This window comes from Rana temporaria, chromosome 3 (assembly GCF_905171775.1).
Source record: "Rana temporaria chromosome 3, aRanTem1.1, whole genome shotgun sequence".
Lineage (NCBI taxonomy): Eukaryota > Metazoa > Chordata > Amphibia > Anura > Ranidae > Rana > Rana temporaria.
Window position 1 is genome coordinate 458,352,799 of NC_053491.1, and position 144,179 is coordinate 458,496,977.

At 46.7% G+C, this 144,179-nt stretch overlaps 2 protein-coding genes across 5 annotated transcripts; one reads left to right on the forward strand and one right to left on the reverse strand.

Annotated features, from left to right (window-relative positions):
• Window positions 1-5,806: 5,806 nt before the first annotated feature.
• On the reverse strand, window positions 5,807-88,774 carry TAF6 (TATA-box binding protein associated factor 6). Of its 3 annotated transcripts, none has more exons than XM_040346725.1 (15): window positions 88,654-88,772; window positions 44,621-44,794; window positions 41,683-41,769; window positions 40,919-41,072; window positions 38,421-38,477; window positions 37,163-37,267; window positions 36,941-37,083; window positions 33,291-33,368; window positions 30,052-30,153; window positions 19,902-20,084; window positions 18,711-18,785; window positions 17,395-17,520; window positions 8,683-8,856; window positions 8,274-8,477; window positions 5,807-6,184 (listed from the first exon to the last, which is right to left on the reverse strand). In XM_040346725.1, the coding sequence occupies exons 2-15, from the start codon at window positions 44,768-44,770 to the stop codon at window positions 5,960-5,962; spliced, it is 1,863 nt and encodes a 620-aa protein (XP_040202659.1). In that variant the 5' UTR covers window positions 44,771-44,794; window positions 88,654-88,772; the 3' UTR covers window positions 5,807-5,959. The 3 variants fall into 3 exon arrangements, with proteins under 3 accessions (XP_040202659.1, XP_040202661.1, XP_040202662.1); XM_040346727.1 differs by lacking the exon at window positions 88,654-88,772 and adding an exon at window positions 87,986-88,624; XM_040346728.1 differs by lacking the exon at window positions 8,274-8,477 and having other exon boundaries at window positions 88,654-88,774.
• A 234-nt stretch (window positions 88,775-89,008) lies between these two features.
• MBLAC1 (metallo-beta-lactamase domain containing 1) lies at window positions 89,009-93,220 on the forward strand. 2 transcript variants are annotated; one of them, XM_040346729.1, is made up of 2 exons: window positions 89,009-89,185; window positions 92,553-93,220. In XM_040346729.1, the coding sequence occupies exons 1-2, from the start codon at window positions 89,105-89,107 to the stop codon at window positions 93,201-93,203; spliced, it is 732 nt and encodes a 243-aa protein (XP_040202663.1). In that variant the 5' UTR covers window positions 89,009-89,104; the 3' UTR covers window positions 93,204-93,220. The 2 variants fall into 2 exon arrangements, with proteins under 2 accessions (XP_040202663.1, XP_040202664.1); XM_040346730.1 differs by having other exon boundaries at window positions 89,173-89,260.
• Window positions 93,221-144,179: the final 50,959 nt, after the last annotated feature.

The following is a 144,179-nucleotide window of genomic DNA, read 5'->3' on the forward strand; positions in this document are numbered from 1 at the left end:
TCAAAATTATTATAGCGCAAAAAATAAAAACCGCAGGGGTGATCAAATACCACAAAAAGAAAGCTCTATTTGTGGGGGAAAAAAAGGACACCAATTTTGTTTGGGAGCCACGTCGCACGTCCGCGCAATTGTCAGTTAAAGCGACGCAGTGCCGAATCGCGAAAAGGGGCCAGGTACTTCACCTGCATATTGGTCCGGGTCTTAAGTGGTTAAGTAAAAGCGCTCAGTCGGCTTTGGTACCTCCCCACACACTGTAGGTGGCTCCACTTCTCTTGCTTGTAGGGAGATCATCCATTGGGGGGGGGGGGGTGTCGGCATCCTCACTTCACCCTGGGCATCCACATCTCCCTCGTTTCCATCCTGTACTCAGTGGGAGCCATTCAGATTAGATCTACAGGAGCCGTTGAGGGTCAAGCTGCCACTTGTAAACACAGAAGCCGGACTTCTTGAAATAAAGAGGTGTAACTATAGGGCAACTGTTTTTCTTTCACTCTTGTGGCACAGAAGTCCCCCCCCATTGGACCTCTTGGTGAATACCCGGAATCGTGACCATTCAACAGGTGGTAAGGTTTTAAAATAAAGGTCCTACAAAAGCTCCAGAAGCATGTAGAGGCAACAACCATTCTTTTGAAATAGGACCATTGGTTATATGATAATATTGGTGAGGTGATATGATAACTGTAGTTTTATACTGTTTATGTATCAATACATTTTGTATTATTTGTAGAATTGATTCTTTGATTTTTTTTTTTTTTTTGCACCTTAGGGCCCCTTTCACAGGGACGGCTGTTCTGGCGTGATTAACGGCATGTTTTGTTATTTTGAAATTCAGAGAATTCTGGCACAGCGTTCACTTGCAGTTGTACATTGCGATTAGCTGCGTTTGCGCACAGCTGCGTTTGCGCACGGCTGCGTTGAAACATTCTTGCCATTTCTGTTCCATTGCTTTCTGTTGTTTTTCTTTCCTTGTTGCCGCTGCTATCTGCAGGTGACATAGTACACTGCAGATAGCTGCATTAAATTGTTCGGACGCAGTCAAATCAATTTTTTCTATCGAATCACATGTAATGAAACCGTTGATAAACGCAGTGTGTGAATGGGGATATAGGAAAGCATTGTCTGAGTTTAGCTGCGGTAGATAACTTGATCTATTCGCAGCTAAAAGCTGAATTCTATCCACCCGTGTGAAAGGGGCCTAAAGCTCTGCTCACTGCCCCCTTGGGGCCTATACACTTTTCTGTTAGACTGTTATTTTGTGTTTCTTCCAGTTGCGAATAATCACACCAACTGTTGTCACCCTCTCACCAAGCTGCTTAGCGATGGTCTTGTAGCCCATTCCAGCCTTGTGTAGGTCTACAATCTTGTCCCCGACATCCTTGGACTACTCTTTGGTCTTGGCCATGGTGGAGAGATTGGAGTCTGATTGATTGTTCTGCGGACAGGTGTCTTTTATAGAGGTAACAAGCTGAGATTAGGAGCACTCCCTTGGGAGTGCTCCTAATCTCAGCTTGTTACCTGTATAGAAGCCACCTGGGAGTCAGAAATCTTGCCGATTGATAGGGGATCAAATACTTATTTCACTCATTAACCACTTAAGCCCCGGACCAATATGCTGCTAAATGCCCAAACGCGTTTTTACAATTCGGCACTGCGTCGCTTTAACAGATAATTGCGCGGTCGTGCGACATGGCTCCCAAACAAAATTGACGTCCTTTTTTTCCCACAAACAGAGCTTTCTTTTGGTGGTATTTTATCACCTCTGCGGTTTTTATTTTTTGCGCTATAAACAAAAATAGAGCGACAATTTTGAAAAAATTCAATATTTTTTACTTTTTGCTATAATAAATATCCCCCAAAAAGATATATAATTTTTTTTTTCCCTCAGTTTAGGCCGATACGTATTCTTCTACCTATTTTTGGTCAAAAAAAAAATCGCAATAAGCGTTTATCGATTGGTTTGCGCAAAATTTATAGCGTTTACAAAATAGGGGATTTTTTCCGTGACTGTGACATTATGGCGGACACTTCTGACAAATTTTTGGGACCATTGTCATTTTCACAGCAAAAAATGCATTTAAATTGCATTGTTTATTGTGAAAATGACAGTTGCAGTTTAGGAGTTAAACACAGGGGGCGCTGTAGGAGTTAGTGTTCACCTAGTGTGTGTTTACAACTGTAGGGGGGTGTGGCTGTAGGACTGACGTCATCGATCGAGTCTCCCTATAAAAGGGATGACTCGATCGATGCTGCCGCCACAGTGAAGCACAGGGAAGCCGTGTTTACATACGGCTCTCCCTGTTCTTCAGCTCCGGGGAGCGATCGCGACGGAGCGGCTATAAACGAATAGCCGCGTCGTTGTCCCGGATCGCTCCCCGCGGGAATCTGACCCGATCGGACCCCGACCCGCGGAAAGGCGGGGACGTACATGTACGCCCATCTGCCTGTACGTGCCATTCTGTGGACGTACATATACATGCGGCGGTCGGCAAGTGGTTAAAATGCAAATCAATTTATATTTTTTGAAATGTGTTTTTCTCTCACTGTTAAAATAAACCGACCAATAAAATCATAGACTGATCATTTCTTTGTCGGTGGGCAAACGTCCAACATCAGTGGAGGATCAAATACTTTTTCCCTCACTGTATAACTAACACCTATACCAACTACCCTGTAGAAGAAAGATGCTAATACTTAATTTTTCTCAGGGAATTTTAGTCCGGTCACGTGATTGTCTCCCAGCGGTCGGCTTTCGGGGAAATGAAAAAGAGCCAATAACAAATGCCCCATAGTAAGTCAATTGGTGGCATCACCACCCAGGCATTCCATCTGTTGTCCATGTTCAATCATCTCCATACAGGCAATGGATAATGGATTTTTAATGCAGGAAAGACATTGTGTGCAAACAAAACCCTTTGGGCTAGATTCAGGAAGAATTTACTTTGGCGTATCTATTGATATGCCACGTAAATTGAAAGCTGCGCCGGCGTATCTTTCTGTATTCAGAAAGCAAGATACACCGAAATTAGGCTAAGAGCCGACTGGCGTAAGTCTCTTACGCCGTCTTATCTTAGTTGCATATTTACGCTGGCTGCTAGGTGGCGCTTCCATCGATTTACGCGAGGAATATGCTATTTAGGTAGATACGCCGATTCAGAAACGTACGTGCGCCCGGCGGATTTTTTTTTCCCGACGTTTGCGTAAGGCTTTTTCCGGCGTAACGTTACTCCCGCTATATGAGGCATAGCCAATGTTAAGTATGGACGTCGGGACAGCGTCGAATTTTGCGTCGTTTGTGCAAGTCGTTCGCGAATAGGGCTTTGCGTAAATTACGTTCACGTCGAAAGCATTGACTATTTGCGACGTGATTAGGAGCATGCGCACTGGGATACGTTCACGGACGGCGCATTCGCCGTTCGTTAGAGACGTCATTTACGTGGGGTCATGTTTTATTTGCATAAAACACGCCCACCTCTTCAGAATTTGAATTTGGCGAGCTTACGTCGACAGATCTACGCTACGCCGCCGTAACTTAGGGCGCAGGTTCTTTGTGAATCCAGCCCCAGCCTCACTAAGTTACGGCGGAGTAGCGTATCTGAGATCTGAGATACGCTACGCCCGCACAAACTTACGGCGGGCTATATGAATCTAGCCCTTTGTTTTAAATGTGAACTGATAAATTCGGTTTGTTGCAGGCTGGCTGGTAAGTGAGCTAGGAATTTTTGTTGGTTCTCCATGCTGCAAAGGCCAGTTATAGGTTGGGGTGGTTACCATTTGTTTACATGTTCTCTCATCTCCCCTGAAGCTGAAGAGATCACTTGACCGGACCGGAGGTGCTGAGAATAGGCAAGTATAAAAGCATCTTTTACAGCAGAGGTCTCAAACTGGCGGCTCTCAAGCTGTTGCAAAAGTCCTATAAAAGGCATTGCATGGCTGTCAGTTACAAACATGACATAGGCAGAAGCATGATGGGACTTGTAGCCTTGCAACAGCTGGAGGGCAGCCAGTTTGAGACCCCTGCTTTACAGGATAGTTGGTATAGGAGCCCCCCGCCCCCGTTTTACTTACCCGAGCCCCGAATTTCCGAGGGCGCGATCCTGCGTCGTTCTTTCCATGGCCGATCGGCTCCTCATTGGATAGATTGACAGCAGCGCAGCCATTGGCTCCCACTGCTGTCAATCAAATCTAATGACGCGGCCACCATCCAATGACTCGGCGGCTATGCATGCAGAGTGTATAACATGGGAGCACGCACGCAAGGTAACCCCCTCGGGAGAGGGCTTCCCAGAAGGGGCTAGCTCTTGCGGGGTGGAGCTGAGAGAGCCGCGGTGGAACCCCAGAAGAGGACGATCAGGGCCACTCTGTGCTAAAAAATAGGATTTTTGTACTCACCGTAAAATCAATTTCTCTGAGTTCATGGACGGACACAGCAGCCTTTGACCTTAGGGTATTATATCCCTCTCCTGGAAGGAAGGTGCATAACCCTACTGTCAAAGGATGCTGTGTCCGTCTATGAACTCAGAGAAATGGATTTTACGGTGAGTACAAAAATCCTATTTTCTCTTCCGTTCATAGACGGACACAGCATCCTTTGACAGTAGGGTTATGCACCTTCCTTCCAGGAGAGGGATATAATACCCTAAGGTCAAAGTCTGCTGTGTCCGTCCATGAACGTAAGAGAAAAGAATTGCACAGTGGAGGCAAGTATGATATGTTTGTTATTAACCACTTGAGGTACCTGTACGTCGCCTTTAAGAGCCTAGCCGTGGGTCGTGCACGTGGTGCGCTCGCGACCTAGTCCTGAGCTCAGTGATCGCAGGACCCGATCGCCGCCGGTGTCCCATGATTGGGTTACAGGAGCTGAAGAACAGGGAGAGGTGAGTGTAAACAAACCTTCCCCCGTTCTTCTCTGTGGCTTGTCACTGATCGTCTGTTCCCTGTCATAGGGAACGACGATCAGTGATGTCACACGTCCAGCCACACCCATCTACAGTAAGAAATACACAATAGGACACACTTAACCCCTTTAGCACCCCCTAGTGGAGGCACCCCCTTCACTGCCATTTTCACAGTAATCAGTGAATTTTTATAGCACTTTTCGCTGTGAAAATGACAATGGTCCCAAAAATGTGTCAAAAGTGTCCGATGTGTCCGCCATAATGTCGCAGTCACAAAAAAAAAAAAAACGCTGATCGCCGCCATTACTAGTAAAACATGTTTTTTATAAAAATGCCATAAAACTATCCCCTATTTTGTAAACGCTATAACTTTTGTGCAAACCAATCGATAAATGCTTATTGCGATTTTTCTCATCAAAAATATGTAGAAGAATACGTATCGGCCTAAGCTGAGGTTTTTTTTTAATATATTTTTTGGGGATATTTATTATAGCAAAAAGTAAAAAATATTGATTTTTTTTTAAAATTGTCGCTCTATTTTTGTTTATAGCGCAAAAAATAAAAAAACGCAGAGGTGCTCAAATACCACCAAAAGAAAGCTCTACTTGTGGGGGGGGGGGGGGGGGGGGGGGGGGAAGGACGCCAATTTTGTTTGGGAGCAACATCGCACGACCGCGCAATTGTCAGTTAAAGCGACGCAGTGCCGAATCGCAGAAAGGGGCCAGGTCCTTTACCTGCATAATGGTCCGGGGGCTTAAGTGGTTAAAAAAAAGAAAAAGAAAAAAAAAAAAAAGAGAACGAACCCTTAGTATCACTTTAGTTCTAGGTCAGACCTCGACTTTAGGTCTTCTGTATTTTTACTTGGTATCCTAGCCTGGAGTTGTACTTTAAAAAGATGAAACAAAAGCCCAGAGTTTTAAGCTATTTTATTAAGAAAAGGTTAATATTCCTTGTACACAAAATAAACTGTAACACACAGAAAACACCAGAAACATCCATGCATGCAGCCACACAACTGACCATACATTCACCCAAATGCTCACACACATCACAGGGGTCTATTGTCACAAGCCGGGGGTCTCTGCTGTGGGGGGAGGGGAGGGTTGAGGGGTTTTGCTTTCTCCGGCGGTTGGAAGAGACACCACTATATATTTCTGCATTCCGCTGCTGCCACCAGTCGCTGAGCCCCCTACACCGCTGCTTTGCCCACCGGACACAAGTTTCACAATGGGTTGGACCCCAGGGGGGCACGGCGTGGATGGGGAAGGGCCGCTTGAAGAGGTGAGAACCTGTAAGGAGGGGCACAGTGAGATCAGAGGTGCTCAGATACAAGAAGACTATAGAGGATATAGCAGAAATGTACAGACACAAAAAGGTATGGAAGAAATAAAACGCAAAAACAAGGGAAGCTGGGAGGGAGGAATCAACAGTGGAAAAGCAGTAGCATAGGACTGAGGGGAAATTTGGGAAATGTAAAATAAAGGAAGCAGTCGATGTTATAGGACTTGAAAAAGGCTAAATTGTTAAATATAGGATTATCTGGCGACAGACTGAGGAGCGAATTACCGATTCTACTGAAGAGAGGGAGCACAACACAAGGAAAGGGAGAGCTGGTGCAGTGGAAGAAATGGGAGGAGGGGCAGCATAAAAAAAAAAAGGAGGGGATCCAAGAAAAGGGAAGGAACAAAGTGGATGGGAGAGGGGGGAGGAAGGGACACAGCGGATGGGAGGAAAGGGACACAGCGGATGGGAGAGGGGGGAGGAAAGGGACACAGCAGATGGGAGAGGGGGGAGGAAGGGACACAGCGGATGGGAGGAAAGGGACAGAGCGGATGGGAGAGGGGGGAGGAAAGGGACACAGCAGATGGGAGAGGGGGGAGGAAAGGGACACAGCAGATGGGAGAGGGGGGAGGAAAGGGACACAGCAGATGGGAGAGGGGGGAGGAAAGGGACACAGCAGATGGGAGAGGGGGGAGGAAGGGACACAGCGGATGGGAGAGGGGGGGAGGAAGGGACACAGCGGATGGGAGAGGGGGGAGGAAGGGACACAGCAGATGGGAGAGGGGGGAGGAAAGGGACACAGCAGATGGGAGAGGGGGGAGGAAAGGGACACAGCAGATGGGAGAGGGGGGAGGAAAGGGACACAGCAGATGGGAGAGGGGGGGAGGAAGGGACACAGCGGATGGGAGAGGGGGGGAGGAAGGGACACAGCGGATGGGAGAGGGGGGAGGAAGGGACACAGCGGATGGGAGAGGGGGGAGGAAGGGACACAGCGGATGGGAGAGGGGGGAGGAAGGGACACAGCGGATGGGAGAGGGGGGAGGAAGGGACACAGCTGATGGGAGAGGGGGGAGGAAGGGACACAGCTCCAGCGGATGGGAGAGGAGGGAGGAAGGGACACAGCGCCAGCGAAGGAAGGGGAGGGAGGAAGGGACACAGCGCCAGTGAAGGAAGGGGAGGGAGGAAGGGACACAGCGCCAGCGAAGGAAGGGGAGGGGGGGAGGCACACAGCGCCAGCGAAGGAAGGGGAGGGGGGGAGGGACACAGCGCCAGCGACGGAAAGGGGGGAGGGACACAGCGCCAGCGAAGGAAGGTGGGACACCGTGCCTGGGGGAGCCAGGGAAGGTAAACAGAAAGGAAAGGGTGGACACGGCACAAGGGAAAGGAACAGAGGCACGTAACGCGAGGGAAAGGGAGTGAACATGAGGGAAAGGGAGTGAACATGAGGGAAAGGGAGCGAACATGAGGGAAAGGGAGCGAACATGAGGGAAAGGGAGCGAACATGAGGGAAAGGGAGCGAACATGAGGGAAAGGGAGCGAACATGAGGGAAAGGGAGCGAACATGAGGGAAAGGGAGCGAACATGAGGGAAAGGGAGCGAACATGAGGGAAAGGGAGCGAACATGAGGGAAAGGGAGCGAACATGAGGGAAAGGGAGCGAACATGAGGGAAAGGGAGCGAACACGAGGGAAAGGGAGTGAACACGAGGGAAAGGGAAGGGAGGGAGTGCTCAGCGTAAGAGAAGGAACATGAAGCACAATGTGAGATCTAACATCTAAGAACCTATAGGTGCAACACTTCCAGCACTCAGAAGGGCTCATCATTTCCCTCCAATTAATACCTACATGGCCCAATCATGATAAGGAATGCTGATTAATTGATTTAATCCTGAGAGGAGAAATTACACAAAGGTTGAAAAGAGGTGTTATAAAAACATAGGCAGAGTGCTAGCAGAATAGCGAAACAAGGCTTAGCATGAGAGAACACGGTTAGAAGGAGAACACAAAACAGGCAGAGATCTGGAATAAGAGGATGAGGCGTTAGTGATGAGACAGAGAAATGGCACAGAACAGGCACAAAGGACACAATGAGCAGTTACCTGGGTCCCGCTGCTCCCTGCTGAAGACACCACAATGAACTTGGTGGGTGGTGGTGAAGGCTGAGTAGGGGTGGCCGGCCGGGTACTCATTAAGGTCTGTACGGGCAAAGTCAAGGACCCAGGCACCTTAATTATCCCAGGTGGGCGAGGGGATGGCGTGATGGAGCCGGAGGTCGGCTGAGAGAGGGTGAGTGTAGGGCGAGGCTGAGAGAGAGAAGTTACGGAGAAAAAAGATGATGGTAAAGAGAGAAAGAGGTGGGATTAGAAAAGAGACATAAAAATAAGTCATTAGGGGCAAGACACTATATCATGGCTTCCACACAGTAGTCCGGGTCACGTGACTACCAGGGAAATTATTACACATCTGATAAATTCTACAAAATGATGTAAATATCATGCAGAAGGTTACCTGTGTGACTGTCAGAGTGGTCCGGTTGACCTGGGGCCCCTGCAAAGCACTCTGGGCCCTAGCCTTCATCACATGAGAGCACAGAGTGGGACCCAGGAAGCCATATTCTGTACGGTATGTTTCTGGGACATCTGGAGGGGCGCGCAATTTCACCAGGACTGGAGCGGTGTGTTTCTGAGACACAACATAAAAAGAGAGAAAGAAAGGTTGCAACAATGGCATTGCAGGGATTTCACAGTTTGTGCGTCTGTATACCATATGCATTCAGGAACTGAACTCGGGAAGCTGAGTCTAAAAACAGCAGGAGGAAGTCAAAAGTCTAGTCACCAGCATTGCCTGTGGTCTCCCTGCAGCTGATCCTTTACACATTACTGACTTACCAAGCCTGTATCTGTATGTGGCGGTAGCCATCTTGGTGGAGGCAGGGCTTTGCTTCCTCAAGTCAGAGCCTCCAGCAAGGAGAACAGTGAGCAGTAGTACAGTGAGGACATCACCAAATCTCACCTCAAATCTCCCGAGACTAATCAGTCACAAGCCTCGTACACACGCATGGTTTTCTCGACAAGAAAGCTGCTGGGGGAGCTTTTTGCCATGCGTGTGTATGCTTTCTCGGCGAGAAAACTGCCAGGAATCCCCGACGAGAAAAATGGAGAACCTGCTCTCTATTTTCTCGGCAGAGTGCCGAGAAAACCGTGAGTGTGTATGCTTACCTGTCCCCAGGTAAACCCGCGCATGCGTCAAAGTCTTTTCGAGCATGCGCGGGTAGCATACAAGGGTAGTGTAGGGTCTAGCAAGATGGCGGCGACGGCATTGAATGTGACGAGCGCAAACTCATCATAGTCGTTGACGCCACCGCGTTCTTGCCATTCAAAAGAACGGTGCCAGGAATCCCGCCAGGAAAAAAAGGATTTTTGTACTCACCGTAAAATCCATTTCTCTGAGTTCATAGACGGACACAGCCTTCATTGACCTTAGGGTTATGCTTCTTCCTACCAGGAGATTTAGGCAGAATTCTACAGCACTTAAGGTGCTAAAAACTTTCCTTCATGCTGCTCCTCCCAGGGGGCGTGGCTCCCCCAGGCATAACCCACACCCTGCTTCAGCAGCCTCAGTTCGTAACAAGCAGTACAAACAAAGGAGGGGTGGGTGCTGTGTCCGTCTATGAACTCAGAGAAATGGATTTTACGGTGAGTACAAAAATCCTTTTTTCTCTTTCGTTCATAGACGGACACAGCCTTCATTGACCTTAGGGACGTCCCCAAGCAGTGTCAAAAAAATTCGAGGGGTGGGAAAAATAACACAGCAAAAACAGGTTACACCCCAAACAAAAACCGGAGTTACTCAACGGAGGAACTCCAACCTTAAACTGCCGCCTGTAACACCCTGCGGCCAATGGAGGCATCCGAAGATGCACTCACATCCACCATATAAAACTTTGAAAAAGCGTGGACCGACGACCAGGTCACAGCCTTACACACCAGTAACACAGAGGCTTGGTGTCGGAAGCCCAAGAGGCCCCGATCGCCCTGGTCGAATGCGCCGTGACCCGAAAGGGAGGCGCCCGCCCCTTCAGGGTGTAGGCCTGAAGCACAATCCGTCGGATCCACCTGGAAATGGTGGCCGACGAAACTGCCAGGCCCTTACTGGGACCGGACACAGACACGAACAGCGAGTCCGACATCCGGAACAGAGCTGTCGCCAACAAGTAAACTCGAAGGGCCCGAACCACATCCAAAGAATGTAAAGTGGCCTCCTTCGGGTTCTTCTGGCTGAGGACACAAGGATGGAAGAACAATGTCCACATCCAAGTGAAAAGCCGAAACGACCTTAGGGAGAAAAACGGCTGCGGCCGCAGCACCACCTCATCCTTACGGATGACCAAGCAGGGAGCCTTGCAAGACAAGGCCACCAGAACAGACAGACACCCGTCTGATCGAGGTAATTGCTACCAGAAATAAAATCACCTTTTGTGACAATAAAACAAAAAACCTCCCGAATGTCCTCAAAGGGAGCATCCCGAAGCACTGAAAAGACTAAATTCAAGTCCCATGGGGGTAATGGAGGGCGCACCGGAGGGGCCACCTGCCAGACCCCCTGACCCAACGCACGCACCCAGGAGTGCTATGCCAAGGGTCGCTGCAAGTAAAAAACAGCCAGAGCAGAAATCTGGCTCCTAACCGTACGTAAGGCGAGAGCCTGAACCACTCCCTGCTGCAAAGACAGCAGAATCCTGTACACAACGCATGTACGAGAGTGCCAGTTCATCTCCCCACACACAGAGAAGTAGGCCTTCCATGTATGAGGAAAAAACCTACGTGAGGTAGACCTCCGTGCAGGCAGCACGGTAGAGACCACCGAGCCCAATAGGCCTCGGTCCTTAAGCCCCTGGCTCTCAACAGCCACGCCGCTAAGGCCGGTGGCTGTGAAACAGGGTGGAAGATTGGACCCTGTAACAGAAAATCAATTCCCAGGGGAAGACGCTAGGGGGCGTCTGCCAGCAGACGCACCTGGTCCGCGTACCAGAAGCGACGCGGCCAATCTGGGGCAATCAGGACCGATAGAATCCCTACAGCTTCTACTCTGCGCAGCAGGCGAGGAAGAAGCTTCCGAGGAGGGAAGGTGTAAAGTAGGCGACAGCGACCCCAAGGAGCCACCAACGCGCCTGACGCGTCCGCCCACGGGTCCTTAAACCTGGCCACGAACCGTGGCACCTACCGATATAGAGACGGGACGCTAGAAGGTCCACGTCCGGAGTGCCCCACTTTCGGCACAGACCCCGAAACACCTGCGGGTGGAGAGACCACTCTCCTTGGCCCAGTGCAGTGCGACTTAGGTAGTCGGCTAGCCAATTCCGTATTCCCGGAATTTACCCGGCCGATAGAGCCGGAACGGACCCTTCGGCCCACCGAAAGGATGCGCGCGACCCCCGTCGCTGCAACAGAACTCCGTGTGCCTCCCTGATGATCAACCTACGCCACGGACGTGGTGTTATCGGACAGGATCCTGACCGGTCGGCCCTGTAGATCCAGGGACCACCTGGTAAGGCAAAGCTTGATTGCTCGGAGCTCCAGAACGTTGATCAGTAGGCAGGACTCCACCTGAGTCCAGTGCCCCTGGGCTGACTGGGTGCCCCAAGCGCCCCTCCCCAACCGGAGAGGATGGCATCCGTCGTGACCACTGTCCAGTGGCCTGCAGAAAAATGACTTTCCGGCCCGAAGCACCGGAAACGCCAGCCACCATACCAGGGGAGACATGATCAGATGACTCAACTGAATCTGGTAATCCAGAGATGACGGAAGCTAGTCCCATCGTGACAGCAGTTCCCTCCGTAGTACCCTGGCGTGGAATTGGGCATACGGAACCGCCTCGAAAGAGGCTACCAACTGACCCAGAACCTTCCTGCAGAATCGCAGAGATGACCGCTTCTGGGTCGGCAACTGCTGCACAGCAGATAGCAGAGTCTGAAGTTTTTCCGCTAGGAGAAAAACACTCCCGCCCCGGAGGAATCCAGGACCAGTCTCAGGTATCCCTGAGACGGAATAAACCCTGATTTCAGGACAATCCAGAAACCAGCCAAACACTCGGAGAGCCTGACACGTGATAGACACGGCTCCACCAATGCAGAGCTCGAAGAAGCTCGTAGGAGAATGTCGTCCAGACATCCCATGATAACAAACCCCCCGCTGTCACAGCCGGGCCAGTATCGGTACGAGCACCTTGGCGAAAACCCGCCGAATGGGAAGGACACCATTGAAAATGGTCCCCCCCGACCGCAAAGCACAGAATCTCTGGTGGTTTGAGGATATGCAGGTACACGTTCATGACATCCAAGGATGCCAGAAAAACCTGGCAAAACAAAACGAGGGACTTGAGGCCCAGGATCGACCGGGCCCCATCCTCCATGGGGACACAAACAGAATGGAGTAAAACCCAGAGACCGTTCCAACGAGGGAACTGGCACAATCACTCCCCTGACCAGAAGATCCTGGACAGCCCCTGACGGAGTCAACTGGCGAACCGGAGGAGGCCAGAAGCCGGAGGGAAAAAACCTGTTTGGCAGACAAGAGAGAAACTCAATCTTGTACCCCAAGGAAAACACTTCGCAATGCGAAGCCAGTCTCCCACCCGAGACACGGGCGGGAGCAGACCTTCAGGCGGAAGCAGGTATGTCCGCAGACTTGTTAGGCATGCGGTATCCGGTGCGCTGCTACCCCGCAGCGGGGATTCAAGCACCATGTAGACCTACCCCCACCGCACAGGGCGAGCGAAAAAACGCTCGGAGGTAGGCAAGGAGGGTCCTTGCACAGGGTGAGGTCCCTAGCCCTTCCCAAACCGTGGGAACAGCATGCGCTTACCACCTGTGGCATCCTCAATGATGCCAGTCAGGGAAGACCCAAAAGGACCGTTCACCCTTAACGGTGATCACCAAGGCCACCTTAGAGGTCCTTCTTCCAGCTCCTGCAGCAGGAGCTTCGCCCTTTTAGTCGGGGCCTGCCAGGGCCCCGGCCAGAGCCGGCCTCACCGCCGAACCCACCACCGTGAATAGGGAGCGGGCCACGGCCTCCACTCTCCTATCAGCGGGATCCTGAAATGCAGGAGCCCCTTCCACAGGCAATGTGGTGGCCTTGCGCAGTCTGGACACAGGGGGGTCCACTGGCGGAGGAGAGACCTACTTTTTTTTTTTTTTTTTTTTTTAAAGCCCCCCTCAAGGGGGTAACGGGTTGCAAAGTTTTTTGACAAACTTTTTGCGGTGCATCCCATTCCTTGTATAACATATAGTCCAAATAAGGAACACAAGGAAACACTTCAGCGATGCGTGGTAGTCTGCTGGTACTGACACGGAGGTGTCTCCGCCACATCCTCAATTTTTAGAGCCTCACGCACCGCAGAAACAAGAGCTCCAACAAATTCTTGCCAGCAACTGACTGCAGCAGAGTCATCCTCACTATCCATAAGGGTTAAAACCCGCAGCCTCTGACATAACAGAACCAGAAAAAAACAGCGATTCTGTGTCATCCCCAGAAGCAGGCTTCATGGAGGGGGCGCTTTTTTACCCCCCATCCGGGCACTAGCTGCTTCAAACCTGGCAAGAAACCCAGGACAGCCAACATAACAGATGTGGCAGGGGGAGGGGCGGTAAGGGTTAACTCAGGCATAGCTTGAGTTCCATAGTGTCAGCGCTGAGTCACCCACCCTGCAAGGCAGGACAAAAAAAAACCCACTGGTCACCTCCTTGCTGCTATTGCAGAGCATGGGGGGCCCCCGGTATTCACCACCCCACCCAGCTGCAGAGGGAGCTGAAAAACCTCAGGTGTGCTCTGATGTGCTGACTGTGATGTGTATTCACCTCATGGAAGATTCACAGCACTAAAACTGTAACAGCACTAAAACTGTAACAGCACTAAAACTGACCAGAGGCTGTGCCGAGTCATCTCAGGGAAGAATCACATCGTTACCAAGGAGATTTCCAAGACGGCCGCTGTCTGAGGTAAAAATTACCTCATAGAACACAGCAGCACTGACTGCTTTGTTACCTCAGAAAAGAATCACAGCGTTACCAAGGAGATTTCCAAGACGGCCGCTGTCTGAGGTAAAAATTACCTCATAGAACACAGCAGCACTGACTGCTTTGTCTGTTACCTCAGAAAAGAATCACAGCGTTACCAAGGAGATTTCCAAGACGGCCGCTGTCTGAGGTAAAAATTACCTCATAGAACACAGCAGCACTGACTGCTTTGTTACCTCAGAAAAGAATCACAGCGTTACCAAGGAGATTTCCAAGACGGCCGCTGTCTGAGGTAAAAATTACCTCATAGAACACAGCAGCCCTGACTGCTTTTTCTGTTACCTCAGAAAAGAATCACAGCGTTACCAAGGAGATTTCCAAGACGGCCGCTGTCTGAGGTAAAAATTACCTCATAGAACACAGCAGCACACAGCAGCACCCCCCAGAGTAACAACACAGTCCCCCTAACAACACACGGGCCCCGGTGGTAACAAAGAAAACCCAGGAGGCCCCCCTTCACAGCCACTACCCAGTCAGGGGAAGGAGGGAGAGGAAGGGGAGAGAGGAAAGCAGGGCGGACCCTCAGTCGACCTCCCCAGGGAAACCACCAGCCAGACCACTTACCTGAGTAAGGGGCCACTACTTACCTGTCCTGCGACTACCTGGCTGGAGGTATCCCAGACAGAACCAACGTCCGTAAACGGCATGGCTGTCGGCCAGACACACTGTGACAAGGCCATAGAGACCGGTCATATGTGTGCCCTAGAACCAAAGTTCCCCGGCCGCCCCTGGAGCAATGGGGCCTGTCGTGGACGTCCCAAAGCTGAGCTGAGGGCCGGCACACGCTCGAAGGCCGAACATGGGGGGACTACAAGAGTCGAGGACCCAGCCTGTCACCCAGTCGGCTGTTGATAGAAGAATCGCAGGATTCAAAAATGCAGGAACAAAATAATAAAAAAAGCGAGAAAAATCGCCAGAAAAAAACTCCAGAGTCCAGGAACTCCAGAGATAGCCTTGACCTCCTGTCGTTAGGCAGAAAACAAACTGAGGCTGCTGAAGCAGGGTGTGGGTTATGCCTGGGGGAGCCACGCCCCCTGGGAGGAGCAGCATGAAGGAAAGTTTTTAGCACCTTAAGTGCTGTAGAATTCTGCCTAAATCTCCTGGTAGGAAGAAGCATAACCCTAAGGTCAATGAAGGCTGTGTCCGTCTATGAACGAAAGAGAAACCAACGTTTTTTTTCCCCGACGGGATTCCCAGCCGTGTGTACAGGGTTTAAGATCTCGCTCTGCATATACAGCTATGACACTGTAGACACAGGAGTGCCTAGGCCAGAGATGGCGAACCTTGGCACACCAAATGTTTTGGATCATGGGAAATGTCGTCCCAAAACATCTGGGGTGCCAAGATTTGTCAACACTGGCCTGGGCACTCTCACATACTAGGAAGTACAATGCCGTTTCCAGGAGGAAGTCCAGATAGATTTTTCAGGGTGTAGCACAAAAACATTTTAGGTCCTCTTTAAAAAGCAAACACTATTAAAAAGTACAATTCCATCCATTAAAGCGGGAGCTCACCCGAAAAATTTTTTTTAACATTAGATTGATGCTCATTTTGTCAAGGGGAATCGGGTGTTTTTTTTTAAATCGAAGCAGTACTTAATGTTTTAGAGAGCGATCTTCTCCGCCGCTTCCGGGTATGGTCTTCGGGACTGGGCGTTCCTATTTGATCGACAGGCTTCCGACGGTCGCATACATCGCGTCACGAGTAGCCGAAAGAAGCCGAACGTCAGTGCGGCTCTATACGGCGCCTGCGCACCGACGTTCGGGTACTTTCGGAAAATCGTGACGCGATGTATGCGACCGTCGGAAGCCTGTCAATCAAATAGGAACGCCCAGTCCCGCAGCCCATACCCGGAAGCGGCGGAGAAGATCTATCTCTAAAACGGTAAGTACCGATTCGATTTAAAAAAAACCACCTGATTCCCCTTGACAAAATGAGCATCAATCTAATGTTAAAAATTACGTTTTTGGGTGAACCTCCACTTTAAGGTAAACAATTGTTTGTCTTTTTATATATGCACATACCACTAAAAATCTCAAAAAAGAGTTAGCATGTTAACCCCTTCCCGTCCGCATTGGTGTCCTTTTAAAAAGGTTCTGAACGTCCAGGAAATGAGGAATCCGCAATACTTTGACCATTGTGATTGGTTATCAGAGTGGTCACACAACTGGGAGCTGGTCCTGACAGCTTTCAATCGTTAGTGGGGACCAAATGCCATCTTTGACAGCATATCGGTCCCCTGGTGACACAAAGTTTTTACATAATTTTTTTTTTCCACCAACAATTAAAATGATCTTGGTAGTCTTTCATCTGGCGATGGTCTGTTTCTCCTTTCTGTATTTCTATGGCTTGAGCTGCCGTCAGGAGCCATTGAGGAAAGCTTTGCTGTGTTGGGCGCTGCCTCCAGGGATCTATTGAGTTTTTCCTTCAACCAACACCACGCCATGCTACGCGCAAGTCCAAAAAATCCCAGCTCCTCCGAGTATGTTTTCCTGGAGCCCTATCATAAAAATGGTCAAGCCCTGTACACACGGCCGGGAATCCCGTCAGGAACAAAAAAACTTTGGTTTTCCCGACAGGATTCTTGCCAAGCCGTGCAAACAGACAGCCATTCCAAAGAACCGCGTTCTTTGGAATAGCAAGAATGCGTTGACGTCATTGACTACGACGAGCCGGCGCTTGTCACATTCAATGCCGTCGCTGCCATCTTGCTACACCCTACATTATGCCTTGGATGCTATGCGTCAAAGGCTTATCGAGCATGCGTGGGTTTACCTTCGGACAGGTAAGCATACAGACGTCCTGTTTTCTCGGCAGGAAACACTCTGCCGGGAATCCCGACGAGAAAATAGAGAGCAGGGTTCTCTATTTTCCCAGCTGTTTTCCTGATGGAAAAACTGCTAGGGAGCATACACACTGCCGGGATTCCCAGCCAAATGCTCTCCTGGCAGTTTTCCTGCCAGGAAAACCGGTTGTGTGTATGAGGATTTGCAGTACATTTTGTAATCAGTGGTACTTTTCTAAACAGCTTGTTGGACTTACTGGGATCTATGGTTCTCCAATGGCTGAAGAGGCTTATGTTGGAATACAATAGGTACTACAGAGCATATACACAAAAACACACACACTGGAATGCACGTTATTACCAGCATGAGGCTTTGGACGTGGTCAGCTCCAATTTTGTCGATGTTGGAAAGAACCTGACCCTCCAGGATGGCGCGTAGTCGCTCTCCTTCCAGCAACAAACGAGGGACAATCAGAGTTTTGATCACCTTATGGAAAAGATAAAGAAAAATCAGCTACATTGTAAGACGATAGGTGGCCCAGCTCTTCCTACTGCATAAAACCTACTGTTAGGCTGGCCATACATTATACAATTTTCTTATACAACTTTCCTTTAGATATACCAAAACCATATAATAGGAGGTCAAACCTAAACCATTTTCAATTTGTATGCAATTGGGCAAGCCCTTATACTACATAGTTTAAAGATATTAAAAGAGAAAACCTCCTATTCCTTCATCCATGTCCTATACACTTATTCCCCCTACCACTACAAACCCTCCAACAAAAAAAAAAAGAACCCCCCTTCTCAATGACTCTTATCGTTTCCACCTTTGCGACCAAGGCCTTAATACTCGGGACTTCCTGGGACCTCCAAAGACTATGGATCAGGCTTTTGGCCGCCTTAAAGAGAAATGGAACCAAAGTATTCTTATATTGGGGGGGCCGACTTAAAGGGGTTGTAAAGGTAAATGTTTTTTCACCTTCATGCATCCTATGCATTAAGGTGAAAAACACCCGACAGTACCGCCCCCCTGAACCCCCGTTTTACTTATCTGACCCCTCAAAAGTCCTGCACTCGTCCCTGTCATCCTCCTCGGTTCTCAGCCTGCCCGTTGATAGGCTACACTGGATGGATTGAAAGCAGCGCAGCCATTGGCTGGCGCTGCTGTCAATCACATCCAATGACGCGGCGCGCCGGGGCCTGAGGGATACAGTCGGAGGCTATGGCCGCCGCTGTATTACGGGAGCATGCCCGCAAGAGCTTTCCACCATGCGAGCTTGCTCGCATGAAGGTGGAAAGCTCTTGCGGGGGGGGGGGAGCCGAGACAGCCGCCGAGAAACCCCAGAAGACGTGGATCGGGGGCCACTGTGTGCAAAACGAGCAGCACAGTGACATTTTTACTTTAGTGATCCTTTAATTGTATCAATAAACAATCCCATGGATTCTTCTGGATATGTTCTCCTTTGATTTGGTAGGTTGCTGCCAAGATTTCCTCCCAATAGGGTTGGATCTTTATGCATTCCCACCAGAGGTGCGCAAAGGTTCCCGGGGCGTCGCACTCCCTCCAACAAGTTGAGGGCCCCTCTGCCTTGATCCTGCACTACATAGTTGAAGGTAAATCTAAAGAAAATGAAAGAAGGAATTTTTTTATGGTGTATGGCCAGCTTTACTTACATCGGGTCCCAGTTCTGCAAGGCCGGCAATGGAGCCGTATCGGGTCGTCCAGGGAGTGCGTTCGTCAACCAAACTCTGCGATAACGAGACAAAAAAAAAAAAATCATCATCAAGAACACAGGAGGGAACTAAAACCTGGCAGGGGGAAATTTACAATGACGGTGTAATGACTTCAATTTATTTACAGAGACTATAGATATTTTCCCGACAGCTAATCTGCAACATTTTGGCATTAACTTTTTTTTGAAGCGGAACAAAAAGTTGTTGTTTTTTACATTCAGAATCAGAAAAATGTATTGTCATTTTACAACCACAAAATGAAACAGAGTTGAAGCACCCTCACATAAAAAAAAAAAAAAAAGAATTTCCACACCCAGCAAAAAATAAAAATAAACTCACCCAGGGTGCAACAAAAAAAAGCGGCTCAACCGCATGTTTAAATGAGGGTTGAGACAAACCACTCACCATTGACAGAGATGCTTACAATGGTCAGCTTTTATTCCTAGTTAAAAAATAAAAATAGCACAATTTTTTGCAGGTAAATAGTATGTTAAGCATTGCACCCACGATCACCGGATCCGTAGGTGTAATGCCATGGTCCTGCAGACTGTCTGCCCGTACCTCAGATATGAGCAGCTCAATGAACTACCTAGAGTGCTCGACAGTGCTCTGGTAGATCACAGAGAACTACAAGCCGACAGCCGCAAAGGGATCTGTGAATCAATGACGCAGCTGTGTGTGTGGAGGGCTGCTACACACAGAAAACTTTTTATCTTATTGCATAGAATGCATTAAGATAAAAAAAAAAACCTTCTGACTTTAAAATCAATATGTAAGCTTTTTGGATTTGTGCACAGACACCTGTACATTTGTAGTTTCAGAGGGGCACACAGAAGAAGCTTTTCAAACAGGATACAAACAAACATTTCAGTGTCTGATGCAGGACAAATTTTATATATATATATATATATATACACACACACACACACACACACACATATATATATACACATTATATATATATATATATATATATATATATATATATATACACACACACACACATATATATATATAAAAAAACGAATGACAGGCTCACTTCAATACGCAAGACAAAAGTAGGTGAGAAAGGACCCAAAGGGTTCCCTGAGCGACCAAATTCCACTGATCGAATGTAATATGTCTTAGTACCTTGGTAAATGTCTTGGTTATCCTGGATTGGATGTTGTTGGTTGTGGTGCTGAAGTTCTTGCAGATTTGTGCAATGAGACGAGCGGCAAAGTCTCTCAATGCCCAGTGATTGTCCACATCCGGGCGCAGACAAAGCTGCCGGCTGACGATGCACGTCATCACAGCTGGAATGAGTTCATGGAGCTGGAAGAGATGAGATCAAAGTTATAAGTGGCTAAGCGGTTATCCCTGTGCGGCGCTGGCCCCGGGGGTTCAACTCCCAGCAGGGACATTACAAGTATAAAATGAGTTTGTGCGATTTTCCTGTAGTTACTTAGTGCCCACAATCAACGAATAAACATTTAGGGCCTAATCCCACCAGAAACTGCGAGTAACTGCACAAATTTTCCTTGCACCCATGCATGGATTTGACATGCGGTTTTACATGCAGTTTCCTATCTGCATTTGTCCTGTGAGGTCACTTCCTTCTTCTTTCCTTCCTTGAATTTTATGTGCACTGTGATGCGTTTGCATGCATTGTTGCACTGCATTGGTGTGAACTTTGCCCATAGGATAGCCTGGATTTTGGATTGTCTATGCAGTTGTAGTCCAAAATGCATCTCACTGCCTTTGGTGTGAAAGGGAATTTATTCAGATATGGCCTAAAATTGTCAGTAGTGTTTGTTGTGTGACTGCAGTAGGGTCTTGGCTGTAACTGCGCAGTACAGTCCTATAGACTTCCATGGGGCTGTCTGATCTCCTCCGTCCTCAGGGCAATGCCCCAAAGAAGTCTATGGGGCTGTAGTGAGCAATGTGTAAGACTTGCACTGCAAATGCAAACGGCAGTCCTGAAGATATCAGATCCAGGTACGCATGCATCTGTACAGAAGGGTGGGTTAGTGTCTGAGCATGGCGGTGTGAAGCTGCTGCAGCGTGTGCTCCGGCGTCCTGGCATGGCTCTGCTGATGAGTACGGGAGATCTGTGAGGTATATGCGAGGCAACTGGACCTGGATCGGGAGCGGGCTATGTTTAGCCTGTCAGCCGTTGCTATCTCGGCTACATCTACACTGGGCACCTGCTGTTCCCTGCTGTTACCTGTCACCGTGCTGTCTTCGTAGCCCCTTACCGCAAAGCACCACAGCGTACTATCGGCTCCTCCGTTACTACTATTGACAGTCCACGCTGACCGTCTAGCCGGAGAGGAGGAGGAGTGGGAGTGAGGACGAGTTGCGGAGGCATCAGCTGTTGTGAGCTACGGCGAGCCCCGGTGTGCCGGAGGGGATTGTTTGGACAGTGTTGGGGCAGCGGGACAGGCTATTTTTGCTGCGATAACCTGTGTCTCACCCCCCATCTCCAACAGAGAGTAAAACGGAGAGGGGAGGCACCGAATGAATGAAAACCTGCTGAAAAGATATACACCAATAGAATACTTAATGGACTCATTGTAAACATATCTGCGGATGCTTATGACACCTAACTGCTGATACCTGCTATAAAGCGGAACTACAAATTAAAGTATACCTGTGTTAGGAAAGCGAGGAGGCTGATGCAAAGACGGGGGAGGCAGATTGGAGGACGGAATATTCCTACTCACTCGCACGCTACTCGCCTACAATCGCAATTTCAAGTTGCAAAGGAGACAAGCGGCCAAGAAGCAGTGATTTCAGGGAGAGTGCATCAAGAAACAGCTACAGAAAAAACTAATACCAGTCATTCACATCGGAAACAGGGGAAATTAATATATCCTCAACCACCAAAGCAGGTGCCACCACAAGAGGTGGAGAGGGAGCAGATGGAGCAGCGGGAGCAGCCAAAGCCACAGCACAGCAAGTCAGGTGAGCACAATACCACACATAATGATATGTTATCTGTGAATGTAATTGTAAGCCCACCTGACAGGGACATAATAAAAAGTATTATACAAGATAATGAGGCTGATATGGCTGATATGGCTAACAGAGTAATCGGAGACACCCGAAGTACTATGGCTGAAAATACATGTGTAAAGATACCTGATAAACTTAGTGGGATAGGGAAACTGGTTGAAGGGGACCAGGACATTAAAAAACTGTTAAATTCTCTTCCCACTAAAGATGATATACAAGAGCTGATGAGTAAATGGTTGGGCCCTTTGAGGGTAGAAATGGAAGAGATACGGCAAAATACTGAAAACTTAGGGAAGAAGGTTCTAAACTGTACAGTAACACAGGGACTAACTGACGCCCGAGTAGATAAACTGGAGGAAGTAATCGCATTACAACATCAGAGAATGGTAACAATGCAGTTACAAATAGAAGAAAATGAAAACAGAAACAGGAGGAACAATATACGGATCAAAGGCATTTCAGAGGCCGTTACTACAGCTGAATTAAGTGGGAGAGCGTCGGCCATTTTTAATGAGATACTGGGTAACCCACCAGATAATCAAATTGAACTGGATCGGGTGCATAGGATCCCTACTGATCGTAATCCGACACAAGAACCCCCGAGAGATGTGCTCTGTAGGGTGCATTTTTTTAGGATAAAAGAGGCGATAATGAGGGAGGCCTGGCAAAAAGGTCCGATGGAAATACATGAAGACACAATTCAAGTGTTTCCTGACATAAGCCCTCAGACGAGAGTTAGAAGAAGGAGATTGAAACCTCTATTAGATCATATTCGTTTAAAAGGCGGATCCTACAGATGGGGGTACCCGATATCTCTGACCATCAAGAGGGAAGGCGAAACGTTTTACTTAAATGATCCAGCCCAGCTGCCGGAGCTTTTCAAGTTTCTGGGGTCTGAAGCTATTACTGTACCGGATTGGAGGGAAATACAGATCATTCCTAATAGAGATGTGACCCGACAGAGAGGACGAAGTCCAGTAAGCCCAGTAAGCTACTGAAGAAATCCAAGAAATCAAAATGCTGAACAGCAAATACTCTCTCTCTCTCTCTCTGCAGGATTCGTTATGTTTTCTTATATTTTTTTCTTTTTTGATACCGCAGATGCTCGGACTCTTTCTCCTTTTTTTTTTTTTTTGCCTTCCCCCCCTCTGGAGAGGGGTACCACGATACTATAAATATTGTGGGACTTTTGTATCTTTCCTTCTGGTAACATCGCTTCCATGTAAACGGAATTGCTCCCCCTTTTTTTTTTTTTTTTTTTGTTGTTTTTACTTTTTCATTAGGCCTCCATTTTCTTTGTTCTGTCCTGGCTGGAGGACCCCCAAACGGTGGGAGGGGGGTGGGGGGGGGGTAGGGAGATGTTTTTTTTTCTTTTTCTTTTTTTTTTTTTTTTGTAGTTACATTGCACTGTGGACTTCCACTATTAAAGGGTGTTGGTATTGTTGGTATTGCACTGCGATAACTGTAAGAATGCTTTCAATAGGATAGCAGAAGGTTAACACGGAGAATCACTAGTTTTTGTGGGATCGTAGAAATGGGAGGGATAAGAGGGTGGGATAAGAGGGAGGGGAATGTTACAGGGATAGTCAAAGGGATAGTCAAAGGGAGAGAGATATGAGAAGAGGGAGGGAAGAACAACTTAGATTTACTTCAAAGGGGGGTAGGATAATAAAGAAGTAGGTTAACAAGAACACAGTAAATATGGAACAGGACCTAATGGTCCTGCTGACGCACAAGGGTGGAAAGGGGGAATTAAGAGGTAAAGAATAAGGGTAAAAAAGGGGAGGGTATAGGGGGGGGGGGTTTGAGACCTAGATCACATAAATGATAGCACTTAAGGTATGACACGTGGGGGAGGGGAGATGGATGGGAATGGGGGTATAAGGGGGGGGGGGGAATACCAGGTGGGAGGTAGGGGAAAAAGGAGGAGATAGCTTATATGATATGACAATATAAGGAATAACAGAAGATCTTGATCTGATGCGAAAGTACCTGAACTATAAGAATCAAGTTAAACATGTTGAAGATATGCATAATAACGTTCTAATATAAAGGAGATATGGGGGTACATGGCCAGATGAAGAGATGGTAAAACGGGGGGAAGGAGACAGCTCAGGAAGAGATGAAGTAAGATAGAGGAGGGGAAGGGGAGAACAAGGGACAAATAGAACGCAAGGAGATAAACTAAAAGAGGAAATATGGGAAGGGAGGAAGGGGAAGGGAAGAGGGAAGAAGAAGGAGAAGGAAGGGATAGGAAAATCAGATAGAGAAGAGAGAGAGAGTCGATTAAATATATGGTAAAGAAAATAGAGGGCCATGGCTTAGGACGCCGGGCACTAGCACAGCCCTGCTCTACAGCACCCCCAGGATAAACGCCTCTCCTCCGGGTGGAGGACAAGCCAGAGGCGTTTTGGGTGCTTGTTTTTTTTTTTTGGTGTTTTTTTTTTTTTTTTTGTGGCGACCCGGTCTCTGAGGGACACCGGGAGACCACAGACGCGCGAGAAGCCAATCTTTGCGGAGAAGGAAGGGGTTTTTTTTTTTTTTTTTTTTTCTTCTTCTGCTGGCCAACGTTCCCTCCCCTCCCCCCCCTTGTGATAGCTAACCCGAGGGGTAGGTTATAAAATGTCGAAATTAACATTTACCTCGTATAACGTCAAAGGATTAAATATCCCTGAAAAAAGAATGCGACTATTATCAGAAGTACAGAGAATGAAGTCACAGGTTATTTTTATACAGGAAACCCATTTTAAGAAAGGAAAAACCCCGAAATTGAAAAATCACAGGTTCCCAATAGTATACCATAGCACATCACAAAATTCGAAATCATGTGGGGTATCTATTTTGCTATCTAAACAAGTAGTGTGGAAGGAATCTGAAGTGATTAAAGATGAAGTGGGACGCCTGCTAATAGTGAAAGGCATATTAAACCAACAGAAGACCACATTGGTGAATATTTATCTACCAAACATCGATCAGATAAATTACTTGGAATCATGTCTACAATTGGTCCACCAACATAGGGAGGGCATATTGGTGATTGGGGGAGACCTCAATCTAGCCCTGGATCCTACAAAGGACACTTCGAAAGGTGTCTCTCATCTGTCATATATTAAACTAAGGAAGGCTAAAAAACTCCTACAAGAATTACAACTGATCGATAGTTGGAGGATGACTCATATACAGGAGAGGGATTACACGTTCTATGCAGCTAGACACGGTTCATATACAAGAATCGACTATATCTTTATACCAAAAAACCTAGTGACATCTTTAGTAGATGCTAATATTGGAACTTTTTCACTCTCAGATCATGCTCCAACAGATTGTACAATAAAATGGGGAGCTGATGATAAGAAGGAGTGGCAGTGGAAAATAAATGATACACTACTGAAAGACAGGATGTACGAAGAGAAAATAAAGGAAAAATTCGATTTTTTTTTTGAAACAAATGATACAGAGGAAACAACCCCTTTCTGTCTGTGGGAAACGCATAAATGTGTAACGAGAGGTAATCTTATTGCAATGGGAGCACATAGGAAAAAGATGCTAAACGAACAGATAGACACACTGTTCAAACGAGTGGGGGAGCTTGAAACTGTACATAAAAAATCCCAGGCCGAAGCAATAGAACAGGAACTGGATGCGACTCGAGAAAAATTGAACCTGCTGCTGATAGATAAGGCTAAAGCCAAACTAACAAGGGGGAGAAGAACATTTTACGAGTTTGGGAATAAACCAGGTAGAACATTAGCAAATGCTCTGAAAGGAGTGCATACAGGTAATCATATAACACAAATTAAGGCCTCTAATGACGAAATGGTTAATACCCCGCAAGAAATCGTAAATTGTTTTAAAGAATACTATAAGAAACTATACCAGTTAGAGGATAAAATGACCGCAGAGAAGGAATATGAGAAATTAGAAAAAGCCAGGGAATATATCAAAGATACTCTGATGCCAAAAATATCGGAAGAAAAAGCAAAGAAAATAGACGAACCAATTACGATAAAGGAATTTTCGGATGCCCTAAAAACATTAAAATTGGGCAAAGCACCAGGCCCTGACGGGTTTAGTCTAACATATTATAGGATGTTCTCGGAGAAACTAGCACATAGATTTATAACAGCTTTCAACTCCCTGCGGGAAGGAAAAAAAATACCAAACGAAACATTGCTGGCACATATAGTAGTTATTCCCAAAGAAGGGAAGGACCCCTCTCAATGTGCCAGCTATCGTCCCATATCATTGCTGAACGTGGACCTAAAGGTATTTACAAAAATTTTAGCCCAAAGGATAATAGAATGTATACCAGACCTGATACATCCTGACCAAGTGGGATTTATACCAGGCAGGGAGGGCAGAGAGAATACACAGCGAGTGGTAAACGCAATATATCTAGCCCAAAAAGAAAAAAAGCCAATGATATTAGTAGCCAGTGATGCAGAAAAAGCGTTTGATCGCGTTGAATGGCTGTTTCTAAAAGCAACGCTGCAACACATTGGATTAGGAGAAGGGATGATGAGCTGGTTTACGAATCTATATTCATATCCAAGTGCGAAAGTTAAAATAGAAGGTAAAACATCCGAACCATTTGACATTCGAAACGGGACAAGACAGGGATGCCCACTATCACCCATAATTTTTGTTTTGACAATGGAGCCTTTCCTAAGGAAAATATGTGCTAATGTTAATATTAGGGGAATAGCAACAAAGGAAGAGGTACAGAAAGTGGCGGCATACGCGGACGATCTAATTTTTTTTATAACATCCCCAGTCATTTCCCTACCTCCCCTAATGGCAGAAATAGGAGAATATGGAAGTCTGTCCAACTTCAAAGTTAACTATGGGAAAACAGAGGCACTAGGAATAGAAGTAAAAGTGGAAATATTGGAACAGATTAAAACTCATTTTGGCTTTAGGTGGACAGACTCTCATGTAACCTATCTGGGAACAAAGATAACAGGAAATCTGAATAGACTATTCGAAGTTAATCATGTATCATTGGCCAGGCGAATAAAATCAGACCTAGATAGATGGGACAAAGGAATATTCACATGGTTCGGGCGGACAAACATATTAAAGATGAACGTGCTTCCAAAAATTTTATATCTAATACAAGCCTTGCCAATTAAGATTCCACAAAGTTTTTTAAGAGACCTAAGATCAAGATTCCTGAAATTCATCTGGGCAGGGAAACCAGCTAGGGTAAGTAGAACTATCTTGGCACTACCTAAAGGAGAAGGAGGGATTGGATTCCCAGACTTAATAAAATACCAGGAAGCAGCACACCTAACTAAAGTAGTGGAATGGTGCGGACAGAATAAAAAACCCTCGATAAGAATGGAACAAGCGACAGTAGAGGTCCCATTAGAAGGAATGGCATGGATCCCAGACAGCGAAATAACAACAGAGATAAAGAAACATCCAATGATAGGAGCTACCAGACAGATTACTAAAAAGATCTTTGAAAGAACGATGATATCAAAATACCCTAGCCCAATGACACCGGTTTTAGGGACGATGGCATTTCAAGTAGGATTGATAGACCCAAGGTTTAAGGCCCTGCGACAGAGGGGGATAAGTAGAATTATACATTTCTCAAAAGATAATCGACTGATGACAAGGAGAGAGATCGAAAGAGAAGGTATACCAGAATTAGACTTTCTAAGGCAGCTCCAATTAGAAGCATTCCTTCGAATAAAGGCAGACACCTTCTCAGAAATAAGACCCCCGTCTAAATTCGAACGGATCTGTCTGGATGGGAACATAGTAAGACACTCTCTGTCTTATTTTTATGCAACGTTAATTAAACTAGACAGACCACAAGAATTCACGTTCATACGAGCCTGGGAGAGAGATCTTGGACTAACATTCACCCAAGAACAAAAAGACAGGATATTTCGATTTACCCATAAGGCGTCAGTGGCTAGTAAGTATGAGGAAGGGGGATACAAAATACTGACAAGATGGTACAGAACACCAGCGGTATTACACCGAATATATCCAGAGACTTCAGATATCTGCTGGAGATGTCTTGAAGCGGAAGGGACACTGGTACATATTTGGTGGGAATGCAGGAAAATAAAAGAATTTTGGAAAACGATAATAGAAACAATTAATATAATCACGGGAATTAACTTAACGGATAAACCATCGACAGTTCTATTACTAGACATCCCACTGTCAACGGAAAAATATAAAAACTCGCTGATAAGACATCTTATTATAGCAGCTAGAGCGTGTATCCCTGCCTTGTGGAAACAGGAGACTCCCCCATCGAAAGCACAATGGCTTGCGAAAGTAGCAGAGATACAATTAATGGAAAACTTAACACTGGCATTGAAAGACCAAGATGAGAGATACCAGGAGATATGGGCTCCTTATGTGAGATACAGGGAGGGGTAGGGGGACGGGAGGATGCGAATGGCCAGCAGAAAATTTTAAAATTTCAATGTCCTTGGGTTTTTTTTTTTTTTTTTTTTTTTTTTTTTTTTCTCTAGGTGGGTGGTAAGGGGAGGGGGGATAACGGGTAACAAAAGACAGAAAGAAAGTGAGGAAAATGGAAAGTATTATGATTACAGGATAAAAGTGGGAGGAGGATTAGGAGGTAAATATCCATCTTACTCCCAATTTTTTTTGATGATATTGAAATGTTATATGCTGTAATGCGTAATTCTTGAAATAAACAAAGAATTGTAAAAAAAAAAAAGAAGGGTGGGTTAGGTTAGGGCAGTGTTTCTCAATTCCAGTCCTCAGGCCCCCCCAACAGGTCAGGTTTTCAGGATTTCCCTCAGATGAAAAGGCTGTGGTGATTACTAAGGCAGTGAAACTGATCAAATCACCTGTGCAAAAAAATGGAAATCCTGAAAACATGACCTGTTGGGGGGGCCTGAGGACTGGAATTGAGAAACACTGGGTTAGGGGAAGGGGCAAAATGGGTAAATGAACATTATTTTAAACTGCACTTATCCTTTAAGACAACTGCAAATCTGCAGCTTGTACCTTCCTGTGACAACTAGGGAACCAACCGATGTTTTTTCGGTGCCGATACGATACCGATATTTTTAGCCACCTCTCAGGTCGATATTCTTTACATTAAAAAAAAAAAAGTTACACTTTTATTTTTATCACTGTCACAAGGAATGTAAACATCCCTTGTAACAGTAATAGGCAGTGACAGGTACTCTTTATGGAGGGATCGGGGATCTATAAGACCCCAAACCCCTCCACAGCACTTGAAAGTATTCAAGACGTCAAGATCTGCATTTTTGAAAACTTTATTTTTTTTAGATCTGGCGCCTTTAAGATGCCAGTAATCCGGGAAGTGATGTCATGACATCGCTTCCGGGTTACTAAATCCGAGACCCGAACGAAGCATCGGGTTTGTTTGGGTCTTCGGCCAGCTGGCTGGTTCCTCTGGCTTCCCGTTGGGACAGGAGAGCCCGGGCGAGCTCCAGAAGAACAGCCAAGAAGCTGCTGAGCCGTATCGGTTGTTATTACAATAAAGCCGCCCGCTCTAAAGAATGGTACCTGCAGCCCAGGCTGCCATCAGGGGGGTACCGGAAGTACACCTGCCAGGAGGTCCCCAGGGGCCTGTATGGCAACCCCACTTTTTTTAAACCTTTTTTTTTTTTATTAAAAAAAAATAAATATATTATATATATTTTTTTGGTTTCTTTTTTTTCCCTTTTTATTAAAGGGCCCGGAGGTCCCCAGGACCCTGGATGGCAACCCCCCTTTTTTTTATACATTCTTTTTTATTTTATTTTTTGTTTTTATTAAAGGGCCCCGGATGGCAACCCCCCTTTTTTTTTTGTATTTGTTTTTATTAAAGTCCCCAGTGCCCCAGATGGCAACCCCCCCTTTTTTTTTAGATATTTTTTTATTTCTTTTTTGTTTTTTATTGAAGGGCCCAGAGGTCCCCGGATGGCTACCCCCCCCCCCTTTGTTTTTTTAATATACACATTTTTAATTTCTTTTGTAAGGGGCCCAGAGGCACCCCCAATTTGTGGCACCCCCCTGCTTCTCAAATAGCGGCGGCACCCCCCCCCCCCGCAGCATTCGGCCTCAACGATAATCGGTTGATCCCTAGGCGACAGCCACTCCCCAAGTTTCCTGTACAGGCATCTACACAGAAAGTCAGGGAAAATCTCCCCAGCGTGTTCACAGACATAAAAAAGTTTTAACTCTTCCCGCACAAAATTGTCTAGCCTTCAGGAACTTTCTCAGCCATAATAAGCAGCAAAGTGAATCTAGTTTATCTTTCCAGTGTCTTCACACTTACATATTTCTCTAGATACAGAGTGGTGTTGTCCATCAGAGCTTTTACCATTCGCATGAGATAAATAAGCAGTGCCAGGTTATTCTGCACAACATTCACACGCACCTATATTTAAAAAAAAAAAAAAAAAAAAAAAAAGGATAAAGGTCATGTTTACAAATCAAAAATGGGCACAGAGCTTTGAAAGTGAAACATCAGTAACATGAGAAACCAGAATACATCATTATAAAGGCTCAAGCTGGACATTAAAAAGTGTAACATTGGACCAACAGCTGAAACAAGTATATTGGGCACTATAGTTGTCATTCAGTTCAGCCTGTCTTGTGATTCATGCAAAAAATAAAAATAAACTGCGCTTGGCGCCTGTCACAAATCCAGACTGCTGCGACCGTTATATATTCGAATACTAGATAAACATTTTTTGTGAAAAAATGGTGCGCTGTCCAATCAAAAAAGAAACAAGATTTCAAAAACTATAACCAATATTATATATTTTTTTCTTTAACCACTAGCCGACCGCGCACCGTCATTATACGGCGGCAGGTCGGCTCTCCAGGGCGAGAGCCCGTAGCTATACGGCGGCTCTTTGAGCCGCCACTAGGGGGCGCGTGCGCGCCGCCGGAGGCGCGCCCCCGACTCCCGTGCGTGCGCCCGGCGGGCGCGATCGCCGCCGGGCACACGCGATCGCTCGTTACAGAGCGGGGACCGGGAGCTGTGTGTGTAAACACACAGCTCCCGGTCCTGTCAGCGGGGGAAATGCTGATTTTCTGTTCATACAATGTATGAACAGATGATCAGTGTTTCCCCTAGTACGGCCACCCCCCCCCCCCACAGTAAGAACACCCAGGGACATACTTAACCCCTTCCCCGCCCCCTAGTGTTAACCCCTTCACTGCCAGTGGCATTTTTATAGTAATCCAATGCATTTTTATAGCACGGATCGCTATAAAAATGCCAATGGTCCCAAAAATGTGTCAAAAGTGTCCGAAGTGTCCGCCATAATGTCGCAGTACCGAAAAAAAAATCGCTGATCGCCGCCATTACTATTAAAAAAATATATTAATAAAAATGCCATAAAAATACCCCCTATTTTGTAAACGATATAACTTTTGCGCAAACCAATCAATAAACGCTTATTGCGATTTTTTTTTACGAAAAATATGTAGACGAATACGTATCGGCCTAAACTGAGGAAAAAAAAAAAGTTTTTTTATATATTTTTGGGGGATATTTATTATAGCAAAAAGTAAAAAATATTAATTTTTTTCAAAATTGTCGCTCTATTTTTGTTTATAACGCAAAAAATAAAAACCTCAGAGGAGATCAAATACCACCAAAAGAAAGCTCTATTTGTGGGAAAAAAAGGACGCCAATTTTGTTTGGGAGCCACGTCACACGACCGCGCAATTGTCAGTTAAAGCGGCGCAGTCCCGAATCGCAAAAAGTGCTCTGGTCTTTGACCAGCAATATGGTCCGGGGGTTAAGTGGTTAAAAAGTGTTAATAAACCCACAACAGTAAAATCAGTCTGTATATGCAGTAAAGTATGCTTGTTATACTCACTCTGGAACTTAAGGGGTTAATCCTCTGCATTGTGTAAAACGCAGATCCTCCCCCCTCCTGCACTGTCTATCTGGGGAAGGCTAGCTAACACAGGCAGGGTAGCCAACCTGCACATGCTCAGTTGTGTCTTTTATGCTGGAGAGAACATCTACTTGTTCTCAGAGATAGCCAGGTCAAATGATATGGACATCAAACACGTGGGCGTGTATACAGGCTAAAGGGAAATCTCCTCCTTCCTGAACTCTCAGCACTGGAGAACATTTTTTCATCTTTCCATCTATTAAATCTTCTGCCCTGGTGGTTTTACCTTTGGATATTATAACATTTTTTTTCTGCCAGTAAATTCCATATACAGCCCACTTCTGGTTTCTAGTCTGGTCATTAGTCTAGGCTTATGACATCATGCACAGCTCTCTCTCTCCTGAGAGTTTGGCAGGAAGGGAGGGGGATGAGCCATAAGAGGGCCAATGAGCGCTGCAGCGCTGGAGGTGTGCCTCTGTGTAAATCCAGGAAGTGCCCACAGTTAACCACTTAAGGACCGCCTCCTGGACATATACATCGGCAGAATGGCACGGCTGGGCACAAGCAGGTACGTCCTCTTTAAGTGCCCAGCCGTGGGTCGCGGGCGCGCTCCCGCGACCCGGTCCGAAGCTCTGTGACTGCGGGACCTGCTGGACCCGATCGCCGCTGGAGTCCCGCGATCGGTCCCCGGAGCTGAAGAACGGGGAGAGCTGTGTGTAAACACAGCTTCCCCGTTCTTCACTGTGGCGCCGTCATCGATCGTGTGTTCCCTTTTATAGGGAATCACAATCAATGACATCACACCTACAGCCACACCCCCTACAGTTAGAAACACAGATGAGGTCATACATAACCACAAGGGGGCGCTGATGGGGTTAACTCTCAAACTGCAATTGTCATTTTCACAGTAAACAATGCATTTTAAATGCATTTTTTGCTGTGAAAATGACAATGGTCCCAAAAATTTGCCAAAATTGTCCGCCATAATGTCGCAGTCACGAAAAAAAAAAAAAAAAAAAAAAAAATCGCTGATCGCCGCCATTAGTAGTAAAACAAATTTTTTTTTTATAAAAATGCAATAAAACTATCCCCTATTTTGTAAATGCTATAAATTTTGCGCAAACCAACTGATACCAAAAATAGGTAGAAGAATACGTATCGGCCTAAACTGAGGGAAAAAAATATTTTTTATATATTTTTTCAAAATTCTCGCTCTATTTTTGTTTAAAGCGCAAAAAATAAAAACCGCAGAGGTGATCAAATACCACCAAAAGAAAGCTCTATTTGTGGGAAAAAAGGACACCAATTTTGTTTGGGAGCCACGTCGCACGACCGCGCAATTGTCAGTTAAAGCGACGCAGTGCCGAATCGCAAAAACTGGCCGGGTCCTCTAGCTGCCTAAAGGTCCAGGTCTTAAGTGGTTAAAATGGCTGCAGCCAGACTCAGGGGAGGGAAATTTCTTGCAGCATATTTGGCATGTACAGAATCACAGTATATATAAAAAATATGCAAAGTGGTTGGAGGGAAGCTTCAGAATGGCAAATATGTTTTTATTACAAATTATGTAAGCAGACTGTAGTTCCTCTGTATGACAGTTTTCTTATATGATGCAGCTGGACTGCTAAAATAAAAGGAGTACACCTCGATGCACAATACTCACCCCTTCTGATATGAAAGTGCTGAACCGAGGAAGCATCTGATACAGGCCAGGGTCAGTGGCAATACTCTGTAGTGCTTCCTGCAGAAAATAAAATGGACAGAATACAAGAGTCACATACGCTCTCACAATCCTAAGAAACCACCAAAGTCTTTATGCTCTTTTCATTTCTCCTTGTCAAAAGATCTTTATTATGCGATTCAGAAAAAATTGTACAACTAACACATAACAAATACATTACATAGGGGAGAAACTCCATTCCGCATATACAATAAATATTCATTGGATTAATATACTAACTAATACAATAATTGATAAAATAAATATTAGTTACTATCGATAACATAGGCAGGAAGCTATAAATCGATTCTCATCACAATAACTTCTTGTATTAGTCTTCATTTCCACTGGTGTTTTTACAGCCACTTTTCTGAGCGTTTTTTACAGCTTAAAAACGCCTGTCCATGTTATTCTATGGCATCATGCCCACATAGACGTTTTTGAGCTGCAAATGGCATAGGCGTTTTTGAGCTGTAAAAAAAACGCAGGACCAGGGCGTTCTGAAGCTCCAGAGTAGAGCTGTAAAAACGCCAGACGTTAAAAAACGCTCAAAAACGCGCGAGAACGCTCGAAAACGCTCAAAAACGCGACCGCGGCATTTTTAAAGCTGCAGCTCACAAAAAAAATTTTTTTTTTTTACAAAATAAACCTGGACAGGCGTTTTTAAGCTGTAAAAAAGCCTAACAAGAGTGGCTGTAAAAACGCCAGTGGAAATGAAGCCTTAAAGCGGGGGTTCACCCAAAAAATACACTTTTTAACATTACATTCAGCCGAGTTGTCCTAATGACAATCGGCTGTTTTTTTTTTTTCCCGTACATACCGACTTTCCGCTTCCCGGTATGTCTTCTTCGGGACTGGGCGTTCCCATCCGATTGACAGGCTTCCGACCGGCGCATACAGCGCGTCACGGGTTGCCGAAAGAAGCCAAACGTTGGTGCGGCTCTATACGGTGCCTGCGCACCGACGTTCGGCTTCTTTCGGCAACTCGTGAGGCGCAGTATGCGACGGTCGGAAGCCTGTCAATCAGATAGGAACGCCCAGTCCCGTAAAGACATACCCGGAAGCGGCAGGGAAAGTCGGTATGTACGAATAAGAAAAAAAAACAGCCGATTGTCATTAGGACAACTCGGCTGAATGTAATGTTAAAAATTTATTTTTTGGGTGAACCTCCACTTTAATAAATTCCTAAGTTAGAATTTCGGTTAGTACAAATAAATATCAAGCTAATAATGAGAGTTTCGAAAACATAGTAGTGAATCAAAAACAAAAAAAAAAAAGTAAAAAGAAAAACCGAGAAAAAGAGATGGGGGGGGGGGGGGGAGTGGGTAAAATAAAGGAGTCTGCGGGACTAGGCCGAGATCTACTGCCACCGACTAAAAAGTATAATAGGTATTTACAATGCTTAGGCGCTCTTTTCAATTTCTCATGTTGAGCGCTAAAATTATATTCCACTGGCAAGACTCTCACCTATATAATTATTCATCAATTACACAGAAAGGATTTTCTATTCCTCCCATTACCTAAAAGTAAACTTGGCTTTCTAGCAATCCCTCAACTTAAAATTTCCAATGTCTCCTCCTCTCTCCTACAAATCTTTTGTCACCATGTAATCAACCCCAATATATCCCACAACCATTGTCATCTCATCTATTTTGCCTATTGTACCAGCAGAGTCCTCTTCTATGTTTTTTTTTTTTACATCTTTGTATAGGCTTTTGTCTAAAGACTTTAGCCCGGATTCAGATACAATTGCCTAACTATATGCAGGCGTAGCGTATCTCATATACGCTACGCCGCTGTAACTTTGAGAGGCGAGTCACGTATTCAGAAAGAACTTGCGCCCGAAGTTACGGCGGCGTAGAGTATATGGGCCGGCGTATGCCCGCCTAATTCAAATTAACCAGGCAGTGGGCGTGTTGTATTGAAATGAGCCGTGACCCCATGCAAATGAGGGGCCGAACGAATGACGCATGCGCGCGCATGCTCAGAGTCACGTCGCAAATACTCCCCAAGATACGCCGGCTCAATGCTTAGTCGACGTGAACGTTAACTTACGCCCAGCCCCATTCACGTATGACTTATGCAAACGACGTAAAATACGACGCTGTTCCGACGCCCATACCTTAACATGACTTACCTCTGCTTTATGAGGGGGTAAAGTAACGCCGGACCGACGCCTTACGTAAACGGCGGAGCTAAATCCGACGGGCGCAAGTACATTTCTGAATCGGCGTATCTACCTCATTTGCATATTCTACGCGTAAATCTACGGAAGCGCCCCTAGCGGCCAGCGTAAATATGCACCCAAGATATGACGGCGTAAGAGACTTACGTCAGTCGTATCTTGGAAAGAAACGAACGTAAATGCCTTTCTGAATAGGCGTAAAGATGCGACGGTGCACATATAAAATTACGGCGGCGTATCTGGAGATACGCCGCCGTAAATCCTTTCTGAATCCGGGCCCTAACTTTTATACTCTTGCTAATGAGTAGTGCTGTGCAATAATTTGTAGCTTTATTTTTGTTAATAAGGATAATGTATCTAGAAAGCAGTCAAGTGTCTGTCATGCGCAGTACGTTGCAAAAAAAGAAGCAGACAGAACAGATGAACAACATCTATGACAAAACGCGTAGGGCGGAGCGACACGTTGACGTCACCAATCCCACACGTGCTCTAGAAGGACGGCTTTGTTTGTGTAGCGGTCGATACACTTAAAACAAAAGGCGCAATTTACCAGTGATAGTTGCAAGTGCATTATTTTACCTTTAATAAACGTTATAGGGATTTTACACTATGTGAAGCACTTTTTTTCTTTAAAAAATCGACAGACTTGTTTGGTGCCAAAGAGTGATCCCTGCAGGAGACCATCTGGATCAGGAGAAAGGCCTGGGCTGGGTTAAAGCCACAAGCGCATTTGATCCCCTGTAATGAGGGATCAATTGAAGTTGGTAAGCAAGCAATCCTGCCGATTGGTGAAGGCACGGACTTTTAAGGATCACTATGGTGGTGGATGGTGTAGATCAGGGGTGTCAAACTCAATTTCATTGTGGACCACATCAACATTATGATTGCCCTCAAAAGGGCCGATTGTATCTGTAAGATTAGATGTCCAGCACATCCCCTCCCCTTACATTAGATGTCAAGAGCCACCCCACCATCAGAAGTTGAGTCCCCCACTCTCCCTTACATCACAGTGCACCCCCCTTTCCTTATGCTGCTGCTGGGAAGAAGCTGGATGCATTGCTTGAAAGCAGAAAGTAAGGGTCTGGAGTAGGACCAGAGGAGTGCTGGAGCTCTCCTGCAGCTGCGGGAGCTCTCCTGCAGCTGCAGGAGAGGTGCGAGGGTCACATGAAATGGCCTGGAGGGCCGGCTTTGGCCCGCGGGCCTTGTGTTTGACACCTGTGGTGTAGAGTGACACCAGAAATATCACATTATTTGTGGACTATTTTCAATTATTTGCATTACACTTGATTTGTGCACACAATCGTTTAGCACAACCTATATGTTTTTATGAGCCATACAATTCAGTTTGGAGTATTACAGGCCCTTCCTGTGGAGTTTACAATCTAAAAATGATCATGCGTCTACATACCGCTCTCTTGGCTTCACAGGAACCAACGCACGCCTCTGTAATCTCCTTGTAATACAACTGCTGTTCTACGGACAACTCGTGTATGCTGCGTGGCTTTAGCTTCAGAGGTGCACCTTCTATAATGGTGTTCTTCTTCTCCTTAACTGGGTGATAGAAAAAGACAGGTAAGTGACCAGCTGATAGTTAGACTGAGGGTCCAATATACACAGAGATGACCTTTACCCTCAACAGCATTTGCCCCTTGTCCTTTCCGCCCAGCCTCTTCTTGTCCTGGCTTGGCAGCCTTCAAGGGCTCAGTGGCCTCCATCTTCTGCTGCTCCTTCGGGACTGCAGGGAGAAAAAAAAAAGGGCATAAGTGAATCATACTGGCATACAAAATAGAAGTGCCAGAGGTAGAAGCAGATGAAGAGCAATCCAAAAAAAAAAAAAAAAAAGAGAAGGTAAGAAGGAGGAACCACATGATTAAAAAGAAAGAACAAAGTAATAGCCGGGAGACAGAAAGAAAAAAGAAAAAGGAGGGAGAAGAAAAAGAAAAAGAAAAAGAAAGAAGAAGAAGAAAAAGAAAAAGAAAAAAGGAGGAAGAAGAAAAAGAAAAAAGGAGGAAGAAGAAAAAGAAAAAAGGAGGAAGAAGAAAAAGAAAAAAGGAGGAAGAAGAAAAAGAAAAAAGGAGGAAGAAGAAAAAGAAAAAGAAAACGGAGGAAAAAGAAAAAACGGAGGAAAAAGAAAAAACGGAGGAAAAAGAAAACGGAGGAAAAAGAAAAAGGAGGAAAAAGAAAAAGGAGGAAAAAGAAAAAGGAGGAAAAAGAAAAAGGAGGAAAAAGAAAAAGGAGGAAAAAGAAAAAGAAAAAGGAGAAAGAAAAAGAAAAAGGAGAAAGAAGAAAAATAAAAAGGAGAAAGAAGAAAAAGGAGGAAGAAGAAAAAGAAAAAGGAGGAAGAAGAAAAAGAAAAAGAAAAAGGAGGAAGAAGAAAAAGAAAAAGAAGGAAGAAGAAAAAGGAGGAAAAAGAAAAAGGAGGAAAAAGAAAAAGAAAAAGGAGAAAGAAGAAAAATAAAAAAGAGAAAGAAGAAAAAGAAAAAAGAAGAAAAAGAAAAAGGAGGAAGAAGAAAAAGAAAAAGGAGGAAAAAGAAAAAACGGAGGAAGAAGAAAAAGAAAAAGAAGGAAGAAGAAAAAGGAGGAAGAAACAGAAAAGGAGGAAGAAGAAACAGAAAAGGAGGAAGAAGAAACAGAAAAGGAAGAAGAAAGGGGAAAAATAATGGATGAACAAAAGAAGAGGGGTGGAAGAAAAAGGAAAAGGATGGAAAAAAGTAAGGAAGAAAGAAATATGAAAAAAGGGGAAGGATGGAGGAAAGAAGAATGGAAGTTAAAAAGGAAGAAAGACGAAAAGGACAAAAGGCAGGAAAGGAAAAAAAAAAAAAACAACAAGTAGGAGAAGCCCAGAAGAGAAGGAGAATACTGAATAGAGAAATAAAGACTAAAGTCACCTGGAGGGGGGTTCTCTGGGATGGCGGGTTGAACTCCTTCGATACTTAACCAGTGAGCTAGAAAAAAAAAAAAAAAGCACAAAAAACAGGAGATCAGTAATAAAGTAAAAAACTAAAATTCTGTAATTTTTAAAGAGTAAAATACATGTACATACACTATTGATGTGCAAGAAGTATAGTGTGCTCCTACCGTTCCCTTTGGTATGACAACACACTGGGGGGGTGTTTATTTACTAAAACTGGAGAGTGAAAAATCTGGTGCAGCTTTTGTCAGAGCGTAAAGCGGAGATCCACCCAAAAGTGGAAGCTCCATTTATCGGTCTCCCTCCACTTTTGTCAATGCACACCATATGGTAGCTGAGGCTACATACCAGTGGGTGCGCCCGTTAGTGTAGAAATTTAATTGTTTGGGCCAGCTTGGCCCAAACTAGCTAAAAAGGGACAGTAAAGCCTCGTACACACGATCGGATTTTCCGAACACAAATGTGTGATGGCAGGGTTTTGTCTGATAAGCCGACCGTTTTTATTCTCCATCGGACAATTGCTGTCGGAATTTCCGACAACGAATGTTGGATAGCATGCTTTCAAATTTTCCTACAACAAATGTGTGATGTCGGATTATCTGATCGTGTGAACACAAGTGCGTCGGAAAAAAAATCCAAAGTACAAACACGCATGCTCCGAGCCAATGCTAACCATAATACAACATTAGCAGAAGTTGCCTAAAGGGTGGCGCTAAAGAGCTGAAAAAACACGTAGTTTTGTGTATGTTGGCTGAAAAAGTTCTGCCGTCTGTATGCATTCCAAGTTCACGGCCAACGCCCTTCGCACAAAATTTAGGAAACATCAACTTTAGGAAACATTGGAAATGCTTGCTCAAAAGTGCTTTAGGGGGAGTCCAGCCAAAGCTTGTTTGGCTGGACTTATCCAATGGATCACAGGAGAGCAGTTCATTATGCACTCATGAGACCCGTTTCCAGCAGAGAGTGGGTTGAAGTCCACTCTCTGCTGACGTCACCGCTGTCAGTCCAGGCACCGCATCATCACGATTAGAGTTGTCCCGATACCGATACTAGTATCGGTATCGGGACCGATACCAAGCATTTGCCCGAGTACTTGTACTTGGGCAAATGCTCCCGATGCTTCACCCGATACTTGTCCTGTGTCCTCCTCCAGCCCCCCCTCCGTTTTGCTGCAGTCTCTCTCCCTCTGTGCCCCCCCCCCCCGCCGTGTTTTCCTTCTCCTTCGTGTCCCCCGCCGTTTCCTTCTCCCCCCCCCCCGTGCGTCCCCCGCTGTTTCCTCCTTCTCCGCGTGCCCCCGCCGCTGTTTCCTTCTCTCCTCCGTGTCCCCCGCTGTTTCCTTCTCTCCTCCGTGTCCCCCGCTGTTTCCTTCTCTCTTCCGTGTCCCCCGCTGTTTCCTCCTCTCCTCCGTGCCCCCCCGCTGTTTCCTTCTCTCCTCTGTCCCCCCCCACTGTTTCCTTCTCTCCCCTGTGCGTCCCCGGAACTGTCAGGATGGAGAGCGGCGGTAGGAGCCAGTAAACTCGGCTCCTTACTGTTCCGAATGGACAGAGTCAGCGATGACTCTGTCCATTCACAGAACTGAAACATCGTAAACTGTGATTACAATGTTTCAGTTTATGAATGAAGAGAAGCCGCTGTCTTCTCTCCTTTCATTTTCAGCGTAGCTAATGCTGCTGAGAAAGGGACAGGGGAACATGTGTCCCTAGTCCCTTTCTCTGTCTTAAAGGGGAGATGTCAGAGGTCTGTTAAGACCCCTGATATCTCACCAAAGCCCCCCCAACAGGGCTGATTAAAAAAAAAAAAAAAAAAAATATTGCAATAAATAAATAAAATAATAAAATAAAAATGTAAATAGTAATAAAAAATTAAAAAAACACACTGACAATCCCCTACCCCCCCCCTCTTAAAAAAAAAAAACACGCCACAAACACGCCACTGTAAAAAATAAAAATAAAGTAAAAAAAACAAACAAAAGAAAAAAACGCCACGGTCACATCACATTAACAAAAAAAAAAAAAAAAAGAAGTATCAGTATTCGGTATCGGCAAGTACTTGAAAAAGAGTATCGGTACTTGAACTCGGTCTTAAAAAAGTGGTATCGGGACAACCCTAATCACGACAATGGAAGTTGGGATCCGCAAGGTACCTGGACTGACACCCAGCTCAGCCTCCCAGCATGCTGCTGAGAGCCCTGAGCCGGCCGCCCCCACCCCCTCCTCGCTTTGTTAATAGGATCGCAGGGCTGTGGAGGGAGAAGAGCAGAGAGCTGTGACTGATATCTCCCTGAGCAGAGAGCTGTAGACTATGAAAACCGTGCGATCAGTGGAGTTTGCTCGCTCGGTTCTCCGTGCAGAGGCGCCGGAGGACACATGCAGCATCAGAACAATGCTGCATCCACCGAGGAATGCATTATTCCTAAAAAAAAAAACCCATTTACTTCTCTTTAAAATACAGTATTAAAGACAGATCCTTTCCTACCTTTCAAGGAGACATCGAGAGGCACACGAGGAAGTGGGGTGCTGATTATATCACACAGATCAACCTCTTTCTCTTCATAGAAGTGCAGCTCCCGCCCTCCACCACTGGCGTAACGGAACGGCAGAAATTCCTTTGCATGGAAACCGTATATAGGCTGCAAGAGAGGACAACATCACTGAAGTAATATACTGTATATAACCAAAAGTAATCAAAGTATCTTCTAGAGCAGGGATATGCAATTAGCGGACCTCCAGCTGTTGCAGAACTACAAGTCCCATGAGGCATAGCAAGACCGACAGCCACAAGCATGACAACCAGAGGCAAAGGCATGATGGGACTTGTAGTTTTGCAACAGCTGGAAGGTCCTCTAATCGCATATCCCTGCTCTAGAGTGAAAGCCAGCATTTTTTTTATTGTTTTTATTACAGTTGGATGGAGTGAAAAAGAAACCTCTGTCAGGCTTTTATGTGTTATATATCCCTGACCCTTTCCATAAGATGTACAGATGTGAAAGTGACCCATAGGAAACCATGATAGATGGACTGTAGTGCGTTTCTGCAAATCCGAAAAACGCACAAAAAAATGTAGAGGTGTGAACCAGGCCTAAAGATACGGTATAGAAGCCGATTGGCTATTATGGTCTGCTGCACCAGATTGTGCACTCTCTCTCTCTCATTTTAGTAAATCAACCCCAGTTCTGCTAATCTGAGGAGGTTGTACAGTGTACATCTATACAGTCTCTTCCTATTGTGTCATTCTGTTACCTCCACATTCTTCAGTTTTAGAGCAGCGTCGATGTCATTGGGGGTAAGTTTCTGCCTCTTACCAACGTGCATGAATTTCATAGCATCCTGCAGGGGAAAAAAAAGAAAAGCGAGTCAGAACTTTGATGGGTGAAGATTATTAAGACTGAACTTTAGGCTAAATATACAGCATGAGCAGATTCACGATCGTACATGCGCCCGGCGTAGGCTACGCCTGGTGCGCGTAAGTTGTACGTACAGCGTAAAGTTATGCCCCATAAAGGAGGTGTAACTCAGCAGCATCCATGCAAAGGGCTGCACCAGGGAACACAAGCCGGCGTATTTTACGTTGTACGTGAATAGGGCTGGGAGTAGGTTACGTTCACGTCGTAGGCAGTGATCCAGCGTATCTTAGGCAGTTGTTCCGACGTGATTGTGAGTATGCGCACTGAGATGCGCCCACGGGACGGCGCATGCGCAGTTGACGATACGTATCTGTCTGGCGCTCGGCCCATCATTTGCATGGGGTCACGCCTCATTAGCATGGCTCACGCCCACTTCCACTTACGCCGACTTACGCCTGAGAAACCCAGCGCAGATTTGGGAGGAAGTGCTTTGTGAATTCAGTGCTTGCCTCTCTGCGCTGCGTCGGTGTAGCGTAAGGGAGATACACTACGGCGGCATAAATATACGCCAGTGTCTGTGAATCCAGGCCCTTGTGTCCATTTACACCCGCATACCTCCAAACTGATAAAAAAAAAAGGGGGGAAGGGGGATCAGTTTCCCTCTGTCTGGGCAGATCGGAGGCCCCATTGAGTACAGCGGGCTGTGTCCATGTCCACTCTACATATGCGGAGCAGACACGAACCTGTCATCTGCCTTTTCCACTCTGCTCAGCGGGGAATCAGCAGACAGACCCCTCACTGAGCAAGCAGATTCTGCCCTGTGTGAAAGGGGCCCTATAGGGGGCTTCACAACAGTAAGGGCTTGTTTACATTTGCAGTTTGGGGAGAAGTAAAACCCCATAGTTGAGACGTGTCTCCCCCTAAACAATTGTATAGTGTCAGGGGTTGCAATGCTGATCCCACCCTATGCCCCAGGGGACCTGTGTGGCCTCCCTGTCACATTCTGTTCCACATTTGGACAGGAGGGGGCGGTGGGGGTGACATACAGGAAAAAAATCCTCTCTATTATCCTCCTGCAACCGCTGAAAGCCGGCTTCTCCTCCTATTTCTCCCGCTGGCATTCAGTTGCTATAGGAGGAAAATCTTCATTATGCTATTCAAAATAAACAATTAGGAATTCTGAACCATTTCATTGCAGCACGCGACCGGCTACCAAATCACTTAAAGTGGATGTAAACCTGATTTTTTTTTTTTTGCTGTCACAATGTAGAGTCAACGATTTCCTATCATCTGTGCCCAGTCTTGCCACAAAGAGTTAATCCAGCTCTGAGCAATCCTCTTATTTTTTCAGTGAATTAAACTTTTGTCCGTTCCGCCCCCTTGCTGTGAGTGATAGGTTATTTACATATCTTACGCACTACCCTGGAGACAGGCATTATTTTTTAATTCCCTTTTCTGAAGTCATGTGGTTACTTTTCTGGATTTTGACTGGATGTTAGTGATCATAGCAGAATTTAGTGTAAGAAATACACAGGACAAAATGCATGTTGACAAGGGGAGTGTAGAGGAGGGTGGAGAGTGTAGAGGAGGGCGGAGAGTGTAGAGGAGGGCCAGAGGAGGGCGGAGAGTGTAGAGGAGGGCGGAGAGTGTAGAGGAGGGCCAGAGGAGGGCGGAGAGTGTAGAGGAGGGCCAGAGGAGGGCGTAGAGTGTAGAGGAGGGCCAGAGGAGGGCGGAGAGTGTAGAGGAGGGCGGAGAGTGTAGAGGAGGGCGGAGAGTGTAGAGGAGGGCCAGAGGAGGGCGGAGAGTGTAGAGGAGGGCGGAGAGTGTAGAGGAGGGCGGAGAGTGTAGAGGAGGGCGGAGAGTGTAGAGGAGGGCCAGAGGAGGGCGGAGAGTGTAGAGGAGGGCCAGAGGAGGGCGTAGAGTGTAGAGGAGGGCCAGAGGAGGGCGGAGAGTGTAGAGGAGGGCGGAGAGTGTAGAGGAGGGCGGAGAGTGTAGAGGAGGGCCAGAGGAGGGCGGAGAGTGTAGAGGAGGGCGGAGAGTGTAGAGGAGGGCGGAGAGTGTAGAGGAGAGCGAAGAGTGTAGAGGAGAGCGGAGAGTGTAGAGGAGGGCGGAGAGTGTAGAAGAGGGCGGAGAGTGTAGAAGAGGGCGGGGAGTGTAGAAGAGGGCGGGGAGTGTAGAAGAGGGCGGGGAGTGTAGAAGAGGGCGGGGAGTGTAGAAGAGGGCGGGGAGTGTAGAAGAGGGCGGGGAGTGTAGAAGAGGGCGGGGAGTGTAGAAGAGGGCGGGGAGTGTAGAAGAGGGCGGGGAGTGTAGAAGAGGGCGGGGAGTGTAGAAGAGGGCGGAGAGTGTAGAAGAGGGCGGAGAGTGTAGAAGAGGGCGGGGAGTGTAGAAGAGGGCGGGGAGTGTAGAAGAGGGCGGGGAGTGTAGAAGAGGGCGGGGAGTGTAGAAGAGGGAGAGGAGTGTAGAAGAGGGCGGGGAGTGTAGAAGAGGGCGGGGAGTGTAGAAGAGGGCGGGGAGTGTACCGACATCATGACTCCACCTACCAAGCTCCAGACAACAGACCCACCCCCAGAATCTGCAGAGGGGAGACATTTGACAGGTAAGGATACATGCAGGAGGCATCTATATCCTTATAGATAACCACAATGGCAGTAGTTTAGAAAGGATGGGAGTGGGTTTACATCCACTTTAAGAGGCCCTTGCTGTTCAAAAGGTTAGGCACCCCTGCTCTAGAAGAACCCTGGTTAATAAATTCTGGACTAGAGGTTCAGAATATCTTAAAAAGTATCTGACTGTGCCCCCCCGCCCATCTCTCTCCAAATGAGGTGACCTCTGACCTGAGTGACTTCCTTAATCCGGAAGCTGACTTCTTGTGTGAGCATCTGGCAGGTCTCCTCTGACATCTGGGACACCCCTATAGACTCTGCAATCACTTTCATGGACTCGCTGGGGAGGAGCGCGTTCCCGATCTTCTTCCCCTCCGCCATAGCAAGGGGGAGTGTCTGGAGAGCCTGGAGGGTGCAAGGAGAAGAAAACAGCATGAACATGGAGGTATAATAGACAATGTGCTCGTTCTCCGTCAACTAAATCCCCCAACTAAGATACCAAGGAAAGACATCATCTCTGGTGGTTGAACAAGGTATAATTTGGAGGTTTTATTGAAGAGTTTTTATAGCAAAACATATCATCTTCCACAAGAATGAATGTACCATTGTATCCCCCCTCCACAATATATAAAAACCCATATTTTATTAATTATATGTTTTTATTTACTTTATTTCCCCCCATTCAACCCACCCCCTCTCGAGTCTCAACTGCGCCCGAACAACAGTTCAGTCCCCTCCTGGAATACTGGCGTTATATATTCCAGCAGGCATTACTTTCCACTATTCATAAAATCAATGACAACATACAAACACGGCGCCAGATCTCTGTCTGTGCATGTGTGAGATCTGACGCAACGTCACTGAGGGTCCGGCTGCAAAAACCAGGAAGAGACGATCGGCTCCCCGTAAAGAAGATGGTGCAGGAAGGGACCTGTAGTAGGAGAGCGGTGCCAGAAAGAGGACAACACAGGGCCCCCCTGGACTTGTAAGTATATTAATGCAGCATAAAAAGAGAACCAAAAAGGGAAAGGGAATGTTAATTTTTTTGGGAGGTTGAAGTTCCTCTTTAAAACACAATGTGTTGCTTCCCCCAAATAATCTAAAGAGTTGTTCCCAAAAACAAAAAACTGTACCCTGTTTCCCCGAAAATAAGCCCTACCTCAAAAATAAGACCTAGCGTTATTTTTGTGGATGGCTGCAATATAAGCCCTAACCCAAAAATAAACCCTAGTTCAAGTCATCGTAAAAACGTAATCCGTTTTGTAAAAAGATTATATAATGTGCAGTGTGTCTCCTTTTTGTAACTTTGTTTTGGAAAATTCAAGCTGGGCGCTCACGTGACCGGCTGGAGATCTTCTCCTCTCCAACGTCAGTGGTCCCTTCCTCTGCAGTGCTTAGAGTGGAGAAGAGCTACGGCGGGTCACTGTGCTGGCTATCATTCTTTAAAGGATCAGGATATATTTTTTTTCTTTTTGGGGTTACAACCACTCTAAGATCGTCATAATGACATGACTGTATTTGAATAAATGTAGATTATTGTACATAACGTAAAGAAATAAGACATCCCCTGAAAATAAGCCCTAGTGTGATTTTTGTAGCCAAAATTAATATAAGACCCGGTCCTATTTTCGGGGAAACACGGTATATACTCGCCACTCCAGCTGGTAACGAGTCCGAACATCTCCGTCTTCCAGTGCTGCAGCCGCTGAAAATGTCTAATGCCTGTGTCTGCACTGCACTCAATGTCTCCTTCTGCCGGGCCCCTACTGAGTCCCCCTCATCACAGAGCCCCCATAACACATCCCCCCCCATAACAGAGTCTTCCAATCACCGCCCCCCCCCCCCAGTTACATAAGAACCATATCTTTAACTCCAGCAGCAGGGCAGAAGATGGGAGGTGAAGGCCCAGCAAGCACCTTCTCCTGAATCGGAGTCATGCATTGCCATCACCAAACGATTACAAGAAAGGAGAGGAATTGGGACTTTAAATGAGGCCCGCCATATCAAATAGAATGAGAATAAGTACCATATTTATCGGCGTATACCACGCACTTAGGGGGAAAATCACAGGTGCGTGCTATACGCCGATAGCATACCTCGGAGGGGAACGAGCGCCCGCCGGAAATAACCGAGCCGCTCGGCTGTCACGTCACACACGCACAGTCCCGCCTCCGCCACCAGCATTGGACCAGTGTTCTGTCTGTCACAGGAGATGGTCCAATGCCGATGGCAGAGGCGGGACTGTGCGTGTGTGACGTAACAGCCGAGTGGAGATGACGGCTCGGTGATTTCTGGCGGTGATTTCCAGTGGGCGCTCGTCCCCCTCCTTCCCCTCCGAGGTATGCCATAGGTACGCGCTACAGTCTCGGCCAGCGCTGCCCGCGTTTAAGGGTTTCCTCACCCTCCCCTTCACCACAGACTGCTGAACATTTAGGTATAGAAGCCCCAAGCCGCGCTACAGTCCCGGTCAGCGCTGCCTGCGTCTAAGAGTTCCAGCTCCCTCCCTTCCACCATCGAGTGCTGACAGCTAGAAGCCCTAAGGGACTCTGTATCTCCTTGAACATAGGAGCTGCTCTCCGAGTTGCTTGCTGTACATTGCTGCTTATCTTATTTTTACATTTTAACTGCATTTACTATTTGGACTAAAAAAAAATAGTTTTTCCAGAAAATTCCCTCTTAAAATTGGGGCGCGCGTTATACGCCGATAAATAAGGTACATACGTGTGTATATAAAAATTAGTTTATTATTATAGTCTAAAATTTTAACTCTTAAAAGGACATTGTATCAAATAATTTGTTAGTCACATGATTTACACTTAACCACTTCCAGACCTTAGGTGTTTTTCAGATTCGGTGTTTGCAAGACTAAAACAGTTTTTTCTGCTAGAAAATTACTTAAAACCCCCAAACATTATATATATTTTTTTCTAACACCCTAGAGAATAAAATAGTGGTCATTCCAATACTTTTTGTCACACTATATTTGCGCAGCGGTCTTACAAGCGCACTTTTTTTGGGAAAAAAATCACTTTTTTGAATTAAAAAATAAGACAACAATAATTTTTGCCCAATTTTTTTATATATTGTGAAAGATAATGTTACGCCGAGTAAAATGATACCCAACATGACACGCTTAAAAATTGCGCCCGCTCGTGGCATGGCGTCAAACTTTTACCCTTAAAAATCTTGATAGGCGACGTTTAAAAAATTCTACAGGTTGCATTTTTTGAGCTACAGAGGAGGTCTAGGGCTAGAATTATTGCTCTCGCTCTAACGATCGCGGCGATACCTCACTTGTGTGGTTTGAACACCGTTTTCATATGCGGGCGCTACTCGCGTATGCGTTCGCTTTTGCGCACGAGCTCGTCGGGACGGGGCGTTTTTAAAAAAAAAAATTAAACTGTCATTTTTTTAAATGACAGAAAAAAAAAATGTTGCTTTAAGACGCTGGGCGGGACTGACGTTTTGACGTCACTTCCGCCCAGCGGAACTATGGGGACGGGCGAAGGAGATTTTTCCTTCAGTCTCGTCCCCAGTCACTTGCCGAACGGCCCCGATCGCCTCCGCCGATACCGACGGCTACGGTAAGCGGCGGAAGGCGCGGGAGAGCGGCGGGCCCCTCTCCCGCTACCGATAACGGCGATCTCGCGCCGGAGACCGCCGTTATCGTTTACAGGACCGTCGGCACTAAAGATGCATACCTCGGTTGTGGCAGCAACTGCTGCCGTTACCGAGATATACATCTTTAAAAACAGGACGTCTTTTTGACATGAGGCGGTGGGCAAGTGGTTAATAGTGCCCTTAAAAAAGAGGAGAAAAGTAATTTTACCAAAAATTGGTGACAGGTATATATTTTATGTATCCATTCTACTATTTATGTCCATCATGTCAACTCATTAATTGTATTTTATGCTATGAGCAATATAGTTTAGGTGTAAGTCAGGCAGGGGGTCTTCCCGCCTCAACCCCGGTGGAGACACCGTACCCGAGGTCCCCCCCACAAGTTCCCGTGCCGAGGTTGGGCCCAGCCTTGGGACAGAGCTGCAAGTCACCGACCTGTCACCAATTTTTGGGAAAAATTACTTTTCTCCCCCTTTTTAAGGGCACTATTAATAATTGATATTTATTTACAGTATAATCCCATACCACACACCACACTCCTTTTTTTTTAGATTAATTTCTTTTTATTTGATTTTAAGATTACTTATACATCAGACAATTATTTTAACAGGTAACCATCTAGCATTATACAACCAGAAAAAAGAAACAGAAGACAACATACTATAATCAGTGCTAAACATATTCTTAGCCTGTATAATCAGATGTACCTGATATCTTCTAAGTCTTGTAACCCTGTATCCAATCACCCCCCCCTCCCCCCAACTACCTAAGGGAGCGTATTACCCCATTTGTTAATCCACTAAGCGGACAGACGAGCACAGAAGAGAAGGGGAGTCCGTCCTCTACCCTTTTCTCTTGTGACTATACTTGTGATCACATGCCCTATATCGCCAATCCCCATTAGAGCACCCATCAGCCATACTCCCACCACACTAGGTGACAGCCACTTCCAACGGGAGAGGAAGGAGGGGGGGGGGGTGGGAAAGGGGGGGGGGGGCACGTTACCCTGGAGTCCCTTCCTCAAGTGCCATCCTCATATGTTCCACACCGCCCTCTGCCACGGCCCCCATATGCTAGTGAATTTCCCATAGTTTCCCTGTCTAGTAAAATATACTCTCTCATTTGAAATTGTTAGATTCATAGTCGCTAACCAGTTATCTACCGACGGGGGCGTCTGCGCCTGCCATTTTTGGGCTATCGTTTTTCGTGCCTGGAAAAGGCACCTCAATATAGCTTCCAAACTGCCCTGAGGTGCCCTTATATCTTCTATACACCCCAGTAGGCAAGTCCTGGCCACTGGATTGAGGGATGTTCCAAATACCTTGTTTATCCTCTCTATTATTTCTACCCAATAATCATAGAGTTTGGGGCACTTCCAGACCATGTGAATTAGGTCCCCTTTATCTTTGCATCTCGGGCATTCGTTATTCTGTCTCCACCCCAGTTTAAACATTTTATGCGGAGTATGATATACCCTATGCAGTAAAAACAAATGGGACAATCTTTGCGCTGGGGCGATTGAAACAACGGCGCATTGATGCAAAATTCTCTCCCACTGTTCAGGTGGTATTGTTCCCAGGTCTCTTTCCCATGCTTCTTTACTCTTGGCCGGGCCCGCTCTGCTTATCGCACTAGCACTCAAGCTGTTATATGTTACTGTTATTAAGCCCTTGGCCGTACTTGCCCTGATTACTTTGAGAAGGACGGGAATCTGGGTCCATACCATTGTTTTAGAACTGAATTGTACTTGAATAGCATGGCGGACCTGCAGATATTTGTAGAATGTTTTGTTGGGAATATTAAATTCTCTTGTTAAATCTGAGAATGATTTTAGGGTATTGCCCTCAAACAGATGCTTTAAGCGAGTTATACCTTGACTCTTCCATTCTCTCGATTCTTCTATGCTTGTTATTTCCTGTAAATTATTGTTATTCCATAGGGGGGAGAATTCTGTTTGACCACTATATCCCAATAAGGTCTTTATTGTGTGCCATACTTTAATAGCCAATTTTATAGTTGGAAATTTATGGGGAAAGTAATCTGCCTCTAGGGCTTCCACCAACAATTTATGGGGATTACCCGTTAACATCAAGCGGCTAATAAAGCCGTCTCCCTCAAAGGTTCCACACCCTACCAAATGTTGCAGTTGTGACGCAATAAAATATAACTTTGGGTGTGGAACCGCCATACCCCCTTCTTTTACTGGCAGCTGGAGTGTTTGCAAACTTATCCTGGCTTGGCCCCCCCTCCATATGAGTTCTCTAAATAGTGATTCTATTTTCTTGAACCATTTATATCCCAGCCATAAAGGTGCGTTATGGAGCAGGTATATTAATTGTGGTTGCCATATCATTTTGATTAAGTTGCATCGTCCTGCTACAGACAGGGGAAGTCTTTTCCAAATATCGCATTTATTTTTCCACTTTAGTAACAGTGGATCAAGATTTAAACTGGCGTATAAGGTAATATCTTTCGCTATCCAAATGCCTAGGTATTTAAATTTTGTGACCACGCTTAATTGAGAAGCACTTGGCAGGAGCTGGAGATCAGCTGGATCCAGTGGTAAAAGGGCAGATTTTTCCCAGTTAATTGTCAAACCTGAGAAGTGACCGAAGTCATTTACCAGTTGTATCACTTTGTCTAGAGTGGTTTCAACATCCCCCAGAAAGAACAAGATGTCATCTGCAAATAATGCAATCTTGTCTTCCCCTTGGTGTCTTCTGAACCCCATTATGTCCGACCTCGCCCTGGCCATTATTGCAAGTGGTTCCATGGCGAGGGTGAACAGAAGGGGGGACAGAGGACACCCCTGTCTCGTCCCTCGCTCCAATTGAAAAAATTCCGATGTCTCATTATTAATTTTAATTTTAGCTTTTGGCTCGCTATATAGTAATTTAATCCATCTGACAAAGCAAGGCCCGAAGCCGAATTTCTCTAATACTTCCCATAAATATCTCCATTCAAGGCTATCAAATGCCTTAGCGGCATCAAGAGATAACACTGCTCTGGGCCTCTCGTTATCAGTTGGTATTTCTATATTTTAAAAAGTTCTTCTTATATTAATAGTTGTTGCCCTGTCTGGTATAAACCCTGACTGATCTGGGTGAATAAGTTTACTAATGCATCTATTTAAGCGAGTTGCTAAAATTTTGGCTAAGATCTTAACATCGGTAGGTAACAAAGAAATTGGGCGATAAGATGAGGGGAACAATTTTTCTTTCCCCTCTTTGTGAATCACTATGATGGTTGCTTCCAGCATTGAATGGGGAAGAGTGCCTCCACTCTCAGCCCCCTCCAGAGCCTTCAACAACTCTGGTAGCAAAATCTCGCCAAATTTCTTATACACCTCGATAGGTAGTCCATCCGGGCCAGGGGATTTCTGGTTTGACATTGAAGTTACGGCTTGCTGAATTTCGTTTAACGTGATTGGTGCATCCAAGGCCTGTCTGTCCTCGTCTAGCAGGGTAGGGACTATTATTTCCTGAAAAAATGATTCCATAGCTCCACTCTCAGCCCCCCCTTTAGATTTGTACAATTCTTTGTAATATTCACAAAATGTTTGTAAGATCACCTGGCCATCCATGGATATTTCTCCCCCTATTGTCTTTATTGCTGGGATATTTGACGGAGGGGAGTTAGTCCTACTTAGAAGGGATAGCATCCGCCCTACCTTCTCTCCCTCTCCAAACTGGCGCTGTCTTTGTAGAGTCCGCTTGTTCTCCGCACACCTCAAAGTAGCTGTTTTATATTCTAGCTGTTTTGTCAACCATGTTTCCCGCATGGCTGGGGTGGGTTGCTCAATAAACCTTACTTCAGCTTGAGTGGTTTCACGGGCCAACTTGCCCTCCTGCTCTCTCCCTTCCCTTTTCACCCTGGCTACCTGCTGAATTAGTAAGCCGCGCAAAAAAGCTTTCAGAGAGTCCCACACTATTCCCACACCACACTCCACATGAGTGGCTGTAATGCCATGAAACGCGTCAAGTGCTATTTGATACCAACATATATCTGGTTCCATTATGTGTATATGGATATATATATTTTTATGAATCCATTCTACTACTTATGTCTATCATGTCAACTCATTAATTGTATTGTATGCTATGAGCGGTATAGTTTAAAGGGGTTGTAAAGGTAAAAAAAAAAAAAAAATATGCTAAATAGCTTCCTTTACCTTAGTGCAGTCCTCCTTCACTTACCTCATCCTTCCATTTTGCTTTTAAATGTCCTTATTTCTTCTGAGAAATCCTCACTTCCTGTTCTTCTGTCTGTAACTCCACACAGTAATGCAAGGCTTTCTTCCTGGTGTGGAGAAAGCCTCTTGAGGGGGGAGGGGGCTAGCAGGCAAGTCAGGACACTCTCTGCTTTGCAGATAGAGAAAGGAGCTGTGTGTTAGTGGGCGTCCTGACCATCCTGCTCGCCCCCTCCCCCCTCCCCCCTCAAGAGGCTTTCTCCACACCAGGAAGAAAGCCTCGCATTACGGTGGTGAGTTACAGACAGAAGAACAGGAAATTAGCATTTCTCAGAAGAAATAAAGACATTTAAAAGCAAAATGGAAGCATGAGGTAAGGCACTAAGGTAAAGGAAGCTATTTAGGGAAAAACATTTTTTCCTTTACAACCCCTTTAAGTCAATATAATTTCCAGTACCCTATCGGAAGTCAATATAATTTCCAGTATCCCTCCATTGGACTACAGGAGAGTCAGGACGCTCTCTACATTGTATATAGAGAAAGGAGCTGTGTGTTAGTAGGTGTCCTGACTCTCCTGTAGTCCAAGGGAGGGGCGAGCACGACACTCCACACCAGGGAGAAAGCCTTGCATTACTGTGTGGAGTTACAGACAGAAGAACAGAAAGTGAGGATTTCTCAGAAGAAATAAGGACATTTAAATGCAAAATCGAAGGATGAGGTAAGTCAGAGGTTGACAAATTTGCTTGGAATCTAGGAGCCAGCTAAAAAAGTTAGGAGCCAGAAAACGCGCCCGTCCCGACGAGCTTGCGCGCAGAAGCGAACACATACGTGAGCAGCGCCCACATATGTAAACGGTGTTCAAACCACACATGTGAGGTATCACCGCGATTGGTAGAGCGAGAGCAATAATTCTAGCTCTAGACCTCCTCTGTAACTCAAAACATGCAACCTGTCGATTTTTTTAAACGTCGCCTATGAAGATTTTAAAGGGTAAAAGTTTGTCGCCATTCCACGAGCGGACGCAATTTTGAAGCGTGACATGTTGGGTATGAATTTACTCGGCGTAACATTATCTTTCATAATATTAAAAAAAATGGGGATAACTTTACTGTTGTCTTATTTTTTTAATTAAAAAAAAAAGTGTAATTTTTTCCCAAAAAAGTGAGCTTGTAAGACCGCTGCGCAAATACGGCATGAAAGAAAGTATTGCAACGATCGCCATTTTATTCTCTAGGGTGTTAGGATAAAAAATATATATAATGTTTGGGGGTTCTAATTAGAGGGAAGAAGATGGCAGTGAAAATAGTGAAAAATTACATTAGAATTGCTGTTTAACTTGTAATACCAACGGCCACCACCAGATGGCGCCAGCTCACAAAAAAAAAAAAAAAAAACATTTTTTTTTGCCCCCCCCTTCCAAGCCAAGTCGCCAGGAGCCTATTTCTAGTCGCCATGGCGACCTGGCGCCTGGGATTTGTCGAGCCCTGAGGAATGGAGGGTATATGTGTATATAGGGGATGGAGGAATGGGGGTATATGTGTATATAGAGGGTGGAGGAATGGAGGGTATATGTGTATATAGGGGATGGAGGAATGGAGGGTATATGTGTATATAGGGGATGGAGGAATGGAGGGTATATGTGTATATAGGGGATGGACAAAGTCACATGACTGACCGAGGTCACCAACTGACAAAGTCACATGACTGACCGAGGTCACCATGTATTTAAGTCACATGCCTGACCGAGGTCACCAACTGACAAAGTCACATGCCTGACCGAGGTCACCAACTGACAAAGTCACATGACTGAGGTCACTATGTATGGAAGTCACAAGGAGAATCGGAGGCTGACTGTTCAATAACTGGAAAAAGCAACAATAATGTGCAAAATACACATTATTGTCAGAAAATAAAGTTTTAGCAAAGTGACAGATATACAGAATGAATGGAAAATATTGATATAGAAGAATGGAGGGTATATGTGTATATAGAGGGTGGAGGAATGGAGGGTATATGTGTATATAGGGAATGGAGGGTATATGTGTATATAGGGGATGGAGGAATGGAGGGTATATGTGTATATAGGGGATGGAGGAATGGAGGGTATGTGTGTATATAGAGGGTGGAGGAGTGGAGGGTATATGTGTATATAGGGGATGGACAAAGTCACATGCCGAACCGAGGTCACCAACTGACAAAGTCACATGACTGACCGAGGTCACCAACTGACAAAGTCACATGCCTGACCGAGGTCACCAACTGACAAAGTCACATGCCTGACCGAGGTCACCATGTATTTAAGTCACATGCCTGACCGAGGTCACCATGTATTTAAGTCACATGCCTGACCGAGGTCACCATGTATTTAAGTCACATGCCTGATCGAGGTCACCATGTATTTAAGTCACATGCCTGACCGAGGTCACCAACTGACAAAGTCAAATGACTGACCGAGGTCACCAACTGACAAAGTCAAATGACTGACCGAGGTCACCAACTGACAAAGTCAAATGACTGACCGAGGTCACCAACTGACAGTCACATGACTGACCGAGGTCACCAACTGACAAAGTCACATGACTGACCGAGGTCACCAACTGACAAAGTCACATGACTGACCGAGGTCACCAACTGACAAAGTCACATGACTGACCGAGGTCACCAACTGACAAAGTCACATGACTGACCGAGGTCACCAACTGACAAAGTCACATGACTGACCGAGGTCACCAACTGACAAAGTCACATGCCGAACCGAGGTCACCAACTGACAAAGTCACATGCCGAACCGAGGTCACAAACTGACAAAGTCACATGACTGACTAAGGTCACCAACTGACAAAGTCAAATGACTGACCGAGGTCACCAACTGACAAAGTCACATGACTGACCGAGGTCACCAACTGACAAAGTCACATGACTGACCGAGGTCACCAACTGACAAAGTCACATGCCTGACCGAGGTCACCATGTATTTAAGTCACATGCCTGACCGAGGTCACCATGTATTTAAGTCACATGCCTGACCGGGGTCACCATGTATTTAAGTCACATGCCTGACCGAGGTCACCAACTGACAAAGTCACATGCCTGACCGAGGTCACCAACTGACAAAGTCACATGCCTGACCGAGGTCACCAACTGACAAAGTCACATGACTGACCGAGGTCACCAACTGACAAAGTCACATGACTGACCGAGGTCACCATGTATGGAAGTCACATGCCTGACCGAGGTCACCAACTGACAAAGTCACATGACTGACCGAGGTCACCAACTGACAAAGTCACATGACTGACCGAGGTCATCAACTGACAAAGTCACATGACTGACCGAGGTCACCAACTGACAAAGTCACATGACTGACAGAGGTCACCAACTGACAAAGTCACATGACTGACCGAGGTCACCAACTGACAAAGTCACATGACTGACCGAGGTCACCAACTGACAAAGTCACATGCCTGACCGAGGTCACCATGTATGGAAGTCACATGCCTGACCGAGGTCACCAACTGACAAAGTCACATGACTGACCGAGGTCACCAACTGACAGTCACATGCCTGACCGAGGTCACCATGTATTTAAGTCACATGCCTGACCGAGGTCACCATGTATTTAAGTCACATGCCTGACCGAGGTCACCATGTATTTAAGTCACATGCCTGACCGAGGTCACCAACTGACAAAGTCACATGCCTGACCGAGGTCACCAACTGAAAGTCACATGCCTGACCGAGGTCACCACGTATGGAAGTCACATGACTGACCGAGGTCACCAACTGACAAAGTCACATGACTGACCGAGGTCACCAACTGACAAAGTCACATGACTGACCGAGGTCACCAACTGACAAAGTCACATGACTGACCGAGGTCACCAACTGACAAAGTCACATGACTGACTGAGGTCACTATGTATGGAAGTCACAAGGAGAATCGGAGGCTGACTGTTCAATAACTGGAAAAAGCAACAATAATGTGCAAAATACACATTATTGTCAGAAAATAAAGTTTTAGCAAAGTGACAGATATACAGAATGAATGGAAAATATTGATATAGAAGAATGGAGGGTATATGTGTATATAGAGGATGGAGAGTACAGTGTATATAGGGGATGGAGGAATGGAGGGTATATGTGTATATAGAGGGTGGAGGAATGGAGGGTATGTGTGTATATAGAGGGTGGAGGAATGGAGGGTATATGTGTATATAGGGGATGGACAAAGTCACATGACTGACCGAGGTCAACAACTTACAAAAACACATGCCGAACCGAGGTCACCAACTGACAAAGTCACATGACTGACCGAGGTCACCAACTGACAAAGTCACATGACTGACCGAGGTCACCAACTGACAGTCACATGACTGACCGAGGTCACCAACTGACAAAGTCACATGCCGAACCGAGGTCACCAACTGACAAAGTCACATGACTGACCGAGGTCACCAACTGACAAAGTCACATGACTGACCGAGGTCACCAACTGACAAAGTCACATGACTGACCGAGGTCACCAACTGACAAAGTCAAATGACTGACCGAGGTCACCAACTGACAAAGTCACATGACTGACCGAGGTCACCAACTGACAAAGTCACATGACTGACCGAGGTCACCAACTGACAAAGTCACATGACTGACCGAGGTCACCAACTGACAAAGTCACATGACTGACCGAGGTCACCAACTGACAAAGTCACATGACTGACCGAGGTCACCAACTGACAGTCACATGACTGACCGAGGTCACCAACTGACAAAGTCACATGACTGACCGAGGTCACCAACTGACAAAGTCACATGACTGACCGAGGTCACCAACTGACAAAGTCACATGCCGAACCGAGGTCACCAACTGACAAAGTCACATGACTGACTAAGGTCACCAACTGACAAAGTCAAATGACTGACCGAGGTCACCAACTGACAAAGTCACATGACTGACCGAGGTCACCAACTGACAAAGTCACATGACTGACCGAGGTCACCAACTGACAAAGTCACATGACTGACCGAGGTCACCAACTGACAAAGTCACATGACTGACCGAGGTCACCATGTATGGAAGTCACAAGGAGAATCGGAGGCTGACTGTTCAATAACTGGAAAAAGCAACAATAATGTGCAAAATACAAATTATTGTCAGAAAATAAAGTTTTAGCAAAGTGACAGATATACAGAATGAATGGAAAATATTGATATAGAAGAATGGAGGGTATATGTGTATATAGAGGATGGAGAGTACAGTGTATATAGGGGATGGAGGAATGGAGGGTATATGTGTATATAGAGGGTGGAGGAATGGAGGGTATGTGTGTATATAGAGGGTGGAGGAATGGAGGGTATATGTGTATATAGGGGATGGACAAAGTCACATGCCGAACCGAGGTCACCAACTGACAAAGTCACATGACTGACCGAGGTCACCAACTGACAAAGTCACATGCCTGACCGAGGTCACCATGTATTTAAGTCACATGCCTGACCGAGGTCACCATGTATTTAAGTCACATGCCTGACCGGGGTCACCATGTATTTAAGTCACATGCCTGACCGAGGTCACCAACTGACAAAGTCACATGCCTGACCGAGGTCACCAACTGACAAAGTCACATGCCTGACCGAGGTCACCAACTGACAGTCACATGCCTGACCGAGGTCACCAACTGACAAAGTCACATGACTGACCGAGGTCACCAACTGACAAAGTCACATGACTGACCGAGGTCACCAACTGACAAAGTCACATGACTGACCGAGGTCACCAACTGACAAAGTCACATGACTGACCGAGGTCACCAACTGACAAAGTCACATGACTGACCGAGGTCACCAACTGACAAAGTCACATGACTGACCGAGGTCACCATGTATGGAAGTCACATGCCTGACCGAGGTCACCAACTGACAAAGTCACATGACTGACCGAGGTCACCAACTGACAAAGTCACATGACTGACCGAGGTCACCAACTGACAGTCACATGACTGACCGAGGTCACCAACTGACAAAGTCACATGACTGACCGAGGTCACCAACTGACAAAGTCACATGACTGACCGAGGTCACCAACTGACAAAGTCACATGCCTGACCGAGGTCACCAACTGACAAAGTCACATGCCTGACCGAGGTCACCATGTATGGAAGTCACATGCCTGACCGAGGTCACCAACTGACAGTCACATGCCTGACCGAGGTCACCATGTATTTAAGTCACATGCCTGACCGAGGTCACCATGTATTTAAGTCACATGCCTGACCGAGGTCACCAACTGACAAAGTCACATGCCTGACCGAGGTCACCAACTGAAAGTCACATGACTGACCGAGGTCACCACGTATGGAAGTCACATGCCTGACCGAGGTCACCAACTGACAAAGTCAAATGACTGACCGAGGTCACCAACTGACAAAGTCACATGACTGACCGAGGTCACCAACTGACAAAGTCACATGACTGACCGAGGTCACCAACTGACAGTCACATGACTGACCGAGGTCACCAACTGACAAAGTCACATGACTGACTGAGGTCACTATGTATGGAAGTCACAAGGAGAATCGGAGGCTGACTGTTCAATAACTGGAAAAAGCAACAATAATGTGCAAAATACACATTATTGTCAGAAAATAAAGTTTTAGCAAAGTGACAGATATACAGAATGAATGGAAAATATTGATATAGAAGAATGGAGGGTATATGTGTATATAGAGGATGGAGAGTACAGTGTATATAGGGGATGGAGGAATGGAGGGTATATGTGTATATAGAGGGTGGAGGAATGGAGGGTATGTGTGTATATAGAGGGTGGAGGAATGGAGGGTATATGTGTATATAGGGGATGGACAAAGTCACATGACTGACCGAGGTCAACAACTTACAAAAACACATGCCGAACCGAGGTCACCAACTGACAAAGTCACATGACTGACCGAGGTCACCAACTGACAAAGTCACATGCCGAACCGAGGTCACCAACTGACAAAGTCACATGCCGAACCGAGGTCACCAACTGACAAAGTCACATGCCGAACCGAGGTCACCAACTGACAAAGTCACATGCCTGACCGAGGTCACCAACTGACAAAGTCACATGCCGAACCGAGGTCACCAACTGACAAAGTCACATGCCGAACCGAGGTCACCAACTGACAAAGTCACATGCCGAACCGAGGTCACCAACTGACAAAGTCACATGCCTGACCGAGGTCACCAACTGACAAAGTCACATGCCTGACCGAGGTCACCAACTGACAAAGTCACATGCCTGACCGAGGTCACCAACTGACAAAGTCACATGACTGACCAAGGTCACCAACTGACAAAGTCACATGCCGGACCGAGGTCACCAACTGACAAAGTCACATGCCGGACCGAGGTCACCAACTGACAAAGTCACATGCCTGACCGAGGTCACCAACTGACAAAGTCACATGCCTGACCGAGGTCACCAACTGACAAAGTCACATGCCTGACCGAGGTCACCAACTGACAAAGTCACATGCCTGACCGAGGTCACCAACTGACAAAGTCACATGACTGACCGAGGTCACCAACTGACAAAGTCACATGACTGACCGAGGTCACCAACTGACAAAGTCACATGCCTGACCGAGGTCACCAACTGACAAAGTCACATGCCTGACCGAGGTCACCGTGTATTTAAGTCACATGCCTGACCGAGGTCACCAACTGACAAAGTCACATGACTGACCGAGGTCACCATGTATGGAAGTCACATGCCTGACCGAGGTCACCAACTGACAAAGTCACATGACTGACCGAGGTCATTAACTGACAGTCACATGACTGACCGAGGTCACCAACTGACAAAGTCACATGACTGACTGAGGTCATTAACTGACAGTCACATGACTGACCGAGGTCACCAACTGACAAAGTCACATGACTGACTGAGGTCACTATGTATGGAAGTCACAAGGAGAATCGGAGGCTGACTGTTCAATAACTGGAAAAAGCAACAATAATGTGCAAAATACACATTATTGTCAGAAAATAAAGTTTTAGCAAAGTGACAGATATACAGAATGAATGGAAAATATTGATATAGAAGAATGGAGTGTATATGTGTATATAGAGGATGGAGAGTACAGTGTATATAGGGGATGGAGGAATGGAGGGTATATGTGTATATAGAGGGTGGAGGAATGGAGCGTATGTGTGTATATAGAGGGTGGAGGAATGGAGGGTATATGTGTATATAGGGGATGGACAAAGTCACATGACTGACCGAGGTCACCAACTGACAAAGTCACATGCCTGACCGAGGTCACCATGTATTTAAGTCACATGCCTGACCGAGGTCACCATGTATTTAAGTCACATGCCTGACCGAGGTCACCATGTATTTAAGTCACATGCCTGACCGAGGTCACCATGTATTTAAGTCACATGCCTGACCGAGGTCACCATGTATTTAAGTCACATGCCTGACCGAGGTCACCATGTATTTAAGTCACATGCCTGACCGAGGTCACCAACTGACAAAGTCACATGCCTGACCGAGGTCACCAACTGACAAAGTCACATGCCTGACCGAGGTCACCAACTGACAAAGTCACATGACTGACCGAGGTCACCAACTGACAAAGTCACATGATTGACCGAGGTCACCAACTGACAAAGTCACATGACTGACCGAGGTCACCAACTGACAAAGTCACATGACTGACCGAGGTCACCAACTGACAAAGTCACATGACTGACCGAGGTCACCAACTGACAAAGTCACATGACTGACCGAGGTCACCAACTGACAAAGTCACATGACTGACCGAGGTCACCAACTGACAAAGTCACATGACTGACCGAGGTCACTATGTATGGAAGTCACAAGGAGAATCGGAGGCTGACTGTTCAATAACTGGAAAAAGCAACAATAATGTGCAAAATACACATTATTGTCAGAAAATAAAGTTTTAGCAAAGTGACAGATATACAGAATGAATGGAAAATATTGATATAGAAGAATGGAGGGTATATGTGTATATAGAGGATGGAGAGTACAGTGTATATAGAGGGTGGAGGAATGGAGGGTATGTGTGTGTATATAGAGGGTGGAGGAATGGAGGGTATGTGTGTATATAGGGGATGGACAAAGTCACATGACTGACCAAGGTCACCAACTGACAAAGTCACATGCCGAACCGAGGTCACCAACTGACAAAGTCACATGCCGAACCGAGGTCACCAACTGACAAAGTCACATGCCTGACCGAGGTCACCAACTGACAAAGTCACATGCCTGACCGAGGTCACCAACTGACAAAGTCACATGCCTGACCGAGGTCACCAACTGACAAAGTCACATGCCTGACCGAGGTCACCAACTGACAAAGTCACATGCCTGACCGAGGTCACCAACTGACAAAGTCACATGACTGACCGAGGTCACCATGTATGGAAGTCACATGCCTGACCGAGGTCACCAACTGACAAAGTCACATGCCGAACCGAGGTCACCAACTGACAAAGTCACATGACTGACCGAGGTCACCAACTGATAAAGTCACATGACTGACCGAGGTCACCAACTGATAAAGTCACATGACTGACCGAGGTCACCAACTGACAAAGTCAAATGACTGACCGAGGTCACCAACTGACAAAGTCACATGACTGACCGAGGTCACCAACTGACAAAGTCAGATGACTGACCGAGGTCACCAACTGACAAAGTCACATGACTGACCGAGGTCACCAACTGACAAAGTCACATGCCTGACCGAGGTCACCAACTGACAAAGTCACATGACTGACCGAGGTCACCATGTATTTAAGTCACATGCCTGACCGAGGTCACCATGTATTTAAGTCACATGCCTGACCGAGGTCACCATGTATTTAAGTCACATGCCTGACCGAGGTCACCAACTGACAAAGTCACATGACTGACCGAGGTCACCATGTATGGAAGTCACATGCCTGACCGAGGTCACCAACTGACAAAGTCACATGACTGACCGAGGTCACCATGTATGGAAGTCACATGCCTGACCGAGGTCACCAACTGACAAAGTCACATGACTGACCGAGGTCACCAACTGACAAAGTCAAATGACTGACCGAGGTCACCAACTGACAAAGTCAAATGACTGACCGAGGTCACCAACTGACAGTCACATGACTGACCGAGGTCATTAACTGACAGTCACATGACTGACCGAGGTCATTAACTGACAGTCACATGACTGACCGAGGTCACCAACTGACAAAGTCACATGACTGACTGAGGTCACTATGTATGGAAGTCACAAGGAGAATCGGAGGCTGACTGTTCAATAACTGGAAAAAGCGACAATAATGTGCAAAATACACATTATTGTCAGAAAATAAAGTTTTAGCAAAGTGACAGATATACAGAATGAATGGAAAATATTGATATAGAAGAATGGAGTGTATATGTGTATATAGAGGATGGAGAGTACAGTGTATATAGGGGATGGAGGAATGGAGGGTATATGTGTATATAGAGGGTGGAGGAATGGAGGGTATGTGTGTATATAGAGGGTGGAGGAATGGAGGGTATATGTGTATATAGGGGATGGACAAAGTCACATGACTGACCGAGGTCACCAACTGACAAAGTCACATGACTGACCGAGGTCACCAACTGACAAAGTCACATGCCTGACCGAGGTCACCAACTGACAAAGTCACATGCCTGACCGAGGTCACCAACTGACAAAGTCACATGACTGACCGAGGTCACCAACTGACAAAGTCACATGCCTGACCGAGGTCACCATGTATTTAAGTCACATGCCTGACCGAGGTCACCATGTATTTAAGTCACATGCCTGACCGAGGTCACCAACTGACAAAGTCACATGCCTGACCGAGGTCACCAACTGACAAAGTCACATGCCTGACCGAGGTCACCAACTGACAAAGTCACATGCCTGACCGAGGTCACCAACTGACAAAGTCACATGACTGACCGAGGTCACCAACTGACAAAGTCACATGTCTGACCGAGGTCACCATGTATTTAAGTCACATGCCTGACCGAGGTCACCATGTATTTAAGTCACATGCCTGACCGAGGTCACCAACTGACAGTCACATGCCTGACCGAGGTCACCAACTGACAAAGTCACATGCCTGACCGAGGTCACCAACTGACAGTCACATGACTGACCGAGGTCACCAACTGACAAAGTCACATGCCTGACCGAGGTCACCATGTATTTAAGTCACATGCCTGACCGAGGTCACCATGTATTTAAGTCACATGCCTGACCGAGGTCACCATGTATTTAAGTCACATGCCTGACCGAGGTCACCATGTATTTAAGTCACATGACTGACCGAGGTCACCATGTATTTAAGTCACATGCCTCACCGAGGTCACCATGTATTTAAGTCACATGCCTCACCGAGGTCACCATGTATTTAAGTCACATGCCTGACCGAGGTCACCAACTGACAAAGTCACATGCCTGACCAAGGTCACCAACTGACAAAGTCACATGCCTGACCAAGGTCACCAACTGACAAAGTCACATGACTGACCGAGGTCACCAACTGACAAAGTCACATGACTGACCGAGATCACCAACTGACAAAGTCACATGACTGACCGAGGTCACCAACTGACAAAGTCACATGACTGACCGAGGTCACCAACTGACAAAGTCACATGACTGACCAAGGTCACTATGTATGGAAGTCACAAGGAGAATCGGAGGCTGACTGTTCAATAACTGGAAAAAGCAACAATAATGTGCAAAATACACATTATTGTCAGAAAATAAAGTTTTAGCAAAGTGACAGATATACAGAATGAATGGAAAATATTGATATAGAAGAATGGAGGGTATATGTGTATATAGAGGATGGAGAGTACAGTGTATATAGGGGATGGAGGAATGGAGGGTATATGTGTATATAGAGGGTGGAGGAATGGAGGGTATGTGTGTGTATATAGAGGGTGGAGGAATGGAGGGTATGTGTGTATATAGGGGATGGACAAAGTCACATGACTGACCAAGGTCACCAACTGACAAAGTCACATGCCGAACCGAGGTCACCAACTGACAAAGTCACATGCCTGACCGAGGTCACCAACTGACAAAGTCACATGCCTGACCGAGGTCACCAACTGACAGTCACATGCCTGACCGAGGTCACCAACTGACAAAGTCACCAACTGACAAAGTCACATGCCTGACCGAGGTCACCAACTGACAAAGTCACATGACTGACCGAGGTCACCATGTATGGAAGTCACATGCCTGACCGAGGTCACCAACTGACAAAGTCACATGCCGAACCGAGGTCACCAACTGACAAAGTCACATGACTGACCGAGGTCACCAACTGATAAAGTCACATGACTGACCGAGGTCACCAACTGATAAAGTCAAATGACTGACCGAGGTCACCAACTGACAAAGTCACATGACTGACCGAGGTCACCAACTGACAAAGTCACATGACTGACCGAGGTCACCAACTGACAAAGTCACATGACTGACCGAGGTCACCAACTGACAAAGTCACATGACTGACCGAGGTCACCAACTGACAAAGTCACATGACTGACCGAGGTCACCAACTGACAAAGTCACATGACTGACCGAGGTCACCATGTATGGAAGTCACATGACTGACCGAGGTCACCAACTGACAAAGTCACATGACTGACCGAGGTCACCAACTGACAAAGTCACATGACTGACCGAGGTCACCAACTGACAAAGTCACATGACTGACCGAGGTCACCAACTGACAAAGTCACATGACTGACCGAGGTCACCAACTGACAAAGTCACATGACTGACCGAGGTCACCAACTGACAAAGTCACATGACTGACCGAGGTCACCAACTGACAAAGTCACATGCCTGACCGAGGTCACCAACTGACAAAGTCACATGCCTGACCGAGGTCACCATGTATGGAAGTCACATGCCTGACCGAGGTCACCAACTGACAGTCACATGCCTGACCGAGGTCACCATGTATTTAAGTCACATGCCTGACCGAGGTCACCATGTATTTAAGTCACATGCCTGACCGAGGTCACCAACTGACAAAGTCACATGACTGACTGAGGTCACTATGTATGGAAGTCACAAGGAGAATCGGAGGCTGACTGTTCAATAACTGGAAAAAGCAACAATAATGTGCAAAATACACATTATTGTCAGAAAATAAAGTTTTAGCAAAGTGACAGATATACAGAATGAATGGAAAATATTGATATAGAAGAATGGAGGGTATATGTGTATATAGAGGATGGAGAGTACAGTGTATATAGGGGATGGAGGAATGGAGGGTATATGTGTATATAGAGGGTGGAGGAATGGAGGGTATGTGTGTATATAGAGGGTGGAGGAATGGAGGGTATATGTGTATATAGGGGATGGACAAAGTCACATGACTGACCGAGGTCAACAACTTACAAAAACACATGCCGAACCGAGGTCACCAACTGACAAAGTCACATGACTGACCGAGGTCACCAACTGACAAAGTCACATGCCGAACCGAGGTCACCAACTGACAAAGTCACATGCCGAACCGAGGTCACCAACTGACAAAGTCACATGCCGAACCGAGGTCACCAACTGACAAAGTCACATGCCTGACCGAGGTCACCAACTGACAAAGTCACATGCCGAACCGAGGTCACCAACTGACAAAGTCACATGCCTGACCGAGGTCACCAACTGACAAAGTCACATGCCTGACCGAGGTCACCAACTGACAAAGTCACATGCCTGACCGAGGTCACCAACTGACAAAGTCACATGCCTGACCGAGGTCACCAACTGACAAAGTCACATGACTGACCGAGGTCACCAACTGACAAAGTCACATGACTGACCGAGGTCACCAACTGACAAAGTCACATGCCTGACCGAGGTCACCAACTGACAAAGTCACATGCCTGACCGAGGTCACCGTGTATTTAAGTCACATGCCTGACCGAGGTCACCAACTGACAAAGTCACATGACTGACCGAGGTCACCATGTATGGAAGTCACATGCCTGACCGAGGTCACCAACTGACAAAGTCACATGACTGACCGAGGTCATTAACTGACAGTCACATGACTGACCGAGGTCACCAACTGACAAAGTCACATGACTGACTGAGGTCATTAACTGACAGTCACATGACTGACCGAGGTCACCAACTGACAAAGTCACATGACTGACTGAGGTCACTATGTATGGAAGTCACAAGGAGAATCGGAGGCTGACTGTTCAATAACTGGAAAAAGCAACAATAATGTGCAAAATACACATTATTGTCAGAAAATAAAGTTTTAGCAAAGTGACAGATATACAGAATGAATGGAAAATATTGATATAGAAGAATGGAGTGTATATGTGTATATAGAGGATGGAGAGTACAGTGTATATAGGGGATGGAGGAATGGAGGGTATATGTGTATATAGAGGGTGGAGGAATGGAGCGTATGTGTGTATATAGAGGGTGGAGGAATGGAGGGTATATGTGTATATAGGGGATGGACAAAGTCACATGACTGACCGAGGTCACCAACTGACAAAGTCACATGCCTGACCGAGGTCACCATGTATTTAAGTCACATGCCTGACCGAGGTCACCATGTATTTAAGTCACATGCCTGACCGAGGTCACCATGTATTTAAGTCACATGCCTGACCGAGGTCACCATGTATTTAAGTCACATGCCTGACCGAGGTCACCATGTATTTAAGTCACATGCCTGACCGAGGTCACCATGTATTTAAGTCACATGCCTGACCGAGGTCACCAACTGACAAAGTCACATGCCTGACCGAGGTCACCAACTGACAAAGTCACATGCCTGACTGAGGTCACCAACTGACAAAGTCACATGACTGACCGAGGTCACCAACTGACAAAGTCACATGATTGACCGAGGTCACCAACTGACAAAGTCACATGACTGACCGAGGTCACCAACTGACAAAGTCACATGACTGACCGAGGTCACCAACTGACAAAGTCACATGACTGACCGAGGTCACCAACTGACAAAGTCACATGACTGACCGAGGTCACCAACTGACAAAGTCACATGACTGACCGAGGTCACCAACTGACAAAGTCACATGACTGACCGAGGTCACTATGTATGGAAGTCACAAGGAGAATCGGAGGCTGACTGTTCAATAACTGGAAAAAGCAACAATAATGTGCAAAATACACATTATTGTCAGAAAATAAAGTTTTAGCAAAGTGACAGATATACAGAATGAATGGAAAATATTGATATAGAAGAATGGAGGGTATATGTGTATATAGAGGATGGAGAGTACAGTGTATATAGAGGGTGGAGGAATGGAGGGTATGTGTGTGTATATAGAGGGTGGAGGAATGGAGGGTATGTGTGTATATAGGGGATGGACAAAGTCACATGACTGACCAAGGTCACCAACTGACAAAGTCACATGCCGAACCGAGGTCACCAACTGACAAAGTCACATGCCGAACCGAGGTCACCAACTGACAAAGTCACATGCCTGACCGAGGTCACCAACTGACAAAGTCACATGCCTGACCGAGGTCACCAACTGACAAAGTCACATGCCTGACCGAGGTCACCAACTGACAAAGTCACATGCCTGACCGAGGTCACCAACTGACAAAGTCACATGACTGACCGAGGTCACCATGTATGGAAGTCACATGCCTGACCGAGGTCACCAACTGACAAAGTCACATGCCGGACCGAGGTCACCAACTGACAAAGTCACATGACTGACCGAGGTCACCAACTGATAAAGTCACATGACTGACCGAGGTCACCAACTGATAAAGTCACATGACTGACCGAGGTCACCAACTGACAAAGTCAAATGACTGACCGAGGTCACCAACTGACAAAGTCACATGACTGACCGAGGTCACCAACTGACAAAGTCAGATGACTGACCGAGGTCACCAACTGACAAAGTCACATGACTGACCGAGGTCACCAACTGACAAAGTCACATGACTGACCGAGGTCACCAACTGACAAAGTCACATGCCTGACCGAGGTCACCAACTGACAAAGTCACATGACTGACCGAGGTCACCATGTATTTAAGTCACATGCCTGACCGAGGTCACCATGTATTTAAGTCACATGCCTGACCGAGGTCACCATGTATTTAAGTCACATGCCTGACCGAGGTCACCAACTGACAAAGTCACATGACTGACCGAGGTCACCATGTATGGAAGTCACATGCCTGACCGAGGTCACCAACTGACAAAGTCACATGACTGACCGAGGTCACCAACTGACAAAGTCAAATGACTGACCGAGGTCACCAACTGACAAAGTCAAATGACTGACCGAGGTCACCAACTGACAGTCACATGACTGACCGAGGTCATTAACTGACAGTCACATGACTGACCGAGGTCATTAACTGACAGTCACATGACTGACCGAGGTCACCAACTGACAAAGTCACATGACTGACTGAGGTCACTATGTATGGAAGTCACAAGGAGAATCGGAGGCTGACTGTTCAATAACTGGAAAAAGCAACAATAATGTGCAAAATACACATTATTGTCAGAAAATAAAGTTTTAGCAAAGTGACAGATATACAGAATGAATGGAAAATATTGATATAGAAGAATGGAGTGTATATGTGTATATAGAGGATGGAGAGTACAGTGTATATAGGGGATGGAGGAATGGAGGGTATATGTGTATATAGAGGGTGGAGGAATGGAGGGTATGTGTGTATATAGAGGGTGGAGGAATGGAGGGTATATGTGTATATAGGGGATGGACAAAGTCACATGACTGACCGAGGTCACCAACTGACAAAGTCACATGACTGACCGAGGTCACCAACTGACAAAGTCACATGCCTGACCGAGGTCACCAACTGACAAAGTCACATGCCTGACCGAGGTCACCAACTGACAAAGTCACATGACTGACCGAGGTCACCAACTGACAAAGTCACATGCCTGACCGAGGTCACCATGTATTTAAGTCACATGCCTGACCGAGGTCACCAACTGACAGTCACATGCCTGACCGAGGTCACCAACTGACAAAGTCACATGCCTGACCGAGGTCACCAACTGACAGTCACATGACTGACCGAGGTCACCAACTGACAAAGTCACATGCCTGACCGAGGTCACCATGTATTTAAGTCACATGCCTGACCGAGGTCACCATGTATTTAAGTCACATGCCTGACCGAGGTCACCATGTATTTAAGTCACATGCCTGACCGAGGTCACCATGTATTTAAGTCACATGACTGACCGAGGTCACCATGTATTTAAGTCACATGCCTCACCGAGGTCACCATGTATTTAAGTCACATGCCTGACCGAGGTCACCATGTATTTAAGTCACATGCCTGACCGAGGTCACCAACTGACAAAGTCACATGCCTGACCAAGGTCACCAACTGACAAAGTCACATGACTGACCGAGGTCACCAACTGACAAAGTCACATGACTGACCGAGGTCACCAACTGACAAAGTCACATGACTGACCGAGGTCACCAACTGACAAAGTCACATGACTGACCGAGATCACCAACTGACAAAGTCACATGACTGACCGAGGTCACCAACTGACAAAGTCACATGACTGACCGAGGTCACCAACTGACAAAGTCACATGCCTGACCGAGGTCACCATGTATTTCAGTCACATGCCTGACCGAGGTCACCATGTATTTAAGTCACATGCCTGACCGAGGTCACCAACTGACAGTCACATGCCTGACCGAGGTCACCAACTGACTGTCAGTTGGTGACCTCGGTCAGGCATGTGACTGTCAGTTGGTGACCTCGGTCAGGCATGTGACTTAAATACATGGTGACCTCGGTCAGGCATGTGACTGAAATACATGGTGACCTCGGTCAGGCATGTGACTGAAATACATGGTGACCTCGGTCAGGCATGTGACTTTGTCAGTTGGTGACCTCGGTCAGGCATGTGACTTTGTCAGTTGGTGACCTCGGTCAGGCATGTGACTTAAATACATGGTGACCTCGGTCAGGCATGTGACTTAAATACATGGTGACCTCGGTCAGGCATGTGACTTAAATACATGGTGACCTCGGTCAGGCATGTGACTTTGTCAGTTGGTGACCTCGGTCAGTCATGTGACTGTCAGTTGGTGACCTCGGTCAGGCATGTGACTTTGTCAGTTGGTGACCTCGGTCAGGCATGTGACTGTCAGTTGGTGACCTCGGTCAGGCATGTGACTTAAATACATGGTGACCTCGGTCAGGCATGTGACTTAAATACATGGTGACCTCGGTCAGGCATGTGACTTAAATACATGGTGACCTCGGTCAGTCATGTGACTTTAAGTCACATGCCTGACCGAGGTCACCATGTATTTAAGTCACATGCCTGACCGAGGTCACCATGTATTTAAGTCACATGCCTGACCGAGGTCACCATGTATTTAAGTCACATGCCTGACCGAGGTCACCATGTATTTAAGTCACATGCCTGACCGAGGTCACCATGTATTTAAGTCACATGCCTGACCGAGGTCACCAACTGACAAAGTCACATGCCTGACCGAGGTCACCAACTGACAAAGTCACATGCCTGACCGAGGTCACCAACTGACAAAGTCACATGCCTGACCGAGGTCACCAACTGACAAAGTCACATGACTGACCGAGGTCACCAACTGACAAAGTCACATGACTGACCGAGGTCACCAACTGACAAAGTCACATGACTGACCGAGGTCACCAACTGACAAAGTCACATGACTGACCAAGGTCACTATGTATGGAAGTCACAAGGAGAATCGGAGGCTGACTGTTCAATAACTGGAAAAAGCAACAATAATGTGCAAAATACACATTATTGTCAGAAAATAAAGTTTTAGCAAAGTGACAGATATACAGAATGAATGGAAAATATTGATATAGAAGAATGGAGGGTATATGTGTATATAGAGGATGGAGAGTACAGTGTATATAGGGGATGGAGGAATGGAGGGTATATGTGTATATAGAGGGTGGAGGAATGGAGGGTATGTGTGTGTATATAGAGGGTGGAGGAATGGAGGGTATGTGTGTATATAGGGGATGGACAAAGTCACATGACTGACCAAGGTCACCAACTGACAAAGTCACATGCCGAACCGAGGTCACCAACTGACAAAGTCACATGCCGAACCGAGGTCACCAACTGACAAAGTCACATGCCTGACCGAGGTCACCAACTGACAAAGTCACATGCCTGACCGAGGTCACCAACTGACAAAGTCACATGCCTGACCGAGGTCACCAACTGACAAAGTCACCAACTGACAAAGTCACATGCCTGACCGAGGTCACCAACTGACAAAGTCACATGACTGACCGAGGTCACCATGTATGGAAGTCACATGCCTGACCGAGGTCACCAACTGACAAAGTCACATGCCGAACCGAGGTCACCAACTGACAAAGTCACATGACTGACCGAGGTCACCAACTGATAAAGTCACATGACTGACCGAGGTCACCAACTGATAAAGTCAAATGACTGACCGAGGTCACCAACTGACAAAGTCACATGACTGACCGAGGTCACCAACTGACAAAGTCACATGACTGACCGAGGTCACCAACTGACAAAGTCACATGACTGACCGAGGTCACCAACTGACAAAGTCACATGACTGACCGAGGTCACCAACTGACAAAGTCACATGACTGACCGAGGTCACCAACTGACAAAGTCACATGACTGACCGAGGTCACCAACTGATAAAGTCACATGACTGACCGAGGTCACCAACTGATAAAGTCAAATGACTGACCGAGGTCACCAACTGACAAAGTCACATGACTGACCGAGGTCACCAACTGACAAAGTCACATGACTGACCGAGGTCACCAACTGACAAAGTCACATGCCTGACCGAGGTCACCAACTGACAAAGTCACATGCCTGACCGAGGTCACCAACTGACAAAGTCACATGCCTGACCGAGGTCACCATGTATTTAAGTCACATGCCTGACCGAGGTCACCATGTATTTAAGTCACATGCCTGACCGAGGTCACCATGTATTTAAGTCACATGCCTGACCGAGGTCACCATGTATTTAAGTCACATGCCTGACCGAGGTCACCAACTGACAAAGTCACATGCCTGACCGAGGTCACCAACTGACAAAGTCAAATGACTGACCGAGGTCACCAACTGACAGTCACATGACTGACCGAGGTCATTAACTGACAGTCACATGACTGACCGAGGTCACCAACTGACAAAGTCACATGACTGACTGAGGTCACTATGTATGGAAGTCACAAGGAGAATCGGAGGCTGACTGTTCAATAACTGGAAAAAGCAACAATAATGTGCAAAATACACATTATTGTCAGAAAATAAAGTTTTAGCAAAGTGACAGATATACAGAATGAATGGAAAATATTGATATAGAAGAATGGAGTGTATATGTGTATATAGAGGATGGAGAGTACAGTGTATATAGGGGATGGAGGAATGGAGGGTATATGTGTATATAGAGGGTGGAGGAATGGAGGGTATGTGTGTATATAGAGGGTGGAGGAATGGAGGGTATATGTGTATATAGGGGATGGACAAAGTCACATGACTGACCGAGGTCACCAACTGACAAAGTCACATGACTGACCGAGGTCACCAACTGACAAAGTCACATGCCTGACCGAGGTCACCAACTGACAAAGTCACATGCCTGACCGAGGTCACCAACTGACAAAGTCAAATGACTGACCGAGGTCACCAACTGACAGTCACATGACTGACCGAGGTCATTAACTGACAGTCACATGACTGACCGAGGTCATTAACTGACAGTCACATGACTGACCGAGGTCACCAACTGACAAAGTCACATGCCTGACCGAGGTCACCAACTGACAAAGTCACATGCCTGACCGAGGTCACCAACTGACAAAGTCACATGCCTGACCGAGGTCACCAACTGACAAAGTCACATGTCTGACCGAGGTCACCATGTATTTAAGTCACATGCCTGACCGAGGTCACCATGTATTTAAGTCACATGCCTGACCGAGGTCACCATGTATTTAAGTCACATGACTGACCGAGGTCACCATGTATTTAAGTCACATGCCTGACCGAGGTCACCATGTATTTAAGTCACATGCCTGACCGAGGTCACCATGTATTTAAGTCACATGCCTGACCGAGGTCACCATGTATTTAAGTCACATGCCTGACCGAGGTCACCAACTGACAAAGTCACATGCCTGACCAAGGTCACCAACTGACAAAGTCACATGACTGACCGAGGTCACCAACTGACAAAGTCACATGACTGACCGAGGTCACCAACTGACAAAGTCACATGACTGACCGAGGTCACCAACTGACAAAGTCACATGACTGACCGAGATCACCAACTGACAAAGTCACATGACTGACCGAGGTCACCAACTGACAAAGTCACATGACTGACCGAGGTCACCAACTGACAAAGTCACATGACTGACCGAGGTCACTATGTATGGAAGTCACAAGGAGAATCGGAGGCTGACTGTTCAATAACTGGAAAAAGCAACAATAATGTGCAAAATACACATTATTGTCAGAAAATAAAGTTTTAGCAAAGTGACAGATATACAGAATGAATGGAAAATATTGATATAGAAGAATGGAGGGTATATGTGTATATAGAGGATGGAGAGTACAGTGTATATAGGGGATGGAGGGTATATGTGTATATAGGGGATGGAGGGTATATGTGTATATAGAGGGTGGAGGAATGAAGGGTATATAGGGGATGGAGGGTATATGTGTATATAGAGGGTGGAGAAATGGAGGGTATATGTGTATATAGGGGATGGAGGAATGGAGGGTATATGTGTATATAGAGGGTGGAGGAATGGAGGGTATATGTGTATATAGAGGGTGGAGGAATGGAGGGTATATGTGTATATAGGGGATGGAGGAATGGAGGGTATATGTGTATATGGGGGATGGAGGAATGGAGGGTATATGTGTATATAGGGGATGGACAAAGTCACATGACTGACCGAGGTCACCAACTGACAAAGTCACATGACTGACCGAGGTCACCATGTATGGAAGTCACATGCCTGACCGGGGTCACCATGTATTTAAGTCACATGACTGACCGAGGTCACCAACTGACAAAGTCACAAGACTGACCGAGGTCACCAACTGACAAAGTCACATGACTGACCGAGGTCACTATGTATGGAAGTCACAAGGAGAATCGGAGGCTGACTGTTCAATAACTGGAAAAAGCAACAATAATGTGCAAAATACACATTATTGTCAGAAAAATAGGATTTTTTGTACTCACCGTAAAATCCTTTTCTCTGAAGTCCATGGACGGACACAGCTCCTTAAATCTTGACAAGTGGGTTATGTTCCCTGTTTACAGGAGAGGACTAGGCAGAAACATGTTAAATAGTTAAATACATGTTACATTAACAGAGTTGAACAGCCCCGCCCAGGGGGCGGTCCCTCCAGACATAACCCTCCTCACTGCAGCTTGCAGCCTCAGTTCGTAACAAGCAGTACAAACCTAAAAAGGAGGGGTGGGAGCTGTGTCCGTCCATGGACTTCAGAGAAAAGGATTTTACGGTGAGTACAAAAAATCCTATTTTCTCTTATCGTCCATGGACGGACACAGCTCCTTAAATCTTGACAAGTGGGACGTCCCCAAGCAGTGTCAAAAAACGAGGGGTGGGAAATATATCAGTAAAAACAATTTTAACTTCACCCCAAAACAAGCAGAGCTCCTCAACGGAGGAGGTGCAACTTTAAACAGCCGCCGGCAAAAACTAGCGGCTGAAAAAAACATCATAAGATGCACTCACAGCAACCATGTAAATTCTGGAAAAAGCGTGAACGGACGAGCAAATCGCCGCCTCGCACACCTGTGAGACCGACGCATGATGTCGGGAAAAAAAAAAAAAAACCCAGGAAGCACCAATTGCCCTGGTCGAAAGTGCCGTGACCGGAAAGGGGGGCCCGCCCTTAGGAGCATAGGCCTGTATGACGGCCTGCCCGATCCACCGAGAAATGGTGGTCGACGAGACCGCCAGGCCCTTTTGTGGACCAGACACCGACACAAAAGAGAGTCAGAAGCTCCGAAATGGAGCCGTAGTAGGCTGGTATACCCGCAAAGCGCGTACCACGCCTAAAGTATGAAAGGCCGAAACCTCCTTCGGAAGAAGGGAAGGTCGCGGGCGCACCATCACCTAATCCTTATGGGGGATCAAGCATGGCGGCTTGCAAGACAAGACCGCCAACTCAGAAACCCCTCTAACAGAGGTAAAGGCCACTAAAGGGGCCACCTTCTGAGATAGTGTCAAGAGAAAATCTCTCTGATGTTTCCAAAAGGAAGGTTCCTGAAGAACCGAGAGCACCAGAGTCAAAACTCATGGGGGAAGAGATGGGCCAAGAGGGGAAAGTATATGACAAACCCCTTGCACACAAAAAAAGGGGACCCACCAGGGAACGGGCCGCAAAAAGGCCACTAAAAGAACACAGCCAAGGCTGAAATCTGCCCCCAAACGGTGCTTTAAGCAATTTTTAGATCCAATCCAAGCTTTAAAAACAGCAGGACCCTGGACATTGAAAGTACGCCCGTGGACGTCACTCCATCCCTTCGCACCAAGAGAGGTGCGACGGTAGATCCTCCGGAAGAAGACTACGGTGCCCTGTTGAGATGACCGAGTCAGACAGACCCTGGTCACCTAAAGTCTGGCTTCCAATAACCATGTTAAGCAAGTCAGTGACTGTACAACAGGAGGAAGTATGGGACCTTGAGACAGGAACCTCCTGCCCTGGCAATCGCCAGGGTGCCTCCGCTACCAGGCGCCCGATATCAGCGTACCAAGGACGCCGAGAGTAATCTGGAGCGATTAGAATTAGAGGTCGACCGATATGGGTTTTTCTCTGGCCGATACCGATGCCGATATTTCAAAATCGGGGCGGCCGATGGCCGATATTTTAGGCCGATTTTTGCGGCCGATATTTTAGGCCGGTTTTTTTTTTCTTTCCCATTATTTTAGAAAACCTAGGTTGGGGAGGAGGTTATTGTTTAGGGTGGAAAGGTGGAGTGCAGCCTATCAGTGTCCATCAGTGCCCACCAATGCAGCTCACCAGTGTAGCCTATCAGTGTCCATCAGTGCCACCTCATTAGTGTCCACCAGTTCAGCCTGTCAGTGCAACCTCATCAGTGCCTACCAGTTCAGCCCATTAGTGTCCATCAGTACCACCTCATTAGTGCCCACCAGTGCAGCCCATCAGTGCCACCTCATAATTATTAAAAAAGAAAAAAAATACAATCTTAGTCATTTTAAGGAGGGGGGTACAGAGAGGTGGTTGTGGAGGAGGGAGGTACAGAGAGGTGGTTGTGGAGGAGGGAGGTACAGAGAGGTGGTTGTGGCGGAGGGAGGTACAGAGGTGGCTGTAAAGCTACCTCTCTGTACCCCCTCCTCTACAGCCACCTCTCTGTACCCGCCTCCTCCACAGCCACCTCTCTCTGTACCCGCCTCCTCCACAGCCATGTGTTGTGGAGAGGGATGGGTGGGGATGCATTGTGCCCCTTAACTTAAAATAAGGGTCACGCTGATGGGCACATTTTATGTTAAGGGGCACTCTGATGGGCACAACAAAACGTGCTCCTTAACATAAAATTTGCCCATCAGAGTGCCCCTTAACATGCAATATGCCCATCAGCGAACACATTAAAAATATACCCATCAGCGTGCCCCTTAACATAAAAGTTTTGTTGTGCCCATCAGAGTGCCCCTTGACATAAAATTTGCCCATCACAGTGTCCCTTAATAACATAAAATGTGCCCATGAGCACATTTATTGTTATTAAGGGACACTCTGATGGGCAAATTTTATGTTAAGGGGCACTCTGATGGGTATATTTTTAATGTGTATGCTGATGGGCATATTTTATGTTAAGGGGCAATCTGATGGGCACAACAAAATGTGTCCATCAGTGTGCCTCTTAAAACAATATGCTCATCAGTGCGCACATTAAAAATATACCCATCAGAGTGCCCCTTAACATAAAAAAGTGCCCATCAGCGTGACCTTGCCCAGCAGTGTTAGTGTTGACAAAAAATAAATGCCCATAGTGATCTACATCAATGAACGAATATGCCACATACCTAGCTCGAATGCAGGGGATGCTGCAAAATAAGAAGCCGGGAAGGAGTAGCAGGGGGCGGGGCGCGCACTGGGCGTCACGCCTCTACTCGCAACGGAGAGCCAGTAGAAGACCCGGGAACCAGGAGCAGCAGGGGGTGGGACACGCAAGGGTGACGTGAGAGACAGGCGTGGCCCCCTACTCGCAATGTGAGCACGGAGTGGACCGCGAGCTGCAGGGGAAGGACCGTGACGTCACGCCCCTACTCGCCGCCGTACGTAGACTTCCAGGACCTGCGGTGAGTAGCAGAGGCCAATGCGGATGGAGGATTCATGGCGGGGGCGGGGGCACTGGTGACTGGTCAGTACATGACTGGAAGGCAAGGGACCTCAAGGCCTGGATATTGTAGCGGCGAATCGGCCGATTTTTTCACGATAATCGGCCGATGCCGATTTCACAAAAACGGCCAAATATCGGCCGATATATCGGCCGACCGATATATCGGTCGACCTCTAATTAGAATCATCGGGATCTCCTCAGCATCCACTCTGTGGAGCGGCCGAGGAAGCAACTACCATGGAGGAATGGCAAAAAATCACCGATACAGACCCCACAGGGCCACCAGCGCGACTGACGCGTCTGTACAAGATCACTAGACCTGGCCACTAACTGACACCCTTGCGGCGGAGACAAGCTGCCAGGAGATCCATGCCATGTGAGGCTCACCTCCTGCAAGGGAGCCGAAACACCCCAAGCACAAAGACCAGTCGCCCTGGTCCAGCATCTGGCGACTCCAGTAGTCTGCCTGCCGGCATACCTGATGGTAGACTGAAGCCACGGCCGTGGCGTTGTCCGGCTGAAACCAGATTGGTCGACCACAAGGAGAAGCATAGCCTGATCGCCTAAAATAGTAGGACAATGAACAGTAGACAGCACCTGGTATTCCCAGGCGGTCTTCCACCAGGCACTAGCCAGGCCCGACCCTGGGTAGCTACCGAGACCAGACACATTCAAGGAGGTGTGGTCATAGGTCCACGCAAGTCCAGCGACTCAGGGCCGACTGGACCCCCCAGTTTTGTGAACCTCCAGGTTCACAACCCGTGAGCTGGCATTCGTCGTAAACACCGACCACTGGAAGGAAGGAACAACTTCCCGGACCGAAGAGTCGGGAATCTCTGTCACCAACTCAGAGAGACTCTGACTAGGTGGCGCACAGGAATCTAATGATTTCAGAGACAAGAGATTTTTACCACCTGGACAGTAGTTCCACTGGAAAACCAGGGTGTGGAACTGGGAATACTGTACCACCTTGAAGTAGGCTACCCACAGACCATGAACCAGCAGGCGCCCGGAGAGAAGACCGATTGCGTGATGCCAATACCTTCTCCGCAGACTGAAGAGTCTGCAATTTCTCCAGGGGAAGAAGGACCTTTGCCACTGAGGAGTCTGGATCAACACTAGATACTCCAACGCTGAGTCGGAACCTAGCATGCCCATAATTTGAACCCTGGGTCGCACACATGTAGGGCAGGCTTGCTGCCACTGAGCTACACTTTCTGGCCTAAACGTTTAACATCCACCCGAATCTTCGGAGGGTCTGAATGGGAATAACCTATCCACTAGGTCGGAGACAGAAGCTGCTCTCAGAAGAAAGTCGTCAAAGTAGCCAATGAGGCAAAGCCTCGCTGTCCCAACAAAATTCAAATAAGTGCGAGCTCCTAGCTGAAAACCCATGGTGCTGACGCCAGATCAAAAGGGAGGGCCACAGGCTGACAGAGACCCTTCTCTCATCACGAAGCACAGAAAAAAACACTGTGACATGTGCAAAACGGGACATGCATGTATGCGTCCCTGATGTCCGAGGACGTCAGGACATCCCCCGGATGAAGCGCAGCTACCACCGAACAAATGGATTCCATGCGGAACTACCCGACGTTCACAAAGGTATTTAGGGCCTGAGGCCCATAGAAAACCCCAAAACTCTCGTCCTGCAGGAAAGGTAAAATTACCTTGCAGCTTAGCAAATCCCACACTGCCCAAGGCAGACCGACGTGCCGGGAGGGGAAGACACAAGGACAGAACTTTGTTCTGTGGATAGGAGGAAACCCTATCTAGTACTCCGAAGAGACCACCTCGCAGACCCACTAGTCGGAGAGCAGGGAGGTTTCACTGAATTGTGAACCTGCAAGCCGCCCCTCCCACCTAGAGACAGGGAGGGAAGGCTATATACATTGGCAGGATTTGGGTGCCGGCGTGATCGGCTTATGCACCCAGGGACAGATTAGTCCCCCAGCTGGGCCTTTGACGGCCTGGGAGGGTTGCCCCTAAATAATACACACACACATAGTGTGTATGTATATTATGTAGGTGTATGCACACATGTCTTTGGAGGAAACCGGAGTACCCGGAGGAAACCCACACAGACACAGGGAGCGACAATGCAAGCTCCAGGCAGATTGGCGTCAGTGTGCAGATTTGAACCAATGACTCTTTTGCTGCCAAGTAATGGAGTTAAGCACTACACCACCGTGTGCATAAAACCATTCTGAAACAGACGCCCTGGATAACAAGGGCGCAGCATTCAATGAAGCATCACAGACCTATATGAGGCCCTGGACCAGCTGGTCCGCTAGGCTAATAACCTCAGGAGAGAGTCGGTGCTCCTCCACTGTCTGGTGCAAAATGCTCACTCTGTGAGTTGTATACAGCACTAGGGGTCAGGACTACTCCAAGATGGCCGCCGAGCGTTCAGAACGCGGCCACAGGAAAAAGGCCAGCACAATGTAAGCTGCGCCATAGCGTGGCTACGACAAAATGGGCGCCAATGGGAGTTTTCAATGTAATTGAAAAATCTCCCAAAAAATAGCGCCAGCGACCACTGAGACCCCAGTGTAGTGGCCACAATAGGCCGCAAGCCAGACCCCAGCATGGTAAACATGGAACGGGTCAGTACTTCGGATCTTCTATCAGTCAGATCCATACAAGTAGGGGTTCCCGCCCGGCGGTGAGGGACTACAAAAGCCCTCAGTGGCTTTTATCATTCCGCATCTCAGAAATTATCAAAGAAGGGCACAGAAGGAAAAAACCTACACAGCGGTCTGATTTGTGTGATCCAAAAAAGACCGAGCCCTCAGCGGAAACCCAGCTGCACTATGCAGCTTAGGAGAGTCCCTTGCAGCAGTAAAAAGCGCACCCATAAATGCCTTATTCTGCCTTTTTTTTTTTTTTTTTAACTAGGTACCTAGTCCATGGCTCCAAACAGAGCATTCCCCAGGGGATAACGGGGGAAGGGGGCACTCTTTTACCGCCCGCAGTCCACCCCCACCCTGGCACAAACTGTGTCCAGGACTAACAATAAAAACTCTGTGGGAATCACAGGTGCCAACACCTGCTGCCACCACCAGCATGTGGGGAAGGACCCAGATACTGACTCCAATATTTACATATAGTGTGTATTATAATATGCACACCTGTCCATACAAATAGACAAAAGCTCCTAGAGCCCTATTCAGGGCCTCTCACCCACTTGCTGCGCTGACCAGGGGTAACCAGGGGACTCCCTCAGGAGGAGACTGCCCAGCGCTGCCTGTGAGGAAAAGAACCGTGAGGTAACTCTGCAGGGACCTGTGTTTAAACAGGAAAAGCCTCCTAGGGCTGTTTTATTTAAGGACAAGTCACAGATACAGCATAAAAAGCAAAACCATTACAGGTGTCACCAATCAGTCAGCGTCTGCTGAAGTATAATCATAAACATCTGTGCTCATCACAAGGCTTTTTACCTCACAGGAAAGCCCAATACAAAAAAGGAAAACACAGGCCAGATAACACAGTCCCCTCAGGAAGGCCCCCTCCTCCCTGACAGCAGCAATGTTAGCAATGCAGCAAGGGAAAGGAGCAGGGAAGTAAGGGGAAGGGACCCCCGAACCCCAGGAATGCCCAGCTGTACCAACCCACCGAAGCAGGAGGGACTGTACTTACCCGTCCGAGCGAGGACTCGCTGACGCATTCCTGACAGACCTACAACCGCAATGGAGGTAGCTGTCGGCCCGGTCCACTGTGATTGAGACAACACCACAGCTCAGTCATATGTGGACCTCGGAGCAAAGCTCACCGGCCACCTCAGGAGTCATGAGGTATGGCGTGGCAGACCAAGCCTCTTTGCAAAGGTGTGCCCACGCTTGCTGGTCGGACTGAGTAGACTACAAGGATCTATAATATCCAGCCTGTCTCTCAGCCAACAGTTGAAAGAAGATTCTTCAAGAAAAAGTAAAGTAAAATAAAATAAAATTTCTCCTCAGGGCGCTGGGCCCAAAGGGAGCCATACGTCCTTCTCCTTTGCTAGGCAGAACGAAACTGAGGCTGCAAGCTGCAGTGAGGAGGGTTATGTCTGGAGGGACCGCCCCCTGGGCGGGGCTGTTCAACTCTGTTAATGTAACATGTATTTAACTATTTAACATGTTTCTGCCTAGTCCTCTCCTGTAAACAGGGAACATAACCCACTTGTCAAGATTTAAGGAGCTGTGTCCGTCCATGGACGATAAGAGAAATAAAGTTTTAGCAAAGTGACAGATATACAGAATGAATGGAAAATATTGATATAGAAGAATGGAGGGTATATGTGTATATAGAGGATGGAGAGTACAGTGTATATAGGGGATGGAGGAATGGAGGGTATATGTGTATATAGAGGGTGGAGGAATGGAGGGTATGTGTGTGTATATAGAGGGTGGAGGAATGGAGGGTATGTGTGTATATAGGGGATGGACAAAGTCACATGACTGACCAAGGTCACCAACTGACAAAGTCACATGCCGAACCGAGGTCACCAACTGACAAAGTCACATGCCGAACCGAGGTCACCAACTGACAAAGTCACATGCCGAACCGAGGTCACCAACTGACAAAGTCACATGCCTGACCGAGGTCACCAACTGACAAAGTCACATGCCTGACCGAGGTCACCAACTGACAAAGTCACATGCCTGACCGAGGTCACCAACTGACAAAGTCACATGCCTGACCGAGGTCACCAACTGACAAAGTCACATGACTGACCGAGGTCACCAACTGACAAAGTCACATGACTGACCGAGGGTACCATGTATGGAAGTCACATGCCTGACCGAGGTCACCAACTGACAAAGTCACATGCCGAACCGAGGTCACCAACTGACAAAGTCACATGACTGACCGAGGTCACCAACTGACAAAGTCACATGACTGACCGAGGTCACCAACTGACAAAGTCACATGACTGACCGAGGGTACCATGTATGGAAGTCACATGCCTGACCGAGGTCACCAACTGACAAAGTCACATGCCGAACCGAGGTCACCAACTGACAAAGTCACATGACTGACCGAGGTCACCAACTGACAAAGTCACATGACTGACCGAGGTCACCAACTGACAAAGTCACATGACTGACCGAGGTCACCAACTGACAAAGTCACATGCCTGACCGAGGTCACCAACTGACAAAGTCACATGCCTGACCGAGGTCACCATGTATTTAAGTCACATGCCTGACCGAGGTCACCATGTATTTAAGTCACATGCCTGACCGAGGTCACCATGTATTTAAGTCACATGCCTGACCGAGGTCACCAACTGACAAAGTCACATGCCTGACCGAGGTCACCATGTATGGAAGTCACATGCCTGACCGAGGTCACCAACTGACAAAGTCACATGCCTGACCGAGGTCACCAACTGACAAAGTCACATGACTGACCGAGGTCACCAACTGACAAAGTCAAATGACTGACCGAGGTCACCAACTGACAAAGTCACATGACTGACCGAGGTCATTAACTGACAGTCACATGACTGACCGAGGTCACCAACTGACAAAGTCACATGACTGACCGAGGTCACCATGTATGGAAGTCACATGCCTGACCGAGGTCACCATGTATTTAAGTCACATGCCTGACCGGGGTCACCATGTATTTAAGTCACATGCCTGACCGAGGTCACCAACTGACAAAGTCACATGCCTGACCGAGGTCACCAACTGACAAAGTCACATGACTGACCGAGGTCACCAACTGACAAAGTCACATGACTGACCGAGGTCACCAACTGACAAAGTCACATGACTGACCGAGGTCACCAACTGACAAAGTCACATGACTGACCGAGGTCACCAACTGACAAAGTCACATGACTGACCGAGGTCACCAACTGACAAAGTCACATGACTGACTGAGGTCACTATGTATGGAAGTCACAAGGAGAATCGGAGGCTGACTGTTCAATAACTGGAAAAAGCAACAATAATGTGCAAAATACACATTATTGTCATAAAATAAAAAGTTTTAGCAAAGTGACAGATATACAGAATGAATGGAAAATATTGATATAGAAGAATGGAGGGTATATGTGTATATAGAGGATGGAGAGTACAGTGTATATAGGGGATGGAGGGTATATGTGTATATAGAGGGTGGAGGAATGGAGGGTATATGTGTATATAGGGGATGGAGGAATGGAGGGTATATGTGTATATAGAGGATGGAGGAATGGAGGGTATATGTGTATATAGGGGATCGGAGGAATGGAGGGTATATGTGTATATAGGGGATGGAGGAATGGAGGGTATATGTGTATATAGGGGATGGAGGAATGGAGGGTATATGTGTATATAGAGCAGAGGTTGACAAATTTGCTTGGAATCTAGGAGCCAGCTAAAAAAGTTAGGAGTCAGAAAACGCGCCCGTCCCGACGAGCTTGCGCGCAGAAGCGAACACATACGTGAGCAGCGCCCGCATATGTAAACGGTGTTCAAACCACACATGTGAGGTATCACCGCGATTGGTAGAGCGAGAGCAATAATTCTATCTCTAGACCTCCTCTGTAACTCAAAACATGCAACCTGTCTATTTTTTTAAACGTCGCCTATGAAGATTTTAAAGGGTAAAAGTTTGTCGCCATTCAACGAGCGGACGCAATTTTTAAGCGTGACATGTTGGGTATGAATTTACTTGGCGTAACATTATCTTTCATAATATTAAAAAAAAAGGGGGATAACTTTACTGTTGTCTTATTTTTTTAATTAAAAAAAGTGTAATTTTTTCCCAAAAAAGTGAGCTTGTAAGACCGCTGCGCAAATACGGCATGACAGAAAGTATTGCAACGATCGCCATTTTATTCTCTAGGGTGTTAGGATAAAAAATATATATAATGTTTGGGGGTTCTAATTAGAGGGAAGAAGATGGCAGTGAAAATAGTGAAAAATTACATTAGAATTGCTGTTTAACTTGTAATACCAACGGCCACCACCAGATGGCTCCAGCTTACACACCTGGTGATAATAACTTGTAATACCAACGGCTCACCACCAGATGGCTCCAGCTCACAAAAAAAAAAAATGTTTTTTTGTTTTTTTTTGCCCCCCCTTCCAAGCCAAGTCGCCAGGAGCCTATTTCTAGTCGCCATGGCGACCGGGCGCCTGGGATTTGTCGAGCCCTGAGGTAAGTGAAGGAGGACTGCACTAAGGTAAAGGAAGCCATTTAGGGAAAAAAAAAAAAAAAAAATTGTACCTTTACAACCCCTTTAACCTCTTCCATACAGGGCTTTTATACACACCTCCATACCGGGCCTGTTCTGGCACTTCTTTCCTACATGTACAAATCATCATTTTTTTGCTAGAAAATTACGCAGAACCCCCAAACATTATATATGTTTTTTTAGCAGACACCCTAGGGAATAAAACGACGGTCATTGAAACGTTTTATCTTGCACGGTATTTGCGCAATCATTTTTCAAACGCCTTTTTTTAGGAAAAAAATTGTTTCATGAATTAAAAAAATAACAAAACAGTAAAGTTAGCCCAATTTTTTGGTAAAATATGAAAGATGATGTTACATCGAGTAAATAGATACCTAACATGTCACGCTTAAAAATCTCCATAGGCAACGCTTTGAAAATTTTTACAGGTTACCAGTTTAGATTTACAGAGGAGGTCTAGTGCTAGAATTGTTGCTGGCACTCTAACGCACGCGGCGACACCTCACATGTGTGGTTTAAACGTCGTTTACATATGTCGGCGGGACTTGCGTGTGCGTTCGCTTCTGCTTCGCTTTTTTTTTTTTTTTTTTTTTACATATTTATTTCTTTTTTTTACACTTTTTTTTTTATGATCACTTTTATTCCTATTACAAGGAATGTAAACATCCCTTGTAATAGGAATGTGTGTGACAGGTCCTCTTTATGGGGAGATGCGGGGTCAATAAGACCCCACATCTCTCCTCCAGGCCTGAAAGCATGAGATCGTGAAAAAAAATTCACCGATCTCATGTTTACCGTTGCTTAGCAGCCGCAATCGCGGCTTTGTTTACTTACGGGGACCCGGGCGTGACGTCATCACATCGCGCCCGGGTCCTCCGACGGTCATAGAGATGACTGGTGACCATCTGGTCACCAGTCATCTCTATGCTTCCTGCGAGCGCCGGACGATTCGTTCTCCAGGCCCCTGATGGCACGGGAGAGCCCGGAGAAGCACCGGATGGCGGCGGGAGGGGGGGGGGGGATGTCCCCTCCCGCCGCCTGTAAGAACGATCTAGCGGCGGAACCGCCGCTATGATCGTTCTTACGTTGTGCAGAATCGCCGGCACAAGAGAAGGATATCTGAATGATGCCTCTAGCTGCAGACATCATTCAGATATCCCCCCCCACAAAGCCCAGGACGTTATATGACGTCCACTCTGAACGGCAGAGGTTCTTTGTGGACGTCATTTTACTATGGGCCGGTAGGGAAGTGGTTAAACTATACTGCTCATAGCATAAAATACAATTGATGAGTTGACATGAAAAATCCTAAATAGCTTCCTTTACCTTAGTGCAGTCCTCCTTCACTTACCTCATCCTTCCATTTTGCTTTTAAATGTCCTTATTTCTTCTGAGAAATCCTCACTTCCTGTTCTTCTGTCTGTAACTCCACACAGCAATGCAAGGCTTTCTCCCTGGTGTGGAGTGTCATGCTCGCCCCCTCCCTTGGACTACAGGAGAGTCAGGCTGCCCAATAACACACAGCTCCTTTATCTGCAACTTAGAGAGCGTCCTGACTCTCCTGTAGTCCAAGGGAGGGGCGAGCACGACACTCCACACCAGGGAGAAAGCCTTGCATTACTGTGTGGAGTTACAGACAGAAGAACAGGAAGTGAGGATTTCTCAGAAGAAATAAGGACATTTAAAAGCAAAATGGAAGGATGAGGTAAATGAAGGAGGACTGCACTAAGGTAAAGGAAGCTATTTAGGGAAAACATTTTTTATCTTTACAACCCCTTTAAGTGTAAGTCATGTGACTACCAAATTATTTGATACAATGTCCTTTTAAGAGTTTGAATGAATTTTAGACTATAATAATAATCATATACCGTATTTATCGGGGTATTGCACGCTCCGGCGTATAGCGTGCACCCCTATTTGTTTTTTGTACTTACAGTTTTGGTGTCTTGTGCGGCGTCCATCGGCGGCCTTGTCGGGTCCGGCGTCCGTCTGCGGCTTCGGGTGTCCTCTTCGTCGGGTCCGGCGTCCTTCTGCGGCGTCCTCCCCGTGCCGAGTTTGAAAACTGCGCCGGCATATACCGAGCGCAGTACACTCGTGTATAGTCGGGCAGGCTCGGCTCCTCTCGCGCTCACGTCCTGTACGTCCAGGACGTGAGCGCGAGAGGAGCCGAGACTGCCCGACTATACACGAGTGTACTGCACTCGGTATATGCCGGCGCAGTATTCAAACTCGGCGCGGGAAAGCGATATCGGCGTATACCGCGCACCCATAATTTTGCCCTGATTTTCAGGGCAAAAAAGTGCACGGTATATATATATATATATATATATATATATATATATATACACACACACACACACACACACACATATGTACTTATTCTCACTCTATTTGATATGGCCTCATTTAAAGTCCCAATTCCTCTCCTTTCTTGTAACCTATATCAGGGATGGAGGCCAGTGCCAGGTCACGCCCTCCTTCATGTTCTCACCAAACGATGTCATGCATCCTACGGTAGCCCTTGAGCGTCACTGGTTGTTACCAGCCGTCCCACACCATGACACGGATCCAGGGCAAGCTGGGTCCTATCAGGGCCGATCCTAGGGTCACAGGCGCCCGGGTGCAGAAATATTTCTGCCGTCCCCACATGGGCGTCGTCATTTTACTAACTCCTCCCCTTTACAAATGTTTCTATGGCAACGACTCAACCACAGAGATTCTCCCCCACAAAGTCTTCATTAACCTGGGATCCTTACATGATCTCTTAACAATAAACAAAATCCAGGAAGAGAAGCAGAGAACTTTATTGGGACCTGGAGGGTGGCCTCTGTGATGGACACAGAGAGGGCTTTTGTTAGAGGGTCTGTTAGATGTTCGGCGCCCCCACCTCTGCAGGCGCCTGGGTGCAATGCACCCTGTGCACCCTGCCTAGGATCGGCCCTGGGTCCTATACATGCAACACCCTGCTTGAAAAACACTGGTATAGACTACACAGGATAAATGGTATAACATACAGAACGGAGACATCACTGAAAAACAAATATCTGGAACTGAACGGGATTTAGCAGTAAAAAGACGCGGGGACTCAGGCGGGGTGTCGCTGTATGTCCAGCCAATGCTTGCAGATTCCTACCTTTTGTCACTTTGAAGAAAAAGCCGCTCGTCCGTGTCCATGTGTAGAGAGGGATTTTTAGAATCATCAATCAGCTGCTGCAACTGCAGGGCTCTAATGAGGAAAGCGTCAGGGTCTGCATCCCTTCAGATGTGATTTCCTTTAGAAGACATTTTTGTTGCAGGGAAAATGTCAGTGTTTGAAGTGATGGGAAACCTCCAACAACAACACAGACTGACACATTTTAAGGGAAGGCCCTCTTTATATTCCTATGGTTGTGTGTGTCACCAGCTGCAGATCTCCGCTCACTTCCTGTATGGTGAAAGCGTTGTCGGGGGACCCCGGTCTCGGGGGACAACACAGGGTGCAGGTTTTTAGGGCGCCTGGAGGGTCACAGGGTGACACCTGGACCTTCCTCCTAATATATGACACCTCTGGGGACACAGCAGGGCCAGGATCCAACAGAACAGCTTCCCCCCAGTTTGTGTACAGCTCTTCCCAGACCTGGTCCCTGATTGCCACAGTGTCCTATCTATGCAACTCCTCCCCCCATCCTCCTTGCTGCATTCCTATGGTTGCATGCCCGCCTTACACCGACATAAACCGCCATAACATCCAGAATTAGACTGGTATTAAGATATAAACATTATATCAGTACAGAGCACTTCACTACCCCTTACACTACTCACCGCAGCTCTCCTGTACCAACCCCCTGGGTCACTTCCGCTTCCCAGGTAAACTTCCGGTTGTGCCTCCAAGGTCCTGTACCATCGCAACGAATTTGTATTCCAGCCGTGCTTACCGAAATAAAAAAAAACTATAATCGGCACACTTCTCGTACAATCCTAAAATATTTTTTCTGTTGCGTTTTTTTTTTTCTTTCGTCCACTCGTTCACGTGTAACAATTGCGGGTGTATTATGTATCTTCCAAGACCTGACTTGGAACGCAGAGCAGGAAAGCCACGGCACGCATGCGTTAAAGGCTCCTAATCTGACTGGAAAAAATAAAATAAGACAGCGCATGCGCGCTGATAAACTGGCTATTCTTAACAAGATTTGAATTCGTTTTCATCCATTCGCTCTTTCGTGGACAGTTGAGGATCGATGGCGGCACTCTTCTCTGATTTTGAGCACGCCAGATGTATCAGTTAATGGCGGGCTTTGTCAGCCCGCCTTCTGATTGGACAAGAGACTCATTCTCTAGAAGGCGCGTCTTGGGGGTAAGTGTATTGGCCAATCAGAATGCGGTTAGCCGTCACGTGGTGACGTAGTGAATGTCCAGCCGCAGGATGGAGGTGAGATGATGAATGGATACAATGTAACGGGTCTGTCATCACTGGGCTTTGTTTACAGTGGGGTAGATTTACGTAGCATTTACGGTGGCCACCGTAATTTGAAATCTGCGCCGGCGTATCGTTACGCCAATTCTCAAAGGCAGATACGCGAGAAAAAAAAATAGGCTTCCTCCGCCGACGTAACTTGAATGCGGCGGCGTAGAATTGTGTGCAATATTACGTTGGTCGCTAGAGGCGCTTCCGTTGTTTTCGGCGTAGAATATGCAAATTACCTAGATACGCCGATTCACAAACGTACGTGCGCCCGGCGGTAGTTTTTTACGTCGTTTGCGTAAAGGCTTTTTCTGCGTAAGGTTGCTCCTGCTATTAGGAGGCGCAGCCAATGTTAGGTATGGACGTCGTTCCCGCTTCGAAATTTGAATTTTTTACGTCGTTTGCGTAAGTCGTTCGTGAATAGGGCTGGACGTAATTTACGTTCACGTCGAAACCAATACGTTGTCGCGCCGTACTTGGAAGCAATGCACACTGGGATATGTACACGGACGGCGCATCACGTCAGGTCATCATACATTTACATAAAACACGCCCCCCTTCCACATTTGAATTAGGCGCGCTTACGCCGGCCCCATTTACGCTACGCCGCCGCAACTTACAGAGCAAGTGCTTTGTGAATACTGCACTTGCTCCTGTAAGTTACGGCGGCGTAGCGTAAATACGATACGCTGCGCCGCCGTAAGAAGAAGCGCACGTACCTGAATCTACCCCAATGACACGACACTCTCCATTCACTGGGGGGGGTTTGTTATTATTTGGTCACATGATCATTTTCTCATTACCATCACATTGGTGGTGGAGTGGGGGGAATGGTAGTGTTTGTATTGCTGTCTGTGGCCTGGTGACAACTGACCTTCCTATTTCCTGTATAGGTGTCACAGAGACAGGAAGCGAGCAAAAATCTTGGCAATGGGGTCACAGACAAATGCAATTTATTTTTTATTTTAAAGCAGCTTTAGAAATGACATTTTGTTATATTTTATTGATTTTATTTTGTGTTCAAATACTCCAGCCACTGTGACATCAGGCTGACGTATAAAGGGATCGGTGCCCCTTATTTCCTGTTTGCAAGATCGGTGGCCCCAGTTTCTGCGCCTTCTCGGGGGCCACCGGTCATCCAATATCCTCTGTGTAATTTATATAGTACTCAATGATGTCATCGCTGGTGGGAGGACCCAGGCATCTCAGAATCCAAGTCTGTCCTGCCCACCATGACAACAGGAGACCGATCCTATCCCCAATGACATCACACCATGCTCTAACAGGCCAAGAGAACCCTGATCTGTCATGCCCACCATGACATCATACCTTGACTGAAAGGCCAGGAGAACCCTGATCTGTCCCGCCCACCACGACATCATACTTTAACAGGCTGGGAGACTACCTATCTGTTCCGCCCACCATGATATCACACCATGCCTGACAGGCCAAGAGAACCCTGATCTGTCCCACCCACCATGACATCATACCTTGACTGAAAGGCCAGGAGACCCTGATCTGTCCCACCCACCATGACATCATACCTTGACTGAAAGGCCAGGAGATCCCTGATCTGTCCTACCCCCAATGACATCACACCATGCTTGACAGGCCAAAAGAACCCGATCTGTTTTGCCCACCATGACATCATACCTTGACTGAAAGGCCAGGAGACCCCTGATCTGTCCCGCCTACCATGACATAATGCCTTACTGAAAGGCCAGGAGACCCCTGATCTGTCCCGCCCACCATGACATCATACCTTGACTAAAAGGCCAGAAGACCCCTGACCTGTCCCACCATAACATCATACCTTGACTGAATGCCCAGGAGACCCCTGATCTGTACTGCCCACCATGACATCATACCTTGACTGAAAGGCCAGGAGACCCCTGATCTGTCCCGCCCACCATGACACAATACCTTACTGAAAGGGTAGGAGACCCCTGATCTGTTCCACCCACCATTACATCATATCTTGACTGAAAGGCCAGGAGATCCCTGATCTGTCCTACCCCCAATGACATCACACCATGCCTGACAGGCCAAAAGAACCCCGATCTGTTTTGCCCACCATGACATCATACCTTGACTGAAAGGCCAGGAGACCCCTGATCGGTCCTACCCCCCAATGACATCATACGTGACTGAAAGGCCAGGAGACCTGGACAGATACTTATCTGTCCCACACCACCATGACAACAGGAGACCAGTCCTACCCTCAATGACATCACATCATACCCGACGGCACCAAGAGAACCCTAATCTGTCCTGCCCACCATGATATCATACCTTGACTGAAAGGCCAAGAGACCCCTGATCTGTCCTGCACACCATGACATCATACTTTACCAGGCTGGGAGACTCCCTATCTGTTCCACCCACCATGACATCATACCTTGACTGAAAGGCCAGGAGACCCCTGATCTGTACCGCCCACCATGACATACCTTGACTGAAAGGCCAGGAGACCCCTGATCTGTCCCCGCCCACCATGACATCATACCTTGACTGAAAGGCCAGAAGACCCCTGACCTGTCCCACCCACCATAACATCATACCTTGACTGAAAGCCCAGGAGACCCCTGACCTGTCCCACCCACCATAACATCATACCTTGACTGAAAGCCCAGGAGACCCCTGATCTGTCCCACCCACCATGACATCATACCTTGACTAAACACCCCTGCGAATGTAGCCTTAAGGGGGTAAGAGAGGGGGACGTTTCCAAGGACAGGGGGTTAGGATAGGAGGCCAGATGGATGTTTCATTCATCTTTTACCAAGCTGCTTAGTTGTTATGAGATCCCATGGCACAGATCCACTCTGGCTGGCTCCTGTGATCTGCATGGATCTAATGACAGTACACATGCAGTACATACAAAGACATTTCTAAAGCATCCACACAGAAGAACAGGTCCTGTGACCAGTTGTATAACTACAATGGCCAGTCACGAGGGGACCCACAGATAAGAGGTGTGCTGTGGTACACACTCGGGGCCTGGGAGCCAACATATGTAACTAGCATGAGGGCATCTAGTCAACACGTCAGGTTCTCATGGACCTCTTGGCTCCACATTTCGGCTCCAGAGTTGGGCACGGTAAGTGAATCCACATAAGCAGACAATTATCAATATTTCCTAAGGCTGAACTGTTATTATAACGTTGGGCTAGAGATTTAAACTCTTGGCTAAGCCAAATCGTATTGCAACTGGTTCTTAGGCTGTCCTGACCTATTTTTATTTTATCTCCTCTTGCAGTATGTGACGTCCCCTCTTTCTACCCATGACATTCCCGGCTCCCCCCATTCGGTCCATATCCTACTGGAAGGGTACTGCAGAGATGTTGGGTCCGATCGTTTTGAGGCTGATGGCTCAGTCACCCTTGTCCGTGGCCCGCTGACTGTCCTTGTGGATACCGGTGGCCCGTGGTCCCGTGATATTATCCTGGAGGCTCTCCAGGGCCATGGTGTGACTCCCAGTGATGTCACCCACGTAATCTGCACCCACGGACACTCGGATCATGCCGGCAACCTCAACCTCTTCCCGAAGGCTGAGATTCTGGTGTCGTACGACCTGTGGCGGGATGGCTCCTACGTCTATCACAACTTCCGTGGAGGCGAACCTTACTTGCTGACCGGTGGGGAAGGGCTGAAGGTGGTGGCAACGCCAGGTCACACCGGCAGCGACATAACCCTCCTCGTTCCTGGCACCAGTCTCGGCACGGTGGCTGTGGCCGGAGATGTCTTTGAGCGGGAGGGAGATGAAGACTCTTGGAGGGAACTTAGCGAAAACACAGAGGTTCAAGAGAAGAGCCGGAGGACTTTGTTGAATTTGGCGGATGTGATCGTTCCCGGACACGGACCTCCGTTCAGGGTCATTCGGGCCGGGCAGGACCCGGAACCTCAATAAAGCCAATTGACTCCTACTCACAAATGTTCCTCACTGTGCATTGAAGGTTCTGGTTCTGGTTCCACAAATCCAGTTGGAGTGGTTCCTGATCATGTGATCACATGTAGGCAGAGGGCTTCATTCACAAAATAATCCCTGTGCTTGCAAATGGTATTACGCCTCTGCAATTGTTAGACACCTCCAGTGCAGGTAGCAGCCTTGTGCAGTGTCAGGTTCCTGATCGTGTGATCATTGTCAGCTATGACACAGTGATCATATGCATGGTGATGGCTTCCTATTACAACATAAGCCCTTTCCTCTGAAAATGTCACTGCCCCTCTTTTTAATACTGTAATTGTTAGACACATCGATGCAGGTAGCAGCCTCACGCAGTGTCGGCTTCCCAATTGTGTGATCACTATGTCAGATTTTCGTATTAACGATTTTTTTTTATTTCCGAATTTTCGGACTTCCGAAAATTTTGAATTTCCGTATTTCCGAAAATTAGATTTTCCGAATTTTCGTATTTCCAAATTTCTCAATTTTCGGACTTCCGAAATTTCGAATTTTTACGAATTTTTTATTTCTGAATTTTCGTATTTTTTATAATTTACGAATTTTCGTATTTCGTTTTTTTGAATTTAAGAATTTTCGAATTAAACAATTTTTCATTTTCGAAATTTCAAATTTTTCATGTTCGAATTTTTCAATTTTCGAAATTTCAAATTTTTCGAATTTTTGAAATTTCAAATTTTCTAAAATGAAAAATTCGAAAATTGAAAAAATGAAAAATTCGAAATTTCGAAAATTGAAGAATTCGGAATTTTGAAAAATTCGAAAATGTAAAAAATCGAAAATTATAAAAACCTGAATTTTTGAAATTCGGAATTTAAGAAATTCGAAAATTAATAATTTTGAAATTTCGAAATTGTAACATTAAAAAATCTAAAGTTAGAAAATCTAAAATAAAAAAATGGGAAATTTCCTGAATTTTTTGAATTCCCGAAAATATGTTTTTTTTTCATTTTCGTTTCATTCGGAATTTTCGTTTTTTATTTCCGAATTTTCGCATTTCCCGAATTTACGAAAAAAGCAAAAAAAACAAAAGTACCGTATTTATCGGGGTATTGCGCGCTCCGGCGTATAGCGTGCACCCCTAAAGTGGACCCGCATTCCTGTGGAAAAAAGATTTTTGTACTTACAGTTTTGGTGTCTTGCGCGGCGTCCATCGGCGGCCTCGTCGGGTCCGGCGTCCGTCTGCGGCTTCAGGTGTCCTCTTCGTCGGGTCCGGCGTCCTTCTGCGGCGTCCTCCCCGCGCCGAGTTTGAATACTGCGCCGGCATATACCGAGCGCAGTACATTCGTGTATAGTCGGGCAGGTTCGGCTCCTCTGGCGCTCACGTCCTGTACGTCCAGGACGTCAGCGCGAGAGGAGCCGAGACTGCCCGACTATACACGAGTGTACTGAGCTCGGTATATGCCGGCACAGTATTCAAACTCGGCGTGGGAAAGCGGGTATCGGCGTATACCGCGCACCCACGATTTTGCCCTGATTTTCAGGGCAAAAAAGTGCGCGGTATACGTCGATAAATACGGTAACATAAACGAAAAAAAAATATTTTTTGCCAGTGCACATATCTAATGTCAGATATAACACAGTGATCACATGTGGGTTGAAGGCTTCATTCACAAATCAAGCCTTTTCCTCTGTTAATGGCATTGTCCATTTATTTATTTTTTAATACTGTAATTGTTAGACACATCATGGCAGGTAGCAGCCTCACGCAGTTTCAGCTTCCTGGTCATGTGATCACTATGTCAGCTACGGCAAGGTGATAACATGCAGGGTGAAGGTTTCATTCACAAGATAAGCTTTTTCCTCTGAAAATGGCACTGTCCAGTTTTTTTTTTAATACTGTAATTGTTAGGCACATCATGTGCAGTGTCGGCAACTAAAGCCTCATACACACAATCGAATTTTCTGACGGGAATTGTGTGATGACAGGCTGTTGTCGGAAAATGCGACCGTTTGTACGCTCCATCGGACAATTGTCAGATTTTCCACCAACAAATGTTGGATAGCGTGCTTTAAAAATTGTCCGCCAACAAATGTGTGTTGTCGGATTTTCTCATCGTGTGTACACAAGTCTGTCGGACAAAACTCCAAAGTGCAGAACACGCATGCTCAGAAGCAATGTTAAGCATAACACAACATTAGCAGAAGTTGCCCAAAGGGTGGCGCTAAAGAGCTGAAAAAACACGTAGTTTTGTGTTGGTTGGCTGACAATTCTTTGCCGTTTGTACGCAATACTAGTTCCTGGCCAACGCCCTTCGGACAAAAGTCCTATGCTTTGTCTACAGAAAATCCGATCGTGTGTATGAGGCTTTAGGCTTCATTTCCACTGGCGTTTTTACAGCTACGTTTGTTAGCCTTTTTTACAGCTTAAAAACGCCTGTCCATGTTTATTTTGTAAAAAAAAAAAAAAATTTTTTTTTTTTTGTGAGCTGGAGCTTTAAAAATGCAGCGGTCGCGTTTTTGAGCGTTTTTTAATGTCTGGCGTTTTTACAGCTCTACTCTGGAGCTTCAGAACGCCCTGGTCCTGCGTTTTTTTTACAGCTCAAAAACGCCTATGCCATTTGCAGCTCAAAAACGCCTATGTGGGCATGATGCCATAGAATAACATGGACAGGCGTTTTTAACCACTTCCTTACTGGGCACTTAAACCCCTTCCTGACCAGAGGACTTTTTGCAATTCGGCACTGCGTCGCTTTAACTGACAATTGCGCGGTCGTGCGACGTGGCTCCCAAACAAAATTAACGTCCTTTTTTCCCCACAAATAGAGCTTTCTTTTGGTGGTATTTGATCACCTCTGCGGTTTTTATTTTTTGCGCTATAAACAAAAATAGAGCGACAATTTTGAAAAAAAAAAACATTTTTTTACTTGTTGCTATAATAAATAGCTCAATTTTTTTTTTACGTTTTTTTTTTTATCCTCAGTCTAGGCCGATACGTATTCTACATATTTTTAGTAAAAAAAAAAAAAAAAAAATCGCAATAAGCGACTGGTTTGCGCAAAAGTTATAGCGCCTACAAAATAAGGGACAGAATTATTATTATTTTTTTTTTTTTTACTAGTAATGGCGGCGATCTGCGATTTTTATTGGGACTGCGACGTTATGGCGGACACATCGGACACTTTTGACACATTTTTGGCGCCATTCACATTTATACTGCAATCAGTGCTATAAATATGCACTAATTACTGTATAAATGTGACTGGCAGGGAAGGGGTTAACACTAGGGGGTGAGGAAGGGGTTAAATGTGTACCCTAATTAGTGTTCTAACTGTGGGGGAGGGGGACTGACTGGGGGAGGTGACCGATCTGTGTCTCTATGTACAAGAGACACAGATCCGTCTCCTCTCTCCCCTGACAGCACCGCTGTCTGCGAGAGCCGGGAATGAGAGATGATCTCATATGTAAACATATGAGATCATCTCTCATTGGCCGCACAGATCGCCTAGGAAACGGCCGCTCCGATTGGCCGTTCACGGCGATCTGTGACTGGCTGTGTCCAAGGGACACGGCCAGCACAGCAGTTCCCCGCTGCGCGCTCGGGAGCGCTCCCGAGGAACGTGCAAAGGGGCGGCCGTAAAAAGACGGCCTGTTAGAGATTGGGAGCCGCGCTGCGGCCGTACAAAGTCGTACGGCCGTCAGCAAGTGGTTAAGCTGTAAAAAACGCTCAGAAAAGTGGCTGTAAAAACGTCAGTGGAAATGAAGCCTTACTGTCAAAGGGGGAACATAAAATAACATTCCTTCAACAAAGGGCATTGTGCAGGGGGACATTTATCCACAGATTGTGGACGGGAAGTATTATTGCTAGAGGTCGACCGATATGGGTTTTTCTCTGGCCGATGCCGATATTTTGGAAATCGGGGCGGCCGATATATGATGCCGATTTTTGCAGCCCATATTTTAGGCCGATTTATTTTTTTGGGTGGCACTGGCTCATGGCACTAATTGCCACTGGAAGATGGTACTAGCAGAAGGCACTGATTGGCAGGTGGCACTTATTGGCACTGGCAGGTTGCACTGAAAGATGGTACTAGCAGATGGCGCTGATTGGCAGGTGGCACTTATTGGCATTGGCAGATGGCACTGGCAGGTGGCACTAACAGGTGACACTGGCAAGTGGCACTGGTTGGCACTGACTGGCAGGTGGCACTAATTGGCACTGGATGGCAATAGTTAGCACTGGCAGATGGCACTGGATGGTGGTACTGTTATTGGCAGGTGGCATTGGCAGATGGCACTAATTGGCACTGGCAGGTGGCACTGGTGCAAAGAAAATAGTGTCACCCCCCCTCAGTACAGACCCCCTCTCCCTCCAGTATAGACACCCCCCCCCTCCTCAGTACAGACCCCCATCTGCCCCCCGTAGTACAGACACCAGAGAGCGGTGTGTGTCCCATGAGCACGGGCCCCTCCTCCTCTGTGGGTGTAAACAGAGAGGAGGGCCGCCGCGCTGGGTGTACCAAGATGGCCGCGGCTCCGGAGCTAGGCCGAAGCCGCGGCCTTTCCTGATGCTGCGACCTCGGCGGCAATCTGCGGATTGCCGCCGCGGTCACAGCATCAGGAAAGGCCGCAGCTTCGGCCTAGCTCCGGATCCGTGGCACCGCCAGCGGCCATGTTAAATATCGGCCGATGCCGATTTCTCCAAAACGTCCAAATATCGGCCGATATATCGGCCTGCCGATATATCGGCCTGCCGATATATCGGTCGACCTCTAATTATTGCTTTGCTCTGAACAGAGTTCGGGAACTGTTTGTGCCAGCAGTAGAGAAGTGCCATCTGCCATTGCCTATATTATGGACATTTGTACTGCACCCTGGACTGCTACATATACAAGCAATAGATAGACAGTTGTGGTGAAAAACTCTTAAGAGCTCCGTATGAGTTGGTTAAAAAAAATAATTTTGCATATCAATGTTCAGCTAAAGGACAATGTTGTTTGTGCCAATCTTTAAAACGAAACACTATGTGGGTGTCGTTATCAGCTGGACCCACATGGTGCAGTTCTCCTCTACACATAGGAAAAGAAAAGGCTTGCTGTATTTTTGATATAGTTTCCAGCAAGAGCACCCCCTCCCTTGGGACTACATCCCTGCGGGGAGACGACAGCGGTCTCTCCACAGGGATGTAGTCCCAAGGGAGGGGGCGAGCACGCTGACTAACCCCCAGCCAGAACGGCTCGGATGATGGGGGCAAGCATACTGAGGAGGAACAGGAAGTGAGAAATTCAGACAAAGAAAAAAAAACATTTAGAAAGGAAATCGAAGGAAAAGGTAAGTGAACCAACAATGACAGATTTGCTTGGAATCTAGGAGCCAGCTAAAAAAGTTAGGAGCCAGAAAACGTGCCCTGTCCCGCCGAACTTGCGCGCAGAAACGAACGAAAACGTGAGTAGCGCTCGCATATGTAAATGGTGTTCAAACCACACATGTGAGGTGTCGCCGCGATTGGTAAAGCGAGAGCAATAATTCTAGCCCTAGACCTCCTCTGTAACTCAAAACATGCAACCTGTAGAATTTTTTAAATGTCACCTATGGAGATTTTAAAGGGTAAAAGTTTGTTGCTATTCCACGAGCGGACGCAATTTTGAAGTGTGACGTGTTGGGTATCAATTTACTCGGCGTAACATTATCTTTCACAATATAAAAAAAAAATTGGGATAACTTTACTATTGTCTTATTTTTTTATTTAAAAAAGTGTATTTTTCCCCCAAAAAAGTGCGCTTATAAGGCCCCGTAGAGACGAGCAAACGTACGATGAAAACGGTCCGCCGGACCGTTTTCAGCGTACATGTCTGCCCGGAGATTTCTGTATGATGGCTGTACTCACCATCATGCAGAAATCCGCGCGTACTCGATACGCGGCCGCGACAATGACGCGGCGACGTGCGCGGCCCTGGCAGTTCAATGCTTCCACGCATGCGTCAAAGTGATTCGACGCATGCGAGGGATGGCGGCCGCTCGGACATGTACGGTAAGTCTGTACAGACGACCGAACATGTCCGACGGACAGGATTCCAGCGGGCATGTTTCTAAACATGTTTAGAAATATTTGCCTGCTCGAAAAAGGCCCGGCGGGCAAATGTACGCTGGAATCCTGTCCGCTCGGCTGTACAGACGACCGAACATGTCTGCTGAAACTGGTCCGCGGACCAGTTTCAGCAGGGGGCCTTAGACTGCTGCGCAAATACGGTGTGACAGAAAGAATTGCAACGACCGCCATTTTATTCTTTAGGGTGTTAGAATAAACAATATATACAATGTTTGGGGGTTCTAATTAGAGGGAAGGAGATGGCAGTGAAAACACTGGGAAAGATTAGAATAGCTGGTTTACTTGTCTGTCATGCCAACGGCCACCGCAAGATGGCACCAGATCACAGAAGGAAGCTTAGGCCTGCAGAAGGCCGCAGAAATTACCGGCCAGCGCGGCCTGACGTGATCGCACGGCGGGGGAGGTAGGGGCGCACAGAGACACAGGATGGGTGTCTCCGTGCTCCCCCGCCGCGTGATCGCGTTGGGCCTCGCTGGCCCATAATTGAGGCCGCGGTTTTGCAGCTTTCTGCAGGCATAAGTTTCCTTCCTTCCCCGGGCGCCAGGTCGTTAATTCCAGTCGCAATTGCGACCAGGCGCCTGGATTTTGTCGAACCCTGCAACAATGTACTAGCTTAAAGGAACCTATTTAGAAAATAACCGAACCTTTACAACCCCTTTAAGGAAACCTTTCATCTAATAATCCTAAAGTGGGTTCCCGAGACCTACAAATTATTTTAAGGGTCCCTCGAAAGGTTTCCTTAAGCTGTGGTTAATTGACCGCCCATCTGATGGGTCATTGGGGAAAATGCTCCTCACATTGGTGGTTAGTGGGAAGATTGCCTTCCATACAGTGGTGGTCAAAATGCCACTTTTATAGATGACTAAAAAGATCACTGGCGTCATCTATAAAAGTGGCATTCTGACCACCAATGTGAGGAGCATTTTCACAATGGACTCATTTTAGAAGTGGTTCCCTGAGACCTAAAAATTATTTCAAGGGCCCCTCCAGAGGTTGCCTTGGATTCATTGAGCTGTAGCTAATTGACCTCCTATCTGATGGTGCCTATACAGTCCCGGAGGCCATCATCACTTGGCGGAGCCAGCAGGATGCCACCAATGATCTTTTCAGCTTTCTATAAGGGTGGCATTCTGACCACCACTGTAAGGGGCATTCTTCCCACTGACCACCAATATGGGCGGGATTTTCCCAATGACCCCAGGTGGACTAATCTTAGAAGGGGTTCCCCAAGACCTAAAAAGTATTTCAAGTGTTCCTTCATAGGTTGACAAAGGCTGGAAGAGACTGTGATATACATACCGTATTTATCGGGGTATTGCGCGCTCCGGCATATAGCGCGCACCCCTAAAGTAGACCCGCATTCCTGTGGGAAAAAAAAAGATTTTTGTACTTACAGTTTTGGTGTCTTGCGCGGTGTCCATCGGCGGCCTCGTCGGGTCCGGCGTCCGTCTGCGGCTTCGGGTGTCCTCTTCGTCGGGTCCGGCGTCCTTCTGTGGCGTCCTCCCCGCTCGTTTCCTGCTTTCCCGCGCCGAGTTTGAATACTGCGCCGGCATATACCGAGCGCAGTACACTCGTGTATAGTCAGGCAGGCTCGACTTCTCTTGCGCTCACGTCCTGTACGTCCAGGACGTGAGCGCGAGAGGAGCCGAGACTGCCCGACTATACACGAGTGTACTGTGCTCGGTATATGCCGGCGCAGTATTCAAACTCGGCGCGGGAAAGCGGGTATCGGCGTATATCGCGCACCCACGATTTTGCCCTGATTTTCAGGGCAAAAAAGTGCGCGGTATACGCCGATAAATACGGTATGTTGTAAACACTGTTGTTCTACTAGGTTCTGAATGCACACCTGCTGTAAATCCACTAGAGGGCGACCTACACATTTGTACATGGAATACAGTCTTGGAAATATGTCAGTGCGAGCAAATGTGTTGCATCCAAAATGACTTACTTGTTGGAATAATAACTGAAAATGTGTGTTGTGTGTAACGGATGATACAAAAATCAACAATCTCTGTTCACCTTGAAAGTTAATAAGAGAAAAATTTAGCCTCGTACACACGATCGGATTTCTATCGGACAAAGCATAGGACTTTTGTCTGAAGGGCGTTGGCCAGGAACTTGTATTGCATACAAACGGCAAAGAATTGTTGCCCAACAAACACAACACTACGTGTTTTTTCAGCTCTTTAGCGCCACCCTTTGGGCAACTTCTGCTAATGTTGTGTTATGGTGAGCATTGCTTCCGAGCATGCATGTTTGTACTTTGGATTTTTGTCCGAAGGACATGTGTACACACGATCGGAAAATCCGACAACACACATACGTTATTGGAAAATTTTAAAGCATGCTATCCAACCTTTGTTGGCAGAAAATCCGACAATTGTCCGATGGAGCATACAAACGGTCGGATTTTCCAACAACAGCCTCATCACACAATTCCCGTCAGAAAATCCGATTGTGTGTACGAGGCTTAACAAAGTAAAAGTAAAGATTAGAAAGTAGAGAAATTAGCACACCTGGAGGGGATCTATAGACTGGCATTACCCAAGACCCGACCGTCTGGTCAACCTGGAGACCTTTAACCACTTAAGGACCGCCTCCTGCACATATACGTCGGCAGAATGGTACGGCTGGGCACAAGCACGTACAGGTAAGTCCTCTTTAAGTGCCCAGTCGTGGGCGCGCGGCCCCGCCCGAAGCTCCGCGGCCCCGATCGCCGCTGGAGTCCCACGATCGGTCCCCGGAGCTGAAGAACGGGGAGAGCTGTGTGTAAACACAGCTTCCCCGTTCTTCACTGTGGCGCTGACATCGATCGTGTGATCCCTTTTATAGGGAAACACAATCAATGACGTCACACCTACAGCCACATCCCCCTACAGTTAGAAACACAAATGAGGTCACACTTAACCCCTTCAGCGCCCCCTTGTGGTTAACTCCCAAACTGCAATTGTAATTGTAATTTTTCGCAGTAATCAGTGCATTTTTAATGCATTTTTTGCTGTGAAAATGACAATGGTCCCAAAAATGTGTCAAAATTGTCCAATGTGTCTGCTATAATGTCGCAGTCACGAAAAAAAAAACGCTGATCACCGCCATTGGTAGTAAAAAAAAAAATTAATAAAAATGCAATAAAACTATCCTCTATTTTGTAAACGCTATAAATTTTGCGCAAACCATTTTTTTTTATACCAAAAATATGTAGAAGAAAACGTATCGGCCTAAACCGAGGAAAAAAAATATTTTTTATATATTTTTGGGGGATATTTATTATAGCAAAAAGTAAAAAATATTGAATTTTTTTTAAAATTGTCGCTCTATTTTTGTTTATAGCGCAAAAAATAAAAACTGCAGAGGTGATCAAATACCACCAAAAGAAAGCTCTATTTGTGGGGAAAAAAGGACGCCAATTTTGTTTGGGAGCCACGTCGCACGACCGCGCAATTGTCTGTTAAAGCGACGCAGTGCCGAATCGCAAAAACTGGCCAGGTCCTTTACCTGCCTAAAGGTCCGGGTCTTAAGTGGTTAAGGCAGGCCATAGATGATACGATCGCTCGATTTCCCCATCAACACAATCAGTTGATGTGGGAATCCCTCCTGCGGAGTCATTGTGTTCTCTCTGGGGGTAGGGGAGGGCACGGGGAGCTGTCCCTTCCGGGAGAACACCGTGATTCTTGCTAGCAGCTGGCAATAATCGCATGTACAAATCCGACATGCTGGTTGTACCCCACTCAATCAATGAATCGACTTGGGTACAGTCAGCCTGCCCATAGATGGTATGAATCTCAGGTGGTCCCTGCTGCACCGGCCAAGATTCAAACCTTCTATGGCAGGCTTAATTCTAGCAGCGAACCTCTTCTTATATAAAGGACATAATAGCACTTAGTAATGCCGTTTAACCATTGGCAAAATGCATGATAATTCTTTTTCTTTATCACTGATGATAAAAACAGCCAACCAATGTCGTCTATTATGTCCGTATATGTTCAAAAGCAAAGCTGTGAACACCTGATAAAGGAACATTGACCCCTGCCCCCCCCCACGTATGGAAGGATAATGGAGTTCCTATCACTCTTGTTATGCTGGAAGGCGGAAATTGTCTTTCAGTAATAAACACGGTTGCAAATACTAAAGAAAGCATTCTGTTTTGGCATACAAGGAAGTGGTGTGCTAGTGAACATGTGGTTGGGGTAACTAAAATCAATATTTTAGCCATAGTGGAATCTGGTGGACTGTACCACCCCCCCCCCCCCCCAGCTTATTATATATCTCTTTGGGACTCCAGTGGTGAGAACCCCCAGAAAAAATGTATACAAATGCATTACCACTCCAGGTGGTCTTTCGACCTTCTAGCCACTCCCCTCTGGCCTACCAGATTCCAAACAGAAACCGCATATTCTTTTTTTCTTTGTATCAAAAAAAGCTTTATTGCTGTAACTATATAGCACAGTGCTCCTAGTATTCTCAAACCTAAAGCGGGAGTTCCAACCACAATTAGCATTTTTTAAATGTATGTCCTTTCATCCTGCGTTTTTATAATATAAATCCGGTCACTTACTATTTTACAATCCGCCGCCGCTCCGCGTAGTTATTCAAAAAAGATAGGGCCAGATCCACAGAAGAATTACGCCGACGTATCTATTGATACGCCGCATAATTTCAAAGTTCCCGCGTCGTATCTTTGTTTTGTATCTACAAAACAAGATACGACTGCATCTGGGCTCGATCCGACAGGCGTACGTCTTAGTACGCCATCGGATCTTAGGTGCATTTTTCCGCTGGCCGCTAGGTGGCGTTTCCGTTGAATTCCGCGTCGAGTATGCAAATTAGCTAGATACGGCGATCCACGAACGTACGTCCGGCCGGCGCTTTTTTTTACGTCGTTTGCGTTCGGCTTTTTGCGGCGTATAGTTACCCCTGCTATGTGAGGCGTACTTAATGTTAAGTATGGCCGTCGTTCCCTCGTCGAATTTTGATTTTTTTACGTCGTTTGTGTAAGTCGTTCGCGAATACGGCTTTGCGTAGAATGACGTCATCGTCGTACGCATTGGCTTGTTCCGGGTTAATTTCGAGCATGTGCACTGGGATACCCCCACGGACGGCGCATGCGCCATTAAAAAAAAACGTAATTTACGTCGGGTCACGTCGTATTTACATAAAACACGCCCCCATCACATTGATTTGAATTGCGCGCCCTTACGCCGCCAAAGTTACACTACGCCACCATAACTTGCGGCGCAAATTCTTTGAGGAAATGGAAATTACGCTGTAAGTTACGGCAGCGTAGTGTATCAGAGATACGCTACGCCGGACGAAACAATGCGCTCGGGTATGTGGATCTGGCCCATAGTTTATAAAACTATGTCCACACCGTTGTCATTTTGCTTGTGGACATTGTGAAGCCCACAAGCACTTACTTCCTGGAAGTCTTGGATGGGGAGTGATAATTGGGTAGCGCACTGATTCCTGGGAAATGATGACACACATTTCCCAGGAGCATTTTTTTAGGTTTAATGAGCACAATAATGAAAAAAAATTGGGGGATGGAAACTCCACTTTAAAGTGGATGTAAACCCAATTTTTTTTTTGTTTGATGTCACAATGTAGAGTAAAAGATTTCCTATCATCTGTGCCCAGTCTTGCCACACAGAGTTAATCCAGCTCTGAGCAATCCTCTTTTATTGTTCAGTGAAATAAAACGGACTTACAGAGAAAAACCTTAGTCCGTTCCGCCCCCCTGCTGTGAGTGACAGGTTATTTACATATCTCATGCACTAGCTTCAGACAGGCATTATTTTTTAATTCCCACCCCACTTTCTAAAGTCATGTGGTTACTTTTCTGGATTTTGACTGGATGTTAGTGATCATAGCAGAATTCAGTGTAAGAAATACATAGGATAAAATGCATGTTGACAAAGGGAGTGTAGAGGAGGGAGGGGAGTCTACTGACATCACGACTCCACCCACCGAGCTCCAGACAACAGACCCACCCACAGAATCTGCAGTTCAGGTCTCATAACAGACAGAGGGAAGACATTTGACAGGTAAGGATACATGCAGGAGGCATCTATATCCTTATAGATCAGCACTATGGCAGTAGTTTATGAAGGATGAGAGTGGCTTTACATCCACTTTAATAAATACTAACTATATACAGCGAGTAAAATAAGTATTGAACATGTCGCCATTTTTCTAGGTAAATCTATTTCTAAAGGTGCTATTGACATGAAATGTTCACCACATGTCAATACCAACCCATACAATCCATACATACAAAAAAAAAGAAATTAAAGGGTCACTAAAGGATTTTTTTTAAGCTTAATAGCTTCCTTTACCTTACTGCAGTTCTGGTTTCATGTCCTCATTGTTCGTTTTTGCTCTGATGTTGCTGTAATCCTTCTCTGTTCTGGACACTTCCTGGTTGTCTGTTTCCTGATGACCACAGTACTGGGAGATTCTAGTTTCATTTTCCAAACCATCACTCTCTATGGCTCTGTCTAGCACAGAGGCAGGATAACATGCAAAAACAAAACTAGAGTAACATTATATGATTGATTTTTATCTATTTTTAATCAATTTTAAAAGGAATCAGTTAACTATTATGTCTCCATACCCTGTAAACAGTCATTTCAGCAAAAAAATTAAAAAAATAAATCCTTTACAGCTCCTTTAAGTTATGTGAAATAAAATGGAATGCCACAGGGAAAAAGTATTGAACACATGAAGAAAGGGAGGTGCAAAAAGGCATAGAAAGCCAGGACACCAGGTGAAATCTATCAGTAATTAGAAAGCAATCCTGCCCCTTGTCAGTGCAAATTAATATCGGCTGGTTCAGTCTCAATTTGCAGCCTATAAAAAGGAGTCTCATTACCAAGGTGTCACACAAGTAACATCTCATGATGGGTAAAAGCAAAGAGTTCTCTCAAGACCTTCACAACTTTTTTGTTGCAAAACATACTGATGGCTTTGGTTACAGAAGGATTTCTAAACTTCTGATTTTTCCAGTGAGCACTGTTGGGGCCATAATCCAGAACATAATTTCACCGTAAGCCGGCCACAACCAGGTACTCCACACGATTTATGACAGAGGAGTGAAAATAATTATCAGAAGAGTTGTCCAAGATCCAGGGACCACTTGTGGAGAGCTTCAGAAAGACCTGGAAATTAGCAGGTACCATTGTTGAAGATAAAGCAGTTAGACAAGCCTGCGAAATATGGGGAGGATACAGTCTGGTCAGATGAGACCAAAATTTAACTCTTTGGATATCATAATACACACCAGGTTTGGAGGCCCAATGGCACATCACCCCAAAAACACCCCTCATACCAACAGTGAAATTTGGAGGTGGGAACATCATGGTGTGGGGCTGTTTTTCAGCATACGGTACGGGCAAATTTTATATCATTGAAGGATGGATGGAAAAATGTACCAAGACATTCTAGATAAAATCTGCTGTAATCTACCAGGATGATGAAGATGAAATGAGGGAGGACATTTTTACCAAGACAATGACCCCAAACACAGAGCCAAGGAAACTCTCAAAGAAAATAAAGCTGCTAGAATGGCTCAGCCAATCACCCGACTTGAATCCAATAGAAAATCTATGGAATGAACTAAAGATCAGAGGGCCAGATTCACGTAGCCCGGGCGCAACTTAACTTTTCCGATTTAAGTTACACCGCCGCAATTTTTCCAAGTTAGTGCCCCATCCACAAAGCACTTACCTGGAAATTTGCGGCGGTGTATCCTAAATCCGGCCAGGGCAAGGCGGGCCAATTCAAATGGGGCGAGTCCCATTTAAATTAGGCGCGCTCCCGCGCCTGGACGTACTGCGCATGCTCCCGACGCAAATTTCCCGACGTGCTTTGCGCGAAGTTACGATGTGCCGAGGTTTTGTGAATCGCGACTGGTAAAAAAAAGTTGCGTCGGGAAAAAAAGAGTTGCGCCGGTAAAAAAAAAAATTTTAAAAAAATTTGACAGCGACGCGGGAAAGACGGGTACACTTTTACATGGTGTACTAACTTTACACTTTGTAAAAGGTACCCTATCTTTGCGACGGCAAACTAACACTTACGGCGACTTAACGAAGGGAAAAAGCTTTGTGGATCTCCGTAAGTGCTAATTTGCATACCCGACGCTGGTTTACGACCAGAACTCCCCCCAGCGGCGGCCGCGGTACTGCATCCTAAGATCCGACAGTGTAAGTCCATTACACCTGTCGGATCTTAGGGCTAGCTATGCGTAACTGATTCTATGAATCAGCCGCATTGTTAGAAACAGAGATACGACGGCGTATCAGTAGATACGCCGTTGTATCTCTTTTGTGAATCTGGCCCAGAGTTCATAGAAGAGGTCCACGGAACCTTCAAGATTTGAAGACTGTTTGTGTGGAAGAAATGGGCCAAAATCACAACCGAGCAACGAATGCGACTAGTTTCTCCATTCAGGAGGCGTCTTCAGGCCGTCATTACCAACAAAGGATTTTGTACCAAGTATTAAATACATTTCAGTTAGCGTGTTCAATACTTTTATCCATGTGTCATTCTATTTTATTACACATAACTTCATTTCTGAACATATTTGTTTTGGTGTCTTTGTATGTATGGATTACATGGGTTGTTACCGATATGTGGTGAAACGTTCAAGTCAATAGCACCTTTAGAAATATATTTACCTAGAAAAATGGTGACGTGTTCAATACTTGTTTTACCCACTATATATATATATATATATATATATATATATATATACATATATACACAGTATCTCACAAAAGTGAGTACACCCCTCACATTTCTGTAAATATTTTATTATATCTTTTCATGTGACAACACTGAAGAAATTACACTTTGCTACAATGTAAAGTAGTGAGTGTACAGCTTGTATAACAGTGTACATTTGCTGTCCCCTCAAAGTAACTCAACACACAGCCATTAATGTCTAAACCCCTGTCGACAAAAGTGAGTACACCCCTAAGTGAAAAAGTCCAAATTGGGCCCAAATAGCCATTTTCCCTCCCTGATGTCATGTGACCCGTTAGTGTTACAAGGTCTCAGGTGTTGTAAATTTGGTGTTATCGCTCTCACTCTCATACTGGTCACTGGAAGTTCAACATGGCACCTCATGGCAAAGAACTCTCTGAGGATCTGAAAAAAAGTATTGTTGCTCTACATGGCCTAGGCCAGGGGTGTCAAACTCAATTTCATTGTGGGCCGCATCAGCATTATGATTGTTCTCAAAACGGCCGATTGTATCTGTGAAGCCCCATACACACTATCAGTTTTCCTGCAGGTTTTTCTCTTTAGGTCTACCAAAACCATCTAATATGAGGTCACACCTTAATGCCGCGTACACACCATCACTTTATGTGATGAAAAAAAATGACGTTTTTAAAAACGTCACTTTAATTGACTGTGTGTGGGGGAAAACGTTGTTTTATGTCTTGTAAAAAACGACCAAAGAAAATTGAAGCATGCTTCAATTTTATGTGTCGTTTTTCAAAAGTGCACTTTTTACTTCACAGAAATTGACCGTGTGTAGCAAAAAACGTCGTTTTCTAAGACGTTTTTTCATCCACGTATGCCCAGAAGCTACTTATGAAGCGAGCTTCAATGGTAAAACGTGGTGGAACGTAACCTCACTTTGCAAGATCATTGTGAGAAAACGATGGTGTGTAGGCAACTTCGTCTTTGAAAATTGAAGTTTCAAAAACGTCATTTTTTACTTCACAGAAAGTGTCGTTTTTTTTCATCACATAAAGTGATGGTGTGTACGCGGCATAAGAGTTTCAATTTGTATGCAATCAGGCAGGCCCTTGCACTACATGGTTTTGGTAAACCAGAAGAGGAAAACTGATAGTGTGTATGGGGCTTAAGATTAGATGTCCAGCGCATTCCCTCCCCTTACGTTAAATGTCAAGAGCCACCCCACCATCAGAAGTTGAGTCCCCCACTCTCCCTTACATCAGTGTACCCCCCTTTCCTTATGCTGCTGCTGGGAAGAAGCTGGATGCATTGCTTGAAAGCAGAAAGTAGGGGTCTGGAGGAGGACCAGAGGAGGGCTGGAGCTCTCTTGCAGCTGCAGAAGAGGTGCGAGGGCCACATAAAATGGCCTGGAGGGCCAGATTTGGCCCGCGGGCCTTGTGTTTGACACCTGTGGCATAGGCTATAAGAAGATTAGTGGAGGAAAACGTCTGTCTTATGACGAAACGCGTCTAAGGACGTGCAGTGACGTCACCACGCTCAGAAGAAAGGGCTCCGTTCGCTTGCCGGCCGGCATTTCTTTATATGAATGATTTTATCTGTGTCTTTGTATGTACAACAAAGGTGATGGACTGACCAAGCATGTGTCCAGACCTAAACCCTATTGATCACCTGCAGGACATCCTCAAATGGAAGGTGGAGGCGCGCAAGGTCTCTAACATCCACCAGCTCTGTGATGTCATCATGGAGGAGGGGAAGTGGACACCAGTGGCAACCTGTGAAGCTCTATTGAACTCCATCCCCAAGAGGGTTAAGGCAGTGCTGGAAAATAATGGCGGCCACACAAAATATTGACACTTTGGGCCCAATTTGGAAATTTTCACTTAGGGGTGTACTCACTTTTGTTGCCAGCGGTTTAGACATTAATAGCTGTGTGTTGAGTTATTTTGAGGGGACAGCAAATTTACACTGTTATACAAGCTGTACACTCACTACTTTACATTGTAGCAAAGTGTCATTTCTTCAGTGTTGTCAAAGAATATAATATTTACAAACATGTGAGGGGTGTACTTACTTTTGTGAGATACTGTGTGTATATGTGTATATATATAAATATAAATTGGCGTGATCTACACTGTAACATTTGCGTATAGGTCCACTTTGGGTGGTTCTTATTATCTAGGCTGTAATGCAAAATTATAGCAATAAAGACATTAATATACGCAATGCCTGGTTGTCGATAATATGACTATCAGCTTCCCCCGTCACATTAATAGATCATTCATTAATGGAATAGAGATGGCAGATGAAACGGCTTTTATCATCTCGCATAACAGATGGACTTGATCCCCACCCATAAAATGGGGCAAAAGGCAAACACACTGAGATATGCACAACACGGCTGCTCAGAAGGCGACAAGTACACAATTTAAAGATTAATTTCAGCTTGCTGATAACTTCTTCTGTTGTTGCCGGCATTGAAGTCAGTTGTGTTAGCGATCCAGGGGTGTCATGGTGTCATACCTCAGTTGTGCGACAATGCTCAGGCATTGGATGACATTTTTGCAAATTGTGCTAACAGTGGGAGGGGCTTAAATCTTAAGTGCATATTGCATAGAGAGCTGGGGTCAGGAGTGCATAAGGCACACAATGCATATATCAGGAGTGTGTAGTGTACAGAGAGCAGAGGTCAAGAGTATGTAATGCACAGATAGCAGGGGTCAAGATCACCTTATACATGGTGTGACAGGAAGTCAGGTAAATCTAGGGGTGTTGTCACAGACGGGAGATACATTTCTGCCTTGTTTAGAGCTTAAAGAAGAAAGCGGGGGCCCTGGCAGAATGCCCCCGGAAAGAGCGGAGAAGTCGAAAGAAGACCCCTGGAGCTGACTAATAAATTACTTTAAAAACCAGGGAGCCCCAAAGCACCTACCCCCATATTGTTGAGGGCATGCGGCCTGGTACGGTTAAGGGGGGGGGCTGCTCGTTTGTCCCCACCCCCTTTCCTGACCGGCCGCGCTGCGTGCCCGGATAAGGGTCTGGTATGGATTTTGGGGGGGACCCCACGCCGTTTTTCGCATAGGGGAGTTCCCCTTAAAATCCACAGCAGACCCAAGGGCCTGGTATGCTTTTGCCGTTTTTTTATTTGAAATTTGGCGTGTTCCCCCTCAAGATTCATCGCAGTAAAGATACGCCATTTACGTAAGGCATTTTCAGGCGTAAAGTTAGTCCAACAAAAAGCTGGCCTAGCCAATGTTAAAGTGGAGGTTCACCCAAAAAGTTAATTTTTAACATTAGATTGAGGCTCGTTTTGTCAAGGGGAATCGGGTGTTTTTTTTTAAATCGAAGTAGTACTTACCGTTTTAGAGAGAGATCTTCTCCGCCGCTACCGAGTATGGGCTGCGGGACTGGGCGTTCCTATTTGATTGACAGGCTTCCGACTGTCGCATACATCGCGTCACGATTTTTCGAAAGTAGCCGAACGTCGGTGCGCAGGCGCCGTATAGAGCCGCACCGACGTTCGGCTTCTTTCGGCTACTCATGACGCAATTTATGCGACCGTCGGAAGCCTGTCAATCAAATAGGAACGCCCAGTCCCGAAGACCATACCCTTGAAGCGGCGGAGAAGATCTATCTCTAAAACGGTAAGTACTGCTTTCGATTTAAAAAAAAACACCTGATTCCCCTTGAGCATCAATCTAATGTTAAAAAAAAAATTTCGGGTGAACTCCCGCTTTAAGTATGGACGTCATTCCCGCGTCGAATTTTGAAAATGTAACGTTGTTTGCGTAAGTCGTCCGTGAATGGGGCTGGACGTAATTTACGTTCACGTCAAAACCAATAAGTCCTTGCGGCTTACTTTGGAGCGATGCACACTGGGATATGTCCACGGACGGCGCATGCGCCGTTCGTTAAAAACGTCAATCACGTCGGGTCACGATTCATTAACATAAAACACGCCCCCTGTTCCTCATTTGAATTAGGCGCGCTTAGGCCGGCACATTTACGCTACGCCGCCGTAACTTAGGACGCAAGTGCTTTGTGAATACAGCACTTGCCTCTCTAACTTACGGCGGCGTATCGTAAATACGATACGCTACGCCGGCTGAAACATACGCTGCCCTACGTGAATCCAGCTATATATATCTATATAATGTTTGGGTGGTTCGGAGCAGGCCCGGACTGGCACAAAAAATAGGCCCGGGCATTTTGAAATGAGCAGCCCATGACATCTTAACCGGCTCCTTCTCCACTTTTCATCCTGAGGGATCCCCCGGGAGAGGGGAGGGGGAAACCCTGCAAAGGTGCAGGGGGCAAGGGGACAGGGAAAGAGCGGGGGGGCAGAGAGCACCGGGAAGAACCTTGAGAACATGGGGTGGGGTGAGAGCATGGGGGAGAGGCAGAGAACACAGGGAGGAAGAGGAGAGCACAAGGGGGCTGGAGAGCATGGGGGCCTGGAGAGCACATGGAGTGGGGGGTTGGAGAGCACAGGGGGAAGCAAAAACACAGGGTGGGGCAGAGAGCTTAGGGAGGGCAGGAGAGCACATGGGGGAGGCGGAGATCATTGGGGGAGGCGAAGATCACTGGGGGAGGCGAAGATCACTGGGGGGGAGGCGAAGGGCACAGGGGGGGCAGCAGAGAGCATGGGAGGAGGTGGAGAGCACAGGGGGTAGGTGAAGATCAATGGGGGGCTGGAGAGTACTGGGGGAGAGGCGTAGGGCACAGGGGGGCAACGTAGAGCATGGGAGGAGGTGGAGAGCACTGAGGGGCTAGAGAGCACTGGGGGAGAGGCAGAGGGTACAGGGGGCAGCGTAGAGCATGGGGGAGGTGGAGAGCACAGGGGGGGCTAAAAAGCACTGGGGGAGAGGCAGAGGGCACAGGGGGCAGCGTAGACCATAGGGGAGGTGGAGAGCACAGGGGGAGAGACAGAGGGCATAGGGGGCAGCGTAGAGCATGGGGGGAGGTGGAGAGCACTGGGGGGGCTGGAGAGCACTGGGGGGGGGGGCTGGAGAGAATTAGGGGGAATTGAAAAGAGCACAGGGGGAGGTGGAGAGCACAGGGGGAGAGGCAGAGGGCACAGGGGGCAGTGTAGAGCATGGGGGAGGTGGAGAGCACAGGGGGCAGTGAAAAGCACAGGGGGAGAGGCGGAGGGCACAGGGGGGGCAGCGTAGAGCATTGGGAAGGTGGAGAGCACAGGGGGAGAGACGGAGGGCACAGGGGGGCAGCGTAGAGCATGTGGGAGGTGGAAAGCACTGGGCTGGGGTGTTAAAGAGCACCGGGGGGCTGGAGAGCACAGGGGAGGCAGAGAGCACAGGGGAGGCTAGAGAGCACAGGGGAGGCTAGAGAGCACTGGGGGGCTAGAAAGCACTGGGGGAGAGGCAGAGGGCACAGGGGGGCAGCGTAGAGCATTGGGAAGGTGGAGAGCACAGGGGGAGAGATGGAGGTCATAGGGGGCAGCCTAGAGCATGGGGGGAGGTGGAGAGCACAGGAGGGAGGTGGAGAAAAGAGGGGGGCTGGAGAGCACTGGGGGGGTAGAGAGCACTGGGGGGGGGGGGTGTAGAGAATTAGGGGGAATTGAAAAGAGCACAGGGGGAGGTGGAGAGCACAGGGGGAGAGGCGGAGGGCACAGGGGGCAGCGTAGAGCATGGGGGAGGTGGAGAGCACAGGAGGGAGGTGGAGAGAAGAGGGGGGCTGGAGAGCACTGGGGGGTATAGAGAGAATTAGGGGGAATTGAAAAGAGCACAGGGGGAGAGATGGAGGGCACAGGGGGCAGCATAGAGCATGGGGGGAGGTGGAGAACACAGGAGGAAGGTGGAGAGAAGGTGAGGCTGGAGAGCACTGGGGGGGGGCTAGAGAGCACTGGGGGTGTTGGAGAGCATTGGGGGGAGGTGAAGAGCACAGGGGGAAGTGTAGAGCATAGGGAGAGGAGGAGAGGCAGAGGGCACAGGGGGGAGGTGAAGAACACAGGATGGAGGTGGAGAGCATGGGGGGAGGTGGAGAGCACTGGGGGGACTGGAGAGCATTGGGGGAGGTGAAGAGCACAGGGGGAGAGGAGGAGGGCACAGGGGGAGACCGTAGAGCATGTAGGGAGGTGGAGAGCACAGGGGGAGGTAAAAAGCACAAGGGGAGAGGTGAAGGGCACAGGGGGGCAGCCTATAGCATGGGGGAGGTGGAGAGCACAGGGGGGGCTGGATGGCACTGGGGGAGAAGTGGAGGGCACAGGGGGCAGCGGAGAGCATGGGGGAGGTGGATATCACAGGGGGGAGGTGCAGAGCACAGGAAGAGAGGTGGGCGGCAGCAGAGAGCATTGGGGAGGTGGAGAGCACTGGGGGGGGCTAGAGAGCACTGGGGGGGTAGAGACTAGAGAGCACTGGGGGGGTAGAGACTAGAGAGCACTGGGGGGGTAGAGACTAGAGAGCACTGGGGGGGTAGAGACTAGAGAGCACTGGGGGGACAGCAGAGATAAGCAGGATAGGAGGAGCGGTGGGGTGGCTGCATATAGAAGAATCATTCTCTCCATCTTCTTCCCGCAGTACCTGAATGCCTGCGAGAGGGAGAGGAGCAGAAGCAGGCATTCAGAGACCGCGGGGGGACGATGGAGAGAATTATTCTTCTATATGCAGCCACCACTCCTCCTATTCAGGTTACAGGGGCTGCACTTACGTTTTTGCTGAGAGATCCCATCGGCAGAACACAGGCTGTAGCAGGCTCCTCTCCCTTCCTGGTCACGCCCCCCGGAACCAACGGCTGAACTTCACTGGTGGCTGCGGTGTCTCCTCTAGTCCCTCCCCCTTCAGGAGCTGCTGATGCCGACGCCGAAGGCTGAGCCTGAAGCTAAACAGGCAGCCGGGCGGCTGCGGAAAGGTCGGAGGATCGGCGCGGGCTTAAAGAGCAGCCTGCCTTGGCCCCGCAAGTCAGAACAGTGGCCCGGCGGCCGCGGCCCACCGGGCAAATGCCCGGTTTGCCCTATGGCCAATCCGGGCCTGGTTCGGAGTAATTTTCTAGCAAAAAAATGATGATTAGTAGGAGGAGAGGAGTAACAGAATTGGCCCGGTATGGAAGTGGTTAATTTTTGGGCGCATTTCCCTCATTGGATGATTGAGTGGAGCACTCTATGATACCTGGATCTCGTTCACTGAACTTGTCACTGAACCCTGGAGAAGGAGAGTCATTGCGGTGCTTGCAGTGTGGGAGGGCAGTTCATGCTAGAGCTTGGAGACACCTTTAGCATTTATGCTTACATATGTAGCATTACCCCCAGTGGAGCTGCTGGATTTTTGGGCGGCGTGTTACCTCGTGGCTCCTCCAAAATTCCTAGGGATGAATGAGGCGTATTGCATTAGGTAGAAGTAAAGGAATGTCCAGACAGGTGCTCTTTGCTGTGCTCTTTATTACCCAGCCGGTTAAAAACAATAAACTTGTGGTGTGGAAAGTAATGCCTAGTACACACGATAGGATTTATCCGCGGATACGGTCCTCCGGACCGTTTTCGCAGATAAATCCTCTGAGGATTTTGATCAGATGGAGTGTACACACCATCGGATCGAAATCCGCGCCGAATTCCCATCGCGATGACGTGTCGCGCCGTCGCCGCGATGATGACGCGGCGACGTGCGCGACGCTGTCATATAAGGAATTCCACGCATGCGTCGAATCATTACGACGCATGCGAGGGATGGGTTCGGATGGATCGATCCGGTGAGTCTGTACAGACCACCGGATCGATCCGCTGGAGCCGATTCCAGCGGATAGATTTCTTAGCATGCTAAGAAATTTTTATCCGCTGGAAATCGGTCGGCCCGAAATATATCCGCGGATAAATATCCGCTGGATCGTACACACCAGCGGATCTATCCGCTGAAACCGATCCGCGGATCAATTTCAGTGGATCGATCCTCTCGTGTGTACGGGGCCTAAGGCTGAAGAAGGGAGAATAGCAGATTCAGGCATAATAATAGGACACAGTCCTGCTCCCAAATGTTAGGCCTTGTACACAAGACCGAACATGTCCGCTGAAACTGGTCCGTCAGACCAGTTTCCGCGGACATGTCCGACCGTGTGTAGGGCCTACCGGACAGTTTTCCGGCCTAGCAGACAGGTTTTCAGCGGACAAAAGTTTCTTAGCATGCTAAGAAACTTGTCCGCTGGAAGCCTGTCCGTCGGACATGTCCGATGGTCAGTACGACTCATCGGACATGTCCGCTGGCCCGAAATCCCGCGCATGCGTCAAAGTGATTTGACGCATGCGTGGAAGCATTGAACTTCCGGGTTCGCGCACGTCGCCGCGTCATCGTCGCCGCCACGTCACCGCGTATTCTGTCCGCGGGGAATTTGGTCTGATGGTGTGTACACACATCAGACCAAAATCAACCAGCAGACATGTCCGATGAAAACGGTCCGCGGACCGTTTTCATCGGACATGTCTGGTCGTGTGTATGAAGCCTAAGACACTTCTTTTCACCACTCCCGCCAGAATGGGTTTAGTGCACCCGGACAGGCCTCTCTCACTGACCTGGCAGCCGGAGTATCACTCGGACAATTGTAGGATGAAGTCTCTGCCACAGACCCTCCTTGGTGAACTTGAACTTGGGAGAAAGTCTCTGCCACAGACCCCTCTCAATGAGCCCCAGAAGATACCTCTTTCACAGGTCCCCTCTCAATGAGCCCCAGAAGTCACCTCTGCCACAGGTCCCCTCTGGGTTGAATTATTCGACATATGCCTCCTTAATTGAGTTACATCTGGATCTCCTTCAACTTGCCGCCCAGGTACCGACCGACAGGTGATCAATCCCTCTGTGTCCGGCTACCTTGATCCCCGGTGGCTTGTCGAGGCCCTTTTGGACCGTCAGCCTCTCAATGGCGCTCCTCAGACCGACTCCCCACCGAACAGCAGTACAGCTTGGGATCTTCAAGAATAGGGAACTCAGTCCCTCACTGGATCCCCGTCGAGCACCCAAACCTTGACTCCACTGCTGTCACCTGCAGAACCGGGGCTGGAAGAACACCCCAATACAGCAGAATGGACTCACAGCACAGCCAAGCTGAGACAGAGAGCGCGTTTTGCTACTAACAATCAGGATCAGAGTTTAACTACACTCTGATCTACACATAAATTTAGCTAGCACCAATACTGTAAGGTACATAGGCGCTACACATGCTAGTTTGATCTGCCCTCTAGTATGCACTGTGGTGTGTTAATACATACAGTACACTGAAGTTGGCACAAGGGTCTTGTCTCTTCTATCCACCATCTCCCCTGGATTCTACCTTTTCTTGCATACCTCTTCAGTGCTGCATATGAACTCCACTTTAACTAGTGTTTGTATTCAAAAAGTATTATAAAAAACTGTTTTTATCTCTAGAAACAGGCCATCACCTGTGATTGGAGGAACAACTTTACTGTCATCACGGAAAGTCATGGATTTTTTTTTTCTTTATGGAAAGTGGAAAAAAAAACAAATCAATCTTATCTTTGTGTGCAGGAATTTGTGATGCAATAACCATCGATCTGGACTGGGTTCCCTGCCAGGTATCATCTTCTGGAGGCAAAGTTCAGAGGGGGAGGGGGGTGTTATCGGAGAAAAAAGGGCGCACTAACTGTATAACCTACCTTTGGTATCAGAGCATCTTATCAGTGCTGCTAAATATGGCTCATACTTCCTGTTCCCATGACAGATGTCCAACCTTGGATTTTCATATTCTTCAGGAGGGCCCAATTGATTTGCCATTAAATTTACAATTATTTAAAGTAGAACCATGTAACCAAATAATATGTGCTGTGGCACCTTATTGTAAGTGCATTTGCATTTACCGTTTTCTGTTTGTCCTGTAAAGTCCTGCTAATACTTGTGATCCTGCCAGTGAAGTCTACTAAATGAAGCTTCCTTTGATGGGCTGGTAACCATGCTGCACTGCTCCTAAATACAGAGCGGAGTTGCCACTCTCATGTAGGCGGTCCCTGCTTGCACTACAGTGGGAGGAGAAGATGTTGTGGGGCGGATGGCTATTGTCACTTCTGATTAACAGGCGTCAGAGCCCATTTAATGTGCTGGCTACGCCCGGTGTAAAGAGGTTAAATGATAAGTGCATGTTTATTTCAAGAGATAAATACCCCCCACCCTCTTTATTACTCTTCACTTTCTGTCACAGAAGCCACATCTCACCGAACAAGCCTGTATTTAAATTTCCATAAAACACAGAGACATCCTTATCAACTTTCCCAATGTGCCCTGCAGACCTCATGAGACCCTTATGATGCTTTTCTAGGTTTTTACTTCATGGGTACCTAATGGTTTGTTAGGTTTTTACCCCATGGGTTGCCGATTCTTTGCGAGAATATTTTACCCTGATGCTCTACAAGGTTTTTACCCTATGGGTACCTGGTACTTTGCTAGGTTTTAACTTTAACCACTTCCTTACTGGGCACTTAAACCCCTTCCTGACCAGAGGACTTTTTGCGATTCGGCACTGCGTCGCTTTAACTGACAATTGCGCGGTCGTGCGACGTGGCTCCCAAACAAAATTAGCGTCTTTTTTTCCCCACAAATAGAGCTTTCTTTTGGTGGTATTTGATCACCTCTGCGGTTTTTATTTTTTGCGCTATAAACAAAAATAGAGCGACAATTTTGAAAAAAAATAAAATATTTTTACTTTGTTGCTATAATAAATAGCTCAATTTTTTTTTTACGTTTTTTTTTTATCCTCAGTCTAGGCCGATACATATTCTACATATTTTTAGTAAAAAAAAAAAAAAAAAATCGCAATAAGCGACTGGTTTGCGCAAAAGTTATAGCGCCTACAAAATAAGGGACAGAATTATTATTTTTTTTATTTTTTTTTTTTTACTAGAAATGGCGGCGATCTGCGATTTTTATTGGGACTGCGACGTTATGGCGGACACATCGGACACTTTTGACACATTTTTGGCGCCATTCACATTTATACTGCAATCAGTGCTATAAATATGCACTAATTACTGTATAATTTTTTTTTTTTACTAGAAATGGCGGCGATCTGCGATTTTTATTGGGACTGCGACGTTATGGCGGACACATCGGACACTTTTGACACATTTTTGGCGCCATTCACATTTATACTGCAATCAGTGCTATAAATATGCACTAATTACTGTATAAATGCTTTTTTTTTACTAGAAATGGCGGCGATCTGCGAATTTTATTGGGACTGCGACGTTATGGCGGACACATCGGACACTTTTGACACATTTTTGGCGCCATTCACATTTATACTGCAATCAGTGCTATAAATATGCACTAATTACTGTATAAATGTGACTGGCAGGGAAGGGGTTAACACTAGGGGGTGAGGAAGGGGTTAAATGTGTACCCTAATTAGTGTTCTAACTGTGGGGGAGGGGGGGGGAGTGGGGGGGGGTGACCGATCTGTGTCTATGTACAAGAGACACAGATCCGTCTCCTCTCTCCCCTGACAGCACCGCTGTCTGCGAGAGCCGGGAATGAGAGATGATCTCATATGTAAACATATGAGATCATCTCTCATTGGCTGCACAGATCGCCTAGGAAACGGCCGCTCCGATTGGCCGTTCACGGCGATCTGTGACTGGCTGTGTCCGAGGGACACGGCCAGCACAGCAGTTCCCCGCTGCGCGCTCGGGAGCGCGCGCGGGGAACGCGAAAAGGGGAGGCCGTAAAAAGACGGCCTGTTAGGGATTGGGAGCCGCGCTGAGGCCGTACAAAGTCGTACGGCCGTCAGCAAGTGGTTAAGGGTACCTGAGGCTCTGTTATGTTTTTACCCTATGGGTATTTGATGCTCTGTTAGGGTTTTACCCTATGGTTATCTGATGCTTAGTTAGGTTTTTATCCTATGGGTACCTGGTACTTTGCTAGGTTTTAACTTTAAGGGTAAACGTTGTTTTTCAAAAACGTCATTTAACCACTTCCATACCGGGCACTTATACACCTTCCCGCCCAGACCAATTTTTAGCTTTCAATGCTGTTGTACTTTGAATGACAATTGCGTGGTCATGCTACACTGTACCCAAACTAAATTTTTATCATTTGTACCCACAAATAGAGCTTTCTTTTGGTGGTATTTTATCACCTCTGGGATTTTTATTTTCTGCAAAAAAAAATGACCGAAAATTTAGAAAAAAAAAACGTTTCTTTTTTTGTTTCTGTTATAAAACATTGTAAATAAATACGTTTTCTCCTTCACTGATGAGCACTGATGGTACTGCACTGACGGGGACTGATAAGGCGGCACTGATGGGCACCGATGAGGTGGCACTGATGTGGTGGCATTGATGGGCACTGATGATGGGCACTAATATGCGGCACAGATGGGCACTGATAGGCGGCATGGATGGGCATGGATAGGCGGCATTGATGGGCATGGATAGGTGGCACGGATGGGCATAGATGGGCACTGATAGGTGGCACTATTGTATGTGTTGTACTAATAGATGCCAATCAGTGCCAAACAATGCCTGCCAATCAGTGATTCCCATTGTGGGCACTGATTGGCATGCATTGCGGGCACTGATTGGCATCCATTATTTGTGTCATTGTCATCCCTGGTGGTCTAGGGTGGCATACCTGTGTTTTGGTTTTGCATCCCTGGTGGTCTAGTGGCATCCCTGGTGGTCCAGTCGGCATACCTGGTGGTCCAGTGGGCATCCTCGGGGGGGGGCTGTGCTGATAATCGATCAGCACAAACCCCCCCTGTCAGAGGAGCAGCCGATTGGATCTCCTCTACTCGCGTCTGACAGATGCGAGTGAGGAAAAGCCGATTACCGGCTTTTCCTGTTTACATCGTGATCAGCCGTGATTGGACGCGGCTGATCACGTGGTAAAGAGTCTCCGTGAGAGACTCTTAACCTAGATCGGTGTTGCGGGGTGTCAGACTGACACCCTGCAACAACGATCGCCGCGATGCGCGCCCCCGGGGGCGCGCAGCGGCTCAATATCCTGAGGACGTCATATGACGCCACTCAGGATATTGAAACCACTTTGCCGACGTCAATCTGTCATTGGCGGGCGGCAAGTGGTTAAAATGATCGTGTGTGGGCTACACATAATTTTTCAGGTTCTGAAAAACGACACAACAAAAATTCGAACATGCTGCATTTTTTAACGTCGTTTTAAACAATGTCGTTTTTCGGGTTGTAAAAAATGATCGTGTGTGGGCTAAAACGACGTAAAAAACCCACGCATGCTCAGAAGCAAGTTATGGAGACGGGAGCGCTCGTTCTGGTAAAACTACCGTTCGTAATGGAGTAAGCACATTCATCACGCTGTAACAGACAGAAAAGCGCGAATCGTCTTTTACTAACACGGAATCAGCTAAAGCAGCCCAAAGACGAATAGAACTTCCCCTTTAAAGTGCCGTCGTACGTGTTGTACGTCACCGCGCTTTGTTCATCATTTTTTTAAAACGATGGTGTCTAGGCAACGTCGTTTTAATGATGAAGTTGGGAAACCGTCGTTTTTTTCATGCTGAAAAATTATCGTGTGTACGCGGCATTAGAGCTACACAATTCTGGATAAACTGAGAATAAAAATAGAGATCACAATTCTGAACAAACAACTGAAAAAAATTATATAATTTATGTTAATTGCTGAAGTCTATTAAAAATGTTTAATTAATCTGAATTATTTAAAAAAAAAAATGGGTTTGAATGAATGATTCAATTCCTAAATCAAATTTTAAGCGCGCCATTCTGATACAGTTTGTCCGCCAATCCATCACTGTCTAATGCAGACGGCAGTAAACGAGGCACTACCTAACTGCCAATAACAAATCAGCAAACCTCAAGATGACTGACATTTAATTTAGCTAAATAAATTTAAAATTTCATTTCAGGGCAGGGCCAGGTAAAAATGCTATGAAAAAAGGCAAAAACACCCACCAGTATATTAAATCCGCAAAAAAGAGGTACAGAGGGAAGGTCAGCGTATCCAAAATTCCAGGATCAGATTCAATTATACTGGTATAAGCAACCCATAATGAAAAGTGCTGGGTACGGTTCTCCCACTTCAAAGGGGTATGCCTAGGGAAGCAAAACAGCACAAAATGAATGTGTGTATGGGGATAAATAACCCAATATCACCACAAAGAGCCTGGCAAGTAAACAGGGTGACCACATTTCCAAACTACAAATTCAGGGACACCCCCCTTCTCAAAAATCAGCTTGTGCTGTAACGAATCACAGCACAGTGATTGGACACAAGAGGCGGGATTTATGATTTCTCCAACCACAAGCAGGGGGCGGGGATTGTGCTCCCCCAGGCATTCTCGGCCAGGACAAGTACTGTCAGTGACTAAAGAGGTGATGTGGCAGACTTTTTTGGGGCATCAGATTGGCCCGGGGGGGGGGGGGGGCTGTGTCAGTTTCATTCCGGGACACTGTATTGTCCTGGAATGAAGGTGCCCGGCCGGGACAGACCTGCAAAATCCCGGGCAATCTGGGACACGTGGTCACCCTACAAGGAAAGAGCTTCTGCTGTACCTGTTAGATGGGGAGGGATCATATTAGGGTTGTCCCGATACCAGTATCGGTATCGGGACCGATACAGAGTATTTGCGGGAGTACTCGTACTCCCGCAAATACCCCCGATACTGGAATAGAATACTTGCCGCCCCCGCCGCAAACCGCAAAGCCGGCGCCGCAAACCGCAAAGCCGCCGCCGCAAACCGCAAAGCCGCCGCCGCCGTTAATCAGCGTGCGGGGAACATTACAGCTTTCGTTTGAATAGCTGTATCCCCACCGCGTATAGACACTCCCCCTTGCGCGGGATTGGACAGATGAGCAAGGGGGAGTGTCTATGCGCGGCGGGGATACAGCTATTCAAACGAAAGCTGTAATGTTCCCCGGCGTTAAACATGTGCTCTCTGCTGCTCGGAAGCCATTTTGGACGGTTGCACACCCAGCATGGGTCGTAGTGCAGAGCTCTCTGATGGAGGTAAGCTGATCACTGGGCAGAATATACTTTGTTGTCTGAAACAATGTAACAGAAATCCCTGCACGCTGATTAACGGTATGTGGAACATGGCTGCAATATGTGGGGGGACATGGCTGCGTTATGTGGGGGACGTGGCTGGAATATGTGGGGGACATGGCTGGAATATGTGGGGGACATGGCTGGAATATGTGGGGGACATGGCTGGAATATGTGGGGGACATGGCTGGAATATGTGGGGGACATGGCTGCATTATGTGGGGGACATGGCTGGAATATGTGGGGAACATGGCTGGAATATGTGGGGGGGACATGGCTGCATTATGTGGGGGACATGGCTGGAATATGTGGGGGACATGGCTGGAATATGTGGGGGACATGGCTGGAATATGTGGGGGACATGGCTGGAATATGTGGGGGACATGGATGGAATATGTGGGGGACATGGCTGCATTATGTGGGGGACATGGCTGGAATATGTGGGGGACATGGCTGGAATATGTGGGGGACATGGCTGGAATATGTGGGGGACATGGCTGGAATATGTGGGGGACATGGCTGGAATATGTGGGGGACATGGCTGGAATATGTGGGGGACATGGCTGGAATATGTGGGGGACATGGCTGGAATATGTGGGGGACATGGCTGCATTATGTGGGGGACATGGCTGCATTATGTGGGGGACATGGCTGGAATATGTGGGGGACATGGCTGGAATATGTGGGGGACATGGCTGGAATATGGGGGGGGACATGGCTGCATATGTGGGAGGGACATGGCTGCATATGTGGGGGACATGGCTGCATATGTGGGGGGACATGGCTGCATTTGGGGACACATTTAAAAAAAAGTATCGGTATTCGGTATTGGCGAGTACATGAAAAAAAGTATCGGTACTCGTACTCGGTCCTAAAAAAGTGGTATCGGGACATCCCTAGATCATATAATTCCGCCGTACGAGCCGTCACATCTGTCCATCGGTAGCCGCCGCAGCTATAAATTCGGTCATTCGGATGCCCGCACATGCGCAGAAAAATGACCGGGCGTAATGACGTCATCGCGACCGCGTCGCATAATGATGACGCCTAGTCATCAATAGTAAACATAGCATTGTCCCGAAGGACATGATGTATACTGCGCATGGGCACAAAAAAGCACTGATACAAGTCAGAGCACAATGTATTCAAAGGGCGAATCCAGCAATTGGAGCCAAAGTAACATGATGCCACATCCAGCATAATATTGCAAAAATAGCTTCACAAGGGTAAGCTATTTGTCCTCCGTCTACTTGGACGGAGGACAAAAATGATCAATGTCCCTAGAACAGGTAAAAATGCTAGACCAATCAACACACTTAAAATGAAAAATTAAATGACTGCCATATTATTGAAAATTTAACGTACACGGGTGGGGCCCCCTATTGGGTGGGGCCCATGAGCCCAGTCAAGCCCAATGGTAAGTCCAGCCCAGAGCACAACCCTAGACTCTGCACTCTATACATAATGCACTCCTGCTATTTAATGTCCCTTTAACCACTTAAGGACCCCTTCACGCCGATATACGTCGGCAGAATGGCACGGCTGGGCACATCCACGTACCTGTACGTGGCCCTTTAAGCCCAGCCGTGGGGTCGCGCGTGCCGCCGGCGCATGCACGTGGCCCAGTCCGAAGCTCTGTGACCGTGGCCGCAGGACCCGATCGCTGCTGGAGTCCCGCGATCGGTCCCCGGAGCTGAAGAACGGGGAGAGCTGTGTGTAAACACAGCTTCCCCGTTCTTCACTGTGGTGCCGTCATTGATCATGTGTTCCCTTTTATAGGGAAACACAATCAATGACGTCACACCTACAGCCACACCCCCCTACAGTTAGAACCACAAATGAGGTCACACTTAACCCCTTCAACGCCCCCTTGTGGTTAACTCCCAAACTGCAATTGTCATTTTCACAGTAAACAATGCATTTTTTGCTGTGAAAATGACAATGGTCCCAAAAATGTGTCAAAATTGTCCGAAGTGTCGCAGTCATAAAAAAAATCGCTGATCGCCGCAATTAGTAGTAAAAAAATTTTTTTTATAAAAATGCAATAAAACTATCCCCTATTTTGTAAACGCTATAAATTTTGCCCAAACCAATCGATAAACGCTTATTGCATTTTTTTTTACCAAAAATAGGTAGAAGAATACGTATCGGCCTAAACTGAGGGAAAAAATGTTTTTATATATTTTGGGGGATATTTATTATAGCAAAAAGTAAAAAATATTGCATTTTTTTTCAAAATTGTCGCTCTATTTTTGTTTATTGCGCAAAAAATAAAAACCGCAGAGGTGATCAAATAGCACCAAAAGAAAGCTCTATTTGTGGGGAAAAAAGGACTCCAATTTTGTTTGGGAGCCACGTCGCACGACCGCGCAATTGTCAGTTAAAGCGACTCAGTGCCGAATTGTAAAAACTGGCCGGGTCCTTTAGCTGCCTAAAGGTCCGGGTCTTAAGTGGTTAAACCCTCCCACTATTAGTATGAATTCACCATACCCATTATTTGATGTGGTTTGGAGGGTGTGTGTGGGGGAAGGTTTGGGGGTTATGGTTGAGTTCCTGCACCTATTTTCTGAGAAAAAAAGGACTGCATACATCTATGTGCTTCTTGTCAAATAGGGAACCAAGGCTTTCTCTAGAGCAGCTGTAAAGCACTGTATATTGGATTTACACAGCAGTGTGTGTGTTTAGAGATATAAAATAGAACAATATGTGTGTTAGTGGCAGCATTTATTGGGTATTTGCAAAGTTTATTGCCGTTTATGGATTGAGATAAGAAGGGAACTGCTTGTTGACCGTAGACAGCCCGTGACAGGTACCAGCTTCATGTGACTCATTTACAGTATATGAATTTACCAATAAAGCTTAGTAGAGGGCCTGGCCTCTACACAGGCATGGACTGGCCATTGGGACTACAGGGAGTTTCCCGGTAGGCTGATGGCTCAGTGGGCCGGCTTCAGTGACAGCGGACCATCGCTCCCCTCCACTCCTCTGTCTCTCCCTTCCTGCAGCGCTCACCTCCTCACCCTCCCTGCAGCGCTCACCTGGGGGGAACAGAGAAGCAGGGGGAGGACCAGAGGAGCAGGGGGGACGACAGAGGAGCATGGGGGAGGGGACAGACAGCTGACTCAACAGCTATGGCCTGGGAGTTTCTCACTTCTGCCTAATCTTGTCCCATAAGGGGGGGCACCGAACTGATTCTTTGCCCCGGGAGAAATAATGTCTAGCTACCCCACTGGTACTGCCTATAAGAGTACTAGTACCAGCCGTTCTACTCTAATAAAGTAGAAGGGCTAGTGGCTAGTGAAGGGGGAGAGGGGGCTTGGGTGGCCTGGGGGGGTGCGGGAGTTGTCCGGCCACCATGGGAGAGACCTGTCAAAGTGGGCCAGTCTGGATGAAGTCCAGGGCCAAATTTTTGTCCCAGTCCAGCCCTGATTCTACATGCCAGCTTTCAATGGCCCATTGATATCCCAGAACTGCAGCATTCAAGATACTCTGCTGCTGGTGCCCCGGCTTGTTTTGAGGACTTTAACCTATTTCCGGACACATTTCAATGGCCAGTTGATTAGTAGAGTTTCTTTATGCCTACACAAGTATGGTTTATATTAGCAATGTATCGTTGGATGATCCAAGGTCCCTAATACGAGGCTCTACACTACAGCCTTCAATGAGATAACCCAAAAATGCAAGGTTAAAGTGGATGTAAACCCAAAAAAAAATAAGATTCCCTATCATCTGTGCCCAGTCTTGCCACACAGAGTTAATCCAGCGCTGAGCAATCCTCTTTTAATGTTCAGTGAAAATTAACAGAATTCCAGATAAAAACTTGCCAAATTATAAAGTCCGTTTCTCAGTTCTTGCTTTATGTTATAGGTTATTTCGGAGAGCAGATCTCTGTTCTGACAGGGGATCACACAGAGATCTTGTCTTACTGCTATGCAGGAAGATGCATCTGTGTGTTGTCCCAGGCAGGCCATCCCCCCACACAGTTAGAAACACACTGAGGGAACACATTTAATCCCTTGAGCACCCCTGATGTTAACCCCTTCCTTGCCAGTGTCATTTATAGAGTGTCAATGCATATTTGTAGCTCTGATCACTGTAATAATGTCACTGGTTCCCAAAAAAGTGTCAGAAATGTCAGCTAGGTGTCCGATCTGTCCGTCGTAATGTCGCAGTCCCACTAAAAATCACTAATTGCCGCCATTCCTAGTAAAAAATAAATAAATAATAAAAATGCCATAAATCTTTCCTTAAATTTTGTAGACGCTATAACTTTTGAGCAAACCAAGCAATATAGGCTTATCGGGTTTTTTTTTGGTTTTTTTACCAAAATATGTATTGGGTGTGTTTTATAGCAGAAAGTAAAAAATATATATTTTTTTAAAACTGTCTTTATTTATTTGCTTATAGTGGAAAAAATAAAAAAACTGCAGAGGTGATCAAATACCAACAAAAGAAAGCTCTATTTGTGGGGAAAAAAGGACATCAATTTTATCTGGGTACAACGTCGCACGACGATGTGCAATTGTCAGTTAAAGTAACGCAGTGCCATGTCGCAAAAAATGGCCTGGTCAGGAAGGGGGTAAAGCAAAAGATCAAAAACGTATTTTTTTAATCTTTTGCTTTTAAAGGCAAAGAGAACCCGTCATTCTTATTTCTATTACAAGGAATGTTTTCATTAAGGGACAGTGTAAAAATAAAATCAATAAGATCTTTTTTTTAAAGCGCCCCCATCACTCTGTGCTCGCACGCAAAACAGAACGCATACGTCAGTTGCCCACGCATATGTAAAAGGTGATTCGCACCACACTTGTGAGGTATCGTCGCGAATGTTAGAGCAAGAGCAATAATTCTAGTGCTAGACCTCCTCTGTAACTCAAAAAAGGTATCCCGTAAAGGTATTTAAAGCATTGCCTATGGAGATTTTTAAGTACTGTAGCATGAGCATGTGCAATTTTAAAGCGTGACATGTTAGGTATCTATCTACTCAATGTAACATCTTTCATTATATACAAAAAAAATGGGGTAAATATTGTGTTTTAGTTTTTTTTTAATTCATTAAAATTTATTTTTTCCAAAACAATTGGATTTGAAAACCTCTGCCCAAATACTGTGTGACATAAAAAATTGCAACAATTGCCAATTTATTACCTAGGGTCTCTGCTAAGAAAGCAAGTCATTATATACAGTCAAGTCAATACACAGTTGTTTTCCGTGGTCTTCCGGGTCTTTTGGTGTTGCTGAGATCACCGGTGCGTTCTATCTTTTGTTCCAAACAGTTGATTTGGCTACACCTAATGTTTTTGCTATCTCTTGGATTGGTTTGTTTTGTTTTTTTCAGCCCAATGATGACTTGCTTCACTGATAGTGACAGCTCTTTGGATCTCATATTGAGAGTTGACAGTAACAGATTCCAAATGCAAATAGCACACTTGAAATTAACTCTGGGCCTTTAAGCAGCCAATTGTCCCATTACTTTTGATCCCTTAAAAAGTGGGAGGCACATATGCAAACTGTTGTAATTCCTACACCGTTCACCTGATTTGGATGTACATACCCTCAAATTAAAGCTAAAAGTCTGCAGTTAACCCCCTTAGCGGTATTCCCGAGAGTGACTCGGGGTGGATTTTCTATGCAATTATCGGTAACCCAGAGTCACGCTCGGGGTAGCTGTGCAGAGCCTGCAGCGCGCGCTGGCTTACCTTTTCCAGGCAGGTTACTGTACTTACCTTGTCCCTGGATCCAGCGATGCATCCTCGCTGTGTGAGCGAGCGGCGTCCTCCATTCGATTCACACAGTGCCTCTGTGTGCCGCCGATCTCCGTTCCCTGCGACGTTACGACGCACGGGGGCGGAGACTGGCGCCAAATTCAAAAAAGTAAACAAACACATTACATACAGTATACTGTAATCTTATAGATTACAGTACTGTATGTAAAAAATACACACCCCCCTTGTCCCTAGTGGTCTGTCCTGTGTCCTGCATGTACTTTTGTATAATAAAAAAAAAAAATTGTGCCTGCAAACTGTAGATTGTCCATAGCAACCAAAAGTGTCCCTTTATGTCAAAAGTATATTATAATCACTTGCAGAATTGAGCGATAGCGATTTGTGGGGAAATCCGTCATAAAAAAATAAAAGTAATGACAGCGACAATTCTGCAACTGAGCAAATTTCAGTGATTTTGATTTGATTACATTATTGAATACTTTTTATTATAATTACATTATCATTTGTTATAATTATTTATAGTTATTTATTTATTATATTATACGTTTCAAACTTTATCATACCCGGGATGCCTACTAGACTCTTGTTTGGACAGATTTAAGTGAGTTATTCCTAAGAATTGCAGGCCTACAATATAAAACGCAGAATTTCCATGCAAAATAATTGTACCGCTTTTGGTACGTAATTCCAGACAGAATCATAACGCCAGGGAGGTTAAAGCACATCATCTTGTTTGTTTCATTTCAAATCCATTGTGGTGGTGTATAGAGCCAAAAAGAATTGTGTCGATGTCCCAATATTTATGGTCCTGACTGTATTATGAAAGAAAATGTATAAAAAGAAGAAAAAAAAAGGAAACAAGGAAGAAGAAGAAGAAGAAGCAACGGAGCAACAATTCCCCTAACCCAGACATCATTTATGAAACACTAATATTATCTGTTCTGTATGCAAACATGAGATAAGAAAACATTTCTATCCCATGGGTCATTAACCAGTAAAATATTCTACTGAGCACATTCAAAATAGCTCCCTCACCTAACATCTTCCTCAACACCATTTTGATGAAGATAGAAGTATGAGACTCACTTCCCTTCCTCCCACATGACAGAACTGGTGCTGGGTGATTGGTTGATCATGGGAGCACGGGGAAGGTTGTCAACCCTGTGTGAGCTCCAAGTCATGACCGGAGCATACACAGGGCTTCCTATCCCATTGTTCTAGTTGGCTCCAGCCTCCAGGGAGTAAAGGAAAGTAATGTAGCTGGTGGGGTTAAAACTATGGTTGTCCCGATACCACTTTTTTGGGACCGAGTACAAGTACCGATACTTTTTTTCATGTACTCGCCGATACTGAATACCGATACTTTTTTTTAAAATGCAGCCATGTGTCCCCAGAATGCAGCCATGTCTCCCCCCAAATGCAGACTTGTGTCCCCAAAATGCAGCCATGTCTCCCCCCAAATGCAACCATGTCTCCCCCCAATGCAGCCATGTCTCCCCAAAATGCAGCCATGTGTCCCCCCAAATGCAGCCATGTCTCCCCCCAAATGCAGTCATGTCTCCCCCCAAATGCAGCCTTGTGTCTCCCAATATCAGCTTTGTGTAGGTCTCCCCCGCCATCTAGTTGTTCGGCGCTCAGGGAACATAACAGCTTTCATTTGAATAGCTGTGTGTTCCCCGCCATGCATCGTCATAGCCCCTCCCCCTTGTCCGGGCACTTTGATAGACAGATCACCCGTCCAATCCTGGGACGGGTGACCTGTCTATCAAAGTGCTCGGCCAAGGGGGAGGGGATATGACGACGCGTGGCGGCGAACGCACAGCTATTTAAATGAAAGCTGTTATGTTCCCTGAGCGCTGAACAACTAGACGGCGGCAGCGGCAGCAGTTCTCCTCCAGTGGCATGTTATACATACCCGAGGACTGCTCTGCTCTCCGCTTCCCTCTCCGCCTTCCTCCCTCAGTCTCCTCTCGGTCTCCTCTCAGACCGTTCCCCCGCCCTCTCTCCGCCCCCACTCAGAGGAAAAAAAAGAAAGTATCGGCGAAGCATCTGGAGCATTTGCGCGAGTACAAGTGCAAACATCCTAATACGACACCCATTACAGGTAGTCAGATTAAGCCTGAATATCACAAAGATGAATCCTCCAATGGAACGACCCCAATCGGTGGATCAGCCAATGTTCATAAATCAATAGGAGAAGAGGTAAGTCCTCATGGTGTAGCGTGGAACTATTTCATGTGACACATGACCCCTGATGACGTCAGACGGTGTTGACGAAACGTATCAGATAATTAGTGCGTGACACGTCACTTCAGCTTTCTCTTTTGGAACGCACGTGCCTGCTCTTGTCTATGGGCTGTTCGATGTTTACTCAACTGTAATCAGAGGCCTATCTAGTAAAAATGGCGCCTATGCCAAGCACTAAAACTGCGCCCTTGTAAAAAAAAAAAAACAGCTAACAAAACTACAAGTCAAGCTCTTTAATTTTTCAATGAACACATTATGGAGTGACACTACATAAACTGCCCAAGTGCCCGATGGGTCAGTCCGCCCCTGCTCATTAAACAGTTTACATTCAGTTAAAGCGGAGTTCCGCCAAAAAAAAAAAATATATATATATATTAAAAGTCAGCAGCTACAAATACGGCAGCTGCTGACTTTTAATATATGGACACTTACCTGTCCAGGGTGCCCACAATGTCCGGTCCCGAAGACGATTTGACTCTCAGGTGGAGGCGCCACCATCTTCGGTAAGGGATTCAGGAAGTGAAGCCTTGCGGCTTCACTTCCTGGTTCCCTACTGCGCAAATCGCACTGTGCGATCCCACTGGTCCTTGCTGTCTTCTGGGACCTGTGTCTCCCAGAAGACATTCCCCTGTTTTGCCTAGTGACATGTCCCTGATCTACTGTTCCCAGGGATTGGGAACAGTGATCAGTGACATGTCACTGGTAGCTCCTCCCCATAACAGTTAGAATCACTTCCTAGGAAACACTTAACCCCCCTCAGCGCCCCCTAGTGGTTAACCCCTTCACTGCCAGTACCATTTTCACAGTAATCAGTGCTTTTTATAAAAATGCCAATGGTCCCAAAAATGTATCAAAGGTGTCCGATGTGTCCGCAATAAAGTCGCAGGTGATCAAATGCCACCAAAAGAAAGCTCTATTTGTGGGAAAAGAAGGATGTCGATTTTGTTTGGTAGCCACGTTGCACGACTGCGCAATTGTCAGTTAAAGCGACACAGTGCCGAATAACAAAAAGTGGCCCGGTCTTTGGCCAGCAAAATGGTCTGGGGCTGAAGTGGTTAAAGTTCATGTACTGCAAAGTTTGCAGTATATGAATTTTCACTGAATGTGGAATGTTTAATGAGCTTGTTGCACAAATCACTTAATTACACTTTATTTATGATATTTATTGAATCCAAATTGAGCACTATATTTGATTTTCTGCTTGGCACACACGCACAATCGCACACGATGATGACTTAAGTGCGTGTGTGCCAGGCCCAAGCAGAAGCAAGCAGCCAATCAAATATAGTGCTCAATATGGATTCAATAAATATGCATATCTATAGATATCATAAATAAAGTGTAATACAGTGATCTGTGCAGTGCAACAGCAGGTACTGCTTTTAAGTAGACTGCGGATGCGACTACAAAAAATAACCAGAGACTGCGAATGCGACTACAGAAGATGACCAGACTGCGGATGCGACTACAACAAAAAAAAACAGAGACTGCAAATGCGACTACAGAAGATGACCAGACTGCAGAATGTGACTACAAAAAAAAAACAGAGACTGTGGATGCGACTACAGAAGATGACCAGACTGCGCATGCGACTACAAAAAATAAACAGAGACTGCGAATGCGACTACAGAAGATGACCAGACTGCAGGATGCGACAAAAAAAAAAACAGAGACTGTGGATGCGACTACAGAAGATGACCAGACTGCGCATGCGACTACAAAAAATAAACAGAGACTGCGAATGCGACTACAGAAGATGACCAGACTGCAGAATGCGACTACAAAAAAACCCAGAGACTGCGAATGCGGCTACAGAAGATGACCCGACTGCGGTGCGACTACAGAAGATGACCAGAGACTGCGGTGCGACTACAAAAGATGACCAGACTGCGGTGCGACTACAAAAGATGACCAGACTGCGGTGCGACTACAGAAGATGACCAGAGACTGCGGTGCGACTACAGAAGATGACCAGAGACTGCGATGCGGCTACAAAAGATGACCAGACTGCGGTGCGACTACAGAACATGACCAGAGACTGTGGTGCGACTACAGAAGATGACCAGAGACTGCGGTGCGACTACAAAAGATGATCAAGTACACATTTTTAAAATTCTAACTCTCAGCAGGGGGGGGGGGGGGGGGGTAAACAACCTTGCCAGGAAAGGTTTAGCCTAAACATTTAACAGTGGGTCTGCAGATAGTGTACAGTGCCTTGCGAAAGTATTCGGCCCCCTTGAACTTTGCGACCTTTTGCCACATTTCAGGCTTCAAACATAAAGATATAAAACTGTAATTTTTTTGAAGAATCAACAAGTGGGACACAATCATGAAGTGGAACGAAATTTATTGGATATTTCAAACTTTTTTAACAAATAAAAAACTGAAAAATTGGGCGTGCAAAATTATTCAGCCCCCTTAGGTTAACACTTTGTAGCGCCACCTTTTTCTGCAAAATCAGAAGTAAGTCGCTTGGGGTATGTCTCTATCGGTTTTGAACATCGAGAGACTGAAATTTTTGCCCATTCCTCCTTGCAAAACCGCTCGAGCTCAGTGAGGTTGGATGGAGAGCGTTTGTGAACAGCAGTTTTCAGTTCTTTCCACAGATTCTCGATTGGATTCAGGTCTGGACTTTGACTTGGCCATTCTAACACCTGGATGTGTTTATTTGTGAACCATTCCATTGTAGATTTTGCTTTATGTTTTGGATCATTGTCTTGTTGGAAGACAAATCTCTGTCCCAGTCTCAGGTCTTTTGCAGACTCCATCAGGTTTTCTTCCAGAATGGTCCTGTATTTGGCTCCATCCATCTTCCCATCAATTTTAACCATCTTCCCTGTCCCTGCTGAAGAAAAGCAGGCCCAAACCATGATGCTGCCACCACCATGTTTCACAGTGGGGATGGTGTGTTCAGGGTGATGAGCTGTGTTGCTTTTACGCCAAACATAACGTTTTGCATTGTTGCCAAAAAAGTTGAATTTTGGTTTCATCTGACCAGAGCACCTTCTTCCACATGTTTGGTGTGTCTCCCAGGTGGCTTGTGGCAAACTTTAAACAACACTTTTTATGGATATATATGCCTTTCTTCTTGCAACTCCTCCATAAAGAACAGATTTGTGCAGTATACGACTGATTGTTGTCCTATGGACAGAGTGTCCCATCTCAGCTGTAGATCTCTGCAGTTCATCCAGAGTGATCATGGGCCTCTTGGCTGCATCTCTGATCAGTCTTCTCCTTGTTTTAGCTGAAAGTTTAGAGGGATGGCCAGGTCTTCGTAGATTTGCAGTGGTCTGATACTCCCATTTCAATATTATCGCTTGCACAGTGCTCCTTGGGATGTTTAAAGCTTGGGAAATCTTTTTGTATCCAAATCCGGCTTTAAAATTCTCCACAACAGTATCTCGGACCTGCCTGGTGTGTTCCTTGTACGGGTACGTATGTGTGCAGCATTGTAGTTTATCTCTCCTCTGGTTTGGGGATTCCGGTATGGAGTCAGGAGATTGGGTCCAAGTGAATATGCAGAGTCACCTGGAAGGGTAAAGACAGGAGGATGTTAGTCGTGCATGTGCCCCTTGTGATGTCTGCATCATGGGGTCGGACAGTCATGCCTGACACCCATGTCACTCAGCTTTCAGGGGTAGGGGGCAGGGATTTTCGTGGTCCAGGGCGGGCTCACAGTAGTCAAGGAGAGATCTCCGTGCTCCCACTGTACTCAACAGCACATACACTACATGGGTCGGAGCATGGTCAGAGCGTTAGTGGAGCTCCCGGCCCTGCCCCTCCCTGCTGACAGAGCTTGCTTCAGCCTAGCCGAGCCCAACAGCTCGGTCGGCTATCTCACAGGACAGGAACACCGGCGCCGTGCTCCAGCAGGCCGGCCGCGGCGCCGGGGGCCATGTTAATCCGGGAGGCGGCCGCAGGAGGACAGGTGGGTTATTTTTTTGTGCGTGGGACGGCTTTTTTGCCACCCCCCCATGGCGCCCATGGCACTTGCCATGGCCGATTGGCTGCCATACCGTAGATATGCCACTGACTGTAATGCTGTGTACAGACATATGGACATTCCAACAACGAAACCGCATACACACGGTCACACAAATGTTGTCGTAAATTCCGAACGTCAAGAATGCGGTGACGTACAAGACGTACGACGAGCCGAGAAAACATGAAGTTCAATAGACAGTGCGGCTCTTCTGCTTGATTCTGAGCATGCGTGGAATTGTGTGCATCAGAATTGTGTACACACAATCGCAATTTCCGACAACAAAACTTTTTGACGGAAAATTGAGAACCAGCTCTCAAATTTTTGTTGTCGGAGATTCCGACAGCAAATGTCTGATGGAGCCTACACACGGTCGGAATTCCCGACAACAAGCTCCCGTCGAACATTTGTTGTCGGAAATTCCGATCGTGTGTACGTGGCACAAGTGTATACGTTTTTGTTAAAAATAAATAGTTACACGCTACACCATGAGGAGTTCTCTCTTTGATTTATGAACCATTATTTTGTTGGCTGATCCACCGATTGGGGCCGTTCCATTGGAGGATTCATCTTTGTGATATTCAGGCTTAAAGTGGTTGTAAACCCTCGGAGACAAGTTACACCTACAGGTAAGCTTACATTAAGGCTTACCTGTAGGTGCGTGCAATATCTCCTAGACCTACACAGTATCTGAGATATTTGCAATTTCCCCAAAAGACGACTTCAACAGCGCATGCGCCGTCTTGAAAGGGCGCGCTGTGCCGTTTCAAGCCGGGGTCATGCCGTAAAAAAAACGGCTCCCGCGCGCGTGATGTCACGCGACTCAGGCCAGTCAGAGAGCCCCCGGAAGAAGAGGGGTGAAGATAGATGCTCGCTTCCAGCGTGGAAGACGGTGACATCGCGGGCTTCTACTGCAGGTAAGTGTCACATAATGGGCTACTATGTGATGCATAGTAGCCCATTATGCTTTACCTTTGCAGGGTTTACTTCCTCTTTAATTTGACTACCTGTAATGGGTGTCATATTCATTTGGTGAGGATGTTTGCTCATTAACCGGTGGAAGACGACACTTTATCTATTCTTCACAGTACAAGGAACATTTCACGTCACTTGATTAGAGATATCTGGTGGTGGTTTATGGACTTTATTATTACAATATTTATATATGTTATGTGTTCTTAGGAGCGCCGTATGGAAATATCATTTGTGTATTTCTTATTTCAGTTCACCCGAAACCCGGACACATTGTTCAGACATGAATGTGACTTGGAATAGGGCTTGACAGGCGGATGAGGGGGCACTATGTGCGCCACATTACAATTCTCTTTGGAGTGCCCAAAGGTGTCCCAGGTCTGTTACAATCCTATAGTATATACTAAAACAAAAAACTAATTTCCCCGCTAAAGTGTTTGGGTTTGGCTTGAAGAAAAAGTGACAACCCTAGTGGAGCTGGGAACTCAAGAACAGAGATTTTGTTGCTGGGCTCCTTGGGGTTTTTAAAAAAGTAGTGGGAGATTCCGTTTTTTAGTCATGTGGTTGTGGTAGCCTGAGTCACTATTTACCAAGACTGGGAAGTGTAATTGGAGCTCCCATTAGCAGAAATGACACACCACTGACAGCATTTATCAATAATGCCATCGATTCCGTCTTCAAGGTTACACAATACATATTGTGCGTCTGTAAGAGGAGATAATAGGCAATAAAAACTTCTCACAGGTTAGAGTAGGAGTCAAAAAGCTTTTTCACATCTAGGCCTTAGGCCAGTCATACACGGTGCAAATTTGCACTATTCCCAACACAGACAGTGCTGATAGGGGAATCAGCAATTGTCTTTTCCCAGTGGGGGGGGGTGAGGCTTGGGGGGCAGGCGGGGTAGGCCACAGTCACCGGGAGAAGATGGTGATTACATTATAATTGTCGACTATAGCAGCCGCTACCGATAATCTCAGGCGGTTCCTGAACTTGTCAAAATTGCTGGACCTTCACACCTCAGATCAACTCCCACTCCTACATCTTCACACATCGTTTCAGCCCCAATTGCTGGACTTCACACCTCAGATCAACTCCCACTCCGACATCTTCACACATCGTATCAGCCCCAATTGCTGGACCTTCACACCTCAGATCAACTCCCACATCTTCACACATCGTATCAGCCCCAATTGCTGGACCTTCACACCTCAGATCAACTTCCACTCCTCCATCTTCACACATCGTATCAGCCCCAATTGCTGGACCCTCACACCTCAGAATAACTCCCACTCCTACATCTTCACACATCATATCAGCCCCAATTGCTGGGCTTCACACCTCAGATCAACTCCCACTCCTACATCTTCACACATCGTATCAGCCCCAATTGCTGGACCTTCACACCTCAGATCAACTCCCACTCCTACGTCTTCACAAATCGTATCATCCCCAATTGCTGGACTTCACACCTCAGATCAACTCCCACTCCTACATCTTCACACATCGTATCAGCCCCAATTGCTGGACCCTTACATCTTCACACATCGTATCAGCCCCAATTGCTGGACCCTCACACCTCAGATCAACTTCCACTCCTACATCTTCACACATCGTATCAGCCCCAATTGCTGGACCTTCACACCTCAGATCAACTCCCACTCCTACATCTTCACACATCGTATCAGCCCCAATTGCTGGACCTTCACACCTCAGATCAACTCCCACTCCTACGTCTTCACACATTGTATCAGCCCCAATGGCTGGACCTTCACACCTCAGATCAACTCCCACTCCTACATCTTCACACATCGTATCAGCCCCAATTGCTGGACCTTCACACCTCAGAACAACTCCCACTCCTACATCTTCACACATCGTATCAGCCCCAATTGCTGGACCCTCACACCTCAGATCAACTCCCAATCCTACATCTTCACACATCGTATCAGCCCCAATTGCTTGACCTTCACACCTTAGATCACCCCAACTTCTGCAATTCACACCTCAAATTACCTCCAATTGCTGCACCTTCAAACCTCAGATCAACCCTAATTCCTACACCTTCACCTGTCATATCACCCCAATTCCTGCAATCCACACCTCAGATCGCCTCCAATTCCTGTGCCTTCACACCTCAGATTAGTCCCAATTCCTGCACCTTCACCATTCAGATCAGCTCAATTCCTGCAATTTCATACCTCTGGTCAGACAAAATTTCTACACCTTTACCCCTCAGATCACACAATTTCCTGCAATCCACACCTCAGATCACCTCCAATTCCTACACCTTAACCCCCCAGATCAGCCCCAATTCCAACACCTTCATAACTCATATTAGCCCCAGTTCTTGCACATTGACATCTCAGATCAACCCTAATTCCTACACCTTCACCCCTCAGATGACCTCCAATTCCTACACCTTCACCAGGTCAGTCCCAATTCCTGCACCTTCATACCTAAGGTCAGCCCCAATTCCTGCACCTTCACACCCCAAATAAGCCCCAATTCCTGCACCTTCAAACTTCAGATCAGTCCCAATGTTTGTACCCTCAAGCCTCAGATCAACCCCAATTCCTCAACCTTCACACCTCAGATCAACCCCAATTCTTGCATCTTCACACCTTAGATAAGCCCCAATTCCTGCACCTTTACATCTCAGATCAACCCTAATTACTGCACATTCACACATCAAATTAACCCCAAGTCTTGCACCATCACACCTCAGATCAACCCCAATTCCTACAATCCACAGCTCAGATCACCTCCAACTCCTTATACCTTAACCCCCTAGATCAGCTTCAATTCGTGCACCTTCACCAGAGCAGCCCCAATCCTTGCACCTTCATACCTCGGGTTAGCCTCAATTCTGTCACCTTCAGAAATCAGATTAGTCCCAATTCCTGCACATTCACACTTCAGATCAACACTAATTCCTACACCCACACCCCTCAGATCACCCTAATTCCTGCAATCCATACCTCAGATCACCTCCAATTCTCACACCTTCACTCCTCAGATCACCCCAATTCCTGTAATCCACATCTCAGGTCACCTCCAATTCTTACACCTTCACCAGATCAGCCCCAATTCCTGCACCTTCATTCCTCAGATCTCCCCAATTGCTGCACCTTCACACTCCAGATCAGTACTAATGCTTGCACCTTTGCACCTGTGATCTTCTCAATTCCTGCACCTTTATACCCCAGATCAGTTCCAATGCTTGCACCTTCAAGCCTCAGATCAACCCCAACTTCTTCACCTTCACACCTTAGATCAGTCCTAATTTTTGCACCTTCAAAAACACAGAGGCTTTTTATTTTTACCTACTGCAGCTGGCAGTTCCACTAAATGAAAAAAAGGGAGTAGGTTCAGAGGCTTCCTCACATAAAGAAGTCTGCAGACGTGGAAACAGAATGTCAGCAATGGACACTTTGGGCCAGATTCACATAGAGATACGACGGTGTATCTCCTGATACACCGTCGTATCTCAGAGTTGCGTCGGTCGTATCTATGCGACTGATTCATAGAATCAGTTACACATAGATATGCCTAAGATCCGACAGGTGTAACTGTGTTACACCGTCGGATCTTAACTGCAATTTTAAAATGGCCGCTGGTGGCGTTCTCGCTGATTTACGCAGAGAATATGTAAATCAGCGAGATACGCCAATTCACGAACGTACGCGGGCCCGACACAGTCACTTTACGCCATTTACGTAAGGGTTTTCCCGGCGTATAGTTACCCCTGCTTCTATGAGGCGCCGCCAATGTTAAGTATGGCCGTAGTTCTCGCGACGAAATTTGAATTTTTTACGTCGTTTGCGTAAGTCGACCGTGAATACGGATGGACGTAATTCACGTAAATGTCGAAACCAATGACGTCCTTGCAACCACGGACATTTACGAACGGGGGAAAACTGTGCCCGTTTTTATGAACTGTCCATAAAAATACGGACGTTTGGCAACACTGCCGTGTACACACGGCCGGGTTTCCCGTCTGGAAAACTGCAGGGAGAGCTTTGGCTAAGAATCCCGGCTGTGTGTATGCTCCCTTGCAGCGTTTCCCCATAGGAAAACTGCCAGGTTTAAAACCACCGGGAATCCTGGTGGGAAAACAGAGAGCAGGTTTTCTATTTTCCTGCTGGGATTCCCGGCAGTTTTCCTGTTGGGGAAAACTGCGAGGAAGCATACACACGGCTGGTTTTCCCAGCCAAAAGTTCTCCTGGCAGTTTTCCTGGCAGGAAAGCCAGTCGTGTGTACGAGGCTTTACAAAAAAAGACAAAAATAAAATTATTGGTGTCAGAGGGAACTTTTCCAAGATGCGGAAATTGCTCATTGCTCAAGGAACCTCTAGCAAACTTCTGAGGAACCCTAGGGTTCCACCAAACCATGGCTTAAAAAAGGTTGGTCTAGACCAGGGGTGTCCAAACTCTAGATCAGTGGGAGCAAACAATGCCCCATGTTTGGTGTCAGTAGGAGGAATTGTGCCCCAACGTTGGTGTCATTGAATGGAACTGTGCCCCTTCGTTGGTGTCAATGGGGGAAATTTTGCCCCATTATTGGTGTCAGAGGATGAAATATTTCCCCAAAGGTTGGATAAAAGTGAGCAAAGGATCACATCTCCCCCCCAGGCCGCATTTGGAGACCACTGGTCTAGATATTCCATTATACCAAAGGACTGTAAATATATTTTTTTATATATAAACCAACAAAAACAATTTTTAACATATTCAAGTTGTACAGATATTTATTTCTATTCACATAAAAAAACAAAAGTATAAGGAAATCAAAATACATATGATTGCGTGCTATGATATAGTTCTATATTTTTCCTTATATATGTTTATCTCAAAATACAATAACCTCCAATTGTTTTGGACACCTCCAAGCCCTCTTATGCAAATTATCTATATATTGTTGCCAAGATACCAGGATAACATTAGCTTTCCAATCTATACTTGCAGGGGGAGGAAACCCCTTCTCAACACATTTCCTAGATATTAAATCTGCTACTTCAGGAAAAAGAGGTAATCAGTAACTTTGTTTATTGTGCTCGGTCAGTAGGGCAAATACAACCCAACCAAGTATCCCACATGGGAGGGACCTCAGAGGATATAGTGATCTTCAAGTGGCCATATTTATATACAATAACTAAAATCTTGATAAGCATCCATGATAAGATTATGATTTGGATATTCATGATAGGATATATATCAGGTGACAAATGAATCAGAGATGGTCCCAAACTTGAATACAGTTAACATTGTAACGATATAGACAGGCCAACAAATGTCTAAGATTTAGGCCCAAGAAGCGCTGCCTAGCCTCTTACAAGAAGAAGAGGTCCTCATCAACCCCTGTCTCATTTCCTTCCAAGACCCCACTGGTAAAATTTCTGCACTTGTTTTCCCAGCACCTCCCTCTATCACAGTTGTTACAATATGGCGAGGGTCACACTTTCACCTCCGAATTCTCCAAATAATTTTTCATGCAAAGAATGTAAATCAAACATGTGACTTCCTTACTTGGCTTCATAGTGATTGAATGTGGTCTAGCCCTCATTCTTATAAAACTCAACATTTTTTGGTTTAGGGGCACCCCTACCAAAACCAATCTATTGGGGGACAGTGGAAAAAATGCCCCTTACATTGGTGGTCAGAAGAAAGCCCTATAGTGGTGGCCAGAATGCCACCATTAACATTCATTGGTGTCATGCCTCTGACTGTGGCAAACAGAGTTGGCCCTGGACCTATGCGTCAATCAGCCTCAACTCAAGGAATGGCTAGCGACCTCTGGAGGAACCCTGGCATTCCAAAGAACTCTGGTTAAAAATGGCTGGGTTAGACCCTGTGTCAGGTTTTTATGTCCTTGCTAACAGGGCATAACTACAGGGGTCGCAATTGCGACCCGGCCCCATGCTCCATGGTGTACAACTGAATAGGAAAGATGGCGGGGGTAGCATATAGAGGAACCAATGACTTCCATCTTCCTCTTGCAGCTGCTGAAAGCCTGCTTCTACTCCATAGCCAAGAGGCAGTAAAAGGAGGTCAAATTAAATTTTTACTGTCCTTGACTGCCTTACTATAAGTTTACATGTCAGCCACACAAGTATGTTCACATTGCCATGGCTGCAATGCTTTGTGGTGTAACAAATTTAAATTGGAAACACTGCGTTTAGTAGGCATGTCAAACGTGCCTTTTAGAGTCTATAGGAACAGCCACAACCGCAAATTAGAATGTACAGTTGGTAAACAAATATATGAACAGTAGCATATTGATAATAAGCAATTGATCCAGAGAATGACCCCTGAGCATCATACTGGGGATGGTCCTGCCTAATGGGCGATGCTAAAATAATAGTTTGGCAGTGTTTGTCAAACCGTTTCCCTACTGGCCAGTACATTGGGTCCCAAATCCAGCGTTGGAGAGCTCAGATAATGTTCCTCCAAACCGGTGTAGCGCTTACCCCCGGAGGAGCCGCTGATTAGATTTGGGATCGGCGTATTTAAGTTACGTCTGTGATGTGTCTAGGGATGATGACGGCAGTGAGAGCAATGACGGAATGTCCAAACAGTTGACTGACGTTTTCAATGCTTTTATTAATCCCGGTCAACACGACCAACAGTCAACTTGAGTTAGACAGCATAGGTTGGTGAAAAGAGAACAACTTCACAGATTCAGGCCTTGGATAAAGAAAGCAGTCCTGCCTTCAATAGTTATACTTTCTCACGTCGCTACTCCAGCCGGAGTGGGTAAAGTGCCCCTGGACAGACCTCTCTCACAGGCCTGGCAGCCAGAGCGCCACTTAAACTTCTGGGAAAGGAACAAGTCTCTGCCACAGACTTGGCTCTAATAGAGTATAAGGTTTAAAGATGAGACCTCTGCCACAGACCTAGTATAAGTTTAGATAGTAGAGCGAATCCTCCCAGTATATATTTTTAGGGTTACCGACCGACAGTTTGCCGCATACAACCTGTCAGTGTCCGGTCACCCAGATCCCCGATGGTTTGTTCAAGCCCTGTTGGATCACCTGCCTCCGGGTTCTCCTCAGACCGATCCCCCACTGAACAGCACCCAGCTTGGGATCTTCTCAATAGAGATGGGGGGACCCAGTAAGTCACTGGGGCTCCTTTGTAGCATCAGTTGCTCCGGGCCTTAGGAACCCAGAGTCAGGAACTCCGCGTAGCACGTGCGCCCCGGCCTGGTAGGCCATATCGCCAGGGCCCGTGATGTGAGCACACCCTAAAGGTGGAACCAGGAACCCACAAAGAACCCTTAGCCAAGGCCTCCGCCACAGAAATACTCCTCCCCAGCATGCTCCGCGAGGGAAAACTCCTCTAATTGGCTGCTAAGGAAAAGCGACTCCGCCCGAACCCCTCTGGCGCCACCTACCGTCCAGAGATGAGACAGCATCTCTGGAGAACAGAGTGACCGACAGGACAGCTCGGGGTTGGCGACAGCCAAATTTAACTAGACCAGACACAGATGAGAGCAAGTAAGTCTATCATCCCACTAGATTTTACATAGCACCTGTACTGATAAGTACACAGGCGCTACACAGGGTTATAGGCATTGTGGCCCAGGAAAACAGTACTGTTCCTTTATAGTAGGGTGCAGTGGGCCAGTGGCCTCCCAGCAACCTATTGGGTTGACTCCCTCAGTTATTTTGTGGTGGCTCAGTGAAGTCAGTGTTAATGGCATTCTTCTCAACAATCAGGTGGCAGCACTGGTCAGCAACAGTAGCGTTCTCCTCAATGATCTGGTGGCAACATCAGTCAGTGACAGTGGTGTTCTCATGTACAAGATGTCCACTACTCCACTGTTCTGCATCCTTGATGTGGTAGCAAGCATTCTACTAACAGCCTGCAGCACAGTATGTCTCCCACAATGTCCTAAAAACATCTGCCTCAGCCCCCAGGAACAGACCTTCCTCTTCCTCTCCACAGATCCCCGGCAGTGTTGCCAACTGTTCGTATTTTTACGGACAGTTCGTAAAAATGGGCACTTTTTTCCCCCGTTCGTAAATGTCCGTGGTTGCGGAAATGTGCCAGTAAAAATAGCCGAGATCGGTTTGGCTTGGAACTGCGCATTGAGATTGGAGGCAAGGGGTGATGGTGGCTGCGGTGGCACCACAGAGGTGGATGGAGGCAGGGGGTGATTGGAGGCAGGGGGTGTTGGTGGCACCGCAGAGGGGTATAGTGGCATCGCAGAGGGTGGGGATGGAGACAGGGGTTGTTGGTGGCACCGCAGAGGGGGATGGAGGCA

Bases quoted from the DNA above. Each gene is read 5' to 3' on its own strand.
- TAF6 (XM_040346725.1), bottom strand. From the start codon at position 44,770: ATGGCGGAGGGGAAGAAGATCGGGAACGCGCTCCTCCCCAGCGAGTCC. The intron at 41,073-41,682 runs GTAACAGAATGA...CCTCTCTTGCAG, and splicing joins TAAAACTGAAGAATGTGGAG to CCTATATACGGTTTCCATGC. The intron at 6,185-8,273 runs GTAACTGCTCAT...CCCTCCTTACAG, and splicing joins CAGGGAGCAGCGGGACCCAG to GTTCTCACCTCTTCAAGCGG.
- MBLAC1 (XM_040346729.1), top strand. From the start codon at position 89,105: ATGTATCAGTTAATGGCGGGCTTTGTCAGCCCGCCTTCTGATTGGACA. The intron at 89,186-92,552 runs GTAAGTGTATTG...CTCCTCTTGCAG, and splicing joins CTAGAAGGCGCGTCTTGGGG to TATGTGACGTCCCCTCTTTC.